At 35.1% G+C, this 144,179-nt stretch overlaps 3 protein-coding genes and 1 pseudogene across 3 annotated transcripts; all 4 read left to right on the top strand.

The window, feature by feature from the left end:
• The first annotated feature begins 30,005 nt into the window (after positions 1–30,005).
• Positions 30,006–97,863, top strand: LOC148939029 (thyrotroph embryonic factor-like). The gene is made up of 9 exons (XM_089107287.1): positions 30,006–30,244; positions 37,295–37,450; positions 55,962–56,086; positions 66,003–66,196; position 67,197; positions 67,955–68,081; positions 75,785–75,915; positions 80,587–80,724; positions 97,124–97,863. The coding sequence occupies exons 1-9, from the start codon at positions 30,091–30,093 to the stop codon at positions 97,193–97,195; spliced, it is 1,098 nt and encodes a 365-aa protein (XP_088963413.1). The 5' UTR covers positions 30,006–30,090; the 3' UTR covers positions 97,196–97,863.
• Positions 34,823–36,269, top strand: LOC148939030 (uncharacterized; annotated as a pseudogene).
• A 14,056-nt stretch (positions 97,864–111,919) lies between the features above and the next one.
• Positions 111,920–127,306, top strand: LOC148939028 (TIP41-like protein). The gene is made up of 5 exons (XM_089107331.1): positions 111,920–112,040; positions 117,618–117,800; positions 119,836–120,067; positions 123,428–123,586; positions 127,135–127,306. The coding sequence occupies exons 1-5, from the start codon at positions 111,931–111,933 to the stop codon at positions 127,174–127,176; spliced, it is 726 nt and encodes a 241-aa protein (XP_088963457.1). The 5' UTR covers positions 111,920–111,930; the 3' UTR covers positions 127,177–127,306.
• A 5,716-nt stretch (positions 127,307–133,022) lies between these two features.
• Positions 133,023–135,755, top strand: LOC148939027 (uncharacterized). Its single transcript, XM_089107344.1, has 2 exons — positions 133,023–134,528; positions 134,685–135,755. Exons 1-2 carry the CDS (start codon positions 133,023–133,025, stop codon positions 135,753–135,755), a joined length of 2,577 nt encoding a protein of 858 aa, XP_088963470.1.
• The last annotated feature ends 8,424 nt before the right edge of the window (positions 135,756–144,179 follow it).

The following is a 144,179-nucleotide window of genomic DNA, read 5'->3' as shown; positions in this document are numbered from 1 at the left end:
GATTGGAGTATAAATAACCCTCCTTTCACGCCCACCATTCCTCCAAACCCATCCAATCACAATTTTCAGATAGCCATTTTCTTCAACGTAGTAGGAAGTTCTGGAAATTAGGTCTTTGAGAATGACGACCCCCAGCACTCAGGGCAAGGGTTGTAAGTTATGCCCTGGGGATATATAAGATTTTTATTGAAAGTTTTGTCGTAGAAACCTCCAAAGGGCTCATTTGATTGGAAATTGAAAGGGCTAGGGCCCTTTTTAACAGTTGAAAGTGATCGGAGAGCAACTACCGCCCCTCTCTCGCCCACTATTTCCCCAAACACATCCAATCAAAATTTTGAGATAGCCATGTTGTTTAACGTAGTTGAAAGTTCTGGAAATTCGGTCTTATAGGATGACAACCTCCCTAACATACCTTAGGGTAAGGGTTTTAATTTAGGTCCCGAGGGCATATAAGGTGTTTATAGAAAGCGTTGTCGTTTCCAAAAGGGCTCATTCGATTGGAAAATTGAAAGGCCTAGTTCCCTTTTTAATAGTCGAAAGTGATTGGAAGGCTTGACATTTTTATAGAAAAGATCGAAGTGGGCATAATGTATTGTTTGTTGTTGTTGTTGTTGTTTAGACCTTTGCACTTCGTATCGAAGGAGTTGTCGTGGGAACTTCGAAAAGGGCTCATTCGATTGAAAATAGAAAGGGCTGACGCCCTTTTTAATAGTCGGAAGTGATTTGAGGGCAACTAATCCCCCTTCCACAACCCCCCACCCACCCCCACCCACCCCATTTTTCTTATAAAAATTTTACAAAAAAAAATATCGGTAGTTTATACAAGCTATCAAATACAGTAAACATATTTTTTTTCAAATTGTATCAAGTTTTCCATTTCAGGTCAACTAGAGGAGCTATGAAACTAAATTAAACAGTACTATTTGTGTCCAGATTTTTAAAAGGGTGTATGTTGTTAAAAATTGCTGAAAATTTTTCTCCTGCATACAAATACTAGGCTAAGCTCCATTAAGCCAAGAATGAGCAAAAATTTAGTCAAATAATCTTCCAAGTGTAAAACTACTACAAATCACTAACAATAGATAAATAAAACTTAAAACGAACAGAAATTCTAATAAATAGCCGAGTCAAACTCAAAACGAGCAAAAATTAAATATGATTAGGGCTGATAACCCCTATGCCTTGTCAAAACCAGAACACAATTTGCACTTCACTGAAAACAAAATACTTGTTACAACCCTTGCCTTGAGGGCTTTGAGGTCCCTGAGGGCTGTGAGGGGGGTGAGAGGGTTTTCCTCCTCAAAGACATAATTTCAGGTCCTTTCGATTACGTTGAACAAAATTGTTATTTCAAATTTTGATTGGAAATGTTTGGAGAAATGGTGGGTGTGGTAGGGGGGTTAGTTGCCCTACAATCACTTTCGACTTTTAAAAAGGGCACTGTTTCAATTTCCAATCAAATGAGCTGTTTTTAAAATTCAAACGACAACAAATGACCATCTCAAAATTTCTATCAGATGCATTTCGGGAAAATACGAAGTGTATGTGTGTGGGGGGGGGAGGTATCCACCCTCCGATCTCTCTGAATCTTAAAAAAGGCAAAAAAACTTCTTATTACAAATAAAGTGAGCTACCTCCAAAGCTTATACGATCACTTTCTATATATACCTTATATGTCCCCAGGACATAACTTCCAACTCTTGCCCTGAGGGCTGTGGGGGGGGGTTGTCATCCTCAGATAGAATGTACGCTCACTCCGCTTACGTTTAACAACGTTGATATCTCGAACTGTTTCGTTGAGAGGTGTGCGGACCGGGTCGGCCGGGCAGGGGGGTGTGTTGCCCTCCAGTCACTTTAGACTATTAAAAAGGGCACTGGTCCTTTCAATTTTCAATCGAATGAACTGTTTTGAAGTTTTTACGATAACATATGGCCATCTCAAAATTTCTGTTCGATACATTTCAGGAAAACACAAGGTATGGGACGGGGTATCCACCCTCTGATCACTCGAAATCTGAAAAAGGGCACTAGACCTTCTGATTACCAATCCAATGTGCCCCTTCATAGTTTATACGATCACTCTTTCTAAATATACCTCATTATCCCCCAGGGCATAACTGCCAACGCTTGCCCCGAGGGCTCTTTCTCTCCCCCTCTCTCTCTCTCTCTCTCTCCCTCCCCCTCTCTCTCTCCCCTCTCTCTCTCTCTCTTCCCTCTCTCTCTCTTCCCACTCTCTCTCTCTTTCTCCTCTCTCTCTCTCTCTCCCACTCTCTCTCTCTTTCTCTCTCTCTCTCTCTCTCTCTCTCTCTCTCTCTCTCTCTCTCTCTCTCTCTCTCTCTCTCTCTCTCTCTCTCTCTCTCTCTCTCTCTCTCTCTCTCTCTCTCTCTCTCTCTCTCTCTCTCTCTCTCTCTCTCTCTCTCTCTCTCTCTCTCTCTCTCTCTCTCTCTCTCTCTCTCTCTCTCTCTCTCTCTCTTACTAAAAATTCTGATTACCAATCCAATGAGCCCCCTCCGAAGTTTATACGATCACCTTCTCTATATAAACCTTACATGCCCCCAGGACATACCTTCCAACCACCGCCCTGAGGACTGTGGGGGAGGTTTGTTATCCTCAGACATAGTTTTTGGACTCTTAGACTACGTTGTGTAAGAAATGTCCTAATTTTAGAATTAATATCAAGTTGCTATGAATCCGGCTTAAGCCAATGTCCTTTCAGGGTATGTTTGAACCCAATGAACTTATCTTTGTAATCCTTTCCCTTTTTAACACAATTTCCTTATTTTGCAATACACACTCTTTCTTAGAAAGATTGAATTTAGCTACGTTTGTTTGACAAATAAAGGGGAACATATCTTTTTATATAGCGTGAGCAGGAACATATTAGTCTTAATATATTAGTTATAATGCTTGCTTTCCTTTAATAATAATAAATTTTACTTCTAGCAATTATATGAACAAGAATTGATCTTTGATTGTTAATAATAATTATTGAATTTTGATTTATAATGAAATAACTAACTAAAAAGTTCTCTTCTTTAATAATAAAATCTTAGTTTTTCTTATACCTGTGTTGTCTTGTATATTTTATTACGATGATTAGGATTTTATCAAGATATCTCTCTCACTTGGTTCATTTCGTCTATTGAGGCTTATTTAGGGGCACTCGGGTCTCATGGCTGAGTTTGGGCATGGAGTCATCACCATGAGAAGAACCCTCCCCCCTCACAGTTGAACAAAATTGCCAGCTCAGTATTTTGATTGGGTGTGTTTGGGGAAATGGTGGGCGTGGTAGGGGTGTTAGTTGTCCTCCAGTCCCTTTCGACTATGAAAAAGGGCACTAGCCCTTTCAATTTCCACTTGCATGAGCCCTTTTCGAAGCTTCTACGACAACTCCTACGATAAGAAGTGGCCTGATCTAAAAAAAAAACAATAAGAAATAAATAAAATATGCCCTCATCGCTCTTTACTTAGGCAGTGCTCAATGCATATGAAAGCTCATGGAAAGTTGTAGAATCTGGACATTAAATACACTTTTTGAGGCATAAGATCCAACCCCCCCCCCACACACACACACAAACCGAAGTTATACAAAACAGGTCTTTATTAAAAGTAGATTGTAAGTAAGCATACATCAATACATTATTTTGATATTAACAAATTAAATATACATCTTTACCTTAGGTTGATTTTTTTTTTTAATGTTATATTAACCGTTTACTTTGTAAGGATTATCTGACATTGTTTCATTATCTTTAATATGTCATTCTTTATGTCTCAGTCTTAGAAGAATCATTCGCTCCCTGCTGTTCCACATAAAACTTACAAATTGGCTATTGCGGCAGACGGGGGGGGGCGGGGGCCTTAATCCTCTATGCGGTTGTTTTGGCTTGTTCTCTGTTTGACGAGGCTATTTATTGTATTTTCTGTTCGTTTTAGACTTCATATATTTATGAAGCCTAAAATTTTAAATTATTTAGTTTTGGGCTCACGGGCGTACGTATCTTCTTTTCTAGGGGGGGATGCTGTTGAAGGGTGGGGGGCCGAAGTTATATTGGCAGTTCACAAAACCTTACATTGCCAGGAAGTTCTATCATACCTACGAAATCTTTATTAATAAGTAGTCGCCAAAAATCATCAATAAGCTACAGCATTAATCAATCTTTATGGATTAGAGTTAAATCTTTCCAAGAAAATATGGATAATTGCTTCTTGTTCAAATCTAATTCTGTCATTCTAGCTGTTTATTTTTGGCTTTTTCAACCATATACCTTTTATCAAATGCTTTTTCAACAATATCTAGTGTAAATTTGAAGTTCTAAGTAGGGAGGGGGTGGGCAGCTGCCCACCTCTGCCCCCCTTTCGTACGCCCATGTTTGGGCTTAAAACTATTTTCTAAATATCTGCTTGCTTTTCAAAAGGTTAAAAATTTTAGGACAGTGGAACTCACCAGTTTTGGATTGTCGAATGACAAAATGACTAGGCTATCCTGGGTATTGGGTGTAAAGTTGAAACAGTTATATCGTTCACGAGATAATACTTTCAATTGTTTGCGATAAACGAAATTTTATTATCCCCTATTTGAAGACAGATGGGTGTTTTCTCAAAATAGATTTTCTCAAAAGTTTTCAATAAATTAAAAGCTTTATTCAAGGGAGAGTTTTCAAAGATTTATCTAGGGTGAGGATTTCTTGGTAGGATTTGTAATATCGTACTAAAAATTTGGATAAAAAAAGTAGATATGAACATATGAAATCAAATAAAAATAAAGGAATTAGGCAAAATACTCCGGAATGAAAAACGAAATGCACACACTTAGGACTAATAATCACAAACCATTAGTAGTCCAAGATTAAAATAAATGAAAATCAAAAAAGCTAAATTGTTAAAATATTAAATTACAATTCATGATATTTACCAAGGGGATGGGAGTTTTGCTTTATAATTGGAAGAATGACCCTCCTACTAATATCACACTAGGTGATTGCTCAGTAAAACCAGTTGATAAAATAGTATATCTGGGGCTTCCAATAGGTTCCTCATTACAGCATACCCGTTCCCTCCTGATATCTCACATCTTGAACGGCGAATATCCAGCTCTTATGCTTTGATTGTTAAATCCACTCTGAGATTTAACCGTCCACTACTGGCAAGTATTTACAACGCTACCGCTCTGCCACATATATTATGTTTAAAATCCGCTCTATATTTTTCCGTTTTGCAAAGTACCTACTAAAATTGCAACCTTGGACAAAAAATAGTTTTCTGATTCGGCGCTATAACCTAGCGGACCCAAATCTAGCTGTTGAGACACTTATTAGCGGGCAAAAAACAAAACCAGCAATTCTAAAGCACGAGTGGGCAAGTTTGCTTGTTTAATTTTCCCTTTTGTTTCCCTTTTTATTTCTTTTTTTTTCTCCTTTCAAAAGTTGTTGTCTTTGTTGCTATTTTCGAAGAAGTTGTTGTTTCTGTTGTAATCTTTGAGTATGCTATCTTTCAGTTTCCACTTTTCGTAATATTTTGTATACTATTTAAGAAGTTGTTGCTTTTGTTGTTATTATTATCGTTTTGTTTCCTCTTTTCGTATTTTTGTTTACTCTGTCATTGTACATTTATTGTATACGACGGGTTTTCAATATATATATATATATATATATATATATATATATATATATATATATATATATATATATATATATATATATATATATATATATATATATATATATATATATATATATATATATATATATATATATATATATATATATATATATATATATATATATATATATATATATATATATATATATATATATATATATATATAAAAATATATATCAAAACAGATAGTGGCCCTTAGAAGGATTTAGTTCAGATCTTTTTTTTTATAATGAAGGCTGTAACTTAAGTAGGGATGAGACTTTCGTTCCAGGTCCTTTCGAAATCAAAATCAAACAGTTCGTGGTAACGGACTGTAAGTAAGGAGCGACCCGGCTCAATGGTAACCGAAACTCTAAAAAACGGGATTTTGATACCAATAGATACATCAAAAGAATCAGATTTTAATTCTGATTTCAAATATATAAGTTTCATTAAGTTTAATCTTACCCATCAAAAGTTACGTGCCTGAGAAAATTTGGCTGATTTTCGAAAAAAGGGGGAAAGACCCCTAAAAGTTATAGAACCTTAATGAAAATCACACCATCAGATTCAGCGTATTAGAGAGCCCTACTGTAGAGGTTTCAAGCTCCTATCTGCAAAGATGTGGAATTTTGTATTTTTTGCCAGAAGAAAGATCACGGATGCGTTTTTATTTGTTTTTTTTTGTTTTTTATTCCCCAGGGGTGATCGTATTGATCCAGTGGTCCTAGAATATCGTAAGAGGGCTCATTGGAACGGAAATAAAAAGTTCTAGTGCCCTTTTTAAGTGACCAAAAAAAATCGAGGGCAACTAGGACCCCTCCGACGCTCATTTTTTTCCCCAAAGTCACCCTATCAAAATTTTGAGATAGCCATTTTGTTCAGCATGGTAGAAAATATGATAAAAATGTCTTTTAGGATGACTTGATCCCCCAAAATCCCCAGGAGGAGGGCTGAAAGTTATGAACTTTACTCAATGTTAACATATAGTATTGGTTATTGGGAAGTATACAGACTTTTTCAGAGGAGATTTTTTCTGGTAGGTGGGGGAAGGAGAGGGTCGGGGGCTATATGGAAGGATCTTTCCATGAAGGAAGTTTTCATGGGGGAAGGGACATTGCTATGAAGGGGGCGCCGGATTTCCCAGCATTATTAAAGAAAAAGATCAGGAATTAAATAAAAAAAAACAAGTTTTTCAACTTATCAACTGATTGTGATTAATAGGTCATTTTTAAATAACTGGAAAAAAAATTAGAACTATATTTTAAAGATCAGGGTATTGACTAGGGGTCGAATCCAATAATATAAGTTTTAAAAATTTATTAATATATAATTTAGTAAATTAATTTAATTATAATTTAAGTATATTTATTAATAATAAAAACGTTCGTAATTAAAATTAAACAAGTTTCGAGAAAGCCATTTAACCAAATATAATATGCAAATTTTGTTTTAATTATTCATGTACGGTGAGCCAAAATCATAACCTGCATTAATTCAAAAACGTTCAAAAATTAAATAAAAAAAAACAAGTTTTTTTTAACTGAAAGTAAGGAACGACGTTAAAACTTAAAACGAACAGAAATTATTCCGTATATGAAGGAGGCTGTCCCCTCCTCAACGCCTCGCTCTTTACGCTAAAGTTTGACTTTCTCACAACTCTATTTTTTTAAACAATAAAAAAACTTTAGCGTAAAGAGCGAGGCGTTGAGGAGGGGACAGCCCCCTTCATATACGGAATAATTTCTGTTCGTTTTAAGTTTTAACGTCGTTCCTTACTTTCAGTTAAAAAAACTTGTTTTTTTTATATAATAATTTCACAGAGACAAAATAGGTAAGATGCTGCAAACTTTCAGAAATCACACGCATAAGGTAGCACGTTTTAAGTGTGGCAGAAATGTGCCATGCGTGGTATAGCTACTTACGTTGCCATTCGCACATATCTTTCACTCTTGGAGGATCAAAAACAATTAAATGCTGCTATTCTTCTATTTTCCATTCTCTCTTTCACGATGGTGCTATATGTCAGAAAAATCTTTTATCCCCTTTGAAAATGTTTTAAAACTGTGTGTCTTGGACAGTCTTGGAAAGTATAAACAAAATCAAATTTAATATTTGATATTTAATAATATTAATTGTTTAAAGATCTATCAGTTCAAGATTTTATTTCGCTATGATTTTATTTTCATTTTCAATGCTGTAAGAAATGGAAATGAAAATATTTGGAATATAATTCGTTTTCAGGGAAGCACCAATGACGCAGCAGTCTTTAGATTTTTACAGTTAAGGAAAGGGACAATTTCAGGAGTCTTGAACAATTTTAGAAAGAACTAATAAATTAAACTGAATATTTTATGTATAATGATATTAATTCCTGAAAGCTCATCAGTTCAAAATTTTACTGTAATTTTAATGTTCATTTTCAATATTAAGTGCAAAAGAAAATATTTGTAATATAATTCGTTTTTAGTAAAGCGCCCTGACGCAGGTGGCAATGCCCAAACTCTTATTTGTTGTGATTTTTGTTCGTTTCAAGCTTGATTTGCATATTCAATTTAAGTTTCACTCGTTTTAAGATTTATTTATTCATTTACATTAGTATCTATTGTATGTTTGTTTGCATTGATTCTTAATTAAATTTCTGTTCCGCCTCAGTTTCATTTATACTTCAAAAGGAAAATGTTTGTTTTTCGTTTTAAGCTTGATTTGTATATTCAATTTAAGCATTACTCGCTTTAAGATATATTTATTTATGTTATTACTTATTGTATGTTTTTGCTATTATTGTTTATTTAATTTCTTTTCGTTTTGGGTTTCATTTATTCTTTAATTGTAATTTCTGGTCGTTTTGAGTTTGAATTTTAAAAGATATTTGTATCTGCTGAGCTCAAGTTTAAAAAAGCCATTAATTATATTTGAAAAACTTATTTTTTCGGTAAAAGTGAAAACGAGGGATGCATAATGGATTTGGCTTTGCATAACATAGATATCAAATTATTTTAAGTTGTACATGCTTGAAGCAAAAAAGTTGATGAATTGAAAATGAGTTAAAAAGATCAAGTTCTGTAAAGCCCAATCCGTTTTGCGCCCCTAAAAAAAAATCATTATCTTTAAAAAAGTCTAAAATTCTATAAAAAATCATCTACTTTTTAATCCATTTTGAAACCGAGTTTTTAAATTTCCTTATTTATTTAATGGTTTTAGACACATTGCCGATGTTTCTTTTTTAGAGAAAATAACAAAAGATTTATAACAGTTCCGCCATCTGTGAATATGTACTAAACGTGTAGTCATTCTTAGCTTTTATATTAGCCTTAAGCTTGTTATTGGCGATTGTATGCAAAAAATACAAAGCATTTTGTCAGTATTTTCAGCTTTGCAAACATTTTATGATTTGTTCATTGTTTGACATTTAGACCGAAATCATGATACCGAAATCAGACACTCTAGATGACATTTAGCAACTTGGTGTAAATCATTTTGTTTATAAGGATGTCCGCTCAATTATGATAGATTTCCCCTTGGGAACTTGATGAAGCAAACACGCTTATTTGTCTATAATATATTGCGTAATGCTTTTAAATTCACCAAGTAGCGTGTTTGTTAAACAGTAACTTTTCTGCTTCTAAAAAAAGGAGGCACATGTTAGTTATACGGAACACACCCAAGAAGTAAAGTTATGTTAATCCTAATGAAATATGCCAAAATATGATGAAAATATAATACCTTAGTTTATATAACAATATAATTTGGGCTATATATATGCACATTAGGAGGATAGGGGGGTAAAGTAACCTAACCTTGCCCCCACTCCACTAATGTGTAAATATATAGCCCAAGTTATACAAGTCCAAATAATTCTGTCACCTGTATATTTGTCTTTATGACTCTGAAACTGGTTTCCATAGATCGTACGCTATCATTATCATCCCTAGCATACATTTATCCCCAGACCTGTCCTCAGGGGCTGCGCAGATCATGTTAAATGTAAAGGTATAGTTTTGGAACCTTTCAATTATGCTAAAAATAAATGGCTACCTCAAACGTTAGGTCGGACAATTTTTGGGAAGAAAAGGGACGTGGGAGGGGGACTTTTAGCTGTCTTATCGTTTTGGTCAAATAAAAGGGACACCAGAAATTCCAATTTCCATTCAAATGAGCTCTCTTTTTTTTTTAGAGCGGTGTTTTTTTTAATAATTGCACTTTGAAAAAAAAAACAACAAAATAACACGCCAACCTGAATTTTCTTCTGGCCAATAAAAAAAAAATAAAAAAATGTTAAGGTAGGGGCTTGAAACCTATTAGGTGTTCTCTGATACGCCAAATCTAATGGTTTGATTTTAATTAAAATTAGGTATGGCTAACTCCGTGACAAAGATTTAAACTTTAGTTTTGTGGGGTTGAAGGGAAAAAAAGGTACTTAGGTTATGTTAGGTTAGGTTACATATCTAATATATGCTTTGCTTTTCCCCCGACCCCCCCCCCCTACTGTTAACCAAATTATCCACCAATTTTTTATGAATTATTATATTTTAATACTAATTTTTATTATTTAATTATAATTAAAAAAAAATAAATTATCGCGTGTTTACTGGATTCTTAACAAGTACCCAAAAGTGTTACCACCAGGGAAAAGCACTACCCGTGGCAAGTGGCATTCCTGACAAAAAGTCTAAAAGGAAGAATAAGAGACTAAAAGGTTAATGTTTTCCTATCATTTATAGCCAGAACCTTAAGAAAAATTTGTACATTATTAGCATAATTTACGTCACATTCTACCCTCATATCCCTGATTAACGCTACGTTGACAAAGTGAATGCAATGGTTATCTATCTGTCTATTGGCAATTACCTCATGCAATCGAAGCGCAGTACTGTTTTACTTCAAATCCGTTATTTGATGATTTTTATGATGAGAGGAGTCGCTTTAAATTGAAATTGTTGGGCGATAATTTGACTAAACGATATATCGATGTCTTAATTTTATATATTTGTTATTTATACGATCTATTTTTTTACAAAAATAATTATCTATTCGCTTTTCAAAAGTTTATTAAAAAAAATTGTAATTAAAGATAATTTTGCAAAATTTTTTTCCAAACATTGAATAATATAAAAACAGGCTTCGATGACATGAATGCTTACCAGAAAAATCTATATTTGAAGATACATTGGCTCAGCCTCTGGATAAAGAAAAATAAACTACTGGCTATTTCCAAATAAAAGTAAGGATCCACATTAAAGGTTAAATGAACCGAAATCATTACCTATATGAGGAGGATACCCCCTCCACAATACATTGCTCTTCACGCTAACGTTGTTTAGAATTTTCAAAAAGCTATCTTATTCTATCTTAACGAACCTTGTGTTTCACTGAAAGTTCGTAAAGGATTGGGATCCAAAGTCATATTTTAGCGCAAAGTATTTAAGAGGGGGAATCCTCCACACCCCACCACTTGATATTTTCCCAAAGAAAATTCACCTCCCGAAAGTGTCTGTTAACTTACCAATAACAAATGCTATGCGTAAGCAATAGGCAATTGGATTTTCTTTTTTGAATTACATGATTTTTTTACAAAGCACAGTTCATATATTATCCAGTATGATCATTCTCTATCTCACCCATTATAAAAACCCGGACCGGGGTGCGAGTGCTCCGGAGAACGTTTTGGCAGATATAAACATGTTAGACATGCTAGACAGGTTAGTCTGTTTCCGACTGTTTCCATCAAAGTGTATTGAAACAAACGGAAATAAAGCTAATGCAGAAACAGGTTAAACAAGCTAAGGCAGAAATAAGTGGGAGGAGCTTTTTGTTCACGAAGACCAGAAATGATCTGCGATAAGCTTACTGGTATATTATGTATACTGTGTTACAAAGTAAGGAACGACACTAAAACGAACAGAAATTATTCCGTATATGAATGGTGCTATTCCCTCCTAAACGTCTCGCTCTTTACACTTAATTTTTACTCTTTATCAGAACTCTACTTTTTAAAATAATAAAAAACTTCAGCGTAAAGAGTGAAACGTTAAGGTAAATAATTTCTGAGACCACACTGGCTAATCATGATAAAACGAAACAATAGTAAAAAAAAAGGAGAAAACGAGGATAATACAAGCCAGTGAAAAAATATGGACTAAAATGCAAATATTTCGGTCAAGAACTCCGCTTGACCGTCCTCAGTGCAAGATAATAACATTAAAATCAAACAGTTCGTGGTAACGAACTGTAAGTAAGGAGATACCCGGCTCAATGGTAACCGAAACTCTAAAAAATCGAAATTTTGATAAAATCGAAATAGATACAAAAATCGAAATAGATACATCAAAAGAATCAAATTTTAATTCTGATTTCAAATATAACGTTTCATCAAGTTTAATCTTACCTATCAAAAGTTAAGCGCCTGAGAAAATTTGGCTGATTTTCGAAAAATGGGGTAACGATCCCCTAAAAGCTATAGAACCTTAATGAGAGTCACACCATCATATTCAGCGTATCAAAGAACCCGACTGTAGAGGTTTCAAGCTCCTATCTACAAAAATGTGTACTTTTGCATTTTTTGCCTAAAGAAAGATCACGGGTGAGTGTTTATTTGGGTTTTTTTCCAGGGGTAATCATATTGACCCAGTGGTCCTAGAATATCGTGGGAAGGCTCGTTTGAACAGAAATGGAAAGTTCTAGTGTTTTTTTTGAGTGACCAAAAAAAATGAAGGACAAATAGGCCCCCTCCCACGCTCATTTTTTCCCAAAGTCACCTGATCAAAATTTTGAGATAGCCATTTTGTTCAGCATGGTCGAAAATATTATAACTATGTCTTTTAGGATGACTTAATCCTCGAAGCCTCCAGGGGGAAGGCTGAAAGTTATGAACTTTACCCAATGTTAACATATAGTATTGGTTATTGGGAAGTATACAGACGTTTTCAGGGGGATTTTTTTCTGGTAGTGCGGGGTGGGGGGGGGGCTTGGGTTACATGGGGGGATCTTTTCATGAAGGAAGTTTTCATGGGGGCCGGGACATTGCTATGAAGGGGGCGCCGGATTTCCCATCATTATTTTAAGAAAAATCAGAAATTAAATATAAAAAAACAAGTTTTTCAACTGAAAGTAAAGAGCAACATCAAAACTTAAAACTAACCAAAAAATATTAGCTATATGATTGGGTTCACCTTCTAGTCAATGCCTCGCTCTTTAAGCTAAAGATTTTTTAGTACTTTCATAAGAGCTATTTATTCTAATTAACGGCCTTTGTTATTAAGGGGTCATTTTTATAGAATTGGAACAAAATTCAAACTTGAGCTTAAAGAGCAAGGTATTGACTAGGGGGCAAACCTCCTAATATACGTATTAAAAATATATGAATATAGAAGTTCATTACGTAAGTTAATTCATAAGTTACGTATATTTATTACTAATAAAACGTTCGTAAATAAAATTCAACAAGTTTCGAGAAAGTCATTTAACCAAATAAAATTAAAATTAATATATAAATTTTGTTTTAATTATTCATGCACTGTGAGCCAAAATAAAAACCTGCATTAATTAAAAAACCTTCACAAATTAAATAAAAAAATACTTTTTTTTTACTGACAGTAAGGAACGACGTTAAAAATTAAAACGAACAGAAATTAGTCCGTATATGAAAGGGACTGTCCCCTGCTCAACGCCTCACTCTTTAATCTAAAGTTTGACTTACTCACAACTCATTTTTGTTTTTAAACAATAAAATTTTGTTTTAATTGATTTTTTTTTTAATTAACTTTAACGAAATTCACACCATCAGATTCAGCTTATCAACGAACATTATTAAAGAAGCTTCAAACTAATACCTGCAAAAATGTAGGGTTTTACATTTTTAATTAACTTTAACAAAAATTACACCATCACATTCAGCTTATCAGTGAACCCTATCAAAGAAGTTTCAAGCTCCTATCTGCAATTAAATAAAAAAACAAGTTTTTTTAACTGAAAGTAAGGAACGACGTTAAAACTTAAAACGAACAGAAATTATTCCGTATATGAAGGGGGATGTCCCCTCCTCAACGCCTCGCTCTTTACGCTAAAGTTTTACTTTCTCACAACTCTATTTTTTTAAACAATAAAAAAACTTTAGCGTAAAGAGCGAGGCGTTGAGGAGGGGACAGCCCCTTCATATACGGAATAATTTCTGTTCGTTTTAAGTTTTAACGTCGTTCCTTACTTTCAGTTAAAAAAACTTGTTTTTTTTATTTAATTTTTGAACGTTTTTGAATTAATGCAGGTTTTGATTTTGGCTCACCCTACATGAATAATTAAAACAAAATTTGCATATTATATTTGGTTAAATGGCTTTCTCGAAACTTGTTTAATTTTATTTACGAACGTTTTTATTAGTAATAAACATACGTAACTTAGAATTAACTTACGTAACGACCTTCTATATTCATTAATTTTTAACACGTATATTAGAGGGTTCGCCCCCTAGTCAATACCCTGCTCTTTAAACTATAGTTCGATTTTTTATTCCAGTTCTTTAAAAATGACCTCTTAATCACAATCAGTTGATCAGTTGAAAAACTTATTTTTTTTTATTTAATTCCTGATCTTTTTCTTTAATAATGCTGGGAAATCCGGCGCCCCCTTCATAGCAATTTCACTTCCACCATGAACACTTACTTCATTTAAAGAGCCGTCCAGAGAGCAACCGCCCCACTCCGAAACCCCCCTACAACACAAAAACTCCACTGAAAAATTCTGTATACGTCCCAATAACCAATACTATATGTTAACATTGAGTAAAGTTCATAACTTTCAGCCACCCCCCTGGGGACTTTGGGGGATCAAGTCATCCTAAAAGACATTTTTATCATATTTTCGACCATGCTGAACAAAATGGCTATCTCAAAATTTTGATCGGGTGACTTTGGGAAAAAAATGAGCGTGGGAGGGGGCCTAGTTGCCCTCCATTTTTTTGGTCACTTGAAAAGGGCACTAGAACTTTTAATTTCCGTTCCAATGAGTCCTCCCACGATATTCTAGGACCACTGGGTCGATACGATCACCCCTGGGAAAAAAAAAAAACAAATAAACACGCATCCGTGATCTTTCTTCTGGCAAAAAATGGAAAATTCCACATTTTTGTAGATAGGAGCTTGAAACCTCTACAGTAGGGTTCTCTGATACGCTGAATATGATGGTGTGATTTTCATTAAGGTTCTATAACTTTTAGGGGTCTTTCCCCCTTTTTTCGAAAATCAGCCAAATTTTCTCAGGCGCGTAACTTTTGATGGGTTAGATTAAACTTAATGAAACTGATATATTTGAAATCACAATTAAAATCTGATTATTTTGATGTATCTCTTGGTATCAAAGTCCTGTTTTTTAGACTTTCGGTTACCATTAAGCCAGCTCGCTCCTTAGCCTACTTACAGGTCGTTACCATGAACTGTTTTAAAATGTGGAAATTTGCATTTTTTTTTACTCGAAGAAAGATCACGATGCGTGTTTTTTTTCAGGGGTGATCGTTTCGACCCAGTGGTCATAAAATATTGTGAGAGGGCTCATCCAAACGGAAATTAAAAGTTCTAGTGCCCCTTTTAAGTGACCAAAAAACTGGAGGGCAGCTAGACTCCCTCCCACGCTCATTTTTTTACCAAAGTCACTTGATTGAAATTTTGAGATAGCTATTTGGTTCAGCCTACTCGAAAAATGTAAAAACTATGTCTCTAAGGATGACTAAACCCCCACAGTCCCAAGTGGAAGGGCTGCAAGTTTCGAACTTTGCCCATTCTTTACATATAGTATAGGTTATTGGGAAGTATACAGATATTTTCCGGGGGGATTTTTTCTGGAAGGGGGGGGGCTGGGGGAGTTGTTTTACGTGGGAGGATCTTTCCATAGAGGAATTTTTCATGGGGAAGGGAATTTTTCATGAAGGGGGTGCCGGATTTCCCAGCATTTTCCTGGAAAGGAAGTTCCAGGAAAATGCCCTTTCATATTGCCCTTTCATAAAATGCCCTTTCATATTGGCAGATGTAGCCTAATGGTTTACGTAAATTCCAAAGATAGACGATAAATGTTGGTACATGGTCTTTATTAAATAACGTGAGAATACACATAGAGAAAATAAGGTAGCACAAGATCAACTAGCTACGACGAAGGCGAAAGATGGACTGCCTTTAGAAATGAGCCAAGAATATAACTTTCCTGGAACGGAAGTTCCAGCTATTGGTTGTTCAACCATGCCTGGGAATGGACCCTTTCCCATGACTAGTCTTAGTCCCAAAAGCCCCCCTGGACTGTTCTCGTTGACATATACATGGCCAAATCTCCAAGAAACGAGACACCAGAAAAAGCCTTCTCGAATTTATGTTCCAAATACTTTACATACGTATATCAAACCGAACAGAAATTATTCTGAACAGAAATTATAGAAATATGAAGGGTTGCCTCCTCTTCAATACCTTGCTGTTTATGTTATATTTCTACTGTTTGTCCCATTTTTTAAGAACGGCTACTGAAACACAAGGGCCGTATAATCAACAGTTCGTGGTAACGAACTGTAAGTAAGGAGCGACCCAGCTCAATGGTAACCGAAACTCTAAAAAACGGAATTTTGATACCAATAGATACATCAAAAGAATCAGATTTTAATTATAGTTTCAAATGTATAAGTTTCATCAAGTTTAATTTTACCTATCAAAAGTTACACGCCTGAGAAAATTTGGCTGATTTTCGAAAAAAGGGGGAAAGACCCCCTAAAAGTTATAGAACCTTAATGAAAATCACATCATCAGACAGAGAAACCTACTGTAGAGGTTTCAAGCTCCTATCTACAAAAATGTGGAATTTTCCATTTTTGCCAGAAGAAAGATCACGGATGCGTGTTTATTTGTTTTTTCGTTGTTTTTTTTTTGTTTTTTTTCCCCAGGGGTGATCGTATCGACCCAGTGGTCCTAGAATATCGTAGGAGGGCTCATTGGAACGGAAATTAAAAGTTCTAGTGCCCCTTTTAAGTGCCCTAAAAAATGGAGGGCAACTAGGACCCCTCCCACGCTCATTTTTCCCCAAGCGTCATCTGATCAAAATTTTGAGATAGATATTTTGTTCAGCATGGTCGAAAATATTATAACTATGTCTTTTAGGATGACTTAATCCCTCGAAGCCCCCAGGAGCAAGGCTGAAAGTTATGAACTTTACCCAATGTTAACATATAGTATTGGTTATTGAGAAGTATACAGACGTTTTCAGGGGGATTTTTTTCTGGTAGTGCGGGGTGGGGGTGGGTCTTGGGTTATATGGGGGGATCTTTTTGGGTTATATGGGGGACCCGGCTCAATGGTAACCAAAACTCTAGAAAACGGTATTTTGATACAAATAGGTACATCAAAAGAATTGGATTTTAATGCTGATTTCAAATATATAAGTTTCATGAAGTTTAATCCTACCCATCAAAAGTTGCGTGCCTGAGAATATTTGGCTGATTTTCGAAAAAAGGGGGAAAGACGCCCTTAAAGCTATAGAACCTGAATGAAAATCACGCCATCATATTCCACGTATCAGAGAACCCTACTGTAGAGGTTTCAAGCTCCTATCTACAAAAATGTGGAATTTTGCATTTTTTGCCAGAAGAAAGATCACGGGTGCGTGTTTTTTTTTTTCCAGGGGTGATCGTATAAACCCAGTGGTTCTAGAATATCGTGGGAGGGCTCATTGGTATGGAAATTAAAAGCTATAGTGCCCTTTTTAAGTTACCAAAAAAAAAAGGAGGGCAACTAGGCCCCCTCCCACGCTCATTGTTTTCCCAAAGTCACCTGATCAAAATTTTGAGATAGCCATTTTGTTCAGCATGTTCAAAAATATTATAAGTATGTCTTTTAGGATGACTTAATCCCTCGAAGTTCCCGGGAGGAGGGCTGAAAGTTATGAACTTTACCTAATGTTAACATATAGTATTGGTTATTGGGAAGTATACAGTACAGACGTTTTCAGGGGAGATTTTTCCTGGTAGTGGGGGGGGGGGGTCAGGCAGAGACGTAAGCAGGGAGTGGCCCCCGCCCCCCCCCCCCCGAAATCTCATTATTTTTTTCATTTTCCCATAATTTTCTGATTTTTCTCACAGAATAATGGGTTTGAAGGATTTGGCCCCTCTCGAAACAAATTGCCCCCTCCTCCCCAAAACAAATTCCTGCGTACGTGCCTGAGGTCGGGGGCTATGTAGGAGGATCTTTCCATGAAGGAAGTTTTCATGGGGGAAGGGACATTGCTATGAAGGGGACGCCGGACTTCCCAACATTATGTAAAAAAAGATCAGAAATTAAATATAAAAAAACAAGTTTTTCAACTGCAACAGCAGCAACATCAAAACTTTAAACGAACAGAAAATATTACATATATGATTGGGTTCACCCCCTAGTCAATACCTCACTCTTTAAGCCAGAGATTTTTCATTACTTTCATAAGAGCCATCTATTCTAATTAACGGCCTTTGTGATTAAGCGGTTATTTTAAAGAATTGGAACAAAATTTGAACTTTCGCTTAAAGAGCAAGGTATTGACTAGGGGGCAAACCTCCTAATATACGTATTAAAAATATATGAATATAGAAGTTCGTTACCTAAGTTAATTCGTAAGTTACGTATATTTATTACTAATAAAAACGTTCGTAAATAAAATGAAACAAGTTTCGAGAAAGCAATTTAAAAAAATAAAAGTAAATTAATATGAAAATTTAGTTTTAATTGTTCATGCTCTGTGATCAAATAAAAAAATATTAATTTATAAAAAAAAATTAAAAAATAAAATAAAAAAACAAGTTTTTTTAACTGAACGTACGAAGCGACGCTAAAACTTAAAACGAACAGACATTATTCTGTATATGACCGGGGCTGTCCCCTCCTCAACGCCTTACTCTTTACGCTAAAGTTTGAATTTCTCACAACTCTATTTTTTTTAAACAATAAAAAACTTTAGCGTAAAGAGTGAGGCGTTGAGGAGGGGATAAGTTTTAAATGTTTTTACTTTTATAACTTTAATAAATCTAATAATATTAACATTTTGATTAATAAATATCAGTATATGTATATTAAACTGACAATGTATATTCATTTGTATTTTTGTCAGTAAAGTACAAATTTTGTTCTGGCCTTGGGAAGGCATAGGGGTTTTGCGCCCAATTTATGTTAATTTCTGCTCGTTTTGAGTTTGACCGGGTTATTTATTGTAATTTCTGTTCGTTTTGGGTTTCATTTATTTATCGATGCTGATTTGTGGTAGTTACACGCTTGGTAGATTATTTGACTTTATTTTTGCTCATTTTTGGTTTAATGGAGTTCTTTACTTTTCTTTGAAAAAACTTATTTTTTGGAAAAAGTTTTTTTTAATTAATATCTGTTAGTTTTATATTGACATAGTCTTTTCAGTGAAAAAGCAAATCATACTTTAAATATTTTCGTTTTTTTTAAGAATTTATATTTTTGCCTGCTATTTGTATGCTGGAAAACAATTTTCAGCAAAATTTAACAACATAGACCCTTACAAAAATCTGGACACAAATAATAGTGTTTAATTTAGTTTCATACCTCCTCTAGTTGACCTGAAATGGAAAACTGGATAACATTCGCAAAAAAATTTGTTTATTGTCTTTGACAGCTTGGATGCACTTACGCTATTTTGAGTTTGTAAAATTTTAAGAGTAGAAGAAGCTCTGAAATTTTGAACATAATACAGTAAGTCGTCCTGTAGATGCTGCTGATATGCCTTATTGTGAATTAGCATAAACATAGTGCATGCTTATTGATTCTAAAGGCAACATTTACTTTTTTTACATAACGGAGAATGGGTGAGTGGGGGAGAGAGGGGGATTAGTTTCCCTCCAATCACTTTCGACTATTAAAAAGGACATCAGCCCTTTCTATTTTCAATCGAATGAGCCCTTTTCGAAGTTCCTACGACAACTCCTTCAATACGAAGTGCCCTGGTCTAAACAACATCAACAACAAAAAAATGATAAATTTTACCCACATCGATCTCTACTATAAAAATGTCAAGCCTTCCAATCACTTTCGATTATTAAAAAGGGCACTAGGATTTTCGATTTTCAAACTAATGATCCCTTTTTGAGTTTCTACGACAACGCTTTCTATAAACACCGTATTTGCCCCCAGGGCATAAATTACAGCCCTTACCCTAAGGGCTGTGAGAGTGGTTGACATCCTCTAAGACCTAATTTCCAGACCTTTCAACTACTTTAAACAACATGGCTATCTAAAAATTTTGTCTGGTTGTGTTTCGGTACATGGTGGGCATGGTGGGGGTTTTTGGTCCCTTCAACTCACTTTCGAATATTAAAAAGGGCAAAAGCCACTCCAATTTCTCATAGACTGGGCCCTTTTCGAAGTTTCTACGACAACTTCTTCGATATGAAGTGCCCTGGTCCAAAGGAAAAAATAATATATAATACATTTTGCCAACATCTTTCTTATATATCTCCAGGGCATAACTACAAAACCCTTGCCTTAAGGGTTATGGGGGAGTAACCTCCTCAAAAAAAATATTTTCTCTCTGGAAATCAGTTAATCTGAACAACCTGGCTATCTTAAAATTTTGATTGGATGTGTTTGGGGAAAGGGTGGGCGTGGAAGGGGTGTTAGCTGCCTTCCAATCACTTTCGACTATTAAAAAGGGCACTAGTTATTCTAATTTCAAATCGAATGAGCTATTGTGTAAGTTTTTACAAAAACTCCTTCTATACGATTTTCCCTGTTATGGAAAACAAAAAAAAAACAAAAATAAATAAATAATACATTGTACCAACCTCGCTCTTTACTTAGACATCTTGATTGCGCTGCCTATGACAACATCCTGAATTGCTTAATGCTCTTCTACCTACCTCTTTTCATCCAAAAAATCAGAAAGAAAAAAGAACAGAATTTTAAAGTGGAAGGCGGAATTTTTGTTTCAAGAAAAATTTCTTCTTCTCCTTTCTATGAACCGATATACATGGCGAGCCCACGATGACAGTTTTTTTTTTTAAGAAACAGATTCGCCGGGATGACGTTTGAAGCCGGGAGGTCTATCTCTATACCAAAAAACGAGAAAGAAAAACGGCGGCGTATTAGTGACGCCACCGCCGATAGAATCAGCGGCGGCGTCAGCGCGCTGATGCAAGTTCGGCGCGGCTTCGGGGTCTACTCAGGCCCATGGCATAGCTCCATAGCTTTGTCGATAGAGGACCTGTGCTCCAACAATCTTTCTCCCAATTGCTGATGGGTTCTTCCAACATAGGAACAGCCGCAAGAACATGGAACCCTATAAACACCACTGCCCAAAATAGGGCTCGTTTTATCTTTACCGCTGTTTAAATAGTTCTGGATTTTATTAGAATTTTTGAAGGTGACATTTAAGTTATGTTTTTTAAGAATTCTTTGCAATTTGTCACCGAATTTGGGAAAATAGGGCAAAACAGTAAAAACTTTCATATCACCCGCTAAAGGGATGATATCCGTCGGAGGTTGTGGAGATGATGAATCCTTTTCTGCCTTTTTTTGTCGTTTTTCAAGGATGGATTCCAGTAACTTGATGGGATATCAATTGCAAAACAAAATGTCCTTCAGATAATTTAATTCTGGGATTACATGAGCCTTTGAACAAATTTTTATGACACGATCAACTAAAGATATAACTACTCCTCTTTTTACACAAGGAGGGTGGTTGGAAGAGAAATGCAAATACCTCTCATTATGTGTAGGTTTTCTATAAATTGAATATTCAAGGCTGAGAGATTTGTTGAAGATTAAGACGTCTAAAAAAGGAAGTTTATGATTATCTTCCAGTTCCAAGTTGAACTGAAGGTTGTAATCGAAACTATTAAGATGAAGTAAAAAAGCGTTAAGTTCTATCTCTCCGTGATTCCAGACAGAGATAACATCATGGACAAACCGGCCCCAGAACCGGTGTTGCAGAGGAAAAGTATTCAAAGCGGAGGTTTCAATAAATTCCATGTAAAAAGTGGCCAAAAAAGGTGAAAGGCTCGTACCCATTGTGGTACGGTCAAGCGGAGGTCTTGACTGACATATTTGCATTTTAGTCCATATATTCTCACTGGCTTGTATAATAATTGTTTTTCTCCTTTTTTCTTTTTTTTAATATTGTTTTGTTTTATTTTTATGAGACGTTAAGGAGGGGACAGCCCCTTTCATGTACGGAATAATTTCTTTCGTTTTAAGTTTTAATGTCGCTCCTTATTTCAAGTTAAATAAACCTGTTTTATTTATGTTTCATTTCTGAACGTTTTTCAACAAATGCAGGTTTGAATGTGGCTCACCGTACATAAATATTTAAATAAAATTTGCATGTTAATTTTGGAAGATTTATTCCGTATATGAAGGGTTGCCCCCTCCTTATTACCTTACTCTTTACGCTAAAAATGTTAGCAATTTTAAAAAAGCTTCCTATTCTAATCATATGGCCTTTGTGTTTCAGTTAACGCTCTTAAAAAATTATTCCATCCATCTTCAACCTTGTCAAATTTTAAACTTTCCAGTCTAGTATTCGCCGCTGTTCTTTTAACCGCGGGTTTATTTGCTTTTCATTTTCATTTTTTACTTTTAATTTTCATTTTTACTCGCTCACATGCTCGGTGTCACATGTCTTCTAATCGCGCGTGTCTGCTCCTCATTTGCACTTCTGATACGCCGCCACTTTTTTTCTAACTACGTGTATCTTTGCTCTTCATTTTCATTTTTGACTCGCTAACACACTGGGTGTCGCATGTCTTCTAACCCCGTGTCTTTGCTCTTCTTTTTTATTTTTGACACAGTTTGATTATCGTTCTTGCCTATCTTTTAACCGCCATGTCTTTGCTCTTCATTTTCATTTTTGACACGATTTAGAACTTTTGATTGCTTCAGACAATTTAGCAATGGCGTTTGCTTTAGCTTCCCGTATTGATGTTGCAATTGATGGCAGTGTTTCCACTTATCTTTTCAACCAATCTGTAGAATCTTGACAATTTTCGGGAGAAAATCGAGAGATGGCTCTCAGGATTCGGGAGAAAATCGGGAGATGGATCTCAGGATTTGGTAGAATTTCCAGTTTTTTGTATTTTGTATTGAGTTTTTGAGGTGTTCGAGCGATTTGAGTATAAAGTACCACATTCTAAATTTGGAGTGCAGATTTACTGGAGCCAGCTGCAATTCCGGAAAGAAAATTCGGCAATCAACGTTGTCAAACCTGACAAAAGGAAGCAGCTAGAAGCTTGAAATCTATTTAATTTTGAAACTAAGTGCAGTTATATTTCATTCAGTCTCTAAAGCTGTTAAATTAAGACATTTTTCTTCATAGACCCTTACTTTTTCTGGCCCTTTCAGATTCCACACGACAACCCACTAAGTTCAGGACTGGGACAGAAAATCCTGACGAATTACGGACACTAGGTCTTTGACCATTGAGTCTGAGTTACGTGGATAATTTTTTTTTACCATCATTCCCAGATGTATTCACAAATGATAAAGAGAAAACGCAAAGTCGTATCTCATTTGTATTGATATAACTGAAAAAAAGTATAAGAAATAGAAAAACCTTCAGATACATATACAACATTACATTCATAATGTGTGTCTAAAGTATGGCTTTTTAGCTGTGCTGGTAACTCAGCTGTGCTGGGATATGGTACTACTCCTTTTTGCCTCTTTCTGAGGGGCTGGTCAACCGTCAGTGTGTCTGCTGTAACTCCGTCTCGTTTCATTTCAAGTTTCGTCTGAATTGTGGACGCCAAAGTTACTGTTACCAAATGATTCCTTCTGCCTGTCTTTACTTCTTGAGTAAGCTGAACAGTCTTTCTGAAGCTACGTTCAAAAATGGCAAGGAAAACAGGTATTGCACAAACTTTGCTAAGTTTGGTTTCCACGGTGGTCCCTTCAACTCAAAGCCGATTTCCAGTAGTCCAGGGCTGTCAGAGTCCCTGTTTTATCATCATTGGCACTATCAGAATGTTCCCGCCATTCTTTGTCAGTCGCACTTTTCGACTTTTTGTACTCGTTTTCATCCTTTCTTCGCAATTGTATGTTTTATAATATACTGACAGGCCCTGGCGGACTATATTCGTCACTTTCTGCTTACCCAGTCTTTCTTTATCAGTAAAATTCTTATGCGGCATATTTTTTCAGGAATAGGACTAACTTGTCAACCAGCAAAAATCGTAAATTGTTTTCAAAATGCAGCAAATATCGTCTCTGTTTCTTGCGTTGGATCATTTGAAGCAAACCCCTTCGGTGCTACAGAGCAACTGCAGACAAATTCTAATTTTTGTCATATTTCTTTAAATTTGTAGTAATTCTTGATCCTTTTGAACCTAATGAATCAGCTGGACCCACATAGTGCTGGTTCCCATTTTCTTGGTGCAAGCCAACAACTGTGATTAGTTTATGAATTGAAAATAATTAGTTAATTACAAACCTTGAAGGTGTTTAAATGATCAAAAACAGAAAACCAATGCAACCACTGTGGAATGGATAATGAGCAATGTTCATACCTATGCCAATAAATTCAAGTCGCAGTACCTCAATTACCTGGGACGTTAGAAATAGTCCCTAAAAGACCACAGGCAACGGACAGGTAAAAAAAATAGAAAAGAATGACCAAAAAGTAAAATGTTCCGGGGATTATGTTTTCGGGAGATTTTCGGGAGATTCGGTATCTTCTTTTTTTTGTCGGGAGATTGATTATAAATTCGGTAGATCTCCCGAAAAATCGGGAGAAGTGGAAACACTGATTGATGGTGCAAAATTTTCGTATATACCTCGTTCCATATATAGCTTATATATATATATATATATATAGCTCGTTCCCATCATTCCCCCAAATACATCCTATCACAATTTTTAGATAGTCATTTGTTCAGCGTAGCTGATTTCCAGATTGAAAATATATTTCTGAGGAAGAAACTCCCCCGTAACCCTCAGGGCAAGGGTTTTAAACTATGCCCTGGGGGCATAAAAGGTTTTTATAGAAGGCGTTGTCGTAGAAACTTCAAAACAGGCTCATTCAATTGGAAATTAAAAGAGCTCGTGCCCTTTTTCATAGTCAAAAGTGATTAGAGGGCATCTAGCCCCCCCCCCCACGCCAAGCCTTTCCCCAAACACATCAAATCAAAATTTTGAGATAGCCATTTTGTTCAGCGTAGTTGATTTCCAGATAGAAAATATGTTTTTGGGGAGGAAACTCCCCCACAACCCTCAGGACAAGGATTATAAGTTATGCACAGGGGCATATAATGTTTTTATTGAAATCTTTTTCGTAGACTTGAAAAATGGTTCCTTCGATTTGAAATTCAAAGGGCTAGTACCCTGTTTAATAGTCGAAAGTGATTTCAGGGCAACTACCCCCCTCTCACGCCCACCTTTTCCCCAAACACTTCCAATCAAAATTTTTAGATAGTCATGTCGTTCAACGTAGTTGAAAGTTTTAGAAATTAGGCCTTTAAGGATGACAATCCCTCCCCCCCTCGCCCTTAGGGCAACGGTTGTAAGTTATGCCTTGGGGGAATATAAAATTTTTATTGAAGGCTTTGTCGTAGAAACTTCAAGAGAGCTCATTCATAAATTGAAGGGGATAGTGCCTTTTTTAATAGTTGAAAATGATTGGATAGCGACTAACGCCCCTCTCACGCCCATCTTTTTCCCAAACACATCGAATTAAAATTATGAGATATCCATTTTGTTCAACGTAGTTAAAAGTTCTGGAAATTAGGTATTTTAGGATGATAACCCTCTCAGAGCCCTCAGTGCAAGGGTTGTTAGTTATGCCCTGGGGCATATAAAGTTTTTATTGATAGTGCTGTCGTAGATACTTCAAAAGAGCTCATTCAATTGGAAATTGAAAGGGATAGTGCCCTTTTTAATAGTTGAAAGTGATTGGAGAGTGACTAACGCCCCTCTCACGCCCATCATTTTCCAACACACATCCAATCAAAATTTTGAGATATTCATTTTGTTCCACGAAGTTGAACGTTCTGGAAATTAGGTCTTTTAGGATGATAACCCCCTCAGATCCCTCAGTGCAAGGGTTTTAAGTTATGCCCTGGGGGCTTATAAAGTATATATAGACAGTTGTTGCATAAATCATAGGCAGTGCGATGGCGCTACCTAAGTAAAGAACGGGGACACTTGAGAACGAGACAAGAAACGGGGACTAAGTAAAGAGGAGGATAAAATCCCCCGCAGTCCTCAGGGCAAGGGTTTTAAGTTATGCCCTGGGGGCATATAAGAACGATGTTGGCACAATTTATTATTTATTAATTTTTTCCTTTAGAGCAGGGCACTTCGTAGCGAAGAAGTTGTCGTAGAGGCTTCGAAAAGCGCTCATTCAATTGGAAATTGGAGTGGCTTGTGCCTTTTTTATTAGTCGAAAGTAATTGGAAGTAGACTAACACCCCGTCCACGCCCACCATTTCCCAAAACACATCCAATCACAATTTTGGGATAGCCTTTTTGTACAGCGTAGTTGATTTCCAAATAGATATTATGTTTTTAGGGCAGTCCCCCTTAGAGCAAGGATTGTAAGTTATTCCCTGGGGGCATATAAGGTTTTTTATAGAAGGCGTTGTCATAGAAACTTTAAAAAAGGCTCATTCGATTGGAAATTCAAAGGGCTAGTGCCCTTTTAAATAGTACAAAGTGATTAGAGGGCAACTAAACCGCCTTTCATGCCCACCTTTTCCCCAGACACATCTAATCAAAATTGTGAGATAGCCATTTTATTCAACGTAGTTTTAAGTTCTGGAAATTAGGTCTTTGAGGATGACTACCCCCCACAGCCCTCAGAGCAAGGGTTTTAAATTATGCCCAGGGGGCATACAAGGTTTTTACATAACGTGTTGTCGTAGAAACTTCAAAAAGCGCTCATTCGATTGGAAATTGAAATGGCTAGTGCCCTTTTTAATATTACTATTAAAGAATAAATGAAACCCAAAACAAACAGAAATTAAATAAACAATCATAGCAAAAACATACAATAAGTAATAATATAAATAAATAGATAAATGTTAAAGCGAGTAATGCTTAAATTGAATATGCAAATCAAGCTTAAAACGTTGTATTTGTATCTGCTGATCTCAAGTTTAAAATGGCCTTTACTTTTCTTTGAAAAACTTCTTTTTCGGAATTTTTTTTTTTAAATTAATGCCTTCTAAAGGTAACTAGCACTTTCAATTTTTACTGATTTGAGTCTCGTCTGAGACTCTGAGACTTTAAATGTTAAGTAAAAGCCTTGTGTGCCCCGGGGCATAAGTTACAACCCTTCTAAATTTTTTGATTGAATGCATTTTGGGAAAATATGTTTTGCGTGAGAGGCGGGGGAGGGGGGGGGTCAGAGGCCCTCTGAGGACTGTCTACTCTTAAAAAGGGCACTAGAACTTTTAATTTCCAATCGTATGAGCTCCCTCCGAAGTTTATACGACCAACTCTTCCATAAAAACTTATAAGCCCTCGGGGTATAGCAGAACACACTTGCCTCAGGGCTCTGGTTAGGTTTGAGAAAAAAGGTCTTGGGGGGTTAGTTGCCCTCCGATCCCCTATTGTTCTTAAAGAGTGAACTAGAATTTTCAATTTACAATCAAATGAGCATCCTCTGAAGTTTATATGACCACCTTGGGCTAAATAATAATCTAGAAATATTTATCGATAATTAGTGCAAAAAAGAGAAAATTAATAAAAATAGTTTTCAGAATGGGAAAAATATAATTATTAATAATCTTAGAAATAAGATATATAAAAGGATAAATAAACATGATGATGATGTATTTTTTTATAATTCTAAGATAAAACACGCGATTGATAATATAAAGACGGATTTTGTAATTGTACCCATTGATAAAGCGAATAATAATTTTGCAATAATTTGTCAGAAGCTATATTGTGATATTTTAACAAAGGAGCTTAGTACAACAAATACTTATAAAAAGGTTCAAGATGTTAATAATAGTCTATTGATTGGAATAGAGGATTCACTTTTTAAAAAGTTTAATATTAAGGTTAATGATAGTGATAAAAATTTTCCGTTTTTATATTGGACGGCAAAATTTCATAAAAATCCCCCGACACCACGCTTTATTGCGGGTGCAGCAAGATGCCCGACCAGAGTTGCGGCTACTGACCTGTCCTGTATTTTAGGAGAAATCAAAAATAAATTTAAGGCATATTGCTCGGGAATTAAAAAATTTTCAAAGTTTAATCCATACTGGAGCGTTAATAATTCGCTGCAAGTAATAGACTCTCTTGCTTTAGTTTCAGCCAAAAAAGTGGACTCGTTTGATTTCACTACATTATATACAAATTTACCCATTAATTTAGTATTTATAAATTTAAAAAATATTATTAAGAAAGCTTTTCTTTTGTCTAATTTGCCGTTTTTAAAAATTGATACGTATAATAAGAAGGCGAGATGGACTAATTATTTTTATAGTACCACTAGTTCAAGATGTTATAGCCTAGATATGTTATAGTACTAGAATTTGTCCTATTTAATACTTATAAAATTTAATGGTAATCTGTATAATCAAAGTATTGGAATTCCTTTGGGGGGTAATGCCAGTCCAGTTATAGTGGACTTGTTTTAAATTATTTAGGATATGATTATACGATTAATAAAAGGAATCCAAGTAACATAAAGTATTTGCTCTCAAATAGTTAAAGATATTAAGATGACTTTCTAGTGATAAATTGTTCAGATTTCTTAGAGATTTCAAGTAAAATATATCCACCAGAGTTAAAGCTGGAATCCAGTAATGGGAATGGCAAATATGACCATTTTCTAGATTTAGAGATTAATGTGGCACCTAATAATACATTAATTTTTAAAATATATAATAAAACACGATTTTAATTTTGAAATAGTTAATTTTCCATTTCCAAAAATTAATATTCATTCGAATATAACATATTCATCGTATTTTTCCCAACTATTTAGATATCTAAGAATTTGTACTAATTACACCGATTTTAGAAACATTTGTATGTTACTTAGCAATAAGCTAATTGTAAGTGGTTTTTCCGCCAATAAACTTGCTTCGCAATTTAAAAAGCTTTGTTTTCAGTATATTCAGATTTTACATAAGTACAATAAAAGTTATCAAGATATCTTGAATGATATTTTACGGTAACCTGTTGAAGGAATCTGGTTTATTTTCCCGGTAGTTTAGGGTTGGTTGCCACATATGTGGTAAAGATTAAAGTATGATATTTTGAATTTAATTCTTAGAATTTGAGTGAAAGTGAAATTGTTCCGGGGGGATGGCTAGTGCTATGTAACTATTTGTATTTAAAAAGTCTGAAGGTTTGGCTCTCAGTGTTAATTGAAGGTGAGTTAAGGATGCTTGAAAAAAATTTTCTGGGGTATATATTTTTATATTTTTGTGATATTTTGGATTTTGTTTATGATTATTCCATAGGTGTCACTATATAGGGGTATGCCAGATTATGGCATGGCGCGCTCATTTTGCCTGGGTAATGAAATTTAAGCGCCGAAACCCATTTAAGCAATGAGTTTTCATCTGATGAGCCCCGATATGTTGTGATCACCTTGGGAATATAAAGTTTTTGTAGATTTAAGATGCTATAGCTTGGTTTCGGAATATTGACGTATACTTATTGATGTTGATTTTGCTCCAATTTGGACTTGATTTTCAGATTGTCGGATTGGATATACTGTTTTGTCCTGGGGAACTGGATGGTTGTGTAGGGTCTAGACCTTGTTCAAGTGCTCATTAATTTCAGTTAATAAAGTAGGAAGACACTTTTTTTTTTTTTTTTTTATTTTTTTTAGCCAAGTAATTAACGTAATAAATTATAGAATTGGTTTTCAGTAAAGCGCCAATGACGAATTAGGTTTTAAACTTTTACAGTGAGAGAAGGAGCCCATACCCAAACTCTTGTTTGTAGTGATTTTTGTTCGTTTCAAGCTTGATTTGCATATTCAATTTAAGTTTTACTCGTTTTAAGATTTATTTATTAATTTACATTAGTATCCGCTTTTTTTCTGCTTTTGAATGACCTTGTTGTCAAAAACATCAATGTTTTATCTATAAATGGAGAAGTAGTGACCGTTAATTTTGTGACCTTTAATTTTGTCTACAGGAATGTTTTTATTGACGTGGAAGTAAAAGAAGGGGATTTTCCAAAAATTAAGGACTTTTTTAGTACTTTTTTTAAGCAACCATTTGCAGTTTGTTTATTGTTTTTTTTAAATAGACAACATTTTTTTTTGGAGGGGGGGGGGGTGCGGGGCGCAAGCCACAGGATAACAAATAATTGCACGATTATTAAGTATTCCTGATTTTTCATAACATGCTTATTTTTAGACCCTTTATACTGGAATTGTGACCCTTTTTTGGTTGTCTGATTGTGTATTAGGCTATTTTAGAGAATTCCTCAGTGATTAATGTTTGTCTTTTATTTTAGAATTTGAAGGAAAATGACAGCTGAAAATGTTAGTTTATTTAACCCAAATTCAGTTTTGCAACCGGAATTTGAAGATGCTTTAATGAAGTTTCTCTCGTGTGTTTCTACAGAGTTGAAGGTAGATCCTGATTTTAATGAAACTAACATAATCAATGGCAATAATGAAGGTATATTAATTAGTTTTGAAACTAGTGTTATGAATGATAAAATTGGGCATTTTATGGATTCATGTAAAATTGGCACTTTACCCTTTTCATGTATTTTACAAGTTTATTGGTACATTTTATGGCGACTTAGTTTTCACTGCACTGAATATGGGGTAAAAACAGGTTTGTCAAGTCTTTCCTCTAAAAATTCTTCTTTTTCCAGCTTAAGAGAAAAAGTATCCTAAAACCACCACGCTGAGATTCAATGCTTGAGTCTTTCGAAATTGCCGCTATAAATTGCCGCCAAATGAGTTGTTTTATAGATAGCAGTCATGCCGGTCTTTTTAATACTTTTTTTAATGAGCAGTGGCGCAAGGTTAAAATAAAAATATTAACGCTATGGACCGGCATGAACGCTATAAATAAAACAACTTATTTGGCGGCAATTTATAGCGGCAATTTCAAAAGACTTAGTCACTGAATCTCAGCGTGGTGGTGAAGAATATGGTGGAAGAAAAGATTAAAGTAAATTACTAATTGTGAATTTGAGACATTTTAAAGTTATCCAATTCAATCGCAACAGAATATAGAAGGACAGACTAGAGCTGTAGTGTGGAAGGAGATACAATATTGTCAATTTGGAAAGACTTGAAGAATATTTGTTGCAAGAAGAGGAAAGTAGACAATAATGGAGCCATCAGGGGCTCCGGTCCAAATCCCTTATGGCTACCAAAATATGCAAGGACTAACAACAATGCCTGTAGTTAACCAGTATGGGCAAATGTTTATACCAATCCAATCTAATAGCCCTAATAACATGTGTTTACCCAGTGTATCATCCTATGTACCAATGGTACCCACGCAAAATAGATATAGTCCATTGTTTGATCAGGAGTACCCACCTTTATAAAGTAGCAGAGAAGCGTATAATGAACAGGAAATAGACATGTTTGATTGTGTTAACCCCTATATTGCAGAAGGTGTGAACACTGAAATAGACAAATCAGCTACAAAAAGAAGAGCTATAAAGGTGGAGCGTCAACAACCTCAAACGAAAAAGTATAAATCAGCGAATAATGGTGGAGTCTCGTCCCAGGCTCCAAAAGTTTGACTAAAAGAGATAAATATTGAGTCAAAACGGAGACAGTGTGTGTCAACAACATTAAATATCAACAAAGAATTTGAAATTCCAGTAGAACAGCTTTTCAAGATCGGCATGATCATTGAAGTAAAGGAGGACGATAAATAAAAAAGATTCACAGAATATTTCAGACTCTCAAAGTGCATGAAAGAACTATTAAAAGAAAACAAGTTTGAGTTCGAAGTTTTGGCTGAAATAAGGAAAATATTTATTTTTGTGAAAAATGACAGAGCAGATGAGAAAATTTTGAAGCAAAGTCAAATGTGTGGCTTGCCACTACAGGCCAAGAGAAAAGTGGAGACCTTTTGAGGGATAATAAAGGGGGTACCCCTTGAAGTTCCAGAGGATGATATTTTAGATAGTATAGATAGCCCAAGTGCAATAATTGGGGACAAAAGTCAAAAAAGATTTAATAGAGAGATTATATAAATAGAAGACAGTCTTGTAATATTGCTAACATTTGAAAATAGTTCGCTTCCTCCTTTTGTATGGATGGGGAGAAGAAGACGAATTGTATATGAATATAAAAAACAATTGCTTCAATGTTATAAGTGCCAAAGGTATGGACATGTAAAGAATTATTACCCAGCAAAAGAAGAAATGTGCCTACGACGTGCTGGCAGGCATACATCTGGACAGTGTCAAATGAAGAACAACAATATACAAGATAGAACATATTTAAATAAATGTATCAATTGCTATGGTAACCACCCATCAACTTCAATGCAATGTAGTGTCAGACAAAAGAATACCGAAATTTTAAAAGTTGCTGAAAGACATCAAATGAGTTTTAGAAGAGCTGAAATAGTTTACAGGTCATATGCTGAAGTCACTAACAAACAGGCATATAAAGAAGAAGTAAAAATCAACGTATCCCTTAGGGATAATGAAACTGGTCAGATGCAGCAAAGAATAGTGAGTAGTATTATAAACAAGATTGTGATTGGTCTAGTGTTGTCACCAGAAATTTTAAGCATAGAGAACTTGCCTATCAGGGAAAAAGTGGATAAACTCTGTAATTTTATTGAAAGTTTGGGAACCATGTAAATGAACAACAGCCTTATTTTGAATCAATGTGTAAATAAATGACTGTTAAATCATCCATAAAAATTATGTCTTGGGATGCACGACCATTAGTTAAAGTGAATAATGATTTAGTACTAGACTATTGTATTAAGAATAATATTGACGTGTTTTGCATTCAAGAAACTTATTTGAACCCATATATAAATCCATCATTCAGAGACTATAATGTAGTGAGAATAGATAGATAAAATAAAGAGAGAGGTGGGGTGATTATTGGTATTAACAAGGAAATCAACCACATCCCAAATGATTTGTCAATACAGGAGGATTATCATATGGAGGTTGTTGTATGCAAAATACATCTTAAAAGCAAATTAAAGCTGAATATATTCAATATTTATATCCAAGAAGGTAATTTACTTTTAAGTGATCGAGGTCTAGAAAAAATTATAGAAACAGTGCCTGGAGGAGAGAAACTAATAATTATAGGTGATTTAAATGCACACAATGGTCTTTGGTGTGGATACGGAAGTGATAATAGAAATGGGAGAACAATCATTGAATTTTTAATGAAAAACTCAGATATATGCCTATTTACTCCCAAGGATAGACCAACTAGAATCAATAACAGAACATGAAGATAAGTGACCATAGACTTGGCCAGAGGATCAGCTTCATTGGCACCAAAAGTATCACTAACAAGTGACATGGACTCCACTCTATATAGTGATCATTTTCCCATTATGGTAGAGATTTCTAAAGATAATAGTGTATGCAAAAATCATGAAGAAACTAGCAAAGTGAATTTAAAGAAGATTAACTGGGAAGATTTTACGAATAAATTACAAGAAACAGACGTTCAGTCACAGGTGAATGGTTGTGAAGATGTCGATGAAAAGATAGATGTATTTCAAAATTCACTCTTAGAAATAGCACAAGAACTTGCTCCAAAAAGTAAAAGAGGTCCTATTCACCGCAAACTGAGTGTTTGGTGGAACAGTGACTGTACTGTAGCAAAGTAAAATCTAATAGAGGCAAGAAGAAGGTACAATCAGCTTCCAAACTTTGAAATATTTTTAATGTGTCAAAGAAGGTATGCAGTCTTTCGGCGCCAAACAGTAGAAGCAAAGAAAATTTTGTATCAAGAATTCGTGGAAAAGTCGGATTTTAGACAGCCTGCAAGTAGAGTGTAAAAAACAGTAAAAAAACTGATTACAGGAAAGACAGATGATAATGATAGCCCACCCTTGACTGTTTACGGAGCGGAGTTAGTGGAAGAACCAGAAAACGCGAATAAAGCAGTAGATTGTGTAGAGTCAGTGATTGGAAGACCAGACGATTTTAAAGATGATGAGAAACCCACATTGCTAAGGTAATAAGACTCTAATATAGAAAATGATATGGATTTTAACAGATATTTTACGGTAGAGGAATTAAAGAATGGGATTTAAAAATTACCATTAACACAATCAGGTTTAGACATGATTTACCCACAGTATGTCAAACATTTAAGTGACAAATGGATAAAAACATTGTTAGAAATTACTAACAAAGTCTGGGAAGACGGAATATTACCATAAATATGGAAGGATGAGGTACTAACTCTAACTCCTAAACAACGCAAAGATAATCCAAAAATGGTAAACTTTAGGATGATTACTCTACTTCCTGTGTTCGGAAAATCTTATGAAAGAATAGTTAAGGAGAGGCTTACATGGAAAGTGGAAAGAATAAACACTTTGAAAAATGTTCAATATGGGTTTAGAAAGAACCGATCTACTATAGAAGTGTTGCAAATATTTGTAAATGATGCAGTATATTGTTTGGAAAATATGAAAATCTGTTTATCAGTTTTATTTGATGTGATTAGTGCTTTTGATAGTGTGGTTCATCGACATATACTAGAAGGAGTGATTGCAGCAAAAGTTAGAGGACGTTTATTAAGATTTTCTTATGATTATTTACGTGAACGAGAAGTGACAGTAAAAGTGGGTAAAGCATATTCTGAAAGAAAGGTCCTGAGAAAACGTGGCGTACCACAAGGCTCCTCATTGGGGCCAGATTATTACAATATAAGTAAATTTGATATACCACTGGATACAGGAGAGGATAGAGCTGGGATTTTCGCTGATGATAATGCAATGTGGATAGTGTGTGACAGTGTTGAGGAGGGGCAACGAGTGGCCCAGGAGAAAATAAAGTTGATGGAAACGTGGGCTATGGAGAATCGTGTGAAGTTTTCGGTAGAGAAAACCAAAGCAAAGGTAATCATGCGAACAAAAAAGTATTCTGCTCTTTGTCTTTTTTTAAATGGGAAAAAAATTGAATCCGTGAACCAATTTAAATGGCTTGGAATTTCCATTGATAGAAAGCTGACGTTTAAGGTTCATGTGAGACAATTAAAGAAAACATGTTCTAAAAGATTAAATTTTATGAAAGTGTTGTGTGGAGCTAATTTTGGCCCTAAGCCCGATTTTTTTAAGGAATTTTATATAAAATACATAAGAGAAAAATTAGAATATGAAGGAATAATTGATGTGTCAGCGTCTAAGTCCTTGCTAGAGGAACTGAAAACTATTCAATACAGTACTTTAAGGACAGCTTTTGGAGCAAGAAAGACAACTCCACGAAGCTTTCTTAAATCAGAAAGTGGGATTGAGAAGCTAGGTAGCAGGAGAGACATAGCAACATTAAAGTTTTTACGGAAGACATGGATATCTGACCGGTTGAATCCAATTAAGTCAAAACTGCTAAAAGAGGGACGGTTGTGATATTCATGGAAGAAACTATTCCTTATTGTGAGGGCAAAAAAGAGAATTGAAGAGTTTCAAATGGATTGTCAGTTAACATCAATGTTGGGAATGTTCAACATGTTAATTGCTCCTCAATGGAAATCCATACCATACCAGTGCAATACTGAATTTGAAAAGTGTGATAATCTAGATTATGATCAATTACTCCAGACGAGAAAAGAAGTACAATATCTTGACACTCTGGATATCTTCACAGATGCATCCAAAGTGGATAATAGAGTGGGGGCTGCTTTTGTAATTCCCTTCAAGAATATAGTTAAACTGATGAAACTAAGTGATGCAACTGCAGTTTTTCAGGCAAAAGTAGTTGCAATAGCCAATGCAGTGAGATCTGTTCGGATTGCATAATAGATTTGGGAACCACAGGTGAAAAATATATAATTTTTTCGGATTCAACAAGTTGTTTGTAGGCAATCAAGAATATTTATCTAGCAAATAAAGTAGCTCCTGAAGTGATCTTTTGTGATGAGGAATTAGAGAAAGTACTGTAAAAGGGAGTAACCATTACATTGGATTGGGTACCAGGGTATGCAAACATTAATGGAAATGAAAGGTCTGACACTGCAGTAAAACAAGCTTCCACAGAAGATGGGAAACATTTTGAGATATCACGCCCAAGATGGTTAATCAAATTGGAGAAGTGATAAAGAAATTGAGAATAAAGACATTCGAGGACAGCCGTGCGTTCTCAACAAATATGTTAGTTATACAAAAGAAAGAAAGGCAATTTGAAAAGAAAATATATGGACCGCCAAGTAAGTATGAAGCCATGGTGATATTCAGACTGAGGTCAGGTCATGCAGGAAATCAGAAATATAGAGCCCGTTTCTATAAGGAAGATCCGAGATGTGCACTTTGTGGAAATGAGGAAACGGTAGAACATCTGTTATTCGAATGTACTGGAACAGAAGACAGGAGGAAGAATATTAGACAGTTTAGTAGAGAAAAAAGAATTCGACAGAGTAGCGACATACTAAGTGGAGCGGGCTTGAACAATGATTGTGCTGATGGACTCAAGTTGATATGAAAGTTTATAAAGGATATTAATCGGATACATCTTATATAAACCAAGTAGTATAGTGACTACAAGAAGCCTCCTGAGTCCTTGCAGGAAGAGAGGAGGAACCATCCATTTCAATTCAATTCAATCTCAGCGTGGTGGTTTTTGGAAACTTTTCTTTTAAGCTGGAAAAAGAAGGATTTTTAGAGGAAAGACTTGATGATAAAGGTTCTCCCCTTGGATAATACGTTAACTAGGATCATTATACATATTTTAAAGTAAGAATTGTTTTCTTAACATGCCTCCTTATCAGGTGCCACAATTCTAAATTTTTACCATGAACCCTTTCTCCCATATATAACACCTATGTATCCACTGTTTGACGGTTAAATAAAATTTCTAATTCTTTTTGCAAAAAATTGTCAGACAAGTTTCGATATATTCAATACAAGCGACTTTCTTTCATCGAGTGATTGAGAAAGATTGTAAAATAAGTTCATAAACACTTGTCACACAGGTTTTGTTTAGAAACCAGAAAAAAGGCTATTTTTCTGTCTGCACTGATTGAAAGATAGATTTATACTGATGTTTGAATCTTTTACTAAATTGAAAGACACCTTGTTGTCGAATTGATAACAGCTATATTTCAAGAATGGCTAAGGGCATCCAGTCTACACTTTTGGTGAATTTTAAGGGGGTGTTGAACTAGCCAAAAAATGAACCATTAGGCTGCAAAGGTTTTTAAGTTGAAGCTTGAAAGAAATGGTGTACTAATTAAGAAAAAGCATGTGTACCCAACTTGTCAAATTGGCGTATCTACAACTTCTCAGGAATAGCTAAGGTTTCTAATTTGAAGCTTTGAGGCAATGATGATGGAGATATTGCACTAGGTCAGATGATACTATGTGTATCAATAACGGCTAAAGGTATTTAGTTGAAAATTTCAGGCAGTACCAAGGGAGAAGCTGAACTGTTCTAAATCCAAATATATTATGTGAATAGATTTGTTATCAAAATCCTGTATCTGCAGTATGCCAGGAACGGCTAATGTTATAACAATATCGTTTATATTTTGTGCAATTTTTTTTCAGAATTAGAAGAAGGTAAAAAGCCAACAAATGATGACGACCTTAACCATTTTAAATACTCTGAGTTGCCAGTTAAACAGGATTGCATTTCACCAACCATTTTGACACAATTGAACCTTGACTTTCCTGGGACTAGTCTATCTGATTGCCAAAATGAAGGTATTATTTGAGAGCGATAATATTCACCTTTTATTTATCTTTTGTGATTATATTCTTTTTCTTAATTTGTTAACTTCTGTTAATTGTTTATTAAAAAAAAAATCACAAAAGTAAAATTAGTTTTTTCTTATCGTTACCTTTTCTCGAAATTTTAGTTAGAATTAAAATTAATAGACAAATATAAATAAAGTGAAGTTAGTATCCAGCATAGAAATATTTTTAGGAAACGGGTATATAGGTCCCTTACTCTTATGCACATACGTTCACCATTTTGGTGAACGTATGTTTGTTAGGATACGATATTACAAAATTCCTTTTGACTGCCATTACGCTTGACGCCTCTGATTCTAAAAAATTATAAATTCTGATTCAAAGCCAAGTTGAGTGTTATATATTATCTAAACTTATTACATATCGTTATGAGGCTGTGGAGAAGAGAAATTCTCCACCTGGGGTGCTTGTTTCTCAGTTTAATTTGGTTTCTTTGTCTATTTAGTAGTTTTATTTTTTAAACTTTTTCCTTATTCTATTTAAGTTTTTTGTCTGTGCGTTTCTAGGAAACAAAATGAAGTTTTGTTGTAAGGATTTGCCTACCCAAAATTTTACATTGTAGGCTACCCTTATAATTGATCATAGTTAAAATTTTCCTTTATTGTTTATTCTAATAATTGCAGGATCAACTACAATTAAAATCAGTAAAATCCTTTCTCAAAGGAAACACAGGTAAAATTTAATTAAATAAATCCATTTCATTAAATTGGTATATTAAACCCGACAGATTGGTGTTTTATGTATTCATAAATTACAGACAATCGCATATATATATATATATATATATATATATATATATATATATATATATATATATATATATATATATATATATATATATATATATATATATATATATATATATATATATATATATATATATATATATATATATATATATATATATATATATATATATATATATATATATATATATATATATATATATATATATATATATATATATATATATATATATATATATATATATTATGTTTAAGAGGTAATTACTTGGCAAAAAAAAAAAAAAAAAAAAAAAAAAAAAAAAAAAAAAAAAAACTGTCGTCCTAATCCAGCAATTGAGACAAATGTGCACTTGAACGAGGCTCTCACCTTACACATACATCCAACTACCTAGGACCAAACAGTATACCCAAACCATCAACCAAATAGAAAAGTCCAAATCCATACAAAGTTGTCATCAGTAAATGTACGTCGTTGTAAAATTACTCGCAAAAGCACCTTAAATATAGCAAAATATTTCCAAGTGAAACCTTCCATTTAGGGCTCATCAGAAGAAGACCACCGGCCTTAACCGGTTTCGAGGCTTTACATTCTTTACCCAGCACGGTGGCGCCTCTACCATAAGATCTATATGGTAACCCTATGTCAGGTCGAACCTGTGAAATACATGCATACTAGTCAAGCTATTAGAAATTACATACAAAAAGTGTTTCAATGCTTCCACAATCAACTCCCAGAGGTCACTGAGAGACAATTCTGGAACAAACGAACACACGTACAGATGTATCTTTTATTGGTATCTGGAACAAATTACCAATTTAAAGAACCTTAAGCTTGTTTGAAACCCCTAGAAACTCAAACTGCGAGAAATTATATTAACATATCTTTCAGTATTTCTTTATAATTTTTTGTATATTTACTTAAGAGTTCATGATACATGAAACTAAATTTTTTGAATTGCCAACTAATTTTTTGGCTGAAAAACCTCTTAAGATCAGTTTTTCGCTCAGCTTTTTACGTCTATTTTTAAAATCTGTGTAATTACTGCATATTTTTGCATACCTAAATAATTGGGAATAATAAGCCGAATAAGTAATATTTGAATGTATATTACTTTCAAGATATGGAAAATTAATTACTTCAAAATTAAAATCATCCGTTTTATTATATAATTTAAAAACTAATTTATTATTATTTGAAATATTAATATTTAAATCTAAGAAATGGTCGGAGTGTCCCATCCCATAGCTAGGCTCAAGAATTAACTCTTGTGGATAAATATATTTTGAAATCTCAATAAACTCTGCACAAATTATTACCAAGAGATCGTCAAGAAATCTTTTATTATTTGAAAGGTTATATTTTACGTTGCTTGGGCTATTTTTATTTATCATATATTCATATTCTAATTGACTTAAAAACAGGTCTGCTATGAATGGACTTGCATTCACACCCATAGGAGTACCTACGGTTTGTTTACATAAATTCCAACTAAATCTTATAAATGTATTAAATAGAACAAATTCCAATAGATCGCAGATCATATCCAAGCTATAACATCTTGAATTAATAGTACCTCTAAAGAAATTCGTCCATCGGGCTTTTTTATTAAAAGTATCAACTTTCAAAAATCCGATATTATACAAAATAAAAGATTTCTTTATCACCGTTTTCAATTTTTCTAATACTAAATTTAGTGACGAATTTGTATACAAAGTGTAAAAATCAATTGCCTCGACTTTTTTAGCTGAAACAGTCGCCTAAAAATCTATCACTTGTAACGAGTTATTAACACTCCAATAAGGTTTAAAGTTAGAAAAATTTTTTATTCCAGATCAAAATGCTTTAAATTTATTTCTAATTTCACCTAAAATTAAAGATAAATCAGTAGCCACAATTCTGGTAGGACACCTTTCTGCCCCAGCAATAAAACGTGGTTTTGAACAGTGACAAAGTAAAGCACAACAAGACACTACTGAAATATTCCAACTCTTGCATTTCAGCGAAAGAAATCCAAAATGAAATTTGAAAAATCAAGAGAATGTAACTGTGACAAGGTAAACCACGACAAAACACCACTGAAATATTCCAACTCTTGCATTTCAAGAAAAGAAATTTAAAATGAGCTTTGAAAAATCAAAAGAATGTAACTGTGACAAGGTAAACCATAACAAAATACTACTGAAATATTCCAACTCTTGCATTTCAACGAAAGAAATCCAAAATGAACTTCGAAAAATCAAAAGAATGTAGCTGTGACAAGGTAAACAACGACAAAACACTATTAAAATATTCCAACTCTTTCAATTGATCGAAATAAATTCTAAATGAACTTCTAAGAATCAAGAGAATGTAGCTGCGTTAAGGTATCCCACGATAAAACACTATTGAAATATTCCAATTTGCAATTCATAAAACAAATTCAAAATTAACTGTCAAATATCAATAAAGTGTTACTTTGACATGATGAACCACGACAAAAACACTACTGAAATATTCCAACTCTTGCATTTCACGAAAGAAATTCAAAATGAACTTTGAAAAATCAAGAGAATGTAAAAATCCAAAAGGAAAGAAATTCAAAATGAACTTTGAAAAATTTAGAGAATGTAACTGTGACATGGTAAACCATGACATAACACTACTGAAATATTACAACTCTTGCATTTCAACGAAAGAAATTCAAAATGAACTTTGAAAAATCAAGAGAATGTAACTGTGACATGGTAAAGCACAACAAAACACTACTGAAATATTCCACCTCTTGCATTTCAACGAAATAAATTCAAAATGAACTTTGAAAAATAAAGAGAATGTAAATGTGACAAGGTAAACCAAGACAAAACACTACTGAAATATTCCAACTCTTGCATTTCAACGAAAGAAATCCAAAATGAACTTTGAAAAATCAAGAGAATGTAAGTGTGTTAAGGTAAACTACAACAAAACACTACTGAAATAATCCAACTCTTGCATGTCAATGAAAGAAATTCAAAATGAACTTTGAAAAATCATGAGAATGTAACTGTGACAAGGTAAACATTGGTACAAGCAGACAGTACAATGAACATAAAAAAAGTTAAAGAAAAGTTTAAAAAAAAGTTAAAAAAGTTAAAAAAAAGTTAAAAAAAGTTAAAAAAATTAAAAAAAGTTAAAAAAAAGTTTAAAAAAGTACAAAAAATTTAAAAAAAGTTAAAAAAAGTTAAAAAAAATTAAAAAAAAAATAAAAAAAAGTTAAAAAAAAAGTTAAAAAAAAGTTTTAAAAAAAGTTAAAAAAAAGTTAAATAAAAGTTTAAAAAAAATTGGGGGAGGGGGGTTTGGTGGGAGGTTGGAAGGGGGGTGTTGGATGGAGGGTCGAGGGATAGGGTTGAGGGATAGGGGTAGGACTTGGGGCCCAAGTATCAGAAGAAATTGTTTGTCTAGTATGCATCTCAAATCATCGTGGTATGCATATTCTCACGATGATGCCATAAAAATGCCCCGAAACAAGGTCACTTTTAACACCTATCAAAAATCCATTTGATAAATCGAATGTGCTTGAACTTTTTCCAGTTCAATGGAATGAACCTGTTACGATATTGTGACGCTTAACATCAGTTGGGCAATGTCCCAGAAATAATACATTGGATGTATTTCTAAAATCATAATATGCTCAATGGCTTGTTGGTTCAGTCGATTATTGTGTCTTTCTTTTACCTAAGAAAATTATGGGTCTCACGTTCGATTCCTACATCAAACAAAAGTTACAAATGAATGAACCAGAAGACAATTAAAATGTAAAAAATCGTAAATTAAATAATAATACATGTAAAAAAAATAATTAGATAAGATAATGTAATTATGGAAATTTATTAATAATAAATTAATTTATGTAAATTAATTAAACAAATTAAATTACAGAAAGAATTTCACAATTTCTAACAAAGGAAACATCACGCACTTTGAACAGAGATCAGCACGAATTTTCACGGTAGTTGAATCAGGTCATTACACTGTCTGCTTGTATGGCGGGAGTACTGTCCGCTACTTATCATTATAGCTATATGGGAGAACACTCTGCTTTGTATCATTATAGCTATATGGGGGGACTGTGCGCTTGTAATCGTTATAGCTATATGGGTACCTGCCCCGTTGTAATCGTTATAGCTATATGGGTACCTGCCCCGTTGTAATCGTTATAGCTATACTACTGGCGGTACCCTCCTCAACGCCTCGCTCTTTACGCTAAAGTTTTTTATTGTTTTAAAAATGAAGTTGTGAGACAGAGTCAGACTTTAGGGTTAAGAGCGAGGCGTTGAGGAGGGGACCGCCTCTTTCATATACGGAATAATCTCTGTTCGTTTTGAGTTTTAATGTCGCTCCTTACTTCCAGTTAAAAAACTTGTTTTATTTATTTAATAATGTAGAAAGAGACAGTGATCGAACTATTTTGAAGTAGTCTTCGTCCCTGTGTTCTAAGATGGGAGGCTATTTGGGTGCTTTTCAAAGCTGTTTTTGCATTGAATTCTTCAATTAAGTGCATTTTCAAAGCGAAGATTTTCAAAAAACACACTTTTTGTGCATTTTCGGTTGATTAATGGCATCTCTGGGCCATTTTCACTTTTACTAAACGTTTGGCAACACTACTTCTCCCGATGCCCAGTCACCGTGTGTGACGATGAAGAAAAATCAAATTTATCTCATGAAGTATGGTGTTCGGACATCCTGTTCAATGTATCAGTAAAGAAATCAAATGATGTCCCATACTGATTTGCCAAGGTTTCACGTTTCCTGGGATCATAATTAAAAAGAGAAGGATGTAACTAAAAACGAAAAAGTAATTAAACGGGAAATAAAATTTCGAACTTACAATAAAGATGGAACGAGATAAAACCAGGGCTATATTACCTTTTTTTGCTTTTATTCCATTGTTTTTAGTCGACTTTGTTGGAGTAGAAAAACCTCTTTATGTGTAATAGCTGCGAAATTGTGCAGTACAATGTGTCTGAACTAGTGTGAAGTTCAGAGATACTGAAAAAGCAATCTCCCAAGCTGTAAAAACGGTTGCTTAGTCTGGAAAATAATTGCTGTTAACACTACAAAAGAAGTTAACGATCTAAAAATAAGTCTAGCTAGCAGTTAACCCTCCCCGCGTTTGTGTCAATTTAAACCATTTCTTTTTCGAAAAACTTATGTATAAAAGACCATTTTTTTTCAAACAGTTCGTGGTAACGAACTGAGTAAGGAGCGACCCGGCTCAATGGTAACCGAAACTCCAGAAAACGGTATTTTGATACAAATAGATACATCGAAAGAATCAGATTTTAATTTTGATTTCAAATATATAAGTATGATCAAGTTTAATTTTACCCATCAAAAGTTACGCGCCTGAGAAAATTTGGCTGTTTTTCGAAAAAAAGGGGAAAGACCCCCTAAAAATTATAGAACCTTAATGAAAATCACACCATCATATTCAGCGTATCAGAGAACCCTACTGTAGAGGTTTCAAGCTCCTATTTACAAAAATGTGGAATTTTCCATTTTTTGGCAGATAGAAAGATCACGGATGCGTGTTTTTTTTTTTTTTTTTTTTTTTTCCAGGGGTGATCGTATCGACCCAGTGGTCCTAGAATATCGTGGGAGGGCTCATTGGAATGGAAATTAAAAGTTCTAGTGCCCTTTTTAAATGACAAAAAATGGAGGGCAACTAGGCCCCCTCCCACGCTCATTTTTTTTCCAAAGTCACCCGATAAATATTTTGAGATAGCCATTTTGTTCAGCATGTTCGAAAAGATTATAAGTATGTCTTTTAGGATGACTTAATCCCCCAAAGTTCCCGGAGAGAGGGCTGAAAGTTATGAACTTTACCCAATGTTAACATATAGCACTGATTATTGGGAAGTATACAGACGTTTTCAGGGGAGATTTTTCCTGGTGGTGGGGGGGGGGGTTCATTAGAACCTTAAGTAAAATCACACCATCATATTCAGCGTATCAGAGAACCCTACTGTAGAGGTTTCAAGCTCCTATATACAAAAATGTGGAATTTTCCATTTTTTGCCTGAAGAAAGATCACGGATGCGTGTTTATTTGTTCTTTTTTTTTTCTCCCAGGGGTGATCGTATCGACCCAGTGGTCCTAGAATATCGTGGGAGGGCTCATTGGAAGGGAAATTAAAAGTTCTAGTGCCCTTTTTAAGTGACCAAAAAAAATGGAGGGCAACTAGGCCCCCTCCCACGCTCATTTTTTTCCCAAAGTCACCCGATCAAAATTTTGAGATAGCCATTTTGTTCAGCATGTTGGAAAATATTATAAGTATGTCTTTTAGGGTGACTTAATCCCCCGAGGTTCCCGGGGGGAGGGCTAAAATTTACGAACTTCATCCAATGTTAACATATAGTATTGGTTATTGGGAAGTATACAGACGTTTTCAGGGGAGATTTTACCTGGTAGTGGGGGGGGGGTCGGGGGTTATGTGGGAGGATCTTTCCATGAAGGAAGTTTTCATGGGGGAAGGGTCATTGCTCTGAAGGGGACGCCGGACTTCCCAGCATTATTTAAAAAAAGATCAGAAATTAAATATAAAAAACAAGTTTTTCAGCTGCGACAGCAGCAACATCAAAACTTTAAACGAACAGAAAATATTACATATATGATTGGGTTTACCCCCTAGTCAATACCTGGCTCTTTAAGCCAAAGCTTTTTAGTACTTTCATAAGAGCTATTTATTCTAATTAACGGCCTTTTTGATTAAGCGGTCATTTTTAAAGAATTGGAACAAAATTCGAACTTTAGCTTAAAGAGCAAGGTATTGAATAGGGGGCGAGCCCCCTAATAAACATATTAAAAATATATGAATATAGAAGTTAGTTACGTAAGTTCATTCATAAGTTATGTATATTTATTACTAATAAAAACGTTCGTAAATAAAATTAAATAAGTTTCGAGAAAGCCATTTAACCAAATAAAAGTAAATTAATATGCAAATTTTGTTTTAATCATTCTTGTACGGTGAGCCAAGATCAAAACCTGCATTTATTCAAAAACGTTCAAAAATTAAATAAAAAAAACAAGTTTTTTTTAACTGAAAGTAAGGAACGACCTTAAAACTTAAAACGAACAGAAATTATTCCATATATGAAAGGGAATGTCCCTTCTTCATCGCCTCGCTCTTTACGCTAAAGTTTGACTTTCTCACAACTCTAGTTTTTTAAAGAATAAAAAACTTTAGCGTAAAGAGCGAGGCGTTAAGGAGGGGACAGCCCCTTTCATATAAGGAATAATTTCTGTTCGTTTTAAGTTTTAACGTCGTTCCTTACTTTCAGTTAAAAAAACTTGTTTTTTTTTTATTTAATCACATTAAAGCTCATCATTTTGGCTCGAAAGCATTTTCGCCCTCTTAGGACCAATATTTTTGTTTCACTGCACAAAGTGCCCGAAAATGGCAACCGGTTGAGTTGTGATCTCTTTCATCATGAAGGGCAGAACTTGTTGAGATTTGCTGTAAAACCTGAGACAGGTAGAACCTGTTCAATATATCACTCCTGGAAAAAAAAATTGCACCCAGGCATGTGAGTCACCCAGAATCGAAACTAAAACAAGGTCGACTTTTAAATATTTTATTCCTTTTACCACAGTCAAGTGCCCTTAGCTGGGTTACCACTTCTAATAAGACTTGTCATGTGTGCCATATCTACTGTTGTGAGGAAAAGGCAGTGATTTTGTGTCTTGCATTTTTGCCGTTGCTACTCTACCATTCACTGCCCGAAACCGTCTCCAAACGATTTGTCTAGAAATGTCACAAAATGGATTTGAACGAAACTAGAACGCCGATTTCTTATTTAAATTACCATATTCTTATTCCCTTCGTTATTGAACCAAGACGGGTCATTTCCAATGGAAAACAGAATGAATATCTGTTTCAGAAATTCCGCTCTGAAGAAGTCAAACTATAGGCGGTTGCTGACAGTCCAACGACGATTTCAAATTTACAACTCGAAAGGAATTTTTAGCGAAACAAGCGTTTGTCCTAGGGGAAAGGTTAAAATATAGAAGTCCTTTTATCTGCCACTATTTTTTTCATCTCCAGTAGGAAACGTCTCTCCCCCTCCTCTATGTGAAGATGAATATATACAATAAGCGCACTTTGTGGGCTTGTTGCATCCGCTTGTTTTACCTAGCATCTCGAGTCAATGGTTTCTGCATATAGGCTATGTAACGCGTCTACTATTTTTTACATTTATTGCGACCATTGAACTTACCCAAGCTTGATAAGGAGTGGTGCCAATCGGGAGGAGGGGAAGGGAGCATTTATCCCCTTCATGTTTTTGCTCTCCCCTCCTAGATTTTAAATAGTACATTTTGGCATTTTTGTTGAATCATTTTTTTGGGGGGTAATTTCTTTGAAAAAATTGAAAACATTAAAATTGACCCACCCACTAGTGTGCCTCCCCTACATTTTCGTGAATTGGTGTCACCGTACATGAGCCAGACTTGTCAGATTTTTACATTTTACATTCGCCTATAATCACTGCAAATTTGCAGTCGAAATTGAAGGAGGAGGTAAAATACTAAGTGGTCAATTAAATATTTTCTTTGCCGCTGGTAAATCCGCACATGGGTGCCCCTGACTATATACTATCTACTCTCCCCCAAAAAAGAACTAAATGGGAGGCAAATTTGGAAATCGTTGATCCTAGTTATCTTTACAATGCCGCCTGACACGTGGTTTTAGCTTCTTGCTTTGAAGCTTGTTAGTCCGGTTTCTTGCTCCATAGGAATCACATGGCCTACTCGTGCTTTTCTCTCCCAGTCTCCTGAATTCACGTTGACGTGTACACCATTTTCGTTTTCTGATATTTTCTGATTCTCGGCTGTGGATCAAAAATATTTCTTTATTTGTGGAAATTAAAGGATTTCAATGTTGAGACGTACTGATTTTACTTTAAAGGGTTCTATGATTCTTGGTTTATATTTGTATTTATTTTAATAAATGTGGTTTTTGTCAAAAAGCGTTTTTTGACAGTCCAAAACACGTTAGTCTATGTGTATTTTTGTGGTATTTAGGGTGAATAGCCTACCTTTATTAAACAAATAGGCTATATGCGTTGGCAAATTTATCATGTAGCCTTAAAGGGGAAACAAATAGCCTAGCGAAAATGGCATAATAAATAGCCTACCATTCACTTCTTCGTCCTCTTTCCAGATTTAACAACCAATGTCGTTTTAACTGCGTTCCAACCCCCCTCCCCAATCGGGCTAGATGTAGCCCTAGACTGTATGCAAAACCTTGCTGCTTTTCTCGTTGTCATTATTTTTGTGCTTATTTCTCGTCAACAATCAGTTCATAATGCCAAATAAAGCCAATTCGGAAAGAAAACCTGGTATACTTGGGTAGGCTATTTAGCTTTGGGATATATCTAGCCCTATTGGGGGGGGACGTGAACATAGGTGACCTTCGTGTTTATATTTTGGAAGAATATTAAATTAAAAATCAATGATATATTTTTCTCAGAGAAAGAAACATGTTAATAAAACAATTTTTATTTCATAACATGCAGAAAAATTGTAGTTCGCACATTTTGAAGGTGCGTCTTACATACTTCCCCCCAATACCCCTAATGTGCAAATATATTACCCAAATTATACATTTCTCAAGCATTTTCCCATGCGTCACTCTTGTTTCAACCCATACCCGTAAATTGGATCAACGCTAACGGAATCAAGAAAGAGAAAAAAAATACATGGGAAATATATAATTTTGGCTGTATATTTTGCACATTAGGGGAGGGGGATAGTGGAAACGGCTTCAAAATGTGTTACGATTTTTCAAAAAAAACAACAAAATTTGGCATATAGCCCTGGTTTGTAACCACGCAATTGAGCCGGTAGTGATCATCATATTTGGAAAGAGAGATGGCAAAATGGAGGGTATGGTTATCTTTCAACTACCAAATTAATCCATTAACTTTACCTTATTTGTTATTCTTCTTGAATTTTATTTTATGGCTTTTAATAAAGTCAACTACGTCTGCTTTTACCTGAGCAGTATAATTTTGACAATTATGCCGTCTGAAGTGGGGGCTTTTTGCTGCCTAGGGTTGATATAATTATCCTAAGATTTGTCCTTAAGGGTTCCCCTAAATGTTTAAACATAGAAGAGCTAATGTTGCTAATATTGCCCTCAAGAAGTGATAAATGAGTCATTTCTAATTTTCGTGGGTGGCCATATAGGCTAAATATTTTTCTCTTAGATAGACTTTCCTTCTCCTTTAAAAAGAAAGATAATGTATGGCTAAGTAAGCTCTGTTCAAAAGGGGTTCTTCCCTTGGTTAATTGTTGGCTTTATTTCCTGTTACCACTATAATGGAGAATGATATAAACTTGTTTTCTCTAAAGACTATTCCAGGGCCTTTTTTCCACAAATTATTAAGCACAAACAAACAAAATAATGGAATTGGTGAAAATCTATATGCTTGCGGTTGAAAGCCTATTTTAGTGTGAATTGATTAAATTGATATATCTTGGTCCTATATTAAATTTTAATTAAATCGCAGCCGATTTCCTGAGATACAAACTTTTTCGCATGCTCACCAATGGTCTGCGAAGCATAGGTCAGGTACCGATCTCCTGGTTTTCTGCCTTCGACCGGGAGTGTAATGCGCGGTTCGGGGCAAATCATCCGACGCTTTTAACAAAATGATTGTAATAAGTAATTGCCCGCGACTTGCAATTTATTTGCTCATTACACTGGGTGAAAACACTTAATCGTATGAAATTGTCGATTTGGGTTCCACTTCAACACTAGTGTTCTCACAAGCTCCTTAAACCCCAGTAGTATGTACTTACATACATGCTGTTAACATACTATTATTGGCTGATGATTAGCGCTAAAGAATTTTTCAAATCTTATGTCTTGAATTACTAAAAAAAAAAAATACCCAAACTAAGGATTGTTGAAGTCCATGTTTGTATATTAACGATATATGTGCGACAACAAAAAAAAACACGAAAATCGGCACACACCCCCCCCCCCCCCTAGTGAGTTCCATGGTCCAAAAAAGGAAAGAAAAATAGAAATACAATCAAAGAATAAAAAGAGAAAGAGGAGTCAGTTGCGATTCATCACCTTTAATCATTTCGTATTAGTCGATACGGGACTCCACAGACCCGGCAAAAAAGATAAAAAGAAAGAAAGATAACACCACCTGCTTACAGCCAAATCAAGAATATAACGGAACCAATACCAAAAAGTCAATTCTTAGGCTACACATATAAAAAAGAAAAGGAGTCATAGTAAATGCATAACTAAGCTGTGCGAATGAATAATACTATAGTAAATAATATTCATAGTAACTGTTGACTTGCTCTTAAAAAACTCAACTACAAGACGTTTGAAGATGCCAAAAGAATGACAACTCCATGCCATAGCCGGAAGTGTATTCTGCCCTCTTGAAGATGCCAATTGAGGGTTAGAATCTTACCGAATGCAAGGCTTTAGGCCTGTTTCTTCACTCATCAATGTGGTAAGATCTTACATCTTTTATCAGAAAATGCTTAAAAGTGAAATCTTTGAACTAAGATCCTACATCTTTTGTCGTTTTTATGCAAACGTCTTTTATCATTCTGCTCTGATCAGTGGTATGAAAACAACAATGAGTATATCATCAAAGTTCTCTCATCATTTTTCAATATAGCAGAAAAATGGCGTTCTTCACACTTTTTGCTAACATCAATGAGCTGTAAGATCTTAGAACAAAGATGAGTTAAAAAACGATAATCTTTGCAGAAAGATGCAAGATCTTAGATGTAAGATCTTAGTGCTAAAACGGCCCTTTTATAAGAACCCTTGTGCTGTCAGAAAATCGTAGGTATGCGACAAACTGTCAGATGCAAACTTAGGAGACTGTAAGACACCTGAAAGTTTCACATGCAGCCATGCAAAAATAAAAGAAGCGCATGCAAGGACGCTAACTGATCTGAGATTTAAGATAGATTTATCAGCCGATGGACAAGATCTTATAGTTCGTGAATCTAACTGGAAAGTAGACAATCATTTTATACGCAAAAAAATTAAATGGTTTCATCAAAGTGAGTAAAATGAAAACCTTAGGCTGGATCCTAGGAAAATGTGCCTCAGTTTTATTACTGAGTTGGTATTACATGATGCCCAGATTCCTGGCAGTTTTTACTTTGTTGCATTAACATGGAATTTTCAAGATAGATTCTTATCAAGAAGAATTCCAAGTAATCGGACTTAGCCACCTTTAGATCTAAAGAGAGTACCATGTGAAACATATATCACATGAATACAACAGGCAAGCTCTGGAAACATTAAGAGCCAGCTAGATCAAATCAAACCATGGAACAGCTATCTCAAATGAAGCAAGAAGATTAGTCTCCGGGGAAACTTGGTCAAATGTTACGGCAGACGAATACGGTTCTGACTTTTATTTGGGCTCACCAACACAATAGTGGTGGCACAAAGACATCAAAAGTTTGGAATGCAAATTTTCTTGTATAAACCAGACATTAATATAAATCAAAACAGTGCTGGCTCCATGATTGACCCTTGTGGGACTCCAAATTCTAGTCATTTAGAGGGTTATTGCTAGCAAAAATCAGCAGTTACATGCCCTCCGATGTGGCCCAGTTTAACAAGTAGTGGCATTTGTTAAAGAATCGAATGCTTTCTTTACATCCAACAATAAAGCAGCTGAGAATAAACCAAAACCTAAGGCCAGATGAAAGAAACTATGAAGCGAAGCAAATGTCAATCACCAGGACAAAACCCAAACTGATATCCATGGAGCAACTGTTTCGAATCGAGAAATTTTGTAAGGTTTGATAGCATGGTATTGTCAAAATATTTTGCTGAATACTAGCAGGAGAGAGAGATCGGTGTGTAATTTGAAGGGTTGCTTCTTCAACCTCCATTAAAAGAACTGTCGCCCTTGCACTTTCAATCGCTACTGGAAAATAACAAGATCGTAAGAAGTTTGGACAAGCTCAGATAAGGGTGATTGCTCGTAAAATGTAACAACCATTGTAGGAATATGATCTAGGCATGAAGAGGAAATGCACTGTAGTTGTAGAGAAGCAGTCTTACAGATTTCAGACTTTTATTGGTACCCTTGCCGTTCATTTTAGCCAAGCCGGGCCTAATTAAGATTAAATAAAAAAACAAGTTTTTTAAACTGAAAGTAAGGAGCAACATTAAAACTTAAAACGAACAGAAATTATTCCGTATATGAAAGGGGCTGTCCCCTCCTCAACGCCTCGCTCTTTACGCTAAAGTTTTTTATTGTTTTAAAAAATAAAGTTGTGAGACAGAGTCAAACTTTAGCGTAAAGAGCGAGGCGTTGAGGAGGGGACAGCCCCTTTCATATACGGAATAATTTCTGTTCGTTTTAAGTTTTAATGTCTCTCCTTTCTTTCAGTTTAAAAAACTTGTTTTTTTTATTTAATTTCTGATAGTTCTTTAGTTAATGCAGCTTTTATTTGCATAAAATTTTTAATTTTATTTTGCTAAATTTATGTTTTTAAAGATTAAATCAAGTAACTAAATTCTATATTATTATATTTTTATTCTGGCAAAAAATACAAAGTTGCAGATTTTTGCAGATATGAGCTTTAACCTATGTAATAGGGTTTTCTGATACGCTGAATCTGCCGGTGTGATTTTCATTAAAATTCTTTCTCTTGTAGGGGCAAAATTCCGTTTTTAAAAGTTTCGATTACTATTGAGCCGTATCGCTTGCTTTTTTATTGTTTTTTTTATTACTTATATGTTATTACGTATATGAGGGGGTTCTGCCCTTAGTCAATACCACGCTCTTTAAGTTAAAATTTCAAAAAAAAATTGTATACACAAACCCATGAATAACAAAGGCCATTTAATTAGAATAGATAGCTCTTTTGAAAGCACTAAAAAAATCTGTAGCGTAAAGAGCGAGGTATTGACTTGGGGGAGAACCCCCTCACATACGTTATAATTTCTGTTCGTTTTAAGTTCTAATATTCCTTCTTACATTTCAGTTGAAAAAACTTGTTTTTTTTTTACTTAATTTCTGTTCGTTTTTTAAATAATGCTTGGAAATCCGGCGCCCCCTTCATAGAAATGTCCCTTACCCCAAAGAAACATCCTCCACGGAAATATTCTCCAGAGTAACTCCCTCCTCTAGCCCCCCTCCAGAAAAAATCCTTCCTGAAAATGGTTGTATACTTCCCAATAACCAATAAATAATGCTGGCAAGTCCGGCGCCCCCTTCATGGCGATTTCCCTTCCCCCATGAAAACTTCCTTCATGAACAGATCCTCCAACATAACCCTCGACCCACCCTTCCCTCCCACTAGCAGAAAAAAACCTCCTGAAAACTTCTGTATACTTCCGAATAACCAATACTATATGTTAACATTGGGTAAAGTTCATATCTTTTAGCCCTCCCTCTGGGTACTTCGGGGGATTAAGTCATCCCAAAAGACATATTTATCATATTTTCGACCATGCTGAACAAACTGGCTATCTCAGAATTTTGATCGGGTGACTTTGGGAAAAAAATGAGCGTGGGAGGGGGCCTAGTTGCCCTCCATTTTTTTTGGTCACTTAAAAAGGGCAATAGAAATTTTAACTTCCGATACAATGAGCCCTCCCACTATATTCTAGGACCACTGTGTCGATATGATCACCCCTGCAAACAAGCAAAAAAAACAACAAAACAAACAAACAAACAAATAAACACGCATCCGTGATCTTTCTTCTGGCAAAAAATGCAAAAATCCACATTTTTGTAGATAAGAGCTTGAAACCTCTACAGTAGGGTTCTCTGATACGCTGAATATGATGGTGTGATTTTCATTAAGGTTCTATAACTTTTAGGGGGTCTTTCCCCCTTTTTTTGAAAATCAGCTAAATTTTCTCAGGCGCGTAACTTTTGATGGGTAGCTCTAAACTTGATGAAAGTTATATATTTGAAATCAGCATTGAAATCTGATTCATTTGATATATCTATTGGTATCAAAAACCCGTTTTCTAGAGTTTCGGTTACCATTGAGCCGGGTCGCTCCTTACTTACAGTTCGTTACCACGAACTGTTTGATTTGTAATCAAGATAGAGTGCTGGACAAATATCTGCTGTATAAAGCACATTGTACTTGTGTGAAAAAGTTTAATGTTTGGGTTTACCAATTAAATCAACCCTCAATTGTGCATCTTGTCATGATCACATTCCGTTTTCAGGTTTTTTTTTTTTTTTTTTTTTTTTTTTTTTTTTTTTTTAATTAGAACTAGTATCGGTATCGATTGGATAATGGGATATTGCTAGATTTCTTCTTTCAAACTTGTCTCAATTAAAACGCAACATATTTCGTAATTTCTTACTGATCGCTTGAAATTTAAACAATAATTACTGAAAACCTGTTTTTTGCTTTTTTTCCGGATTTTTCGGTTGCCGAGTTGTAGTCATAGTGCCGCTAGATACCCAACAAACTAGATATAAATAAATTAAATTAACTCATTAATATTTTCGGTATTAGCCTGTATATTTTTGCTCGTAAGCTATTCTTAGCGTTTTCCTACTGATTTCGTAGTTGAAAATTTAGGCGGGGTCTCAGATGAAACATAATTTAATAATCATATTGAATGTTTTCAAAATTCTGTCTCAAAATCTAGGTAGACTGCGTAAATTGAAATATTTTTCTTTCTATTTTTATGCTCCATCTATTTTTTTTTTCATCCCTGTATTGTGTATTATGCATCAGTATGGACTGGAACATTTCTGAGAAATTTAAAATTTCCAAAACAGCGTAATTCGAGTATAGTCTGGCAAGTTGGTCAACGACTCAGTAAGAGATGTTGGTGAATAAAATAAAATTGCATCTTGTACAATAACATTTATGTTAACGTTTATCGTTGTGTTAAATGTTTAACGTTTATGTTAAATGCTACAACAGTAATTGCCTGATTTTATTTTTATGCGTGTCCTTCCAAATCTCGGTTTCCCCACGCATGATACCCGCTAAACAAAAAATAGTCTTCAAGCTCCTCGGGCCGTGACAACCAGGCCAACATTTTGCTTGTAAAAGGATTACAAATTGAAATGATTTGTTATAACGAAAGTAAGATTCAACTGAACTTTCTCATTTTAAGAAAAAAAAGAGAAATATTATGTTTATATTATTAGTTTTAGATATATATATAAATATACGTATTTCACAGCTGATAAAGCCATATACAAAACTGATACAAGGAAACTAATATAGATAAATGAAAAATTCTACTTACGGGCCTCTAAACCTTTTACAATTAATTTGCCTATTGTCATTATATATCTAGGAGAGTTGGTTTAAGGACTCCCAGTAGCAGCTCATAATTACTCTTGTTAAACAAATCATTACCGGTATATTGGGATTCTTGTAGATTTATTAGTTGTTTTTTTTTATGTATGTATGATCAAGTTTCTAGTCTGAACTGCCAGAGTAAGGACCTATCTTTTTTTTCTTTCTTTCCTTTAAAGTGATGCTAAATAAAGGTTGTCCACCTCATGGACAAGTTCTGCTTCTTGAAAGGATTATTTATTATGTTCTATGATTGATATAGAATTTCACACAAAAAAACACTCATGTCAGAGTGAGTCACCTCGAGATTTTTGTTATAGTCTATACGCCCCGTGTGTCACCAAACACTTTGCGTGCCTAGTCTTAATTTACTGATGTTAGAATAGGATATTGAAGATTAACAGAATTAAACGAATGGTGTTAAATAAAAAAGAATCATTGTAAAAAGTTTATGTTTTGACGATGGAAATCTGCCTGCCTCAGGTTTATTATTTTGTAGTGGCCATCGTCCGTCCGGAAATGTTTCAAAGCCCTATCCTCTCAACTCATTTGTATTGCTGAAACACTGTATGGGGAATCTGAAAATGGGGGTGGATGGGGCTCCTCTCCATCTTTGGAAGGCGGTCTTTACTCATGTTTTGCTTCTCTGACCCGTGAACAACCAACTATGGCGTGTTTTGTGAAGTGAGGATTAAGCCATACGAAGGATCTATTACCCGACTCTGATGTTTGGGATCTTTCAACGTGTTGTCAATAGGAATTTTTTGCTTTTTTCAAAAAAAGGAAAACAATGATTAAACATGATAAACGTGTTGAACTTCTTAATAAAGCAACTACAGTGCTAAGAACTTCAGTTCTTTAGTGAATATATTATAAAAGATAAGACCTAGACTCTAGCCCAATATTGATTAAATTGAAATAGCATTATTACAAAAATTCGTCGCAGTCGACAGCGGCCTACCGAAGCATCTTTAACTTGAACCTATTCTTCCACCCTCACTGTTCAATGCCTTTTCTCATGCCACCTCCCAGGAAAAACCAACTACCAGATACACCTGATCTTTTTGTATACTAGAGTTATATTCTGGAATACCAGTGGTACAATTCTCGAGTTGAAATAACTGTCGGTATTTTACGAATGTTTCATTTGTTGCCTTTCTTTGTATTCTTGGTTTTCTGGGGGAGGGGTACCTGGTCAGTCGAGCTTATTGTTACATATCCCTTTTGTTTCCAATAAGGGTATCGAAATTTCAAGGAAGGCTATTTAGAAAATTCTGTACAATCTGGCTACGGCACGATGTTGTGAACTATGTATTTAATATCTATTTATCTCCTTTTTTATAGAAGAAATGGTAATATTGGATTTCTTTGCTATTCTTAACTTTTATTGTGATATTTTCAGCGCTCAAAGGCAAGGATGATGCCGATAAAAAGGATGATGATCCCTGGGGTCTTGTCGATGGACAGTCGGCCTTTCTTGGCCCAAATCTATGGGACAGAGATGTTTTTGCCGATAGTGACCTAAAGGTTAGTATCACAATCTTAACACACTAATAATTTTATGATGGGATGGTCGGTTAGTCTGTTCTCCTTATTTTTCTTTTTTTTTTTAAGAAGATTTTTATGAAGTTCCTTCTGCGTTTGCTTTATGTAAAAACTGAAGATAAATTGAAACAGAAGCGAAAGTAGAACTAGTGATCTTACGAATTTTCTCATAACTTGCCCATTAGTTCATGTACAGCGCTGCATTTGGGACAAGATGATAATATTTAGGTAAGTTGCGGAGTCTACCTTAAGGGGAAAATTGGTAGGGCTATGTAAGGTACTTATGGCATAAAGGAGAAAAATTATTTGCAAAGCAAGGGAGTCTGCTGCAGAGTCTAAGGTAAACCAGATACTTTTCAGTTATCCCGACCATACTCAAGACAAGATCTTTTATTGACAAAATACTGTTTTTGTCAATAGTTTTCTATAAATAATTTTCTTAACTGGTCGACGAGGAGCAGGGCTCGATGTAGATGCAGGACTCAAGTTCTAGATCTGAATAAGCCGGTTTCTCTGTGCATTCGGAGATAATTAGCTTAGTCTCAGTGACATAAACTATTATGCAGGTATATTTTAATTAAATATTGAATATATAAATTTTTTGTTAGGTATTTAATATAATGCGTTCTGGGTGGCCTGTTTTCCATAATTCTCTGTTGTAGTTTCCATCAATTTTTTTTCTAAAATATTATATTTTGCTCATATTTTGGTATATTTCATTACAATTAACCTAACTTAACTTCTTGAGTGTGGTTGGGATCACTGACAATTACCTTAAACCATTCTGTGTATTTTTCATTTTCAGGTAGATCATAGCCAGCGCAGTATTATTTTTGGTTTTTCTTTTAGACCAGGACACTTCGCATCGAAGGAGTTGTCGTTGAAACTTCGAAAAGGGCTCATTCGATTTGAAATTGGAAAGGCTTGTGCCCTTTTTAATAGTCGACAGTGATTGGAGGAAAACTAACTTACGCCCACCATTTCCCCAAACGCAACCATAAAAATTTTGTGATAGTCATTTTGTTCCAAGTAGTTGAAAGCTCAGGAAATTAGGTCCTTAAGGATGAAAACCCCCCCCCCCACAGCCCTCAGGGAAAGGGTTGTAAGTCATGCCCTGGGGGTATATAAGGTTTTCATTGAAAATATTGTCGTAGAAACTTCAAAAAGGGCGTATTCGATTGGAAATTGAGAGGGCTAGTGGCTTTATTAATAGTCAAAAGTAATCGGAGGGCGACTTGCCTCCCCCCCCACACCCATCATTTTGCCAAACATATCAAATAAAAATTTCGAGATAGCCCATTTGTTATGAAAGGTCCGGAAATTATGTCTTCGAGTATCCCTCCAGCCCTCAGGGCAAGGGTTGTAAGTTATTCCCTGGGGGCATATAAGGTTTTTTATAGAAAGCATGGTCATATAAACTTCGGAGGGGGCTTTACTGGATTGGTAATCAGACGCTCTAGTGCTCTTTATGAGTCAAAGTAATCGGAGGGTAGCTACCCCCTCCCACACACACACACACACACACATGTCGTATTGTCTCGAAATGCATCTAATAGAAATTGAGATATCCATTCTATTCAAAATAGTCTAAATATCATATAAAAAGGCTTATGGGGTTGGAACAACCCCCAGAGATTAGGGGCAAGGGTTGTAAGCTATGACCAGGGGGTATTTAAGATTTTTATGGAATGGACGGTTGTTTAACTTTAGAAGAGGCTCATTTGGTTGAAAATTGGAAGTTCTAGTTCCTCTTTAAGCATCAAAAGTGATAGACGGCATTTAGCACCCCCTCCCCTTCTTCTAGAACCCCTCCTTTCACCAGACAAACCTGATTGAAATTATGAGATAGCGATTTTTTTTCAAAATAGTCCAAAGAACATATAGTAAACAACAAAAGTACGAAGAACAATAGGGAAATCTTTTTGCAAGACAGTGAAGATAATTTGAATGAATATTTCGGCCCTGTGTCAAAGGGCCGTCCTCAGCAAGACAAAAATATATGAATGAAAAAAGACTCACAACAAAATGCGACCATTAAAACCAAAAATTAAAAAAATTTTCAAAGCAGTCCTAGTATCTTTACTTCAGCAAAGTTCAACCAGGACTTATAAAAAGTAAGGTGAGACACGGCAATTCAATAAGAAGAAAGAAAAATAAATTAAAAACACGTTCCTCTTGCTAATCCAGCTTTTTTGGCAGCTAGTCTCAAAGGTCTTTTTATGACAAGTTCTGTGTTAATGTCTATCGGTTTTTTAAAATATTTTGTAAGATCATTTTTAATTAAATTTATGTATAGAGCATTTAGTGTATATTCCCCCAAGTCCCTATTTAAGGAAATATTATTATTTATCTTAAGTCTGATTTAAATTGATTCTCGGACTACCTGTTTTATGTCTAGGTCATTGCTAATGAGGGCGGATTCATCAAAAAGTATATTGTGGCCAGGATTTTTAAAAATTTTGCTGCCTAATGCAGAATCAGATGAAACAACGGAAGTACTACAATTTAGATCTTTGACAATATCATCTTTATGCTGTTGTATGCGTTTCTCTAAAATCTAGTGAGTTCTACCTACATAGTATTTGCCACAATCGCATGGTATTTGATAGACCCCTCTTTGGCGAGTAACTGGGGTTTTATCCTTACCAGAATTTAGAAAATCTATGATTCTAAAATTATTTGTGAATACTACATACAGATTATTTTTTTGCATACTCTTTTAAGATTTGTAGTGATTTTTGGGATGTAGGGGAGGTAAATTATGTTTAAGGGCTTGTCAGAAATATCACATGGTGAACTATCATTAATTTTAGGGGAATGTCTCTTCAGTCTACAATTAATTACATTATTAATAAATAAAGTAGGATACCCATTTCCAAAAAGTACGTCCTTGATAAAATTTAATTTTGCTGTTATGTGGAAATCAGAACAAATATTTAAGGCCTAATCGACGAGGGGTATTACAACTGCTCTTTTAACTTGTGGGGGGTGGTTTGATTTAAAATGTAAATATTTATCATTTTGTGTTGGTTTTCTATAAATAGTAAAATTGAGTTTATCGAAGCTACGAATAACTAACACATCTAGGAATGGGATTTTATTTGCAATTTCGATTTCTAAAGTAAATTGTAAATTTCTATCGTATGTATTAAGGTGATCTAAAAAACCCTTAAGCTCATTTTCCCCATAGTTCCAGAGTGAAATTACATCATTCATGTAACGTCCCCAAAAGATATATTTTAAAAAATACTAATCTAACGTCCAATTTTCAATATGTTCAACATAAATATTCGCCTGTAACCTGGAGAGGGTCCCGCCCATCGCTAAGCCATTAATTTGCTGGTAAAAAGAATTACGGAATTGGAAATACATTGAGTACTTGTTACAGAGTTTAAGGTCATTAAGACATCACAATCTATTCCTGCTGCTGAAGCTTATATTAAGTGATAATTTTCTTTGATTTTATTTTCTAATAATTGTTCAGATACTGTGACATTAATATTTGTATACATAGAAACAATGTCAAAGCTACTTATAATTGTATTTTCCGAGATGTTTACGTTTTTGAGTTTTTCAACAAAATCTACCTAATTACATATATATGAATTTTTGAGAGTAAAGCAAAGGTTTAAAGGCTGTACATAACCATTTCCCAATATTGGATGTGGGGGCTTTCGTACAAGCTATTATGGGCCTTAAGGGAATGCCTTGCTTGTGTAATTTTGGTAGACCATAAAACTTTGGGCAAAAGCTACCAAGGGGGAAAAATTTATTGTATAGCTGTGGAGTAATTTTACCATTTTGTTTTAAACTTTTTAGTTCATTTATAATTTTGTTTGCAAATTGATCAGTATGATCGTGGGTTGTAGTCCTATATATTGTCCAGTTATTTAGATGAAAATAATTGTTTGTGTCGTAATCTGTCGTATCCATGACAACCAGATAATCGTTTTTATCAGCCTTATTTATAATTATGGATGGCTCTTTACAGAGGTTAGATAGTATTTTTAGGTCACAAAAATTATCTGGTTTTTATTGGTGGGAAAATTAACCTTTTTTTGATTGTTGTAAAGGGTATCTATAAGAATAGCCCTATCTTCATCCGGGTTGGATATAGATCTGTATGTAGTATTCACAAATAATTACAAAATCATAGATTTCCTATATTCTTGTAAGGATAAAACCCCAGTTACTCCAAAAGAGGGTGTCTATCAAATACCATGCGATTGTTGCAAATACTATGTAGGTAGAACACACCAGAATTTGGAGAAGCGCATACAACAGTATAAAGATGATATTGTCAAAGATCTAAATTCTAATATTTCCGTTGTTTCATCTGATTCTGCATTAGTCAGCCAATTTTTAAAAATCCTGGCCGCAATATGCTTTTTGATGAATCCGCCCTTATTAGCAATGACCTAGGCATAAAGCAGGTAGTCCGAGAATCAATTTAAAGCAGACTTAAGATTAATAATAATATTTCCTTAAATAGGGACTTGGGGGAATATACACTAAATGCTCTATACATAAATTTAATTAAAAATGATCTTACAAAATATTTTAAAAAACCAATCGACATGAACACAGAACCTGTCACAAAAAGACCTTTGAGGTTAGCTACCAAAAAATCTGCATTAGCAATAAGAACGTGTTTTTAAATTATTTTTCTTTCTTCTCATTGAATTGCCTTATTTTAACATACTTTTTATCGGTCCTGGTTGAACTTCGCTGAAGTAAGGATGCTAGGACCGCTTTGAAATTTGTTCTAATTTTTGGTTTTATTCGTTGCGTGTTGTTGTGAGTCTTTTTTCTTTTATATATTTTTGTCTTGCTGAGGATGTTCCTTTGCCATAGGGCAGAAATATTCATTCAAATTATCTCCACTGTCTTGCAAAAAGATTTCCCTATTGTTCTTCGTACTTTTGTTGTTTGTTATGGAAAGGCAGTGTGGTCTTCGTCACTATTTTAGAACATATAGTAATTTCTTTAGGGATGACACAACCCCCAGCGCTCTGGGGATAGGTTTGTAAGTTATTTTTTGAGGCCATATAAGGTTTTTATTGAAGTAAATAAAAAAAAACAAGTTTTTTTTACTGAAAGTTAAGAGCGACATTAAAACTTAAAACGAACAGGAATTATTCCGTATATGAAAGGGGCTGTCCCCTCCTCAACGCTTCACTCTTTACGCTAAAGTTTTTTATTGTTTTAAAAAATAAAGTTGTGAGACAGAGTCAAACTTTAGCGTATAGAACGAAGTGTTGAGGAGAGGACAGCCTAAATTATATATTTATATATTGGAAATCAGCATAAAAGTCTGATTCTTTTGACGTATCTATCGGTATCAAAATTCCGTTTCTTAGAGTTTTGGCTACTATTGAGCCGGGTCGCTCCTTACTTGCAGTTACCACGAACTGTTTAATGGGTGGTAGTATAAACATGAGATCGGGCTTATTTGATTTGAAATTGGAAGTTAACAATTTTATTCATCGTAGTTGAAGGTTTGGGAAATTATTTCTGTGAGGAAGACACCCCCCCCCCCTTCAGCTCTCAGGAAAGGGTTGTAAGTTATACCTTTGGGGCATATAAAATTCTTATAATAAGGATGGTCGTATATGTTTTGGAGGGTACTCACTTGGTAATCATAAGTTCTAGTGCACTTTTTAAGAGTCAAAGTGAAATCACCACAGCTACCCCCCCCCCCTCCTCCCACACACAAACACGTCGTGTGTTCCTGAGATTTATCTATTAGATATTTTGAGACAGTCCTTTATTCAAAATAGTCCAGATATCATATAATAATGGTTTTGAGGTTGATACAAACAACCAGAGTATGAGGGTTGTAAGTTGTGCCCCTGGGGCATTTAAGGTTCTTATGGAAGAGATGGTTGTAGAAGCTTTAGAGGTAGCTCATTGGGTTGAAATTACAAGTTCAAAACCCCTATGCTTTCTAAAAACCCAGAGTATATTTTGTACTTAACTGAAAAAATTCTTTTAAATGTTTGCACTTTTATAACTTTAAGAAATCAAAAATTAATTAAGATTTTAAGGAATAAATATGAGCATATGTATATTAAATTGACAATGCACATTTTTTTCAGTAAATTCATTTGAATTGTTTTCAGTAAATTACAAATTATATTCTGGGTTTTAGAAAGCCTGGGGGTTTTGAACCCTACTCGTGTTAATTTCTGCTCGTTTTGAGTTTGACTCTGTTATTTATTTTAATTTCTGTTCGTTTTGGGTTTCATTTATTTATTGATACTGATTTGTGGTAGTTGTATGGGGTAGATTGTTTGATTGTATTTTTGTTCATTTTTGGTTTAATGGAGTTCTTAACTTTTTTTTTAAAACTTATTTTGTGGAAATATTTTTTTTTTTTATTAATTTCAAGTTAAAAGTGGCTTTGCTCATGTTCTGAGGAGAATACGAAATATAACTAAACTTTTGCTTTAAAGAAAAAAAAATGACTCTTGAATGTAAACAGTTTTTTCATAATACATGTTTTGAAAAGATAAAGAAATTTATCTTTATAATAATATTTAATAATATTTACCTGTTTTTATAAGATAATTTCAGGTTGCAGTCCCAGTGATTTGTAGCGTCCTAGGAAAAAAATATCTTGTGCGGCAGTAAATGCGAATAAGAAAACGGCTAACATAGAAATTGAAACAGCTGCAGCTAAGTAAATAAAAACGAGTTAGAGGAACAATTCTACTGAGTTGGGCATTCTCGAATTTAAACCAGAGATACTGAAAAAAAAATGTCTATTCAGGACCAACCCGCCTGACTTCCTATAAAGAACTAAAATGTACCGCTGTATTCTTTAAATAATGAGTAAAGATCCACTGAAAAAATCTGTGTCACTGTTACTCATTTTTACCAGAACAAACATTGATAATCGGAATTCTTTAAGGGCCGAAGATATGTAGCTTTCAGTATCCCAAGGTGATTCAGCCCAGGGGCTCTATTCTTTATATTTTCCTTCAATTTGATTTTTAATATAATTTATTTTTATTGTGTTGCTAGTAAGTTAGGAAGCGACAAAATAGGAAACTTCAGCAATTGAAATCCAGTTAAAATAAATCAACATATTTTTGTCTTGCTCCCTGGTGAATTTTCTTTAAAACTCAGCGACATATTATCCCTTCGCGTGCAATTTGAGGTCCGAAATATTTTCCTCTTAGTTCTCTGTCGTTTAGATTTTTAGACTATGCAGTTTAAGTGCTGCTTTCGAAACTTAAGTAAAGGTATAGAGGCCGTACCTACTCTTTCGAAAATAGTTTTTTTTTTCTTGATTAACATGCAGTAAAAGCATGAGACTTTAAATATTTTTGGAAACCTGATTTAGGCACACTACTTTTTAGCTAATAATGTGTACTTCAAGCAAATTTTATCTCAAAAACCTCTTGAATGTTACAGTAGCGAGTGACAAAACAGGAATACTATTAACTTCGAACTGCTGAATGACAAAGCAGCCAGACATATCGGATGAAATAAGGCAATGGAGATGACGTTATCTAGGACACATAATTGGGACACAAGCATCCAGTTTGCCCAATGTGCTTATTCAGTGACAATCAGAGGGCAAGACGACAGGGAAGGCCGAAAAAATACGCTTCGAAGGAAAAACGAACGGCAAGGATGCCATGCACATATGTCTAATACCAGAGTCGGGAGGCGTCTATGCTGCTGCGCTTCCAAGAGATGATTAGAGGCTCTTCACCGACGTCCTGTGCGTCTTTGGAAGTACTAAAGAAGCCAAAGCCTTATATAAGGCTCAATAATAAGGGGTTAACGTTGAGAAGTCGTCCTGTCTTTATCAACCAAGAATAGTTGCATTCGATGCTTTCGGTTCTGTAATTGAAAATCTGTTATATGACGTTTTTTTGTAAAACACTTCTACTACTACTAACAACTCACCGCAGCACCAAGCTGCCTGAGGCCGGCAAAGTTACTTACGCTCCTCCTCTATCCCAATTTATGCGGTGCCTCCCTCTTTACACCCTTTCAAGAAGTTCTGATTTCCCTTGAATCGTTCCTTACGACATTCTCCAACTCAACTGAGGACGATCTTTCCATTTAGCCCTAGAAGGTTGGCCGAAAAGGACAATCTTTGGCAATCTGTAATCCTTTATCCACTGAACATGCTCTAGCCATACACGCATACTCTTAAAACCGACCAATTTCTATCCTAAAGGTTGCTCTCTCTCAAAAATCATGTAAACCAGGTGATTCACGCCAAGCGTAGCGGAACTGTGCCAAGCGTTTTCGGTGGTGTTTCAAGCTTGGTGCTACTTTGTCAAGTGGGGCGGAACTGTATGGTACCCGTGGCATTCTGAGACATATACGAGGTGGTGGAACGTCAGTGCCTCCTCGGTTCTATTACTTGTTCAAGCTATTTCTCCTGTGTTATTTGGCTGGTGCCACAAATGCTTTCTATCACAGTTTCTGACTCCCGGAGACAGTCGGAAAATGGAGTTCCTTGAAGGTCCTGGCTCTAAAACAAAAAAAAAAAAACCGAAAAATTAGACAAGACATAATTCGAAAAAAATTCGTACTTTTAGTTTTAGGATTTCTAGACCAATATCCGCCTTTGCAACTTCCAAAACAAACATTAGAAGCTTTGGCCCATATAATCATTGCTTGTTGTTTAAATAATTTTTAATTTTTAGAAAAATCTTATTTTTAATATTCACTACATTTAACAGTGGTTCTGAATAAAAAAAATAGTTGAATTTTTTTTAAATATGGTAGTAAAATATATATGCTTTTTTTTTTGCAAATTCAATTTTTTCAATTTGAAATGTGTTATGAGACTTTTTTTTGTAAAACTCATACTTACACCCACTCTTAAATTGTAGCAAGTTCTATCAATTCGTTCAGTCTATCTTATTTTGGCATAAAGTTATATAGGCCTACATATCTTAGTATTTTCGTAAATGCTTCTTCTCGTTTCTCACTCAAAGAATGAGTAGCAAAACGACGTTTAAGATAACAAAAGTGTATCTTGGATGCCTCAAAGAAACTCCATTGTGCACACAACTAGTCCCTCATCAGAGTTTAACAAAAAATAAATCCCAACACACATTTTTGAGTTTTTTTTACTCTCTTGTGAAATTAATCTTATGTGTTTAATTAAACTCTCTTGTGAAACATACCTTCTTATGAATTAACGGAGGTGCTCTGTGCAAATTTTTTTTTTTTTACTAAAAAAAAAATTAATAAGAAGCTTTGGAGTGCACTAGAAAAACAAAAGAAAGTAAAGTACCCCCGCCCTTATTTTTCTAGATTGCATTCTTCTCAGTAAATGAAAAAGAATGTTTGTCTCTTGGCTCCAAATTTCCAAGAAGCGACATACCTCTTCTTTTCACCTGTTCTTTATTGATCTTATAAGTCAATCTAGGCGACTCTATTTGACTAGGTCAGGTTTCCATGGCTCCATGCTGAGAACAACTTGGAAAATCTATTGGTCATCCTAATATTCTTCCGGGGTGGGTAAGCCGATCTCATGCTTCCAAAAACGTGATTTTTTTGCTTTCCGTAAGTTTCTTTGTTTCTGAGTTCTGTTGCTGTTCTTTAGGGCCTTTAGTCTTCTCAATGACCCCCCCCCCCATCCTCCATTTCGGGCATACTCCATAGTGTACTAATGTTAAATTTTTTTAGTTCTTAACTTGTTTTCTGCATTGAGAAATTTTCGTTTTCCCAAGAACCCAAATTCAGGACAAATTTGGGCCCGTATGTTGAAATCGTTTATATGCATTTTTTTTTTCAGAATAACCCATACTTTGTGTTTATCTTTTGTTTTGAACCAAAAGAAATTTAAAATGTCACCTGAAGCGTGTGTTTATACTTGGCGGGTGTCAACACAAGTTTTGATACAAAAAATATATAATTTTAGATGGAGTATATGGACTTGGATGAGTTTCTGTATGAAACTGGTATGCCGACCCCTGGGGAAGACTCTGTGGAAGTCAAATTACCTGAACGAATCCAACTGAGTCCACCAAACAGCCCACCCTCCGTCAATAACGACCCAGTTTTGGCAAATATACCAGAGTTACCAACTATCTCTGAACCGGTCCATGACCGTCAGTATTGTTCTTTTTACATTTAGACGAGGGTCAGAAGAAAGTGTTTAATGTGATTGTAGGATGCTCAAACTGTTGAAAAAAAATATCATTTTTCAAGAGAGGAAAAAGACGGATATCGGTAGCAGAGATGCCGGATGGAGCGCATTAGCGCTCCATACGTTTTTATGAGGTTTTTATCCGTTTTTATGAGGTGGTTGCGCATTGAATTTTTCAAATTAGCACATTTTGTGGGGGGGCGGGGTCGTTCAATCGGGGCATTTTCACTAGATAAATAGCGCTTTCGGCGCATTTTCAGTTTTATGGCAGCGCAAGTTTAAACCAGATAGTTGTAAACACTGATCGGTAGTTTGTTCTCTTAGTCATTGCCAGGCCTTTTGAAGGTAATTTTCAAATTCTGACACAAAAAAATAAAAGAAATAATTAAAAAATTGAAGGTGAATCAAACAAAAAGTAAAATAAAAATGAGAACACAAAGTCAGTGAGTTTTATTAGTATTTGAGAAATCTGAAAAAGGAACCGGCCTGTGTCTCTTTTGGAATCTTAAGAAATACTTTATTACTATAATTTCAAATAAATTTCATTAAGTACCTATTTTTGGTTCTAAAAAAGCTAAAAATGAAAGAAAAATAAATCTCGGTCAATAATCATTTGTATTTCTATTTACCATTTGCTTTTAGCATCAAATTTGGTAAAAAAAAAAAAATAATAATAATCTGAAGCTAAAGTTTGTTATAAGTGATAAAAGTGAATATTTCAAATTCATTATCCGGGTGAAAGGAATTAAAAAGAAAATAACCTTCCCTTTTAGGTTGACGATGAAATCAAATTATTATATGCAGGCATATATGCAGGTTTTTTTTCTGGGAGGGGGAGGGGCAAATAAAATATACAGCATATATCATTTAACATAGTAAAATCTACATGGAATTCGCTGACCGTCTAAGAAATACTAATTCTTTTTATTTGTCTATGGGGCCTGGATAAAAACGTTATATTAATAGGGTCCAAATGAGGACGTAACTGTATTAGAAAAGCTGGGGCAAATTAATTGTTTTTGTTAATGGCAAGTTCTCAACTTTTAGACGAAAGAAGCACAAAAATGGTGTGTTTTTAAGTCACAAAAATGGTGTATTTTGTAATAGATGATGATCTGCTTGTCTTTTGCAAGAAAAAGACACTTCGGAATCACCTGAAACACATTTAAATGTCTAGTGCTATTACTAGGCACCTACGCTGTAATATGTTTGGGTATGGGAGGGGACCTTCATTTTCAAAAATCTCTAAAATAAGCAAATCGCATGGAAAATAATAATAAAAGACAAGAACCGGGATTAAACACACAAAGGCTGGACAAAAGGTTAAGCCGTCATGGTAGGTCAAAGTGGTTAAAATAAATCAAGCTAATAAAAGTGAAGCTCAATATATAGCTGAAGAAACTCCACTCATTTTAAAAGATTGATTGGTAAGCAACACCAGGCTATTAAGATAATTATAGATTGTTTGTTTTTTAGTCACGAAAATCGAAAGCTGTACAATATATGGAAAATATAAGGAATATTGCGAGGAAATGTCCAAGGGTTGACCATTCCGAAGTGTGATTTTTGAGACAAAACATTCGGATTTTTATTCATTTTTAACTTAAAAGATCTGTGGACATTCTGAAGAGAGATCTCTCCCGTATGAAAAGGGTAACCCTTGTGTGGCGTTATAGCCGTTTGATTAAGTTTAAGTTATGTACTCCATGTCTAACATATTACAGGTTGAGTCTCCAGAAGAGATATCATTGGGAAGTACCAGGAAGGCTAGTCCGCAACCTAAGTCAACTGTAAGAAGGCCAAGAAAAATGGCTACCTCAATTCGTATTGTTGATAGTCCTGAGCCCTATGGTAAGGACTTTTTTTTTGATTTTAGAGACATCTTTTTTTGATGCCTTTATGATTAAAGAATAAAATGCTGCATGACATTTTTTTCTAATCGTCAAGGTTTTTCATTGGTCTTTAAATTTATGCATTTCCCATGCACTATCTATATTCATGACCAATATAAAAGTTTTAAAATTGCTTTTCTTATTTATTCTGGAAGGTTAGCATTTAGTTGTGTTGCACAAAAACAAAACGTTCTGATGAGATTATGTTAAAATAATAACTTTAAATAATATCTAATGTTTATAGTTATAATAGTAAACAAAAGTAATAGTTAACGTTTACGTATAGACTCATTTCAATCGGCTCCATCCGAATTATTCCGTTATGGTGGCGCTTTTTGCAACTCTATCATTTTCTATGGGTTCCAATTGGTGTGGTTTATTGGTCAAAAGTAAAATATAGGGAGAATCAAAGACAACCAATGGAATTCATTCTTGTTTAGCATGTAGGCTTGACAAGTACGGTATAAGGAGATTTTATTGCGATATATTGAGCCGACGGTTTTCTGCTAATATTTCGAAGTGAGATTGAAAAAAGAAAGAAATAAGGGCTAAGGATTTTCTGGCGCCCGGTATTTTTTTCATGTTTAGCTGTAAACCTTAAAATAATAAAATGGCTACGATACATCATAGACAAAACTTCGTTCTTTTTTATTCTGAAGCCTAGATACATACTCAGCAGGATCGGTGGAATTTTCGGGAGGGGGTATATCTGTTGCCTCAAAAGAGTTCTATATTCTAGACATTTTCAGTTCGTCCCATCGGTTTCCGAGTCGACCTCAGGGGAAGGAGTTGTCTATTCTTGCTATATGCAGGCAGTCTTTCCGAAGTATCTAGAACTGTTATTAAATAACTAGTCGAACACACGATAAGAGAAAAAAAAGTATATAACTTTGTGGTCATAACACACACAAATAAAGCTGTTTTTAGGTTACGTTTCAATTATTAATATATGTTGGAGATATATCAGTTGAAGGTCGATTCTTCATAATGTATCATGATTTTGACAGTGACCTTCAAAAACAAACGGGAAATGATCAGATTTAATTTTAAATTTTCTTTGTATAAAAAAAAATAAAAATTATGCTGGGGAATTATCTTGTACTTATAAAAGTTTCTACAAAATGTGTTATGTAATAATTATTGTGCTCTTCTCAAAAATGCTGAATAATTGAAAGTTGGCTAGACATTTATGGAAAATCTTGGCAATAGTAAAAAAATAAATAAAAATAAATCGGCAATTCATTTTTCTTAAGTTATTGTTATCATAATATCAGTCATGTCTTCGATACTATTATTATTTCGGGTATTCTAACCGACGAACAATTCTCTGGCTAAAATTTTCTTTTAGAAAAACTATTCTTATAACATAAACATGAATTCAATATAAAGCTAAAAGTTAATTTCGGAGACCACACTGCCTTTCCATGACGATAAATAAAAGTTCAAATAGGGATAAAATCCTTTTAATAGACAGTGATGATAGAAATTCACAAAAATACCAGATATTTCGGTCACATATACAGTGACCGTCATCAATAGTAAAACTTTTACTACTGATGACGGTCACTGTATATGTGACCGAAATATCTAGTATTTTTGTGAATTTCTATCATCACTGTCTATTTAAAGGATTTTATCCCTATTTGAACTTTTATTTATAGCTAAAAGTTTTGGACTAGTGCTCACATTTCCAAACTGTTGATATAATATTTTTCAGAAAGTTACCTGTAAAAAAAAAAAACAAGAAATTATTTTACACAGGTCAAGGGATGGAGCAGTTTGAAATTTTCACAAATCGGTGGTGAGAATAAGGGTCTGAGGAGCAATGTTCAAGTCAAGAATTTGGAGTTTTGTTGTGTGTTATTTGCTATTTGTCAATTACAACTCAAGCTAAATCAAGCTTAATATTACGGAAAATGTTATTAGTCAACGACTCTGAGTTAGCTGTAACCCGAGCACAAATATTCACCACATTTTCTTAAACAAACATCACATTCAGAAATTCACGAATTTTAGGATTGTATTTACTCTATGAAGGTCCAGATTAAAGTTAGTAATCATGGACAAAGGTTTATTATCCTAATCAAGGTCATCGAACTGCTTTTTTAATAGTCCCGGGAATTCATCAGTAGAACCTGAGGGTGAGCGATAAATTACAATCACCTAAAGTTTCAGTCCCGAAATAGTTCTAATACCACACTTTCAAATATAATTTTCTTATTAACACTCTTTATATTCCTCCCTTTGATATCTCCCATTCCAAATGTAAATACTCGTTAGGAATACTACATTCCTACCATTTCTAATAGAATGGTACCATGTTCCCTTTTCCCCTATTTTGAACATGAATTCTATACTCTCCTTTATCCACTAAACTTGTCGTTTGATCCCTCAACTAGGTTTCTGTCAGGGCAATCAGACTTAATGTCAAGAATTTCTTTAAATACAATTAAATAGAGTTCCTTTAATTTAAATACATTTAAACAGAATTTCTTTGAATAATCCAAGGAAATGTCATATCCTTGACAATTCCATGATAACACATCCACTACATCCCTACAGCATGCTATTAATTTTCAATAGCGCATATATTGTGTAGTTTAGGGGTATACATAATGTACTTTAGAGGGTGTCTCTTAAGAATACAAATCCTGATGTCTGTGTAAAATATCACAGCTTGTATTTTCTGAAAATTTAGCGATCTCAATATTTCAGCAACAACCAAAATAAAAACCATTCAAAAGGGGGATTATCTTAGCCAAGGCCGGATCCTGGATTTTTGTTCGGGAGGGGGGGGGGGTACAAGAAACTTCACAAAGCCTATCAAAACTTGTTTGCGAGCCAGACTTTTCCCCCCTCGGATACGGCCTTGACCTTAGATGTTATCTTAGGTTGATTCTGAAATTTTTTATAACGTCTTAAGATTCTTCTCCTACCCACTTCTCCTACCTTAACAGTTTTGTGAGGATCATCTTAAGGAAAAGAAAACCTCTTTGAGTGGTTGTATCACAATAGACAGGCTGCTTCACTTGACTTATTTATCAATCATTATTTACATACGGATGAGGAATATGAATTAAATTTATTTTAGATATAAACTCATCTGTTAGATCAACTATAAGGCCATAGGTCCTTCCTGTCTTCCTTCTCCCCCCTCCCCTCCCCACTGAAAAATAAATTCCGCAAATGGTTTTTTTATCTACATTGTTTACTGGTTTTACATTAATAGTAAATTCACAGTCGATCACTCAAACGTAAGTGATGGAAGCGATAAAGCCGTTGATTTGCTTACTGAGCAGAAATTTAACTCTGATAGATTATATATATATATATATACCTGGTTGTCGTTAGAGGCACATTTTTATTCGTACCTTTTTTTTGAATTACTGTTGTTGAAATGCAAGAGTTGGACTAATTAAGTTTTTTTATGTAGTGTTTAACAATTTAACAGTTACACTATCTTGATTTTTATGTTCCCAGTGCTCTTAACTAGTATAGTTTACAATATCATGTCTTTTGTAGTGCAGTATGCATCATTCAATCACTTTATCTTTTAGAAATCATTGATAATTTGAAAATTGAGAATGATGAACCCTTGGAAGATCCAAATTTTGTTCATTCATCCAATGATTTGGACGCTCCTAAAAGCAGTTCACACAGCTTGTTCCAGCTTCTGGTCGGTTCTTTTACATTAAAGGAAGAAGGTATGCTCTCAAAGAGAAAGAGTGCAAAAGCCTATTTTTTTATATTTTGTACTTGGGTCATTTTTTTTATAAAATGAATCATAAACTGTCAGTTTTACACTCTTTGTCTCAGTCCATATGAAACCTGTCATGATTCTTCATTTCAGTGTTGGTAGCAGCTTCTTTTTTTTGGACGAGGGAGGATATTAAGTTTAAACTGTGTTGCCACTACAATTAAAACATCCTCTCATGCAATTTAAATTAATTAAAATATCGTAATCGTATCCAGGTTGTCAAAGAGTATAGATAGAATTTTTTGAGAATGTTATTAAGTTTATTTTTCAGGCTAAAATGAGGTGTAAAACTAAATTAAAAAATGATATTTGTGTAAAGATTTTCAAAATTGTATGCTGTTACAAAATTTTTGAGTTTTTCTCCTACATATATAAAGAAATCTAAACTTTGTATTCTTATATGACAAAACAGAAAATAAATAAAATATTATTTTCTTTTCCATTAAAAATATTTAATAATTAAAAAACAAACCTAAATTAAATTTAAAAAATTTTATATTAAATAAGTTTTTCAAATAAATTTAAATAAACCAATTAATTAAAAAATTAGAAGAAATAAATTAAAATTATATTACAACTGTAAAACTATCACAAATCACCATCAATAAATAAATAAAATTCGAAACAAACAGACTTTTTTATGAATAAATGAGTAAAATTCAGAACAAGCTGAAATTAACATGAGTAGGGCTGACAATTCCCATGCCTTCTCAAAACCAGAACATAATTTTTACTTTACTGAAAAAAAGTTGAATATGTATTGACAGTCTAATATATGTACATATAGTAGTATTTATTCCTTAAAGTCTTAATAATTTTTGATGTATTAAGTAAAAAAATGAAAACAGACAACTTAATATTGGGAGGGTCCTTGTCTAAAAATTGAAATGTGAGTGTAAATGCAAAAAAATTAGATTCCTTTTAAAAATTAGTCATTTCAGGATTTTGATACAACATACCTGTTTAGGCATGTAAACTTTTTGTGTGCCAAAATTAGTTGTTATTTTTCTGCTTCTGATTTTTATTATAGTATTAAGAATCAAATAGATTTAAAACTAAAGAAAAGACATTTTTTTATATCCTAAATAAACTTACATAGCATTCGAACCAACTTATCATTCAACTTACATTTTTGCATCTTGAGATTAAAATAATTTGCATGCTGACAATAGTAGGCTATGCGTAATGCATGTACCAATCAATTGCAATATGAAATTATTGCAAGATCTGTTGTTAGAAAAGAAGGAAAAACAATATTATCTGTAAATTGTTCCCTAGAGTCTTTTTTAGACTTAGAGAAAATGAGCTGGGGAGGGCAGGAGAGGTCTCAAGTATTTTGTAGTCTTTTCTCTTTTCCTTTGTTTTACCTAGATTTACCATCAAAATTTATGGCAGCTATTTCTAGTCTACTGATAAATCCTCAATGCTGTTGTATTTTCCAAAATTTGTAATTTACCATAAAAGCCCAAATAATGTGTACAAGGCAATGTTCATGCCAAGGCTTCTCCTTTGAGAGAAGGAACATAGGGATCATTGTATAGTTTACTATACGTTTTATCGTGCCATGTGTTCTGTAATGCTTTTTTGTGTCATATTACCTATATTTTAGAAATCGCAGATCCTTTGCAACTTAAGAATGACGATCTCATGAAACTTACAAATTTTTCTCAATCATCCTATGGTTTGGACACCCCTAAGAGTATCTCCTCCAGCTCTTCTCCGGTTCTTGTTGGCTCTTTCACATTAAATGAAGAAGGTATGCTTTCAAACAGGAAGAATGCAAAATTCTTTCCATTCTTTTGTTTATTTTGCATTAGGTTACTTTGTCAAATAAAGCATAAAATGGTATTTTGACACACTTGATTTCAGTCTCTATGAATGTTGACGCAATTTTAATTTTTGGAATGTGTAAAGACAATGCTCGGAGTCTCTAGATCTGCCCAGAAGATTTAACTAAAGAAACCATTGCAAAATTCGGCATTTAAAAAAAGCAAGAAAAATTAACCCTGGGTGCAAAATGTTTGCTAGAGTCTATTCTAGACTAAGAGAAAATAAATTTCGATAGGGAGGGGGTATCAGAAATTTCCTTAGGCTTTTCTTTTCTTTTTTTTCTGACTGGAATCACGATAAAAATAATTACATTGAAAAATGTTCCTGGATCTTGTTTGAAAGCTCTAACTTTCAGAGTGCATTATTCAGAGAAAAATAATAAGAAAATATATTGTCGTAGTTGGCAATGTTCAGACATTTGGAGGTAAAGAAATCATTTAGATTTTATAAATCATTTTTCATTTATTTTTCCCTGAGCTCGTGTTCCCTGATGATACATCCTCCTTTCTCTAATTAAAGACTTCAGCCTCTCTGCTCTCCAAAACAAAGTTATGCCATTTCTTGCGAAGCTAGGCCTATTACTCTTTGTTGCTCATTTAAGATGTTTTAATTACCGTTGCCTGTCATAGTATGTAAATTAGCATCGATTTACTATAGTTCAAGGATCTTCTTAAACACGATTTTCTTACCCTAATTATACACAAGAGTTAGATTTTGAAACTTGGGACATGACTAGTTTTAATGTAAGTTGAATACCAAATCTTGAACCAGGTCCAAATATAGCATGTGGATTAAGTGCAAATCAAGTACCGGCTGACTCGGTGACAAAAGAGATTTTATCTGATTTTGTGCTAAAAATAGTTAGTGCTTACAGGATGCAAATCTTTTTTACATATTCCTAACAAATTTCCTTTTGTCCTTGCTCCTTGCCAATTTTTTAAAAGAAAATTAGCTAGATAGTATTTTGTTAATTAGCTGATTTGGACACTATATGACAATTACCTTAGGCTAGTGAGACTGATGGCTTTCATGATTCACACCCATCCTGTACCTTTTTCAAGAAAGTGTTAATATCTGCTTGAAACTTATGTGGGAAATACTCAGAACCAATGGATGTTTTTTCTGAGTCTTACACCACCCCTAAACACTGCCCACCTTCTGATTGCTCTTAATTCATTAATGATGGTAATTTTGGTCAATTATCTGGTGTGCCTCAAATTTTTTAAAGTCAGTGAGTTTCTGAACTCGAAAAAGTTGAACCCTGCTTGCACCTAGACTGTAAAGACAAGAGGTCTCAGCACTCTTAGGCCAAGTTATTTAGCAGTTCAACAAACATGCTCCTTGGCTATTTGTGTATATTCAAGTGATCAAATCTATAATTTGAGGCATAGATTTGGACTTTGGTACTCCTTCCTCCTAAAAAAAAACTATTTGTAGAAAGGTGCATACACTACACCTCTTCTTTGAAGAAGAAACTGGTAAAGATTTTTCAATTCTTAAAATCAGAGATGTCACTAGCCAAAATGTATATTTCTGGGGAGGGGGAGCAGTGGTAGATTTTACTGGCCAGCTAGTCATTTTCAAAGACTAATTTAGGTGATAGTGCTATTACAATTACTTCATCTTTTCACCGACTGAGACTGATTTCCTTCCATTGATTTGGGCGTATTTATTTGGGCATATGGGATTTGGTTGAAGAAGAATAAGAATGTATTTATTGTCACAGAGCGGGACTCATTGAACCTTTGATACCTCCCTGTTGCCATATATATATATATATATATATATATATATATATATATATATATATATATATATATATATATATATATATATATATATATATATATATATATATATATATATATATATATATATATATATATATATATATATATATATATATATATATATATATATATATATATTACAGAGTTCTCATTTTTCCTGTACTTTTTTCCCCAGAGTTGAGAGTTTCTTAACTGACCAGAAAACTAATAAAATTAATTTTATTGACAAAATTGATTTTATTAATACTATTCATTTATTTATGTTATATTAACTTAATCTTATAGACGTTGATTTATCTATGTCATCATACTGTAGCAGTAGCTTTGATCCTCGGTACACAAAATTCTCTGATGATGATTTGAAACCTCAACCCCTAACGAAGAAGTCGAAGAAGCAGGTACGTGCTCCCAAAGACGTACTTACATGCCATTTTTTACATGATTAAGCTACAATTTTTGGATAATTATGTTAGATACTTCACGAGATATGTTTTGTGTGTAACTAAAAATTGCCTGTTCTTATACAAAAATTAACTTCCTAGTCGTTAATTACTGACCATAAAATTTTATTTCGGAAATTTTGTAATTATTGACTTCGGTGAGGAACTGGACTTTGTCCAAAAAAAATCAGCCATCGTTGCTGATCCTGTTTATGGTCGTCTTTTTTTTTTAATCAGCTAATTTGGCTGATTTCATGTCTCAATATATTTAAAATATTCTTTAAATTTGCACGTAATTCAGCTGAAAGTTAAATAGCTAAAATACTAAACACTAAAAAAAAAAAAATCTTCCTAAATAAAGGAGGCATTATAAATTACTGTATATTTTTCTATAAATACTCTAGGCAGGATCGTATCCAGGGTTTTGTTCCGGAGGGGGGGGGGTACAAAAGATTTTTTTCGGGAAGAGGGGCAAAAAACTTAAAAAAAACATCAAAAATTTGTTTATTATCATTTTTGTTACGTTTTTACGAGTCAGACAAACATTTCGGGGAGAGGGTTCAAAAACCCTTATCCCCACCCCGGATACAGCCTTGGCCATTGGTTGAAAAATTTAATAAAAGTGCAATGAAATGGTTAATTTTGTATATGTAACAAATTGTAGGAAATGATTATTTCAGATCAAAAATATATTCCAAAGTGAGCCAAAACTCTCAAATACTCTTGTAAAAATATCATCGTAATTAAAGAGGGCTATGTACGTAGGGATTTATGTTGCAATGGGAAAGGGATAAGGAGACAGGATTTTTATAAAACGTAAAGAAAGTGGCAAATTTTTTGGAAATGTGAAATTATAAAAATGATTTTCTCGCTCCGAAGATATAATTTAAAATCCTTTTTCACTTTGTTTTCTAAACATTAAGATACTCTGTTAAATCTATGATGTCTTTTAAAGAGAGGTATATACGCATTATTTGATGGTCTTGTAGCGGGGAGGATAAGAAATCAGTAATTGAAAGAGCGCTTAAAATCGATAACTTTTTGGAAATGTGAAAATATAAAAATGATTTTCTCGCTCCGAAGATATAATTTAAAATCCTTTTTCACTTTGTTTTCTAAACATTAAGATAATCTGTTAAATCTATGATGGCTTTTAAAGAGAGTTATATAAGCATTAATTGATGGTATTGTAGCGGGGAGGATAAGAAAACAGTAATTGAAAGAGCGCTTAAAATCGATAACTTTTTGGAAATGTGAAATTATAAAAATGATTTTCTCGCTCCGAAGATATAATTTAAAATCCTTTTTCACTTTGTTTTCTAAACATTAAGATACTCTGTTAAATCTATGATGGCTTTTAAAGAGAGGTATATACGCAGTAATTGATGGTAGGGTAGCGGGGAGGATAAGAAAACAGAAATTGAAAGAGCGCTTAAAATCGATAATTTTTTGGAAATGTAAGAAACTATAAAAAATGATATTTTCATATCAAGATATAATCTAGGCCGAGCTTTAGAGTATCTCTAAAAACTCCAGATCGAGCTTCTAGATTGAACATTGATTAAAGAAAACAAATTCAATCATTTTTCAACAGGTGATTGGTAAACATAATTCTAAAAAATCAGCTGTGCATATTCAGTGTAATTCACCTCCTTAGCTACTTATAAGGAGTGAATCAATTTAAAAAGTTAACAGTTCATTTTTACGACGTATGCGATGTTGGCAGTGTGTTTTATACGTATAGATGCTTGTAGGAACAGGTAATATATATATATATATATATATATATATATATATATATATATATATATATATATATATATATATATATATATATATATATATATATATATATATATATATATATATATATAAATATATATATATATATATATATATATATATATATATATATATATATATATATATATATATATATATATATATATATATATATATATATATATATATATATATATATATATATATATATATATATATATATATATATATATATATATATATATATATATATATATATATATATCCCTTTTTTTATCTTTTTTTTCAAGTAATAAGTGATATAGCTTATCAGAACAAGAACAGTTGGAAGATTCAACTAGGGACAGCATTTAATTGAACAGTTTAATTAAAAGTTAAGGTTAAAACAGCAATTTATCAGAATAAGATTCGTTGTTGCGAATAATCACTTAATTGCCCACCTTTCTAGCAATTTCGGCAAGCAAAATAAAATTTAAATGCTCCCTCTTTTATAATATTTCTGTAGGTAAGAAAAACTATCCTTTATATTTTTCTCTAGGAATACCTTTGCTTGCAATATTTGTCTTTTTCCAGTGTTAAGCCTAAGTAAAAAGCCCAAGATATTGTTCATTCGTAAGATATAAAGAAAATTTTTTTTCTAAATTATGTAAAATATTTACTAAAAAATTTTACTAAAGAAGTAAAATTTTAAAGTAAAAAGTGAAATATTTTTCTTTTCTCAGTGTTGAGCTCAATTCAAAAACCTGAGATATTGTTCACCTAGTAAAAAAAAAGTAAAAAATTCTTCTAAAAAATGTAAAAAATTACTAAAAAAAATGAAATTTTAAAGTAAAAAAAGTGAACTATTTGTCTTTTTCTAGTGTTGAGCTCAAGTTGACAACCCAAGATATCTCTCACCTCGTAGGAAAAAAGTAAAATTTTTTCTAGTATATGCCCTTAATTAATCAACCTTCCAGAGGTCTGCCCCTGAGATGAAAGTTGTTGTACTTACGCGAAACAATCTTAAAAAGATCGACTTTACATGTTGCATTGGGCCTAGGTCTCTGATGTCAGAGGACCTTTTTCTGTTATGTTAAGCAAAGAGAAATTTAAACTACGGAATTTATTGTATGTAATTTAAGACTAAATGTGCTTTAAGGAAAGGAGAGCAAAAATTACCTTGTGTTTTGCTAACAATGCCCTTCATAACCCTCGAACAACTTTCCTTCTCCCTGGTCAGTATTCACCCCTTCGACCCCGCCTCCCGCGTTCTGTGTCAACAAAAATTCCCCTTCTTGCCCCAATAAGAGTTTGCACTGAAATATGTAGAAGAACTTTTATCCCTTACATTTTTTAAATTTTCAATCAGTGGCTCTCCGCTGCCTCCCCCCCCCCTTCACTCACTCTTTACCTCATTGTTATTAATTTTAATGCCCATTTTGCAAATTTGGAAGTTTTATATTTATGTTTGTTAGTCACCAACTAACTTATGTTTTTGTTTTAATTTTACTTTATCCTCTTGTTAATTTTACAAGTTTTCGTTTTTTTTGGCATTTTTGCTGACTTGAAATTGGCCTTCTAATTTTACTAGTTTATTTTGTTTTTGTTTTTAACATTTTTACGTATTCAACATTGACCCTTTTATAATTTTCTGTTGTTTTTTTATTGTTTGTTTTTGATGTTCTCTTTTCACTTTATTTGACGCTAAAGTGCGAATTCGGCCCTTTTGGGCTTGTGATAGCCGTTTTTCAGCAATAAATCTTATCTATATGGAATTACAGGGGAAATAATAAAACTAATTAGGCAAAATTTCTACGCTTCTCATATTATATTTATTTATTAAAATTTTCGCTTTTTAGACTTTTGAATAAAACGTCATTTTTTTCAAAATAATTTTAACACAAGTTTTTTGTGATTTATGCGAAGATATACAAGTAGATATATTTGGCGGCCGTTGTACGTCTGCCAAAACAACAGAATGGAGTAATTATATGAACATGATAGCAAATCATGGAGGAAATAGTACAAAATTTTTAATTCAAAATTAATTCAAGCTCTGGATATGTATGATTACCTTGGGGTCCTTCACAGTGGACCGCGTCTTTGAAACCCTTGCGTAAATACGTTCTGAGACCGTATTGGCTATGCATGGCGTTAAGAAAAAAAAAATATGGAACCAAACGAGGGTGATTTTCAGCCAGTGGTTTCACCCTCCTTTGGTCTCTTAATTATTATTCTTCATTTCTATTGCTTGGTTTCTATTTATTATATTTTTCTTCGTTTTGTCGAACGTTTTTTGTTTAGGCTAGAATAATGTGACCAATCTTTTTTAATTTGGCTATTTTAATTATTAATTTAAGTTCAGACTATATAATTAATTTGGCAATGCACAGCGTTCGGAAGAAAAAAAGAAAAAAAATTAATCAAGAAAACCAAACGAGAATGATTTTCAGCCAGTGGTTTCACCCTCCTTTGGTTTCTTAATTATTATTCTTCATTTCTATTTCTTGGTTTCTATTTTATTATATTTTCTTCGTTTTGTCGAACGTTTTTTTGTTTCGGCTAGAATAATTTGACCAATTTTTTAATTTGGCTATTTTAATTATTAATTTAAGATCAGACTATATAATTAATTTGGCTATGCACAGCTTTCGTAAAAAAAAAAAAAAAAAAATAATTAAGGAACCAAACGAGAATGATTTTCAGCCAGTGGTTTCACCTTCCTTTGGTTTCTTAATTATTATTCTACATTTCTAGTTCTTGGTTTCGATTTTATTGTATATTTCTTCGTTTTGTCGAACGTTTTTTGTTTGGGCTAGAATAATTTGACCAAATAGTTATATTATTGAAAATATCGTGTTTTACAATCAATTTGTCGAATTGTAGTATGTACCAGATGAAATGAAAGATGATAGATATTGGGCTCGTCGTCGTAAGAACAATATGGCTGTCAAACGATGCCGTGACGCAAGACGCATGAAAGAAAACCAAGTGGCAATCAGAGCGACAATCCTTGGAAAAGAGGTAGTTTTATATTCTTTTAACTTAATCCTTGCCAAATTTCAGGATACCAGCAAAAAGTACGTGTAATTTATAAGAGTGGAAACTGATGCTAGCGCTGTCATTAAAGATAATCTCCAGCGCCATCTAGTATTTGGTGTAATCAGTATTGTTTATTTTCAAGCTTTGCCAATGTGTTTTTTTTTTCAGAAACTGAGATCAGACACTTGTTACTATACTGACTTTCCCAATTATACTAATTACTGTAATTTTGCCTTAACATTACGCGGAGAGAAAAATGGTAAGAAATGTCAAATATTAGATGGTGTTGGTATTTTTTTTTCTTGAGACCAGTGCCAGTTTCCACTCTTGAAAATTAGCCATATTCTGTGGATGATAGATCAATATCTCAGAAACGAGGCCCCTGTATAAGAACACCTTAATTTTATTATTAGGCCATGTTAGAGAGAAAGATGTTGCATGAATTGTTGGTGGCACACAATCCCCTTCCTCAAGTGATACTGGAGACTTCAAAATACGTAAAAACGTTCCTCTTAAAATTTTGAAGCGCAAAAGACATAAATAAAACGCTTTATCCCCTGGGCCCATCTTGACCTATTAACACCGGAAAAGCTCGATTTTCTAAAAAATTTTTTTTTTTTTTTGAAACTTGAAAAGATTTTTTAGTAGCACCATATTTTTACCAGTCTTAACACATCCAACTGCGAAAATAATTAGTCTAATTTGACAACGCCTTTCAGTGAATTATAATCACTGCGAAGCTATTATATTTCGCAATATTTGTCAAAGGATTATAGTTCCTGACCTATGATAAAACCTTTGCTTAATCTACTAACCTAGTTTCTGGACATTTTTTTATATTTTGTAAAAGTGGTATGAATTTGAAATTTTTTTCACTGATAATATTGGAGGTTAGCCATCAAGCAGTGTGATTTTAAATAAATAGGACATCTGATATTTAGAGGTATTTACGCTACAATTGAGGTGGGGAAAGAAAAGTAATCAGAGGGGGGGGTGGAGAGTTGGGAGCAAGAGCTGTGGTACCCGCTGGGCTCGCCCCTTAAATTGCGGGGACAAGGTAGACAGCCTTCAACGCTTCACTTACTTTTCTCGCAAGGTAACCACCAGAAAAATATTGAATATATAGTTCAACCCTTAAATATCTGCCTAGAATTCGATATTATTAATTATCAAAGAAATTGGTGAATGTATTTTGGACTTAATCCAGATGAAACTGTAATGTAATGAAAACTGTGCTGGTATTGAACCCAGTTTTAAACTTTGTATCTAGATGCATGACAAAGGGTATTAAGACTGATATGTTCGTTAACAAAGGAATAGAGTTTTTTGATCGTGCCAGTATTATAGAAGCCAAAAAACTGCTGTGGACTTACTATGAGGTTGAACTCGGATATGAAGAACGATTACGCGAATGCAAAAAAGACTGTGATAACTTGACGGATATCGCAAAAGCCATATGGCGCTGTGCTAAGGACGGTAAAGAGCTTCCGATTTTCGTTATTCTCGAACCGGAGTCTGTTCCCACGTGTGGTGACGAAATTGCAGTCTGTATTACTACCAAAGTGAACGAAATGACGAGAAAAATGGACAGTGACCTGCAACAGTTTTCCCGCAAGTTAGATACTCTGAACAATGGTTTGAAAATTATTGCTGATTCCAAGAATCAGCCTACAGCCTCCTCTTCAGTATCTAAAACGCCAAATGTGGAAAAACAGCTGTTCTCGGTTGTCGTGAAGAATAAGACTCGTGAGTTAGACGATCCAGGAAAGCGTAAGGACCTTATAACAAGATTGGCAATGGGTGATACAACATTAGCGGATGTAATGCTCAGGTAGAGAAATAAGGAATGGCAACCGTCAGTCTTTTCGAAGTAGGCCACTGAAAAAGTCTCGGCTGCCCTCAAAATTATCCATAAAATTGACAATCGACTTGTTAATTCCCAGTTCATCGGCATAGTGAAACGTCTCCCCAGCAACGTGACGGAGGACCTTCTGAAAAATCTGTCAAATGACTCTGAAAAAGCAATCAAGTGTGGCAATTCGCAAGCGTTTAAAATGTATTACCCCTCTAAAAGTGCTTTGTCTGCTGCCTTAACGAACCCGATTAAAATTGGTTTCGAACTATTCCGTCTAGAAGAATTCTGCTTTTTGCCTCGAAGGTGTTATCGGTGCCACCGTGTGGGGCAAATTGCGGCAGACTGTATGGAAACTGTAACTTGTAGCCGATGCGGAGAAACTGGCTACACAAGCTCCTCTGAAAACTCTTGTCAAAATCCTACTCGGTACCTGAACTGCAATTCGACTAGGCACAAATATTATCATCATGCCTGTCCTGATAACAGAAATAAGTTGAAAGATGGATCACTTTCCCAAAATTTGTAGTATTTTGTCTTGGAATATAAATGGGACAGCACTTGATAAAACAGTTCTGCCTGATACTATGAGCCTAACAAATGAAGTAATTTGTATACAAGAGCACCTGCTTTCCGAGGACAATACTAACCTGCTCAAGTTCTCAAGTTCACTCCAGTGTTTTATTCGACCAGCTGAACGTGTGAAATCCAGCGGTCGGCCATCTGGTGGTTTAGCCACTTTGGTGAGAATGTCTCTTCAGTCTGAACTTTTAGCATCAAGTAAAGACTTCATCCCTGTTAAAGTTCGCGATACTGTGATAATAAACATCTATATTCCAACTAATTATAGATCTAGCCTCTCGGACAGCAAGTTTACGGGTGCATTTACCCAGCTAAGCCGTTTCGTGAAGGCTCAAATCCCTGGGAATACAAAAGTTATATAAATAGGGGAGTTCAACTGTGGTCTACTTAATACCGAATCTGAAAAGACTTAAATCGTTATAGGTTCCCTTCCTGATCAGTTAAATGTCGTTGATAAGGCAGAAGCTTATACATTTATCAGTGCTGCCAACACTGTCTCAAATATCGACCATGTGTTAACAAACTTCCCGGTGAGAGACGAAGTCGAAGTTGCAGCTGATGGTTCATACTCTGACCATTTGCCTTTGTCATTGTCAATAACACTGGACCTTCCAAAGTTGTCGGGTCCGTGCAAATCCCAATGGAGAGTATACAGTGACTGGAAACAAGTGTCGAATGATCTCTTTGCGGCTACTTCTGGGGATATCCTGAGTAAAATAAAAGTTCGCTTCCATATGCTGCAGAGAGATGCAAACTCGTATTGCAGTGAAAGTGAAATACGTCTGCAGATAAACATGTACTGTGCAGAAATATCGCATGCTCTGAGTATTGCGGAGAGTGTAGCAGTTCCTGTGAAGCGTATCCGTAATAGATCACAGGTAAAAGGGTTGTCTAGAAATCTGGAACTAGCGGCGGCTTGTGCGTCGGCGAAGCTATGGCTGAAAGTTTGGCATGATAGCGGGAAGCCACGAAGTGGAATAGTGAACGAGATTCGAATCCATACTAAACAAAAGTTCAATAAAGCGTTAGATGCCCACCGTGCAACCCTCAAAGAAAATTTTGTGCAAAAGCTCAGTAAGAATCCGAACCTTATTTGGTCGCTTCGGTCTAAGCCTGAAGAAGCTAAGCCTACGTCTAATATTTCTGCTAATCAGCTGAGTGCTTACTCCGAGTCCGAGTTCAAAGCGCCTGATCCAGTTCTGCAGTCTAATTACGAGTATTAGCTGGCTTCTATGCTTACCGACACCTTCGGCGATTTCTCAGCGTCACCGGTCACAATTTGCCAGGCCGTTAAAAAGCTGAAAAAGGTATACTCAAAAGGCTGCTATAGTATTTGTGCTCTACATATTTCTTTAGGAGTTTATGTTCTTTACCATCACATTGCCCATCTGTTTCAGATGATTTTGACACAAGGGATAGTCCCGAGTTGCTTTAGTCTGGGTATGGTTATACCGATATTAAAGAGGGGGAAGCCAGCCAAACAGCCTTCTTCGTATCGGCCAGTAACGATATCTTCAGTATTTTGTAAACTATTCGAGAGTTTTTTGTTTGATGAGATTTATGATTAGTGCGACATCCCTCCACATCAGTTTGGTTTTCGAAAAGGCCTCGGGTGCACCCATGTACTTTATCTTCTTGCTAACATATTACTTGATGCTCATCTCTCGCGAGAAACTTTGATCTTAGGTCAGTATGATGTCAAGAGAGCTTTTGACTCTGGGATTCATGCCCAGATTTTGGTTGAGCTGTGTAAGCGAGGCGTGCGTTCTTCTATTGTAAGGTTACTACGTGATATGTATGGGAACCTCAAGCTTCGTGTTCGTTTGCAAGATGGTGAGCTTAGTGGGGAGATATCCGTACATAAGGGAATTAAGCAAGGGGCTATAACGTCTCCTACTTTGTATAATAACAGTGTTAATGATGCACAACAGGTTATCTCCCCGAGTTATATTTGCAAGCATATTGACTTGTCACTTCTGGGTTTTGCAGATGATCTTTTAAATCTGTCTCGGTTGCTTTCTTCTTTAGAAAATAATTTCTCGCGTCTTGAATAAAGTTATGCTGATATTGGTTTGCAGTTTAATGTAGAAAAGTCTGCTGTTTTGTTTTTTAATTGCCCTGAAGATAATGCTACAGTCAGACTTGGTGGAATTACCGTAACACCGTCTAGTCACATTACGTACCTTGGCCTCCCGATTGGTCGTAATCTTCGATAGACCCAGTCTTTGCTTATTGAACACCTTTCTAAAAAAGTGCGCATTGCCTATGCGGGTGTTGTCACTAGCCGTCGCAATTCAAGCCGTAAATATTTGGCTTGTCTTTATAATGCAGTAGCTTTGCTTCTTGTCTTGTACCTGTCTCCTTTTTGGAAGCTCCTGAGTGCATGAAACAAGAAAGACATTAGGTCGGTATTTTTCAAGTATGCCCAATATCTTCTTCAAGTGCCGCCTTTTGTTAGAAACCGCCATATTGTTGCGAAATATGGAATTGTTGAGCCTCTGAGTGCCGTGGAGGATGTAATTCAGAATTACGTGAAAAAACTAGAGCTTCTGGATCACGAATGGGCCCACCTTCTCAAATAGTTGTGTTATTATGTAGTTCTTTCTGTTTGTATTTGTTTTTCTTGCCAGTTTTTGCTTTTTCTTTCTTTTCTAGTTTGTGCTCTGTCTTTTTCTGTTGATTGTAAGACAGGCTATTAATAAAATTCTTTCATTTATTGCTTGCACTTGCGGCGAGAATAAGGCGTTTCCACCTTGCCCGGCATCAAGGATCTTCAAGACCTGTTTGGATCATGTAGTGCGGTCTGCTGCCAGCTGCTTTGCAAGTGGGAGCCATTGGGTTGTCCGTGTGTGACCAAACTTCCTGAGCTCTTCAATAGGTTTAAGATCTGATTTAACCAAGTTCCACCAACACTAGTAATGTGTTTATGACACCTACACTATCTAAAAAAAAACTTTCTTAATCTGTTTGGTGCTATGTGTTTTTAGCGCTTTTTTTGCTGGTATTTTATTTCACTCACATATTATTTAGTTTATGGCCCGCTACTATTAAAAACTGCATAACTGCTTGTGAAGTTCTTTCCATTTAAATTGAATTCCCAATTTCTCATACTAATTAAGATATATGTGGTTGTGTAAATTTCCACTCAGCCTATCCAAATAATTGTATCTAATTTTGTTGGCACTTTGAGTATTTAAAATCTGTAAGGATATAAAAGTTGCTTTTATTCCAAAAAGTTTTAGGGTGTATGGAATATTTGTGCTTTTTTTTTTAACTGTAACCGTAATTTTCAAATATTTCGGATTGAAGTTTCCTAAGTAAATTTTAGGCGTGACACTATTCGGAATTGATTGTACTGAGGAATTCCCACCTTGAAATACACGAACAATTGGCTCAACATTCTCAAAAAGCAGTCACTATTCCCAATAAAATATTTTATATAAATTTTAGGTATTCAGTTTTAATAGATTAAACTGTTTAACTAAATTAATTTACTTCAATAATTAGAATTCAACTAAAATGAACGAAGCTAATAACTAGATAAAATTTGGTTGAATAAAAAATAAAACTACAAACCTCCCTAATCTTTTCAACTGTTTGGAGGCACATACCCTCCTTCAATGCGGGACGGGCATAGCTTTGCAAAGTCAAATAGTGTTCTCTATAAAATGAGACCTGTTAGGTATACACCCTATTGTAGCACAGGGTGTATACCTGACACCCTGGCAGGGTGCATACCTGACACTCTGTAGCACAGGGTATAGGTATACACCCAGTTTTAGCACAGTCGATTGATGATCTCCGTGGCGATACGGCCCCTAGGGATCGATCCTTGCTGTAGCAAGGCTGAGTGACCGACTTGCTTATTGTTAATTGCTCCCGGATTTTTTTTTTTTTTTGTGCTTTTGATCGAGGTAAACGCCGCTTTAGTTGGCAATGATGAGCTGGGAGTAGATATTGAAAACGTGGGTTAGGGCGCAGATTATTCCCAAAATTAGTGCAGAGTAACACGTCGGGCTGCCAAGGTTTTTAGGTGGAATTCCTTGAGGAAGAGAATGTAAGGCCCTTTGCCCCAGCCGTAAATAATTCTCAGGGCTCTCTTCTGGATAATTTCTAGCCTATCAAAGTGATCCCAATTAAGGCTAAAATGCCATACCGGGCAAGCATACTCAAGCGACGGATGGACAGATAAGAGATATGCAAAGGCGGACGATATATGCTTTTGGGCACGAAAATCTGGTAAATAGCTTAAGGAAAGAACACTAGCCAGTTTAATAATAGAAAAAAGGTCAGCCTCCCGTTTCAGTTTGCTTGTCCATTGCTAATCAATGTGAGCCCTAAGAGTTTAGTTCTTGTTGCGATTATTTCATTAGGTATTGAAGTTGTAAACATTGGCTTTGATTTAAGAAAAATAAGGGCCATATTGTTAGGCTTATGGGAATTCACTCTAATTTTTGACTGGGCTGCTTCACTTGCAACGTCTTTAAGAATTTCCATTGCACTGCTCTCAATATTTCTTCTGTACATTTTGAGTAATGACATGTCATCCACAGACTTCCATGAATCGGCTGATTCATAAGCAAGAATGTTAATCATTACTAAAAATAGTAAAGGACCTTAAAGTTTACCCTGCAGAACTCTGCTAGAAATAGAGAGGGGCAACTAAAACATTATGACTAACAAGATCAAAAGCCTTTTAGAGGTCGATTAAAAAGAGATTGAGCAAGGTATCTTGCTCGTCAAGTAGTTTATATACAGTATCGAGGAGACTGATCAGGTAATGTGTCGTTGATAAATCTTTCATCCGATTTGTTGTTCATCTCTGAGTTCAAGGATCGTCTCTTTAAGCCAGTCTGCTACTAAGCTCTCATAAAGTTTAGAGAATATTGGTGTTAAGGTAATTGGTCGGACTGCATAAAAATCCAAACTAACACATTTCTTCTGTATGGATGTAACGTATTCTTTTTCCAACACTTGGGGAACAAACCACTTCTAGATATTGTGCAAAAAATATTTGATAAAAGGTTTTGATAGTTTATCAGGAAATGCTTTTACTAAATCGATTAGAATATCAAGGGGGCATAATGAAGTTTTCTTTAGTTTACGTATTTTTGCCTCAACATCAACAGGGATATCCTGGATATCCCTGTTGATGTTTATATGATGTTTTGATAGTTTATCAGGAAATGCTTTTACTAAATCAATCAGAATATCAAAAGGGCATAATGAAGTTTTCTTTAGTTTATGTATTTTTGCCTCAACATCCACAGGGATATTACTGGGATATCCTGGTCTGGTACCAGGGGGCAGGGAATATTACTTGAGAGAGGAGGGAGGGTTTGTACAGTAGCGGCAAAGTGTTTGTTTAGTGAATTAGTTGTAGTTTCAAGGGGGGGGGACGTCAAGATTAAAGTCAAGATTTTTTGCTGTTTTATCACTGATTTTCTTGACTGTATTATACCACTGCTTCGGTCCTGCTTTAAAGAGTGCACTTACTCTGTTACGGTAATACTGGGCTGAAGCTTTCCGAATCTACTTCTTTAGAGATTTTCTCAGTAGGTTAGCTTCTTCAGTTTTTCCTTGGCGAAACAGTATTAGTTTTTGTCGAATTAAACATTTTAATGTATCATTTATATATGGCTTATCATACTTAATCATACTTAAAAGGATCTCGAATCTTCCTTAAATTCTACCTTTATCTTGTTATTCTATCTTTTTTGTCTAAATTCATATATATTTTTGTATATTTATATATTTTGATTTTTTACATTATACATTTTTATATATTTTGTATTTTCGATATAGTATAATTCACACATATTCTCTAGATCCTATTGTATAATGGTAAAAAGTAGATGAAATAGCTTTGAGATCTACAAGAAAAGGATTATCTTTTCTCTGAAGCAAACATCTTTTTTTTCGCCTCTGGAAAATGGAATAAATAATTACTGATTCGCTTTTCTTGGAAAAGTTCGGCTTTCTTATTTGATTCGTCGGCAGCGAACACATCTTCCTATTGCTCTTCTCCCTTGTCACGTGCCCACCTCCATGTTGTCAAAATAACCATAAAATCACAAAAGAGTTTGAAATCACCATATATAGAAATTTGAATTTGACCGAAATAAATTCATGGAATTGTGTCTATCATAATCCCTAGAATAGGATACGGGAGTATGATCTAAGAATTACATAAGAAATCGCGTTCTATTTAAATAACCTTGTAGTGAATGTATTAATATTTAATTATCCTTATTATATAACTCAGTTCTCCCTTACAAGTAGGTGTTGAATTTGAATAAATGTGTTTTGTTCACCAAAATAGCATAAACTTGTCCTAGTTAAGTTGAAAAAAATAAAGTCGACACAAAATTTATGTAGTAAATTGAAGTATACTGCGGCAAATGAAACAAGTCCTAAAAAGTAGGCTTGATGTATAGGGTGAGTAATGGAACCAAATTTTGACAATTTACTCAAATTTAAAAAATTACTCCTTTACTTAAATGGATCTTGAATCTTCCTTAAATTCTACCTTTATCTTGTTGCTCTATCTTTTTTTGTCTAAATTCATATATATTTTTTTACATTTAGATATTTTGACTTTTTGCATTATATATTTATAAATAGTTTATATTTTCGACACAATATAATTTACACATATTCTCTAGATCCTATTGTATAATGGTAAAAAGTAGATGAAATAGCATTGAGATCTACAAAAATGGATTATATTTTCTCTGAAGCAAATTTTTTTTTTGGAAAAATCTTCCTATGAAAATTGCACTTGCAGACAAAAAAAAGTGTTTAAAACGATGAGTAAAAATCTGGCAGCCTCCCAAAAACTGTTTTCAGACAAAATATGCTTCTTTTTCCGTATATATTCCATATAGGTCTTAATTTATAGAGGATTTTGTTTGAAATCGCAAAGCTTTACCCGTCCCCCAATTGAGGGGCTTATATTCATGCGCTTCTAAACGGTTGAAAAATTTGGAAGTTTATTTTTATTTATTTTGTACCTGAAAATTCTCTCGCATTTATTCTCTAGACCTGAATGTGTATTTTTTCCCTTCTATATTTTTTACCATCGACTCCTCATTGATGGTAAAGAGTTGCCATGCGAAAATTTTATGAAAAAGACTACAGTGATTCGTAAGTCAGTCTTGTAGATTTTAAGTTATTAAACATGGTATGGTTAGGGTATTTTTTTTTTTTTGAAGAATGAATGTATCTTTGTCTGTATATCTTTGAATAAATCTGAATGAATCTTTTGTCTTAGATATGTTTTATTATCAACTCCTGATTGAGGGCAAAAAGTTAACATTTGGAAACCTTGATTATTTAATTAATGATAATTAACTGTAAATGATTAATTTTTTAATAGACTAATAATTAATTGATCTAATAATTGTATATTATTAGATGTGAAAGCTTTATTGAAAGGCTATTGTTGCTAGCATTCTAGCATCCTTACGTTCAGATAGCTGTACAGGCGTTTAAATTTTTATTATTATTGTTTCTATATTTCTATATATTTGTTGGTTCTTATCTATTTATATTGATTCAAATCTGTTGGTTATAAATGTAGTGTAACTGTTTCTGTCTTTTTGTATACGGCAAAAATGCTTTAAGTACAACTGTTATTATTTTGACCATCTTATATGAAAGCTTCAACTATTTTACCTTAAACTTTCTACGTATGACATTAACTCCTAGATCCCTCCCCCCTAGATTTGAAAAAAATATTATTTTTTTTTGTATTTTAATTCAAAAAAGCCTCTTTTTTGGTCTTTTCACTTACAACTTGAAGAAAAAACAACAAATTCACTCCCACCCCACCTTCATAGCTAATGTAAGCTAACTAAAGTAAACGAGGTTAATTATTTTAAACTTTCTAAGTTATACTGAACTATGAAAGTTGAAAATATCGCATATTGTATAGATGTCGAATATTATGAAGCTTACTCAACAGTTATTTTACATTCTAATTTAAATTCAAAAATAACCACCTTCAGGAATGACTGAATAGTTGCAATTTTCTGTAAACATATACACGTATTCCCATAGATATAGGTATGTAGATATCGTATGTCTATGAATTGTTCTGAAGATTGACCCAATATTCGTATTATATTCCAATTTAAATTTAAAAACAAAATACTTAAATTCACAAACAGCCACTTTTAGGTATGATTGAATAGTTGTAAATTCCTGAAAAAATCACAAACACTCCCATACCCCCCCTCTCCCTTCCCTATATAATCCAAAAGAAATTTTGAATAAGAAGGGAAATATAAGCTTTGAAATTAGAGACTTTCTAAAGTATGAATCTTGATTTTTAAAAAGGATATATTTTTTTCTATCTAGCCAACGGGTTGTGAATGCATTGGTGTACATGGGTTTAATATACGTATAGGGGGTGAAGAAGTTACATCGGGGGATCCGCCTCTATATATAACTACTAAGAATAGGAATTATTTTGACTAGGGAGTAACCTAATTGGTGAAGGTTTAAAATATTATACTTTAAATTAACCTTATATTGAATATTCGTTAAATTAGATTAGTATTAATCAAATTAACATTGTTTTGTTTTTCGATTTGTCTCCTGTCAATAATGTTTTGCGTTACACTGTATGCCGAATTAGTCCCATGTTGTCTTAGTACTGCTCTGTTGTCCAGTGCTTGTACTATTTTAGTTTTCACATTAATTATTTTGTTGTTTAATTGGAAACTAAATTTTGGATTATAATGATTATATTCAAAATAAACAATGAAAAAAAATGTATGTTTTTGCAATAAATAATATAAGGGTTTCGCATCAAAGCAGTGCTAAGAGCAAATGAGGAAACGATTCATATTGTATTTGTTATCAAATAGAGGAAAAGATTAAAAGTTAAAAAATGGATTGTTCCTGATTTTTGATTGCTTTCCGTTTTTGTGTAAACAATAATGTTCATTGTAAAGGAACTAAAAAATGAAATTGACAATCCTTGAAGTAAACATGTTTACTGATACTTCAATTTCCTCTCTGTCGCAACTATAAAAGGCTAAAACAACCAAATTATATTATTGCTAAAAGATTCTATCTGTTTACTATCAGGCCAAAAGAACCACTTTTACAAAAAAAAAAAAAACAAAAAAAAACGTCAGTCTGTCAATTCGTATATTACAAGCATACTTGGGACCACAGAGAGAATGATGAACTGGCGTCATCTCATGAAAACGGGCTTAGTCTTAGTCTACAGGCATGGGTGCTATTATAAGGTTGTGGTCTTGGCAAGTTGAGCCCCTGTCTTCTTCTTAGATTTGGCACTGTCCACTGCTTACCCTTCCTTCAATTAAGCTTTTGTGGTAAATTTGAGCACGGGCAGTATAGCAATTAAATGATGTTATTTCAAATTGAGTTTCGGAACTCACTGTTTTCACAAATAATGTTCGAAATTTTGACTTTTATTTCGCAAAGTTTGGTTTTGATTCAACTGGCAAACAATCAGTGACTTTAAATTCATATTAATTGAGGATATTTACTAATTGGACGCTCAGTGTGCCCCCTTCCTCCTAGTGGCGTGAGTTTACAAAATTAGGGGGAGGGCAAAGTATGTTGTTAGAAATCTAGGAGGGGGGCCATTTTGTTGTTTACTTTAATTTTGTAATAAGAATTCTTAAAAAACGCGTATTTCAACGAAAAAGCCCAAAAATGTATTTATAAATCTGTGGGGGGGCGGCAATTGCCCGCCCCTCCCTTGACGTTATTGCTTTCTTCCCGGCGCTAGCGAATTTGCCCTGTGTTGGCTGCTCATGCCTTTGCCTCCGTGTTTGTATAATTAAAAAAAAAAATGGCGTAGGTCTACTCTTACTTAATGTTTTTTTTTTCAAAAACGAACCCAAGCTGTGGCAGCTGTAACTAAATTTGATCCATGGATTTGATCTTTGATCTTTTCGGATTTGATCTTTGCTCTTATTTTTAACGTTACTGGCGAGGTAAAATTGTATAATTTCTGCTTAAATCTATCTAAATATTATCCATGTATTGCCAAAGGCTACTGAATTAGCTCATTACTGAAGAGTTATCTTTTAATTTAGAAAAAGAAGACTAAAGGTAAATGGTGAATTTCAGTCAAATTATTTTTGAGAAACATAGAAGCGATGCTCTATGACTTAGCATCGTATAATCCGACTAGTCGAATTTTCTCCTGTCAATTTATGCGTTACGATATTAACTTGATTTTGAAGAAACCAAATGCCTGGTTCTGTCTGATTTTGGATCCAATCATCAGATCAAGCTGACCCTTGTCTGAAAAAATAACTATAGCCTATCATTTATGCATGAACAATATTAACGCAATTTTTTAAGAAAAAACTAACCAACATCCTGTTATATCTAGTTTAACCTCTTGCAATTAGAGCAAGCAGCCTCCTTTCTCAAAAATAACTGTAACGCTACAGCGTTGCCTCTGATAACTGTAGCCTATAATTTATGCATTAACAATATTAACGCAGTTTCTAAGAAGAAACAAACAAACATCCTGTTCTATCTATTTTAACCTCTTGCAATTAGAGCAAGCAGCCACCTTTCTCAAAAATAACTGTACCCTATAATTTATGCATTAACAATATTAATATGGTTCTTAAGAGAATAAAAACATGTTATTTTCTCTAATTGCCAACCTCTTACAATTAGACCAAACAGACCTTTTTCTGAAAAATATGATATCGAAAACCTGTTATTAGTGAGTTAAGAATATTGATCAGATTGCGAAAACAAAAATGATTATCATAAAAATGCATTTCTATCTAACTTAAGATCATACAATTAGTTTTACATGGAACTCTCTCTAATAATTACACAGCAGACTATCGTTTTATATTTTAAAAATAGTGAGATAAAACAGAGAAAAAAGGTAAAACAAAAAGGGTTGATTGTGGGACAATATATTATGATAGGAAAATTAAGTAGCCTTATGTCATGAAAATATTGGCTCTGGCAAAATTTTAGGGTTTGTCTAATCCATGCAGGACATTATTTTACGGATATTTAAATGTGGGGTTGAAAATAAGCATTGACCTTTAAATCTCCTTATTCCGTGACAAAAAAAAGGTTTCTTCACAAGGTTTTCCTGGAATTTCTTGAAAACTTCCTGAACATGATAATTTTTCAGTTCTTAAAACTTGGCCAGGAATATAGTCTAACCACCACCCTCCTCCGTGTTAAGTTAACCCGTGCTTTTCTGGAAGCGTAAAGCCTAGAATAAAATATAGAAATTAGTGTGTAGAAAAAAAAGAACTATTGAATAATCACTTCATTTTTTTTAGTGCTAGACTAAATCGGGACGAAAGATTAGATCTCAGTAAATTTTGTAGTAATTGCTTTACGGTGAAAGTTTTGGCAATTCTAGCATAGTTATTCGATTTAAGTCTGGTCTCTTAGGTAGCAAATTACTTAGTAAAATGATACTTTTTAGAGATGCTGTTGACAAAGTTTTAAGAGAAGAACAGTGGGGTTTTAGAAAAGGTAGAGGATGTGTTGACCAAATTTCACTCTCAGGTTAATAATTGAGAAGTGTCTTGAGTTGTCAAACACCTTTGGTCCTCAGTTTTATAGATTATGAGCAAGCGTTCGATTCTGTTGATAGAAGAGCTTTAGTAAAGGTTTTATCCTTGTATGGTGTACCAGATAAATACATTAAAGTGATTAGTTCTGTGTACGAGAATAACACTGCTGCGGTTAAGGTAGGAAATGAGGTTAGTAGCTGGTTTTGTATCGAATCAGGAGTTAAGCAGGGTTGTGTTCTATCCCCCTTATATGGATTATTTTGATGGACTTTGTCTTAAGGAGTACAGGGAGGCAATGGGAGACACCGGAATCAAATGGGGAGGAAAAAGTCTCCTGGACTTAGATTATGCTGATGATTTAAGCATCCTAGATGAAAGTGTGAGCAAAATGAAGGAACTATTAGAGGTTTTGCGAGTTCAGGGTACTAGAATATGTTTAAAAATTAATATTAAGAAGACTAAGTCACTAAGTCTATTAATAAGTGAAGATGAAAAGGTGATGTTGGGTAATGAAAAGATTGATCTGGTGGACAGATTCACTTACCTTGGTAGTATTATTAGTAAAGATGGTGGGAGCAGTGAAGATGTTAAAAATAGAATAGCCAAGGCTCAGGGTGTTCTTTCACAGTTAAAAAAAAGCATGGAAGAATAGGAAGATAAGTCAGCAACCCAAGATTAGAATATTAGAAGCTACGGTAATGACAGTGGTCAAATATGGCTCTGAAGAATGGGCGCTACGAAAAGCGGATGAAGATTTGCTAGATGTTTTCCAGAGAAATTGCTTAAGGATTGTTCTGGGTACCCGGCTGACTGACCGTATTTCAAACAACAGGCTATACGAAAAATGTGGTCCAATACCGCTCTCTAGGGCTATAATGGAAAAATGATTGAGGTGGCTAAGGCACGTTCACAGTTAATATAATATACCAGTAAGTTTACCGCAGATGATTTCTGGCTCTTCATTCTCAGTGCGAACAAAAAGCTCCTCCCACTTATTTCTGCACTTATTATCCACTTATTGGTTGAGCCGGCCAAGTGGTTTTGTCAGTACTTGTTCCGTAGGTGATTATTCTTTGTCTACCCGTGAAAAGATCTAATGCCGCTTATGTTTATATCTGCAAAAACGTTCTCTGGAGAACTCGCACCTCGGTCGGGTTTTTATAATGGGTGAGAGAGGGAAAGATCATACTGGATAATTATATAAACTGTGGGCACGTTGTACGGATGAAGGATGATAGATTGCCGAAGATTGTTCTTTTCGGCCAACCGTCTAGGGCTGAACGAAAAGCAGGACGTCCTCGTCTGGGGTGATATGACGTCATAAAGAAAGATTTAAAGGAAGTGGGAACTTCGTGGGAGGTGGTAAAAAGGAAGGCTTTGAATAAATTGGGATGTAGAAGGAGTGTGCGTAGCTGTTTCGGCCTCAGGTGGTTTGGTGCTGCGGTGAGTTGTTAGTAGTCGTAGTAGTAGTATTCGATTTAAAGTAATGGTTTGCATTCTGCTCATGAGTCATATGGAAATTTTCACACGCATATTCTTTTCTCCATCCTTTTGACACGCATATTCTTTTCTTCAGCGGGTGAGGTAGGGGTATAATTTTTCTTGTCCTGTATTGAATAAACATTTCTACAAGAACTTCTTTCGTTTATATGCTTATGTACAACCACCTCTGTATCCCTGCTCTTTATTCGCAACAATCGCTTAAACAGTGTAAAAAAACTGACATTAACTCTTTTTGACCCGTAGCTTTGAAATCTGGAAAGTAATGAAAGATGAATATGTCTCTTTATCTAAAAGTAATGTTCTGTTGGCCAATTATGTGTTATTTTAATCTGTCACAATTGTGTCTTCTTTCTTTTCCCTTTTTTCATGTTTTTTTTTTCATTTGATGTTCTAGTGAGTGGAAAGGTGAAGTTACTTCACCATGTGAACCGCCAGGAATGTACCCCAAAGAAGAAGGGGCAGTACTACTAGTTTTTTTTTTTATACCGAGACTTAAATGGGAATATATCTCATTCTCCTCTTTTTTATATTATTTTTAGTGTCTCGGGTGGGCAAATATCCACTTGAATTAGGGCGTTAATAACCGTAGAACGAACAACGGCCAAAAAATAGCTAATTATCCACAGAACCTGAGTCATCCCTCAAATTTTCTGGGTTCTCGCAATTCTCCTCGAAAATTAACGATCTGTATATCATGTTAAGGCTTGTTTATTTAAACGTCAATTTTCTGGTTGGTTTTGGAATTCCCAATTTTCTTTTGGGCAAATTTGGAGAAGCCCCCAACAATTCAGGATTAGTGGATGTATTGGATTGATCCCCCACTCCTGCCGATGTCCATGCAGCTTACCTTTAGCTTGTGATTCAACTCACTAATTATCGTTTTCGTTCATTTTAGAATGCGACATTGAAAGCCGAAATTGAACGGCTTCGCAAAGAAAATCAGGCCCTCAGATCCAGCAAGAAGTGAATGTCTGGTGCTAACAGCTACTCGATCCTGCTACTGGAAAGATTTTATATTTTTAGAAATCATTTTAGCTAGTGCTCACATATATCCGGGTTAAGTTATTGGCAAAATGTTTCAATAGGGTAGGTCAATTGTATACAGATTTACCTTAGCGTTGCTATTAGCTTGGGAGTTAAAAAAAAATAACCAAGATGAATTTCATATAGTACAATATGACAGTGCATTTACTTCGGCTGCTGTAATTCAAATGATAAGAGTAACTTAGTGTAAAATATATGTACAAGCTATCGTCTCAGACTAGTTAAGTTCTGTTGATCGGTTCAGACCCTTTTTCTTATGCATTATTTAGAGTTTCTTATTTTTCTAAAATTTGTCGATTTTTTCTTTCTCTTTTTGTATCAGTTTTTCCTCTCTTTCTAAACTTTTTGGATCATTTGAAATTTCAGCTATTAATATCAAATTTGCTATTCTGTGTATTGGATGTCCAAAAAAAACTTTAGAAATAATTGGCTCTTAATAACAATAAAAAAAACCTGAATCTCATTAGACAACTTTTCGGGTCTCTTGTAAGTTACGAAACACACCCTCTTTTGATTGCCGTAGCTGATTTGTCATTCGAGGTACTATATCTGTTATTCAAAATTTATTGCGCCATTAAGAAGATACAAATAACTGTATTTGGTCCAAGTTTAAAATGCACATACCCCAATGGCATTAGGGCATGTGTTATTTAAGCTCCTAAAATCGTTTTATCTTTTTAAATAATAACTACTTTTCAAGCTAAAGTAAATAGAAAATATGTTTAAGTTGCCATGGAAATCATATGAATCATTCATTATGTCCGCAAAATTTTACTTCTGTTTTGAGTTTTAATTCAAATACCTAGTGACCTTTGAATATTTATGTCTAATATATAGATTATCAACAATGGGATCTTAAGGTCACCCCTACTCCCTCTCTCTCTCCTCCGTGCACTCCTTGCATTCTTGATCCTTTTAAAGTTTTAATCATTATGCAACAAATGTAATACTATAATATAAGCATGTAAGCACATGCTATTTACAGTAAGTTCATTTGTCAATTCAATTCAGGGTGTTCTTTTTAGCATAGAAGGAGGGGTAATTTTGCTTGTCCTTTTTCCAATAGTTATACAAAAGAACTTGTGGTGTTGTATATACTTATGTTTTTTTGTATATTTAATAAATAGGTGGAAACTAAATAAATGTGTAGATGCAACATTTAATTCGGAAAGCTTTAAACCAAGCTTTAAATCAGTACCGCTGTCTGAATACTGCCTAAGAGAAACCATTTTAGAAAACCTTTATTAGAGAAACTGGGCTTTTGACACTTATAAAAAGTAAAAATTTTCTCATACTAAAATAAAAACGATTGCTGTCGGAATATGAAGATTCAGTCTCAAAATTAAAAAAGTCGTTTTTTAAATAGTCAGTCACCAAGATTCAGCTACAATTTTGATTAGTCATTTTTAGCAAATTTTTAAGTAAAAATGTCTAAACTAGATGTTTTCAGAGAGATTACATTATTGACATATTTAACGCTGTGTGGAAACTGTCTGAGAGAAACCCTGTTAGAGAACTGATTTTAGAGAAACTGGACTTTTGACACTCATGAAAAAAACCTAAGGCAGACTGGTTATTGAAGTTAGTTTTTCTTATATTAAAATAAAAACGGTTGTAATTGAAAATTGAAGCTTCAATCTAAAAATTGAATAAGCCACTTTCGAAATAGAGTTAATCGCGAAGATACAACTTTGAATTCAACTCAAATGTTCAGTCAAAGTTATGGCTCAGAACCAGATTTAACGGTTATAAGACCAGACTTAGTTTCAGCAAATCGCATTTTCAAAATGACGAGTTTGCATTTCGAAGTTAAAAACAACCACACAAAAAAATGTGTTAACTAACACAGAAGTTGTTCTGCTCTAAGGTTAGAAAAAATTCAATTAGACAGTATTTGCTTAACACTGCTAAAACAAGATTTCTGTATTTTGTTTATATGTGATTAAATTTTTAAATGAGCGGAAATTAAAGAAGTAGAAGTCTTTGAGTGATTCTTATTTTATTGTTATTATTTTAGCTAATGGGAATTATATTTTTAAATCCGGCTAAATGATTTTTTATTCTATTTTATTTTGGTGCTGTGTTATCTATGGTACATATACGTATGTTGTCGAAAATTCTGAAATAAAAATTTTATGGTGTTTGTTTGATTTCCTTGAGGATTTATGAGTAAGATAAAACTTGTGATGTCAAGTGGGTTTTTTTCTGTATATTCATGGCGCCAGATACGTGAAGGTATCTGATATGCCGCTATTCCTTTACCTCGTTCCGAAACCTCTAGTTTTTAAATGTCTGTTGAATGATCTTTTGAAGAAGTCATCAGAGGGATTTGCAAGAATAATATCCCCAGGTAGATCGTTCTAGATAGAAGTAGAACGCCGGATAAAGCTGTTCGTCAAGTACTCGGTTCTTGGTGTGTCCTTTAGAAAATTCGACAGAGCTGTCTGCCTTCGTGTCCGCCTTGGCTACTGGACGAATGGGGCATAATGCAAGAGAGCTCGTCTAAGGGAGGCAAATTCATGTAAAGTTTAAAATGGCCTTTAGTTTTCTTTGAAAAAATTATTTTTCGGAAAGTTTTTTTTCATTAATTTTTGTTCGTTTTTGATTGCAAAAAGATTCAAGTTCTTAAAAATTCCTTATTTCAAAATCAAACTTAAAAAAAAATCAAATTTTCATCAAAGTAGCAAGACTGGCACCAAAGTAATGAAATCAAAATGAAAAAAGTTTGCCCCCTTTGAAGGTTATACGACGACCCCGTCTATATGAATTGCCTCTGGGATAAAAATAAATAAAGTGTGAAGGGAGGCTAGCTGCCCTCCGATCACTTTTTACTGTTAAAAAGTGAATTGTAACTTTTAATTTCCAATCAAACGAGCCCTCTATGAACTTTATACGAGCATCCCTTCCATGACAACCATATATGCCATCAGGGCATAACTTACAACGCCTACCCTCGGACCCTGGGCGGTTGTCTCAACAACGGAGTTTTGCTATCTGAACTTTGAACTATTGTTAACAAAATGTCTACCTAAAAACTACCTCGGTGCATTTAGGGTGTTGGAGGGGGATGGGGGCTAGTTGCCCTCTAATTTCATTTGACTCTTAAAAAGTGAACGAGAACTTTCAATTCCCAATCGATTGAACCCTGTTCGAAGTTTATACAAGCATCCCTTCCATAAAAACAATATATGTCCCCAAAGTATTACTTACAACGCCTGCCTCCGGGCCATGGGGAGTTGCATCGACACAGGAGTTTTTCTTATCTGACCTTTGAATTATTTTTAATGAAATGGATACTTAAATGGAAAATTGTTATCGCATAGGCTTGGAAAAAAAGGTTTGGGGGGGGGGAGGGGCTAGTTGCACTCTGATATCTTTTGACTCTTAAAAAGTGAACTAGAACTTTCAATTTCCAATGAATTGAGCCCTCTCTGAAGTATATACGAGCGTTCCTTTCATAATAACCATACACGCCCCCAGGACAACACTTACAACGCCTACCCCCTGGGCCCTGGGGGGTTGTTTTGACACCGGAGTTTTAGTTATCTAAATTTTGAACAATTTAAAAAAAAACTTGCTATCTCAAAATTTGTAGCAGATGGGCTTGGGGAAAAAGGGCATGGGGGGCTAGTTGCCCTTTAGTCACTTGACTCTTAAAAAGTAAACTAGAACTTTCAATTTCCAATCAAATGAGCCCTCTATGAAGTTTATACGAGCATCCTTTTCGTAAAAACCGTACATACCTTTAGGGCATAACTAAGAATGCCTTCTCCTTGGTCTAGGGGGGCTGTATTTGAGTTTTTCTTATGTGGTCTTTGAACTATTTTTAAAAAAAAGGGCTATCTCAAAGTTTTTATCAGATGGATTTGAGACAATAAAGGCGTGGCGGGGGGGGGGGGGATTAGATGCTCTCCAATCTCTTTTGACTCTTAAAAAATGAACTGTAACTTTAAATTTCCAATCAAATGAGCCCTCTTTGAAGTTTATACGAGCATCCCTTCCATAAGAACCATATGTACCCCCAAGGCATATTTTACAACGCCTACCCCCGGGCCCTAGGGGGTTGTGTCGACACCGAAGTTTTTGCTATATGATCTTTGAACTATTTTTAACAAAATAGCTACCTCAAATTTCTATCGGATGCAATTGGGAAAAAAGGGCGAGAAGGGGGCTGGTTACCCTCCAAAATCTTTTGACGCTTAAAAAGTGAACAAGAACTTTCAATTTCCAATCAAATGAGTCCTCTCTGAAGTTTATACAAGCATTCCTTCCATAAGAACCATATATGTCCCCAGGGCATAACTTATAACCCTTGCCCTGAAGACTGTGGGAGGAGGTGTCCTGCTCAAAGATATAATTCCAAGAACTTTCAACTACGTTGAAAAAAATGGCTATCTCAAAATTTTGATTGGATGTCTTTGGGGAATGGTGGGCGTGGAAGGGGTGATAGTTGCCTTCCAATCACTCTCCAATATTTAAAAAGGCACTAGCCATTTAAATTTCCAATCGAATGAGTGCTTTTTGAAGTTTCTATGACGAAGCATGACTTACAACCCTTGCCTTGAGGGCTGTGGGGGGGGGGGGGTTGTCATCCTCAAAGACCTAATTTCCAGAATTTTCAACTACGTTGAACAAAATGGCCATTTTAAAATTTTGATTGGGTGTTTTTGAGGAAAAGTTGGGAGTAAAAGGGGGGTTAGTTGCCTTCCAATCACTTTCGACTATTAAAAAAAGCACTAGCCCTTTGAAGGTTCAATCGAATCAACCCTTTTTGAAGTTTTTACGAAAAGATTTTCAATAAGCACCTTTTATACCCCCGGGGCATAACTTACAACCCTTGCCCTGAGGGCTATGGGGGAGTTTCCTCCTCAAAAACATAATTGCTATCTGGAAATCAACTACGTAGAACAAAATGGTTCTCTCAAAATTTTGATTGGATGGGTTTGGGAAATTGGTGGGCGTGGAACGGGATTTTGTTGCCTTCCAATCACTTTTGACCCTTAAAAAGGGCATTAGAACTCTTGATTTCCAATAGATTAAGGCTCCTTTGAAGTTTTTACGACGACCCCGTCCATATGAAGTGCGTCTGGAAAAAAAATAATAAATAGTAATAATAAAACACTGGAGCCGTATGGCCTTTACTATAGGCAACGCTATAGCGTTGCCTCTGATTTGTAGCATAATAAAAAAGGACCTCAAGTTTATTTGGATTGAAAGAAACAAATTCTATTGCAAATACTGCAGCTCATTTACCATGGTTGGAGTTGAAAAAGTGACAAGCTTGATACTTAAGGAGGTTCGACAACATGTTCTGAAGGGTGTTACAGTGTTGTATTTGAAATCACTGCCAAAAATGCCTTCGTTTGCTATTCCAAGTTGACGAGGTGCAATTAAACAAAAAAGAAAAAAAATTGACAGTCTTTTGACTTAGCAATGCTAACTCAAAAACAGGAAATCTTCTTGTCATTGTCCACAGAGCTGCAAAGTGCAAACACAAACGCTTCTTAGATTCTAGGCCAAGAGTAAGCTTCTGCAACGCTACCTGTTTTAAGACTTCGAAGGAAAAATTTTAAAGTTTCTGCATGTTGCTCTTTGTTTGACCTTCCGGAATATTGGGTATAAGCCTAGGGTTCCGGCACTACCAGCAGCACATAAAGCAATTTTTACTTTATAATATTCAGAATAATCATAGTTAACACATTTTGCATGTAGCATTGCTATACTTTACCCCCATGGGCACCCATAAGGGAGGGGCGCCCCCCCCCCTCCTGGCTGAATGATGCTGCCTTAGTTTTATATCCTTGTTCCGAGACTTATATTATATAGGATAGCATTAAAAGTGGCAATTGGTAAATATTTTCTAAATCATATTATTGACTTACAAATAAAGTGAATATGGTAAATATTCAGTTAGAAATAAAGTGAATGCACCATTCAATGCCTTTTTTATGCTGATTACAAATTTAATAATCATTTTTATTGGAAATGAATTTCAGCCCCCCCCCTATATATATTTCTACATTAGGGGGGGGGGGGGTAGGGGCCAATTTTGTTTCTGATGTAAATGGGAGGTAAGTTTAAACTTTACCCCCACCCTCCCAATGTAGAAATATATACCCTGAATTGGCATATAATAGGGGGGAGGGGGGCTGAAATTCATTTCTGATAGAAATGATTATTATATTTGTAATCAGCATAAAAAAGGCATTGCATGGTGTATTCACTTTATTCCTAATTCAATAATATGATTTGATATATATTTACTGTGAATATACCATTTGATGCCTTCTTTTATGCTCTTTCCAAATATAATAATCATCTTTGTTAGAAATGAATTTGGCCCCAACCCATATATACCAATTCAGGGTATATATTTACACATTAGGGGGTTGGCGGTAAAGTTTAAACTTACCTCCCATTTACATCATAAATAAAATTTACCCCCCCTCCCCTAATGTGCAAATATATACCCTGAATTGGTATACAGGGGTGGAGGTAAAATTCATTTCCAACAAAAATGAGTATTATATTTGGAAAGATCCTAAAAAAAGGCAGCAAGTGGTATATTCACATTATTTGTAAGTCAATAATATGATTTGGTAAATATTTACCTGCTAATTAGACCAGGTTTGCCCCCTGGAATTCAGCCCATGTTGAGCCCCCCCCCCCCAATGCCCAAATATATAGCTCAAATTATATATTTTTAATGGATTCTGCCACCTGTAAATTGGGTAAATATTTACCAAATCATAATATTGAGTCCTATTGCTAGCAAGTGCGATTTAAGGTAATTGAGTTACAACTAAAGTGAATATACCACTCAATGCCTGTTTTTATGCTCTTTACAATGTTCATTTTTGTCAGAAATGAATTTTAGCCTACATCCCTATATATACCAATTCAGGGTATATATTTGTACATTAGGGGGGTGGGGGAAAAGTTTAAACTTAGCTTTCATTTACATCAGAAATAAAATTACCCCCACCCCTCAAATGTGCAAATATATACCCCAAATTGGTATATATAGAGGTGGCAGCTAAAATGATTATTATATTTGTAAAGAGCATAAAAAAAAGCATTGAGTGGTATATTCACTTTAGTTGTAACTCAATAATATGATTTGGTAAATATTTACTGTAAATTGTTTTCCTGTTTTTGTTTCATCACAGTTGATTAATTTATAAGTACATGGGTTGCTAACAATATGAAAGATGCTAACAATATGAAAGAGTAGGGTAAGACAGCCTAACCAGTAGTCTGACAGCTAATCATCCCCTCAACATTTAAATCACTAGGCTATAAAATCTCTACTATATCACCTAGAAGGCATTTCATCATTAGATTTGTCTAATTGTCTGAATAGGTTAAGTATGAGAGTAGCTTGAATGTTTAGACCATGGCCTATACAACGCTAACAATTTTAAATGCACTTCTAGTCAACAGTAGATCCTAACCATACACACTCACTTTTAGCTTCAACCTGAAATTAGAGAATGTTCTACAGTCTTAAATGTAGGGTCTGAAAGTTAGAACAAAGTATCTAAATCATTCTCAGATTCTATAGTTGGTATAGAGAATACTCTATAAGACAAGGGTTATGAGCAACAGAATTTTTAATATGGTAGTATGTATAAGTAACTATTGTTTAAGTTTAAATGTTAAGACAATTAGTTTTCCTATATTGTAGTCAGGATCTTAACTATCTCATTCCCAACCATCAACTATGAAGTTATATCCAAACAACCTACCGTTTATGTTTATAGAAGACAAACTTTAATCCAAATATTTATCTGAAGCTTAGTATTTTGTGTATTACCCTAATGGTAACCACTAGACCCCTCCCTAATGAAGTCAGATACAGAAAAATTATTTTCAGAATTTTTTACTGTTTCATTCCATTTTGCCCCTATCCTTAAGATTTACATTTTCTGTATAAAATAAAGTAAGAATTTTGATGCTGTAATGTTTTTTGTGGAATTTCTGCATATAGCCAAGGGTTTGAAGACCATAAGCTTTTTTTGTATGAAGGCAAAATATATATTTTTCAATATTTAAAGAGAGGGTTTTTGTTTATTTTTTTTTTCAATGAAAATACAAAAAAAATTATTTTTTCAATGAAAAGACTAAAAAAAGGTTTTTTCAAGGTATGGATGGGCAGAAGCCTCTCCCATTCATACAATGTTCTAGTTGCCTAATTGTATTAATGTTTATCAGAGACTTAATTCACACAAAGTGTTCTTTACAACCTTGAAAGGGGAGCATTCTCCTCTTACTATCCATATTAAGAGCTTAGTTGAAATACCCTTTTCTAAATGTTAGTGGCTAGTTCCCCTCCCCTTTTTTGCAAAGATCTCATGGAAATACCTTTGGTTTCAATCCAAAAAATTTGCTTATGATGGATTTGGTGCCCCCCCCCCCTAAAAAAACACTGACCTTCCAACCTACCCCAAAATCAGGTGTGTACCAAAGCAATAATGCATAACAATTAGTAATTCTATAAATAGATTTTACATTATAGCCCTTCATTTTGTATGGCCTATGTATGATCTCAGGGACAAATTTGGTAGCATGACCTTTGAAACTGGGAGGCTATTATAGCTTTTTAATAGTTTCTTAGCCAATTGACTGTCAGAATTATTGCTTGATGATATTTCGGCCCTGTTTGGGCCAAAATTTCTGTTTTAAAGCATAACATGGCAGAAATTAGCACTTTACTATGGTAAGATCTTAAATGTGTTGGCTGTATACATATATACCTTCTCAATAATTCATAATAATGTTTATTGTCACAGAAATTCAAATTTTTCTAGTTTTAGTGGCTATACAAATGTTCATTGTTTACCTTACTTACTGTTTGCTACCATGAACTCCTTGACTTGTTCTTCTACACCAGAGAGCATATTTTCACTCTAAAAAAAAAAAATTGTATTCAATACAAGAAAAAGTAAAATACTCAAAGATATGCTATTCACTGCCTAAGAAGTTAAAGTTCTTAAAAAAGAGGTTTTTAGCTATCTTGGGAAGTGGCAGAGCCCTAGACCCCGAAGCCGCGCCGAAAAGTCGGCGGCGCGCCGCCGAAAAAAGACGGTGGCGCGCCGCCGCGCTTGAATCAGCGTGCTGACGCCGCCGCGGATTCTATTGGCGGCGGCTTCACTAATACGGTTCCGTTTTTTTTTCTCTCTCTTTATTGGTTATCGATATCGACCTCCAGGCTTCAACCGTCATCCTGGCTAATCTGTTTCTTAAAGACAAATACAGTCATCTTGGGTTCGCGATGTACATCGGTTCGTAGGAAGGAGAAGAAGAAATTTTTCTTGAAACAAAAATTCTACCTTCCACTTTAAATTTCTGTTCATTTTTCTTTCTGATTTTTCGGATGAAAAGAGGTAGGTAAAAGAGCTGCCTAAGTAAAGAACAATGTTGGCACAATGTATTATTTTTTTTCCATACCAGGGCAATTCGTATCAAAGGAGTTGTCGTAGAAACTTCGAAAAGGGCTCATTCGATTGGAAATTCGAATGGCTTGTGCCGTTTTCAGTGATAGGAAGTCAGCTAACACCCCTTCCACGCCAACCATTTCCCCAAACACATCCAATCAAAATTTTAAAATAGCCATTTTGTTCAGAGTAACTGATTTCCAGAGAGAAAATATGTTTATGAGGAGGTTACTCCCCCTCAACCCTTAGGGCAAGGGTTTTGTAGTTATGCCCTGGGGGTATATAAGAACGATGTTGGCACAATGTATTATTTTTTTTTCCTTTAGACCAGGGCACTTCATATCAAAGAAGTTGTCGAAGAAACTTCGAAAAGGGCTCATTCAATTGGAGATTAGAGTGGCTTGTGCCCTTTTTAATAGTCAAAAATGATTGGAAGGCAACTAACACCCCTTCCACCCCCACCATTTCCCAAAACACATCCAATCAACATTTTGAGATAGCCATTTTATTTAATGTAGTTGAAAGTTCTGGAAATTAGGTCTTAGAGGATGACAACCACCCTCACAACCCTTAGGGTGAGGGTTGTAATTTATGCCCTGGGGCATATACGGTTTTTATAGAAAGCCTTGTCGTAGAAACTCAAAAAGGGATCATTCGATTGGAAATCGAAAAGCCTAGTGCCCTTTTTAATAATCGAAAGTGATTGGAAGGCTTGACATTTTTATAGTAGAGATCGATGTGGGTAAAATGTATCATTTTTTTGTTGTTGTTGTTTAGACCAGGGCACTTCGTATCGAAGGAGTTGTCGTAGGAACTTCGAAAAGGGCTCATTCGATTGAAAATAGAAATGGTTGATGCTCTTTTTAAAAGTCAAAAATGACTGGAGGGAAACTAATCTCCCTCCCCCCCCCCCCCACCCCATTGCCGTTTTGGTTAAAAAGTAAATGTTGCCCTAAGATTAAATCAAAATGCACTGTGTTCATGCTAATTCCCAATAAGGCATCTCAGCAGTATCCCAAGAACAACTGAGGGTATTATGTTCAAACTTTCGGGGCTTCTTCTGCTCTTAAAATTTGACCAAAGTAAAATAGCGTAAGTGTATCCAAGCGTAAGTGTATTGAAAGTAAACAAATTTTTTGGCGAATGTTATCAAGTTTTCCATTTCAGGTCAACTAGAGGAGGTATGAAACTAAATTAAACACTACTATTTGTGTCCAGATTTTTTAAAGGGTCCATGTTGTTAAATTTTGCTGAAAATTTTTCTCCAGCATACAAATAGCAGACCAAACTATAAATTCTTAAAAAAAAAGAAAAGATTTATAGTATTATTTTCTTTTTCCCTGAAAAAGCCTATTTTAATATAAAACAAACAGAAACTAATTAAAAAAAAACTTCCACAAAATTAGTTTTTCAAAGAAAAGTAAAGAACTCCATTAAACAAAAAATGATCAAAATTAAATCAAATAATCTACCAAGCGTGAAACTACCACAAATCAGCATCGATAAATAAATGAAACCCAAAACGAACAGAAATTACAATAAATAACCGAGTCAAACTCAAAATAAGCAGAAATTAACATGAGTTGGGCGCAAAACTCTTATGCCTTACCAAGGCCGGAACATAATTTGCACTTTATTGAAAAAAATACAAATGAATATGCATTGTCAGTTTAATATATATATACTGATATTTAATAATCAAAATGTTAATATTATTTGATATATTACAGTTATAAAAGTAAAAACATTTATATTTTTTCAGTAAAGTGAAAATTGTGTTCTGGCCTTGGGAAGGCATAAGGGTTTTGAGCTCAACTTATGTTAATTTCTGCTCGTTTCGAGTTTGGCTCAGTTATTTATTGTAATTTCTGTTCGTTTTGGGCTTCATTTATTTATCGATGCTGATTTGTGGTAGTTTCCCGCTTGGTAAATTATCTAGAGCTAGTATAGAGATATATCTATAGAAATGAATTACATTTTTTCGCACAGTTAGCAGATCACACTGAAGTGGAAGTAGCCTTAAAAATTGACTTGAAACGTTATAACTTGATCACTTCTTTCAGAAAAGAAATTTGGAGGGTTATTCCGTGTTGATACGAAAAGAGGGTAAAGGTGCAGTTTAGTTCCTCTTGTAGTGTTGGGCGCAGGAGCCCTATGGTAAAGGTGTAGGTTTGTTCTCACTTATAAAAACAACTTATTTCAGCAAATACAAAAAAGAAGCCCATTTGCGGCATTTTGTGGGACCCCAAGGTCCAATGCTAGAATCAGATCCCGCGAGTGGCAGTTTACGCTCGTCAAGTTCTAGCTGTACCGGCCACAAGTGCCCCAGCTAAACGGCTTTTTAGCACGACAGGACTGAAAGTGACTGCAAAAAGATGAATGCCTCCAGGCAGAGTGAACAAACTCACTTTTGTTACATAAATTGTAACTGAAGTGATGTAACCGCTGATTTAAAATTGTTGGTGTTGTTAAGCCATGGTATCTGACTTGTATACAGTGTTTTTTTGATGTTGTTATTTGTTTTTGTTTTTTCACTTCCTTTTCGTATGTATTTGATGAACAGGAGATGTTTGAACTTCAAACTTTGAAAGTTATACACACATTAGCCCAAATCATTAACAAGAAGGAAATGACTAAACACGGGATTTATAGGAACAATGCGATGTTAAACATAAACACAACATAGGTTTCCCTGGGTCTAGTGGCTAAAAATGAGAATTCTACTTGGTCTGATAGACGGTGAACATAAACACTTTCCACACGGCCCAACAAATTCCTGTTTTGTCATATTGTTCTTGTATGTTTTTAGCCAACCATTTAAATTTCCTTACTAAAATCGAGGTTGAACGTGCTTGGTGAAGTGGAATTTTTATTATTATTTTTAATCAGAAAAACCGGTCTAAAATCGGCGGCGCGCCGCCAAAAAATTTTCGGCGCTCCGCCGCCAATACTAAATCACACAATCGCCGCCGTCATGTCGGCGTGACGCGGCTTCGGGGACTACAGAGCCCAACAATAGCATTTTGAGCTTCATAATTTTGCTAAATCTTGACTTATAAGGCTTAGAAAATCTGTAAAAAAGTGTGTTCAATTTGAAAGACAGCTTTTAATGCAGCTTAAAATCTTACTCAAATCTTTTGAATTCATCTTTGAACCTTAAGAGTCAAAGAAAAATATATTAAAAAAGAATCTCTGATTTTTCCCCTAGGTATAAGGCATGATAAGATGTTTTTGGCCTCATACACCCACAGCTTTTTTACCTGTAATCTTTTCAATGTTCTATTAAAATGATTCTTACCTTAACAAAACTCAGATTTGGCTTAGAATTCATTTGAAATCATGGTAACCACCATGCCAGGACTTAAATTGGAAGAGAAGCAGACTCAAGGTTTAATTTGAAGTTCCTTTAATCACATTATCAAAGCCATAGTACTTTTAGTTTTGCTAGATAATGGCAAGAAATTCCATGTTTTTTTGTTTTTTTTTTGCCTTACGAATCTTATTGCCACACCTTGGGAATTGGGATTACTGATCCTGGAATCTGAGTACTGAATGTCAATCTGCAGAATTAAGATATGTGCACCTGTAGTCTCAGTGCTAGAAACCCCTCATCAACATTTATACAGAATTAAAAGGTCAAAAGTTAGGCTTACACCAATCTTCAAGTAATTCCAGAATATTTGCATTGGACTTGCAAAGCTATTCAAGGTAACTAAATATGTTTTAGTGCTCAGGAAGTTAGCTTCCAGACTCGGAAATTGGAACATCTGGTCATAAATCCTGAAAGTCAGCCAACAGACTCATGACAATACACACCTGGATTCCTAAAACTTTCATGGAATTTTGGGTATATTTGCTTATGACCCAGTACTTTAACCTTCAGAACTTGGACATTTGGACCTCTGGCCCTGAACGTCAGCCAGAAGGCTAATGAGGATATGCACCTGGAGTCCTAAAACTTTTAGAAAATTTCTGGTATATATGCTTAGAACCCAGGAAGTTAACCTTCAGAACTTCGAAATTAAAATTCTTGGTCCTAGAGTCTGAGTCCTGAATGCCTGGAACCCCAAAACTAGAAATGCTTCATCAGTATTTACAGAAAATCAATGGACAAAAGGGACAGATGTTTTTTCATGGCTTGAAGTGTTATATAACATGATACAAGGGGAAAAATAGGCCTTTGGACCTGTATTTAAAGCTATCTAAAACTTACAGAAGTCTACAGCATACAATTATTTGTGCTTATTTCCAGATAAATTATGTCTTTCTATTCAGAAATCAACTATTTTTAAAATGAAATGAAGCTTGTCTTGAAACACTTCAGTTATAGATTCATTTTAACGTTTTGCAAAAAATTGCTTTTGAAAAATATCAGAAGTTGAAGTAAAAAAAAATCAGAAACATAAAAGTAGATGCTTTCCTGTTCAAAAAAACAAACTTGTCCATGAAATTATTTGCCTACTCTTGCCTTCTGGGGAACTGCATTCAGTATAATAGCTTTGGTTTTGATCCAGATATTATTAACTTCAACTTAAATTCCATTATGCAGGCATAGAAAAATGGCTCCTTTTGGAAAGCCTGACTGTATTGACTTCAAAGTTGAGAACCCTGGGGCATTCCAGTGTAGACACCACTGTTTCTACTCCCAGTCCGTGTCCACTCCTTGCTTGAATGACTCCAGGGTTTGAGAGTGGATGTTTTGATTTCTCTGGGAGGTCCAGAGCAGAGAAACACAGTTGAGATAGAAGTGGCAGCAATCCTCTTCAGTTAGTGGTTTGTTCAAAAATTGAATAAATAATTTTTGTTGTTGTTGTGGGACTATCGAAAATGCCCAATATTGTTATTGAGTAGCACAAGTTAGTAGCACAACTTGTAGCACTTAGTAGAGTAGCACAAGTTAGAGAAGGTTTCAGATTCATATAGATACCCTTAGCCTTTTTGTTGCCTCTTTGGTGGCATCTTGGCCTAATTAGTAGCACAAGTTGAGAAGGTTTCAGATGCATGTAGATACCCTTGGCCTTTTTGTTATTGAGGCACTCAAAGAATGGTCTGGATTCTCAATTTTAAGATGCATTTTACTTTTAAAACTATGCTATATATGTTGTAAGGTAAGATAGGTGCTGGGAATCACAGGATGAGACATACTTAGTTGATTCAAGTGTTGATTGCTGTTTTCTTTTTCAGAAACTTATGCTTGAGAAACTTGTTAAAAGCTGAAGAAATGAAAACTTTAGAATATAGTTTCCACAATTGGACTATTACAACAACCAAGAGTCATATTCTTCCTTCGAAATGCTCATGCCGCGAGGATATCCAATGTACTGTGTGTAGGTATGTCAAATTTGGTTGTGGGTCTTTTATTTTTACTGATATGTTCTTATTAATAGAAAAATGGCTGGGGAACAAAACACAAAATGAAGTTCATAGAAGAAAAATGTCTTGTGAAAGTTTTGTGTGTAAAAGTAATAAGGTATATAAAAAACGCCTCAAATTAGTGGGGAAATTCGGAATAAAGGAAAGCAAAGATAAAATCCAAATATACTATATGATTGAGTTGCGCTCTTGATAGAAGTAAAGGGCTTGTGAAGTTGGATTTTTATACCTTTGCTTTGCTTTTAGTTTGAAATTTCTTTTGACAGTTTACTGTTTTCTGATACTTCAATATTTTTGGTTTCTACTTTATAATTTTTTTTTCATTTTAAGTACCCTTTTTTTTATTTTTACTGTTTTTTTTACATTATTCTTTTTTTTGTTATACTCAGAACTCCTTGTTGCTTATACAGACAAAATATATGCAACACATTTTTCTTGGCTTCTTTGGTATAAAATTCTGTGTTTTATATTTTTCTTAGCGTTGTCATAAAATCTTTTCTAATGACCAACCTGATTCTTGGAATTTGCTTTTAGGTTATAAATGAAATTAGTTTCACAAACCAGTTTATAACGCTGGGCTGTTGAATTGTGGAAAATAAAAATATATAAACTTTTAATTTTCTAAAACCTACAGTCCAAAACCACAATTTTTTTTTTCCACCAATAATGTCTAATTCACAATTTAAATTCTGAATTCAATCCCAATTGTCAGTGGAATAGTATATTTCGGAATCCAGATTATGAATTTAAAATCTGGTTTGTCAGTGGAAAAAAACCTGGTTGGTCAGTGCTGCTTTAAATTTTTAATTTAAGTTTGTAGAATTTATGCCAATCCACATAGTTTTTGCTGAAGAATGTTTCACCGTGCTTTTAGTTGAAAATTTTACATTGAATTCAGTAATGCAATCATATTTTTTCCATTATAGTCCAGGAAGTGTGTGAAAAAAGGGCCTAACCCGGAGCACATTGCAATAGAAATGATTCTTTGACTACCCGACTCAGAAAATTGTGCTGATTCCGAATATGCAAAGTTTGCCCATCTAGCTGTTTCAAAAATACGTTTTTTTGGGGTTGAGGTAAATAACGAGGAGGAGAAATATGTCTTTTGCCGAAATGCGTAGAATCACGAAAAACAATATGCATTTAGGGGTAATAAAGTACGCTGAATCTGAAAATGATCACTAACTGCAAGGATAAACAACGGTTATCAATATTTAAAGGGGAAGTATGCGGGAAGAGGGTGAATTTTCTCATCTAGTGTTAAACCACGCTGAATCCGAAAGAAGCCGGTCTTAAAATGTAGAATGACAACTATCACCCATTTCGATGGTTTAATTAACGATTAAAGCATTCTCAACTTTTTCAGTTATATAATATACAAATGTGATAAAAAAAAACGAAATATCAATATTCATAGATCTTCGTTATCTTCGAGATCATCTCTTCAGCAGCATAACTTGTGTTTTGACAGCTTGTCTTAGAGCTAAAAGTATTTTATGTGTATAAATGGTATTTTCACACAAAACCTGCCAAGAAATTTGAAAACTGCCAAGTAGCATGCTACTTTGCTTCTGCACTTTTTACACGTCTGCCTATGAATGGCTGAATACTGTTGTTTTATTTGGGATTGTAGTACTGATAAATCAGGTTCGACTGTCTTTAAGCAATTCTGCCTCTTTCTGTTCCTGATTGTAAGTCTCAAGTGGTGTCTATAAGAGGCATATTTTTGAATGTCTGATTGAAAGTGGGTGGGATCACAAATATTCCTAGCTCCCCCTTTCTTGTCCCATATGGATGTTTATATGTTTCATTATTAGAATAAAACCATCACCACTCCCAAAACCAAATGACCCATCTTACATTTCCGTAGTTTTACGGGAGTTACTCCAAGTATAATAATCACAACCATCTTAATTTTCTTTTAGAACTTTCCCTTCATAATGACACATAAACCTTTACACTTTAGAAAGTTCGAGGAAATCAGAATTTGAGGGGTCGAAGGCAGATAAAGTGTCGAACAGAGGCATATTTTGCTTGAAACGTTGGTCCATCTCACTCGTGAAACGGTCTCTTACCTCAAAGTACAAAAGTTTAGCGGAGTCTGATTGAGCTGGCTGACTGGTATTGCCTTTACCTGTTGTTTAGTTTGAAAGCAAGTCTTTGAGACGAATGGAAATGGCTTGACTTCTCTTGCTTCAAGCACTGGCTTTAGATTGTAGAAATTCCGATTCCTGGATATCGTTTAAAGCCAAGAATTCAGATATGTTTTTGCTTAAGTTGTTCCGTTCGTTATCATTCCTTAGCTTTTGGAGTGTCTCATATGTCCCAGAAATCAGTGCAAGTGCCTTATAAATCAACAGACTTTCGGTTTGAAGTTGCTCTGATAAGCAATTTTCAATGACTAATACTTCTTCCATTATATGCAAAGTTGAGACAAAAGAGGTAGAGCTGATTTTGTCTAGTAGTCCTTTTGCCTCACACGGTGCCTCGCCATTGGAACTATCAGAGACCGTGGCAAGCATAGCAACTTGTCTTCACCTTCGAAATAGAGCAGACTACGTAAAATAAGCGTGTCTAGATGTTCCTCTCAAGCTCCAAGACTTTTTGCCCGCTAATACGCTGGGATTCCACAAATAGCTCGTGTCGAGTATTGCTGCATGATATAAATGCGTTAAGTCTTTGCACCACAGAGAAAAATTCTGAAAGTTCGCTTATATTTTTTAGGTAGTCTGTCAAAACCAAGTTTACACAGTGGACATAAACTGCATGAGGTACCTTCTCCCTAAACTTTGCTTGTATTCCGTTATATTCCCCACTCATAACGGATGCGCCGTCATAACATTGGACAATACACCGCATCAAATCTACACCATACTTTTCTATAGTTTCACAAATCGAGGTGGATAAGCTCTCGGCGTCTAATTTGTACATGTGATAGCAGCTGATTGGTCGCTCCACTACTTTTCCATTTGATATGTACCTGAGTAGGATCGTCAATTGTTCTTTTCTAGAAACATCTTTTGTCTCGTTGGGAAGAATAGCAAAGTAATTAGCTGATTTTACTTCTGAAATAATGTCTTGGCGCAAAGCATTTCCTATCACTGTAACTGCGCCATTTTGGTACTGATGGCTGCAATAGTGACCATATCGGCGCTGTAACTGGGCGTTCATCTTTTCGTTGCCTTTAGACATTCCATCAATTCAAGCAAATTACCCCGGTTTGCAGATGTTTCTGATTCGTCATGACCCGTCAAAGCAAGACCCTGGCGGCCAAGAAAGCAAATAGCGCGAAAAATGGACTTTACATGATCTCTATTTTCCTGAACCTCTTGAGATCTGGATTGAATTAAGGCATTCTCAGTAGATTTCGAGGTATCACTACTTTTTGTCTTAAATTCCGTCCATGCTGACATACAATGCCTGTGTATTTCAGAACCATCATGTTGCTTTGATAGAGCAGAACTGTCTTTCCATTTGCAAAATCCTGACTCAATGAAAGCCCCTTTTCCAGTAGTTTCTCCAACCCTTAGAGTCCCCATAGAAAAATGGCGACAAGCAAAACAAAACACGGAATTCAAGTTTTTTGAATATTCAATCCATTCATAAGTCTTATAGTAATTTGCGCTGAATTTCCTACCGTTAGAAGCGGAAGCCGGATATCTCTCAAGAAAAGGTTGAGCTGGTCTGTTGTGACACGTCATAGAGATATCTGAGAGAGTTTCTTGACTGCTGCTGCTACTGGAACCCGCAAGGGGTTCAGGTATGCAGACCAAACTTTCATGTTGACCTGAGCCAGTTATTATTCCGCTTGTTATCCGAAGGACTGTCACAGATGGGGGAATTTATCTCCACTGAACCGACACTTTGAACGCTGTCACTATTGCCAGTTTCTTCATTTTTCTTCCGTATTTCAGCGTAAACAAAATCCAAAGTTTGTTGTCGCTTTTTACTCATAGTTTGATTACGAATTCTTCAGAAGAAACAATAAAGAAATGCTGACCAACCGACATTTAGTTTTGAATAAACGCTACTCAGAAATAACATTTCACGTCGAAGATTGGGAATAAAATAGCATAGACGCGCTCTTAGACATTTCAAAACAAGATTTTTTCTTAATGGTAAAATTAGGGTAGTACAAGAGTGGGAAAGATAGAACACTTCAAAGCAAGGTCATCAAAAAGTAACAATGCTGTTAAATAGGTCTACAAAACGATGCACAGGGGCGACAAATAAAATGACCAGTTAGCCAGTCTTGCTGGTGCTATATTAAAAGCACATAACTAAGATAGAAAATGGCTGTGATATATAAATGAAAGTTAATTTTCAAAGTCTAGTGGGCCCCTAATTGGAGCCTCTGAATAAAAGATGGCATAGTTATAACAAAATTGCAATGACCAACTATTGGGGTCAAAACTTGTTATCCCACCGTCGTATACACGCCCTATCAGAGGTATAGGCCCTAGCTCCCATTTAAATTCTATGATTATTGTGTTTCTTTTTAATTAGTTCTCTGTTATTTTGCTGTTTTGGCCAATCAAAAATAACAGTGTTTAAAACAGCGGAGGTCTGAATAAACTTTCACTATTTTTTCAAACTTATCCTTTTTATGGCGCAAAGCAACTTCCATTTGTAATTTGGCTAGCTGCACTCTGAAAGCGAGTATTTTTACTTGTCTTTTTGGTTTTACTAGCTAATGGTACTTGATTCTGTTTTTTGAATGTTTTTTGGTCTGTTTTTGAATGTTGATAAATGCGAATATTTAGTTTTCAATCCCAAATCATCAGCTCATAATCTGTCCTGTGGATCCTCAGTAATTCGCAATGTTACGAATTTACGGTGGTTAGGAATTAGTATCTGTTCTACACTCACTTGTTTGCGACTTCAAGATCTGAGAGATGTTAAAGAAAAGTGAAGATCGGGTATGCGAAAATTGTACCTAACCGTGCAAGATATTCGTGCTTGATTATAGCTGAAAAGTAGTCTACTTATTCCAACCACTTTCTCTTGTTTTTAAATCGAATATGTTTCTCATCTAATACGAATCATGTGCGTCAGCTGTCTTTTAGTTATTATAGATATAGTAATTTTTCATTGCAACTCCCCGCATCATTTCGTAATACCCGCGTTGTTGATAACTCTCGTGAAACCGACATTATCCTATCATTTGAATTACTTAGTAATAGTTTAAAAAGACATGCCTTTGAGTCCCTAGGCCCAAACCATAATATTATCCCTGTGTTTTTGTCAGTGATTAAGGTTTAAGTTATCTTTGTTTCTGTGTATTTTATTTTTTTTTTTCCTTTTTAGTGTACTTTACTCCGCTTGTTTTGTATAGAAGTGGGTTATTATAAATTTCTATTCCCTGTTTTGAGGCTCTAGGTATGTGCACTCTGGACTCAGGAAGATGACCTATAGAACTTCGAAAATCTGGAATGCCCCTAGTAGATCTGCCCCCCCCCCCTTAAGCACCCCATTAATTTGACGCCAGTTGTGCTCTTTGCTGGTTTTCAGCTAATATACCCAACACTTTTTTAGGTATTCCAGCGAGTTGACACTGCCATCTTTGCCAGATATGATATTCAGCGATAACATTCTAAAAATTGAGCATAAGGACTTAAAATCGGGCATATTTTTCAATACACTGGATGCCTTGAAGAAAGTTAATGATAAAGAAGATGACATAAAAGTGGCCATCTCTAAGGCTTGGTCAAGAGCAAAGTAGGTGACATTTATGTTGTATTTTTTTTCAAAATGTGAGTTCTTTGAACTTCTAAAAAATAATATAATTTGATTATCCAGGAAGGTTTCCTAATACAACCTACTTTGATAAAATCAAAAATACAATATTCTTGTTCGTGCTAGCCACATTTTTCGCATCATAGTTTTCTTTCGCTAAAATAGCAGAAAGTCATGGAGCGATTCTGAAAATATCATAACATTAAGCTCAAGAAATTTGATACGAAACGTCTGCTAATTATTATTCAACACGAGAAGGTTGAATTTTGTTTATCAATAGATTTATAGTTTTTTTTTAACTGTTGAAACGCTTTGCATGAGACAAATTTATGTGATAAAAGATTACCTTTAACAAAGAAAGCTTTTTCCGAAAAAGAAGTTTTTCAAAGATAAGTAAAGACCCTAAACCCTATGAGAAGCAGAAATAAAGTCGTTTAATAATTCAAAATTAAAACGACCAGAAATTACTACCAATTAATAAATGAAACCCAAAACGAACAGAATCACATCAAACATAAACGTAACAAGTACGGATATAGACGAACAAATAAATCCTAAAACGAGTTGACGCTAAAATGTAACTCAAATCAAACTTAAAAGGAACATAAATTACTGCAAACAGGACAGCACACTATTATAAACTGCTTAAGATTAAGTTGGTGCCTACACGGATGAAACCGATACCCGTCCAGCCTGTACAATTAAACCACGCAATTCAACCTAGTACAATCAAATTCTCTTCTTCACTAAATGTTTATACTTAAGTTCTCCTGTTTAGTCCTAGACCAAAGCATCAAAATTTAAATACCCGAAATACCTAATAAGGCTGTTGGGTGATTTAAAAGAGAGCTACGTGTGGTGTCTTAATGATGCATTGCAAGAGATAACCGTAAGAATGAAGCTCTAAGTTGAAAATATATCATAAGATTGGGACACTGCACCGTCATTTACCACCGTGAAATATCAGGTGTCTGAAATCAAACGTGGCCGTACAAGTTTGGGCCAAAACTACTAGATCGCTAAAGTTCACCATATGATGCAAAACGACCATTGAATCGAAGTGGTAGTGATAACACCTCCATCTAAATGTATTTAAGGCCTCCATATTTGCACCCTCCTACATTTAAAACCTAGACTGCATCCAATTCTATACTAAAAATACTACCTAGGTAAATGAAACAGTCCCATTGATGGACCTACTCATTATCCAACATCACCACTTCTTCTTCACTTATTCCTAGTCTTAGCGACAAATGGTCGCTATGAAGTGATGGCTGAAGCTACAAATATGTACACATAATGTGCTTATTGCATCGAAAATTGAATCCAAATATATTGTTAAAGAACGATATACTGTATCTTGCTGTATCTTTAACTTGAAACCTCTGCTCTAGGGTTCCTGAAGTCCCTAATATTTAGACCTTAAAAGTATATTTTTTATCTGCATCATACACTTTTAGAATAAGGAATAGAAAAATGTGTGCTAGATTCATAAAACGTAGTCTCCCTGCGTTGCGTATCGTCTTTAATCAATTCAGACCAAAAATCTGTCAGAATAAATATTTTCAGCGCTTTGCTTGTGCAGTTTAAGCTTAATAGGTCTGAGTTTGAGTGCCTATTTGCTACTTAATTATTTTTTTAGACAACGCTGCCTTTTCATTTAAAGAAAAATACAAACGATATATCCTAGACAAAAAGGCTTTTTTGTTTTTCTTTTTGTTTGTTGTATAGCGCTTGTTGTGTTTTTCTTTACATACTTTGTTTAGGCTAGTTTTTTTCTGTTGACAAAGGCATCCGGTTGTGAAGCCGAAATATTTGGACTTTCATATTTATTTTCTCTTGTCTTTTTAATAAATAGAATATAAGAATCGGTGAGTTTAGGGTTATTTTGGGAACCTGATTTCCCCCACACTATTAGACTCCAAATTTTATGGAGAATCCAAACGTTTATTTGAAGGCAATCCCTTATCTTATCTTTTTTTTGTATTGTTTTTTATTTTTTTTTTTTTTTTTTTAGCGTCAGTGCATCATTGGAGGTGGCCCATGAAGTATCTAATCCATTCGACTGGACCTTTACAACAGATTACCAAGGAACACTATTTGGCGATAACTTACAAATTGCACCAACAGACAAATCTATTGACTTGAATAAGTTGAAAGAAAAAGAGACTATTTTGTTTTTTGATGAGATTCATCTCTATGAAGACGAATTGGCTGACCACGGGTGTTCCTCATGTACTGTCAAAATTGTAAGTTAGTCACAGTATGTTTCTTTCATACTTTAGTGGTTTTTACATCCGTCACAAAGTAGATGCCTTGGTAGCCTAAAATTTAGTATTTCGGTGTTTTGACTGGTCCCCGAAGAACCATCCTATAGTTCGTTTCAGGATTGTGTCCTATTATCGGGGATTATAATCCCCCATGATAGAACCTGTTTACACATATGTTTTGTGAAAAAATAGAGCTTATAAGAGATTAAAAAAAAAACGGACAAGTTTTTCAACTGAAAGTGTGGAGCAACATTAAAACTTAAAACGGACAGAAATTACTCTGTATATGAGGGGGGCTGTCCCTTTTTAACCCTCACTCTTTACGCTAAAGTTTTAAAGCTCTTTAAAAAATACTTGTCATTCAAAGTCAAGGGCCCTTGTGTTTGAGTAGTCTTTCCTAAAGATTCAAGACGAAAAGTCAAACTTTAGCTTAAAGAGCAATGGTTGAGGAAGGGGTAGCCTCCCTTATATACAGAATAATTTCTCTATATTTTAAGTTTTAATGTTCTTCCTTACTTTCAGTTGAAAAAAACTTGTTTAAAAAAAATGTAATTTCTGATTGTTTTTCGAATCATGCCTGGAAATCACCCCTCCCTCTTGAGTAATATTTCTCATGGAAAATTCCCCGGAGACTTTCCTTTCCACAAAAATTTTCCCCTTGGAAAATTCCCCCCCTCTCCGCAGAAAATTACCCGAATAATTTTCGTATTTTCCCAATAACAAATACAATATGGGAGTAATATGGGGAAATTGCGTAACTTACAACCCTTTCCCCAGAAACTATGGAGGGTCATGTCGTCAACAAAAGCATAGTTACTAGACCTTTTGACTGTGCTGAATGAAATGGCTATCTTAAACTTTGATCGTATGTCTTTGATAAAAATGGGCGTGGAAGGGGGGCTGAGTGTCCCCCAATATTTTTGGTCACTTGAAAAAGGCTCTAGAACCTGTGATTTCCTTTCAGATTAGCTATCTCCTGATTTCCTAGGACCATGGGTTCGAGATCACCCCTTAAAAAATAAAAAAAAATACAAACAATCAAAAACGCATCCGTCTTCTGCAAAAAAAAAAAAAATTACACATTTTTGTAGATAGGAGCTTGAAACCTCTACAGTAGGGTTCTCTGATATGCTGGATCTGATGACATGATTTTCGTTAATATTGCTTCACTTTTTGGGGTCATTTCCCCCCTTTTTTGAAAATGTGGCAAATTTTCTCAGGCTCTTAGCTTTTGATGGGTAACATTAAACTTAATGAACTTTATATATTTTGAATCAGCATATAAAGTAAATTCTTTTGATGAATCTATGTTACAAAATTCCGTCTTTTTAGAGTTTGGATTACTGTGAGGCCGAGTCGCTCCTTACTTAAAGTACATTACCACGTACACAGTACAGCATATAGCACGAACTGTTTGATCAAAATGAACTTATATGTCTTTTATGTTATAAAGCAATCTAGGTTGTTTTTCGTGATCAGGGATTTATAGCTTGTATACCTTAATAGGTAAAAAGTTTGAATTTTTTTTTTCCAATATGGAGACTTAAAACGGAGAAGAATCCGAAGACTCGGAATGGGATAAATTAACTGAGCCTCGTAAATTTTTCAATAGTTCCTTTTTTTTTTTTTAAGAAAAATAAGATGGTTTTTACCCCAAAGAAACAAAACCAAACTGTGCTTGTTTCGGGGACTATAGAAAATTCTAAGGAATCTTCTCATTCTGGACTTGTTCAGAATATAGATTTATCTTTCCGAATACCCCGGATTGGATTTTTTGATGATCTAGATGTCTAGGGAATAGCACTGGAAATGTTCGGAATCCCAAATTCTGACTTTTATTTTTTGAATCTTTTGATTTTGCGAAATTTCTATGCGTATAATACGTGAGCTCAAAACTGGACTGAGCTAAGGAGGGGGGGATTTCAGATTGTTATAATCTCAACATATACCAGAAGAGGGTGTCAGATGTTTGTAAGACTTGATGGACAAGTAATAGTAAGTGTCCTAGTTGTACCTTCTTGTTCCCTAGTTGTTCCCTAGTTGTACCTTCTTGTTCCCTAGATACAATTCAACCTTAATGGGAGAGAAAGATCTGATCCAGTTTCAGGGTCTGAACTACTTCAATATCTGCAGAGTACCTACATTTGGTCTGAACATCTGATCGGCTTCCAGCCTAATCCGACCTCTGAAAAGTATGTTTGTCATCTGTTTCATAAATAACTATCAGAAGAAGTAGATAAACCCTAATGTTTGCCAGTAGAGTAATAGCTAATGTTTTAGTCGTGCCTCACGGGTCTGGGGCCAATCCTCCCCCTGCGAGGTAGAAAAGTCCCTAAAATATAAAATTTGTGCCATCAAAATATCCACTAAAAAGTTCTCAGAGCTTTACAAAACCTAGACAAGAGTTATAAGTGATGTGCTGTCTCAGCCACTTCGAGTTCAGGGGATGATTCGCCCTCTGTAGGGAGGAGAAAGGGCTACTCTAAATTCTGTTAAACGTGACATTTTCCAGAAGGGGTTGTAAGATTTCGACTAAACTCAATGGGTAGTAAAATCTAGTGTTTGAGTTGTGCCTAGGGGTTTTGGAATCAGTCTAACCTATCTGAGTTCAAAGGGGTTCAACAAGTCATCAGAATATCTTCCAAAAGTGGTTCTCATAAATCCAAAGGTAGTATGAAGTACCATTTTGCATATGGCAAAAATGGCCAAAAAAGGCCATTCTATATGGCTCTTTTTAGGCAGGGACGTGTCTCTTTTCATTCTCCGTGAAAAGGGGCCCTAAATTCTTGTCCTCGTAAGATCTTCCAGAAGGGTGGTGGAGATGAGGACTTGTGTCTTATTTGTGCCTATTGGGAGTCCTGGACCAGGTCTGACCTCTCTGAGAGGGCGATCCGTGTGCTTCTATAATTGTATTTTTGGTTTATGTTGATCTTTTTAAAGAAATAACAAGCATCATTTCATCTTTACGGTGCATACATTTTTTGCCCGAAGTTAAAAATGCCTGATGGGTTCTTGCAGTTATAAACAAAAATAAGGGGAAAAGCTCATTTTAAGGTGGGGTCTACCCTGAAGGGGCCCTTTGGACATGCAATAAGGACATAATTCCTCCCATCGACCTTACCCTGTGAGTAGGCATAACGGTATAGAGATAGAGAGTAGGAGCAATCCCCATGGCACCTCTCTTAGGCACCTCATAAAAAATAGTAAAGCAAAAAGACTTCTCTTTTTCGTCAGACCCCTAAAAGGCTGATTTCTGCATGAAGTTAATACTGTTCATGTTAATTGCCGTTAATTGGTTTATCATAGTTAAATTCCTTGTACTAAATTGATTTTTTTTAGAGAGTTATGCCGAGTGGATTTTTTGTATTGCATAGGCTATATTTAAGAGTGGATGAAGTTCTTATAAGAATCAACGATACAAGACTCTACTATGAAAGGGGAAACAATTACATGATCAGAGAGTATACATCTAGAGAAAGCAAGACAGAAGATCTAACGGTAAGTCTCCACTTTCCCTTTCTAGTCATACATTTTCTACATTCTCAAGTAGAAAGTTTCATTTCCATAATAAAAAATTGTCGGAGATGCGGGAAATTTGCTAGAAAATTTGACAAATTTATTATTTTTGCTGTATAAAAGTTGTTGTTTTAATGCACACAATTTTATGTTAATTTTAATGTAATAGATCTTTATTTCTTAAATAACAATGCAATCAAAAACAACCTCAAACTGGATTTAAAACTGATCTGAATTTTTGTACAATTCACCACTATCATGAGTTTAAAGTTTTTAAATATCTGTTACAAGAGACATCTATTTTAGTTCGATTTGGGACAGCTCAAAAATTATTAAGAAAAGGTGAATGTTTTAACTTTTTCTTCTTAGACTTTTCTTCCTTTTTCTTTTGTTTGTACCAGTACAAGATAGTTGAAAAGTGGGAAGCTTACATAGAGGTAGAATCCTGACATGGCAGATTCAGCTAATTTATTTCAGTAATGTTTCCTTCCATTCCTTTACTTATCTATTTATATTTCTATATTATTAAAGTTTCTTGTATACTGGTAATTCTGGTATTCTGGTAATTCCGTTTACTTTTGTAATGCTGAAATTCAAGGGGAATTCGATTTAGTGGTCCAATCTAGAGTATTATTGTGTCTGCTTGATTTTGGCGTTATTTTGTTGAAATTTGCTGGGCCTATTGTTTGGATTGTTGTATTATACTGCATATAATTGTAACCAATAGTTGGGTCAAACTTGAAAAGGATCTTTACAGTAGAATAACCCCTCTCATCAGAGGGCTAGACATAGTGTAAGTCCTATTATGCCAACATTCTTACAGCTACTGTGACAAGGACGATTAACGGAAAGAATAGTTTTATTGGATGCATTTGGGAAAATAGGGTTTAGGAGGGGGGAGCTGGTTACCCTCCAATATCTTTTGACGCTTAAAAAGTTAACTAGAACTTTCAATTTCCAATCAAATGAGCCCTTTCTGAAGTTTATACGAGCATTCCTTCCAAAAGGACCATATATGACCCCAGAGCATAACTTATAACCCTTGTCCCTGAATACTGTGGGGGTATTATCCTGCTCAAACATATAATTTCCAGAACTTTCAACTACGTTGAACAAAATGGCTATACCAAAATTTTGATTGGATGTGTCTGGGGAAATGGTGGGCGTGGACGGGGTGTCAGTTGCCTTAGAATCACTTTCGACTATTGACAAGTGCACTAGACCTTTAATTTCCAATTAACTGAGCCATTTCTGAAGTTTATACAACAACGCTGTCGATACAAAACCTCATATCCCCGATGGCATAACTTACAACCCTTTCCCTGAGGGCTACGGGGGAGATGTCATCCTCAAAGACGTAATTTACTCATTTTAAAACTAAGTTGAATAAAATGGCTATCTGAAAATCGTGATTGGATGTGTGTGAGGAACAGGTGGCCGTGAGAGGGGGGGGTTAGTTGTCCTCAAATCACTGTCGAATATTAAAAAGGGCCCTAGCTCTTTGAATTGCCAATCGAATGAGCCTTTTTTAAAGTTTCTACGACTCCGCCTTCTATAAAAAACCTTATATGCCCCCAGGTTATAACTTAAAACCCTTGCCTTGAGGGTTATGAGGGAGTGTCCTCCTCAAAAACATATTTTCTAACTGAAAATCAACTCGGCTTAACAAACGGGCTTTCTCAAAAATTTGTTTGGAGGTGTGTGGGGGCCGGCGGGGAGTGGGGGGGGGCTTGTTGCCCTCCAATCACTTTCGACTATTCAAAAGTGCACTATCCCTTTGAATTTCCAATCGAATGAACCTTTTTTGAAGTTTCTACGACAACACATTCTATAAAAACCTTATATGCCCCCAGGACATAACTTAAAACCCTTGCCCTTAAAGTTGGAGGGGGAGTTTCCTCCTCTAAAATATATTTTCTATATGGAAATCAACTAAGCTGAACAAAATGGCTATCTCAAAATTTTGATTGGATGTGTTTGGGGGAATGATGGTGGGTCTGGGGGGGGGCTAGTTGCCCTCCAATCATTTTCGACTATCAAAAAGGGCACTAGAACTCTCGATTTCCAATCAATTTAGCCCCTTTTGAAGTTTATACGACCACCCCTTTCATATGAAGTGCCTCTGGAAAAAATAACTAACTAATAAAGCCATGAAACCGTATGGCCTTTGCTATAGGCAACGCTATAGCGTTGTCTCTGATCGGGGTGCTAAATCTCGGGCCATTTGCATGCAAACATCTTTCTTCATTTTACTTTGATCAGGTATAAGAACTTCGATGAGACTGTCATCAAAGATTTCTCTTCAGTATTGTATTTGACAGTGAGATGCAAGATCCTAGCACTTGGATGAAGCAAAAAACGATAGTCTATGACATTTAAGATTTTAGTATTTTGATGAAAAAAAAATTGATAATATGAGCAAAAAAAAGTGTAAAATCTTACCACTTTCAAAAGTCAAAAACCAGACTTAAAATGCCAGCTGAACAATCTAGCTTTATTGTCTCTCTGTCTACCCATTATAAATTCTACGGATTGTGTAATTGTTAGTTTCGTAAGCACTTTCGACCTGTTGTTGACAAAATCCCAAGGAGAAATATTGTGGCGACAGGAAGGAACTTTAGAATGCAAGGAATGGATAAAATTTCCCCTCCCCCAATTCTTTTTTCAAAATTTTAATTCGTCTTATTTTTTCTATTATTTATTATTATTTTTTTTTTGTTTTCCTTGTTTAGTAGCACATCCTTGAAAGATTTTTTTTTTCACAAACCCATAACATTATATTGTGGTAATTACATGAAAGAGCGTTGATTTTTTTTTTTTTCACCCTCCTTGCGATATTTTTTGGGGGGAGGGGGGGGGGCTTTCGAACCGTCAGAATCCTCTTGTTTATTAGCACTCCCTTGCAAGCATAATTTTTTGTATATCCACCCCCATTGCGACCCTCATGTTTAGTAGCACATCATTGCTAGATTGATTTTTCGTGTTTGATTTGTAATAAATATTATATTGGTATTATCGTTTCATAGTATCTTCATTCTTATTGTTATTATTATTTTATTTACAACACATAATAACAACAATGTAAATAGCGGAGTAAAACAAAAAAAAATTACAATTTTATAACCATAAAAAAAAACTATAACTTAAATGATTATGATTTCGTTATTGTCTTTTAAATCACAATACTCAATTCCAGGTAGGAAGCTTTCATGGAGAATCAAGAATTTTATTTATTACCCAGTGATAACAACGATGTAAATAGCGGAATAAAGCATATAAAAAGACATTGTGATTTAAATGATCATGTTTTAGTTTTTTAATCACATTAGTCAATTTCAGGAAGCTTTCACGGAGAATGGAGAATTTATAATTATTATTATTATTATTGTCTTATTTATTTACCACTAATAACAGCAATGTAATTAGCGGAGTAAAACATACAAGAAAAACATTATAACTTTATAACCATAAAAAATATTATAACTTAAATGATTATGTTTTCGGTTTTGTTTAACATTTCTCAATTCCAGACAGGAAGCTTTCATGGAGAATTACTTTGCCAGTCAACGTGATAACATTTTTAAGAATGTAGAAGTATTGATTTATGTGTTTGATGTCGAATCTCGGGAGTTGGATCGTGATATGCACTACTATCAATCTTGCTTAGAGCCAATAATTCAAAATTCTTCTAACGCAAAAATATTTTGTTTAATACACAAGATGGACTTGGTATCAGAGGATCAAAGGGAATCGGTACAAATTGTCTGTTTCGTCTATTTTATCTTTTTTATTGTTGTTTCTTATTTGGTCCTCTTACTATTTATTCTTTCCTATCTCTATTTTTTCATGCTAGTTTTAGACTTGATTAGGCTTACCTATATAAATGTGCTTTATTAACCAAAATAGCAAATGTTAAGCGCAGGTACGATATGTATACAAAATCAAATACCTTCCAAAGCTTTATGATTAAATTGCCCTGTAGAACACGGGACAAATGATTTATTGATATATTTTGGTACTAGAAACTGGGCAAATCATTAATTGAGGACGATTCTTTTTGATTTGTCGGAGTCTTGTGTTCGTTCCATCAATAGGATGGTTTTCAAGGTCAGTTTGTAAACCAGGATGAGTTGGAGAGCTCTAACAATTTAATCCAAATCGATATGTCAACTCATATCTACGTTATCAAGAGAATTCAAGTTGAGTTGTTTCATTGCATTGTCGTGTCTTGATAAGTTGTGTTAGAGTATAATTTTTACAGCTTTTTCGTACCACCTCGAGTCCGTCTGATCGGTCCTTCGTCAGCCTCTTATATGCAGTTGAGACTTGACCACTGTAGGCACTTCATCTCCATGGTATGGAAGTCTTTGACCACTGCTGTTTACGAAAAATCCTGAGGATTTGATACTCCGACAGAATCTCAAATGCTGCTCTGCGTCACCGCTGCTGTAACGTCGAGCCCACGGCCACGATTGTCAAACAAAGAAGACTGCGCTGGCTTGGCCATGTCCTAAGGATACCCAGTGACCGCATCATCAAGCAATTGCTTCTAGCCGCTCCTTTGCCAGTTTGGCGCAGGCGTCCTGGCGAGCAATTGAAGCATGGGTGAACAACTGTCAAAAACGACCTCAATACCATTGGTCGATTTCGAAAATTTGGCAAAAAGTGGGAGTGCTGCTGGTTCTGGTTTTCTGATAAGCTGGCACAAGACTGTGACAATTAGAGTCAACCAGACGGAGTCTTCTGGATGCCGGGTGAGGCGTCCACGCCTGGTCCCGCAATAAATACAAGTAAGCCTCAGATGCCAAGGTGGGCATACATAGGCTATTCAAAAAAAGGTCTAATATAACTGCAGTATATAGAATTAAACCTCATTTGGCGTAAGAAATATCTTTAGGTTTGAAAAACAACGTAAAATGAGCACCTTCTTTAGTCAGATAGTCAACATGCGAATACTATCTTAAATCTTCGTCCAAAAGCACACCAAGTGTTTTAACTGTTTTTTTTTTGTTTCGTCGGTAGTAGGGAATTCTAGGAAGTATAGGAATTATAGGAACCAAATTCAGTTACTAATCACTTCTAGAAAAAACACGCATGCGTGATCATCCTCGAAAAAAAATCCGCTTTTCTTAGATATGGATGGATGAGGCTTAGATATGGATGTTAGGAATGGACGGGGCTGGCAATCATTAGAAAGGAAAAAGTTATAGAATAGCTCTTAGACTCACTGACCGTCAGTTTTACTGTCCTAATTCAGCTTTTAATTCACTAATAATTCTCCTCAAGTCAGTCTATTCTGTATTCGCAGGGTTAATCTCGGTAGTAAGGCAGTTAAGTCATCAGCAAATTTAAAACGTTCACTGATCCTTAATAAAATACGGCTAAAACCAATAGAAAATGAAAGTGGGCCTAATTTAGTTCCTTGTGCCAAGCCGTAAAAATATATAAAAAAAAAATCAGATCGCTCCTGATCAGCGAATTGGACCCACTGAGATCTATAAATAAGGAAACTAGCAAATATAAACCAGGAATGGACGGGGCCTATAGCCTTAGCTTCTTCTGCTACTACATGATGGTCAAGACTTTCGAAAGTCTTGACTATTTCTCTGAATTATATCTATATTTAGTGTAATTATCCAGAAAAAAACGCGTTTTTTCGCGTTTATTCTGTACCCTATCTTAAAAGAGAAGGATTCGTTCTTTGTATTTTTTCTATATGTCCTTAATTTTTTTTTCTGCTGATTTTGTATTTTTGCTATGTTTACTCAGTGCAGTATTCTAGGGAAAAATGGTTTCGTCGATTCTTTCCTGTTTCATATTTTTATTTTTTCTCATACTATTTTTTGTTAGCTCTCGTTATTTATATTCAGTGCAGTTTTCAAGAAAACACAAAAACTAGTATGTTCATTTCTATTCAGAACGACTGTTGGGAAAGGATAAGGCACTAGACCCTTAAGGTTCAAACAAGCGGTGCTAATCTCCATTTCAAGGCCCTTCAGACAGGAAGTGCAAGGAGGGTTGGGGGCCAGCCATCCTGTGCTTTCGCATACCCTTTCTGCTTACCTTCCCCAGATGTCGCCAGGTACCCATTTACAGCTGAGTCGACTCTGGCTGAGCTTACAGAGTCACGCCACTGACCACCGTGACAAATCGATTGTAGGAAACGATTGTAGCATAAAACTATATAAAATGTCTCCTTTAAAGAAAAAAATAAACAGGTTCTAAGTTAAAATTTTATATATTAGCCTACTATGAAAACCTGAATTGTCCCTGATTTTAAATAACATAACAAATATTGTAACTTAATACGATACGTTGTAATGGATTATAGAATTGATATAATTGTATAATAGATAATAGTATAAAATTGGCCTGAAGCTTCGACACATATTTCAAGCTTGCAAATATGATATTTCTTATTAGACAATAGGATTTATCGTGGGAAAATGTTGTAAATTATACAGTTAATGAAATGTTTTTTCATAGCCCATATTTTTACAACATCTAAGAAATTTAACAACGAAAAAAACAATTAAAAATATGAGTTTTGTACAGACGACTTACTTTACTTTACGTGTAGCTGTTTTGGCGTCAGGCGGCTTGGGGCTGCTGTGAGTTGCTAGTAGTAACACTATTAGTAGTATTAAGACTGCTTCTCCATCTTGAATTAAAGGTAGCTAAAAAAAAAAGATTTTCAATCCTTGCTGGGATGATGATAATGGTGTCGAAAATTGACACATTGCCACATAGCATCTCTCATAAAATTATAAAAATTTTAAGGATAAAGATCTTCCAGAGACATTGCTGGCGTATAGGGCGTCTAATCAACGTTTTAGTTCCCGGGTCTTTTTACAGGGACAAAAAGCAAGCTTATTGTCCAACCTTGATGCAGCAGGGATCGATCCCTGGGCCCCCTATTGCCAAGCAGAGCGTCAATCCACTGTGCTACAACAGAGTAGTCCTATTCAAAGGGATATCGAATTTTTATGTTGGTTTATGTTGTATTATTGAAAACACGCCCCTTGGAAAATTTACAGTGGTCCCTGTATCTGGCACCTGTTAGGGATTTTTTGCTTTTTGTTTCTTTTCTACTTGAATTGCTGCAAGAAATGTTTTTTTTCCAAAATTTTCTTTCTCGATTTAGTGATAATATATAGCGTCGATAAATAAAATTTATCTTTCTTTTACAACTATTCAGGTTTTTTTAAGAGGCTACTAAACATAGGCACCAGGTAGTAGGCCTATATGACCTTTTTTTTTTTTTTTTTTTTTTTTTTTTTTTTTTTTTTTTGAATAAAACTCCAAATCTAACCTATAGATGATAATTTATTACTTGGTATTATTACATGGTTAAAGCAACTTTGCGGTGTCCAGCAAGATATGAGTTCTTACATGCCGGCGTGCAAAAAGTGGGGTAGCATGGTAGCCACGCTACTTGGCGTAGTGAAATTTGTCGCTTTCATGGCGTAGTGAAATTCGTCGGCGGATTTCGTCTGAAATTGCCAGTGCTTTCACTATCCCAATTTTCGTTGGCAACTTTTGGTATTTTTTTGGAGTTCTGCTACTGGCTGCTTTGGAACTTTTTGGAACATATTTAAAGTGATGCCCTTCCTGGCTCTTAAAAATTCTTATTTCTTGAGTGGTTTGACGCTGTTTTACATAAATTGATTTAAATTATAATCTCTGATAGCCTAATAATCCGAATTTTAAAACTTTTCTTATATTTGGCGTCTCTACGTCTTTAATATCAAATTAAGGGCAATACTAAATATAATAATGGGTGCTGCTTTCCTTTACTCTCTGCTCTTAACACTAAATTTTAACTTCTGTTTATTGATGCTTCGTGAATAGGGGCTTGTTTAGGTGCAGTCTCTTACTCAATAATGCAGATTTATCCTAGATATAAGGATGCCCCCTCTCATCGATCACCCTTTTATTTACGGCTTCAGTTTGGCTTTTTATCATAATGCTTTGGTATTTAAAAACTAATCTTTCTCAGTAAAAACTACCACTCTCAGTAAAATGTCTGAGGGTGAGAAGAGGGGGAAATTTTTCGGATATAAATTTCTGAAGCTCCTCTGATTTGTTTTAGTTTATCCATACTTGACTCAGATGACACATGACTCAGATGAGAAAAAGTCAAAGAAGAGTAAACTCTTAAGTCATAAGGAAGAAACAAAGGTGACTGAATCGAAAGAGAAAAAGACTTGATTTTCCCCCGAAATTCAGAGTTATTTCGAAGCTAAACCTGAATCGGATATCAAAAAGCATAGTATATATTAAATACATAACCTAACCTAGGTACCTTTTTTTTTACCCACAACCCCAAAAAACTAAAGTTTAAAGCCCCCTGAATACGGCCTAGGCAAGTACTCCAAACTGTAATCCAAACTGGTTGCGGATTTTTTCCTGAAGAGAAAATTAATGAAGGAAAGAAGTTTATTTGGTCCGAGGGACAGATGTCTACCCGCCAAACGGATAGGCAGAAGAAAGCGGATACGTTTGCGGACATTCTGAAAGTGTTGGATTACTGTGATAAGAATAATGTCCAGCTACCGAAGTTCGTCATATATGAGCCGGATGAAGTACCCTCTTTTCCTGGCGAAGTTACAGCGACTCTTTCGCGCAAAGTAAATGACTTGTGCCTAGAGTTCCGGAACTTCGTCTCGGCCCAAAGCTACGCTGTTCCGAGTATGTCTGCAACTACTGAAGTTTCTATCAACAGTGTCTCTATCAATAATGGTCATGCTCATGTCAGTACTAAGCCATCCTATGCCGTTGTACTGAAAGACCTACCAGAGACTCTAGACAACCCAATTGCTCGTAAGGGTTTCGTGGATAGTTTATGTCCAAATTCTGACGACATTAGCGAACTTCGCAAGACTAAACAGGACTGGAAGCTCTACGTCAAGTCGAAGGCGACTGCAGAGAAGATTATGGAAAATATGAGGTCTAGGACACCCACGGTTACAGCGTCACTGAAGGAGCGCTTGTTCATCGGAGTTCTAAAACGAGTCCCAAATAGTATGTCCCACACGGATGTCGAAACTATTGTCCCAAATGCCGTAAAAGCAGTGGAAATAGGAAAATACGAACATTCGAAAGTATTCAAGGTGTACTTTGAATCCAGAAAGAATCTAGACCGTTTTCTCGCGGACTCCGTCCGCGTTGGCTACGAGAAGCTGCCTGCCGAGGAATTTAATTTCCTACCGAAACGTTGCTACTCCTGTCATGGACTCGGTCATGTGGCGGCAGATTGCGCCGCATCTCCCATCTGTGGCCGCTGTGGTGGCACTGACCACGTATCTAGTAAGGACAATAAGTGCAACAACGATATGTTCTGTATCACATGCAAAAAAAGAGGTCATACATGTTACAGTGTTCGGTGCCCTTCAAATAGACCTACCCCAGCGAAGAAATGAATCGAGGACCCTTAGCCTCTTATGCGATTGCCTCGTGGAATATAAATGGAAATTTGTTAAGTCGGTCTGTGTTTTTGAAGGACTTTTTATCGAAGTGTGACATAGTGTGTATTCAAGAACATTTTGCAAACACTTTGAGCCTGAGCCTTTTGGAACTATCAACTAATCACAAAGTGTTCTCGGTTGCTGCGCGCCGCTCTCAGTCTCATGGCCGGCCTTGTGGTGGTCTAGCGACTTACGTGAAGTCATGTTTTACTTCTTCTGTCTTTGATTCAGCAAGTGACTTTTTAGCGGTTAGAATCCAGAATGTGGTTGTGCTGAATGTATACTTACCCACGAAATATCGCGATGACCGTTCTGAGAGACTTTTTGCCATTAGTGTCGCTCGTTTATCTAAGTGCTTGGGAAAAATAAAAGAGCAGGGCTTATGCTGCATCGTGACTGGTGACTTCAATTGTGACCTAACTGACTCACTTAATTCTTCTGGTGATTCTGTTCGTCCAAGTATTATCTTCGGTCTGTTTGATGATGATTACTTGGTTGCGCCGAAGAATAAGAGTTTTACTTACGTCCATAATTCGGGTAGCACATCTAATTTAGACCATGTTTGTCACACGCGATCTGTAACTATTGTGGAAGTTGGTGTTAGTGATTCTAGTTTTACGTCAGATCATTTTCCTCTGTTTTTTAGTGCTCGGTTTGATGATGTCGGTCCTTCTTTTATCCCGTTTGCTAAAAAGCGATCTGTGTTTTATATTAGTGATTGGGATAGGGCGTCATCTGATCTCTTCCAGAATGCGTGTAATGATATTCTGGCGAAAATTCGCGTACCGTTTGATTTATTAATGCGGAGTTCAAAACAGAATATGCGGGATTCTCGAATTCGGCTGAATCTATATTGTAGTGAACTTACTCATGCCCTATCCCTTGCAGAAAAATTGGTGGTACCCATTAGGCGAGTAAAATCTGGAACCGAAGAGCCCGGTTGGTCAACTAATAGTAACTTGCGCAATGCTTGCTTTTCTGCTAAATTTTGGCTCTCGGTCTGGATTGAAGCAGATAAGCCGCGGGATGGGTGGCTGAGAAAACTGTACATCTATACGAAACGTCAGTTTGCAAAGCAGCTCTCTTTGCATCGGAATTCGATTATTTCGTCTTGTTCGGAAGAAGTTCGGTCGCGGCCTAATAAGCTGTGGTCTAGTCTTGTGAAAGAGGCGCCAAGTCAAACCCCGTCTCTTATACCACTTTCTTCATGGATTGAGCATTATAAAAAAGAATTTTCTGCTCCGGATCCCCATCTTCAAAATAGTTATAAAGCGAGACTCCAAGATTTTTTTGAGCATGCATCTAGTCCGGGACCGATTATTACAAAGAGTCTGATTATTTCTGCAATTGGGAAACTGAAGAAAAAAAAGTCTAGAGGATATGACGGGATTTCTGCACAACATTTGTCGTTGTGTGGGGGTATGTTTATTGAGCATTTGGTCCTCCTTTACCAAATGGTATTTAATTTGGGAATTGTGCCCGATTCTTTTTCAATTGGATGTCTGACTCCTATCCCAAAGAAAAATAAACCTCCTTCCGATTGTTCGTCTTTTCGCCCAATAACGGTTTCAACTGTTTTTTGTAAAATATTTGAAAATCTGATTATTGAGGAGCTTCGTACTAAATGTACAGTTCAGGCCCATCAGTTCGGTTTTCAGTCTCGCCTCGGATGCGGCCATGCTCTTTCTGCTTTAGTATCCGCTTTAGTTGACGCAGAAGACCGCGGTGAAAGCATCGCTTTAGCCACTCATGATGTAAGGCGCGCGTTTGATTCGCTTCTCCACGAGGAGATTATACTGGATATGGGTTTGGCCGGTGTTGATCCCTGCTCTCTAACCCCACTGGCTGACATGTATGAAAATCTAAAAGCGGAACTTAAACTTCCTTTACCAGCGAGTGAGTGCACTAGCCTGTTGAATGATGTTGCTGTTTCTCCGCGTGGTAATCCCCTTCTTCCGGTAAAGAAGGGGGTAAGACAAGGTGCCATTTCGTCACCGACAGCATTTAATAACAGTATCGTAAAGCCGCAATCGAAGTCACTTATAACTTACATTCTGCGCGGTGTTGATTTATCTTTGATTGGTTATGCGGACGATGTACTGAACCTGAGCCGCTTTCTGCAAGGACTAGAAGATAATTTTACTCGACTACAACAAGAGTATGCTCAGATTGGACTTCGGTTTAATGCCGACAAGTCTGAAGTACTGCTGTTTAATTCGAAATCTGATGCTGGTCGAAGCATCACACTTGGTGTTTCTACTGTTGGGCTCGCCGGTGGCATTGTATATCTGGGCCTTCCTATTGGACGGTCAATACTAGAGACGCGGCGGTTACTGCTTTCTCATTTTCAGAAGCGGGTTTCATTTACGTATAGCCGTATTGTGGCAAATAAGCGGAAGTTTGACCGTCGTCTGCTGGCCCGGGTGTACAATGCTATGGTTTTGCCTCATTATTTGTACCTCAGCCCATTCTGGCGTATATTTACGGCTACAGATAGACTGAAATTGCGTTCAGTGTACTACAAGTATGCAAAGTTTTTGTTGCGTTTACCACCATGGACAAGCAATCGATATGTTTCGCATCGGTACGGCATCATGAATCCCGAAGAAGCTATCCTAGCGCAGATTACTCGATATAATTTGACACTTAAGTCCCATCCCTGGGCTATGATTCTCCAGCAGTAGTTGGCATAAGCTGGTGGTTGTTGTGTTTGGTTTTTTTTGTGTTTGTTTCAGAAGAATTAGTGTTTTTGCGTTTTTTCTTGTCTTTTGTTGTGCTCCATCTGTTTTTAATTGATGGGTAATAAATGCATTTATTTATTTATTTATTTATATAGCCCAAATAATAAGTTTTCAATGCATTTTGCCATAGGTAACTCTTATACACTATACACTATAGTAGTGTATAAATATTAGCAGACTTAATTTGCATTAATTTGCAATTAATTAAGAATTTGCATTCTTAGTCCAAACATTCCTTCAGATGAAGGGCCGTCAGAGGCTAGATCCTCCTCTACATTTATATCAAGGATCTCTCATGGATATTTATGCACTTTAGGCCTAAATATTCACTTTTGAGGTTTAAGCTACCCCCCTCCCCCTCATAAACAGTATTTTTTCACTTCCTTAATATTCGGTGTGCTACTATACAACTAGACCCCTGCGCCGCGCCGATTAGGGAAGACCGGCGGCGGGACCAAAAACAGCACGCCGCGCCGCGCCGCCGACATATGTCGGCGGCGCACCGCCGGGAAGCGGTCGCCGGCGCGCCGCCGGTAAGATGTCGACGGCGCGCCGCCGTGAAGAGGGCGGCGGCGCGCCGCCGGTAAGATGTCGGCGGTGCGCCGCCGGAGCGATCAATGTTGACTGCAAACATTAATGCTTTCATCATTCTCTCTCAAATCACAGCTTATATTTACAACAGATTCGAGCCTATTCATGAGTTCAAAAATTCACAAGTCGCTGGCTGGAAACTGGTCTTCTTCGTTATTCATCAGGAGAAGTAGAAATCTGGTAGAAATGAAATGGCTGTGTGAATTCTTAATATACACGATTATCAAAATTAGTAGTTTTTTTTCATCGAGCATTGCTGCATACAAAACTTCAAATACAGTACCACAAAATTCGTCAGTTCTCTGGGCAAAAACTTTGAATATATAACTTTGAACTTAGAAGCTGAATTTTTTAATAATGACCTTTGCCAACATCTGTTTGTTCACCTTTAAAACAGTTGAAATGGGCGACTTTGATATTGATTGTTTTTTTTTGCTCTTTTGGATTCCTAAAAAGCCTTCTTGTACTAAAAAGTGGTTTTTAATAACAATTTAAAAAAAAATACATTTGAAATTATTTTTGGCTTCTTTATAGAATATATGTCATGTAGGCTAAGGCTGAACTGCTGCGCTTTTATTGCTTTTGGTTGCTATTTTGGATAGTATTCATTTTTTCTTTTGGGGATTAATTCTAAATTATAAATTCATAAATACCTAATATCAGTCAAATTATAAACTGCATCTAAAAGGAATAAATTTAACAAAATGAAAAATACATGATGAAAACTTTACGTGAGAACTCTTCAATAACAATGAAAAAAAAAAAACACTCAATGGTTTATTCGGTATGAACAAAAATGAAGTGCCAGACATTTTCTTAGGTAAAAAAAAGGAAAAGCTCATCTATTTTAAATGTAAATAAATGAAATAATATGCAGACTGAAGTAGCTCCAGGAAGATGTTGAGATTTTTCTTCCTAGTTTGTCACTTTTAATCCAAGCAAAATGTTAGGAGACTTAGTATCAGTTTTTGAGTTTAAGCTTTGATTTCCAAATGCTAACAAAAATTATCAAATTCATGAAAGTCGCAACAATAAGTCACCTGTGGTCAAAATACTCAAAGACTCCTCTTTGATTCGCACCCAGGCTCAAAGCTTCTGCTATGGTCAGTTCCATGGAAATCTCCAAAGAGCTTCTTTTAAAAATAGCTTTCAAGCGTAGTTAGGGGTATTTAGCCTTTTTTGCTATTCTTCAAAGCTTTGAAAAAAGTGTTATAATATTCCAAATGTTACATTTGTTATATTTGTGCATATTTTTGGTAATCATTTGTGGAGTGATCTAATTTTTTAAAACACTCTAGATACGTAAGAACGTTGCAACATCTAGTACCCTGAGGTCATGAGACTGTCAAAGACTCCTCCTTGAACCTCCCAAATTGAAAGCTTTTATTATGACCTGACCTTTTAATATAACTTGGGCACCGGACCAAGGGCTCTGCTTTAAATTAAAAAAAAAACTTTTTGGGATCGCTGCTTTCGAAAAAAAAAATTGAGATATTATCATTTAAATGTAATACCTCCCTACCCCCCACTGGATACCCTCTTGATAGGATGCCGTCTCAGCTTTCATTAGAAGAATGATTTACTTAATAATTAACTAGGTCGCTACATGGTTGAAATAAACACGCAAAATAACCTTAAACAGTTTAGTCCAACACAATGAACACGTCCTAAGGGGGGGGGGGGGCTTTTGGCATCCCGGCTTTAAATAAAAAAATCGGTATTAAAATTTAAAAAGTATATATCCCTATCCCCCCCCCGCTATATGCAAAAAATTAAATTTTATTTAATAATAATATTTTTTTATAAATTACGGTTAAATTTTTAAGTACCCAACCTTTTAAAAAGCTTTTTATATTTAGAAATTTTTTATCTATAGTCGGTTTTTTTTGTGGGGGGGGGTAGTAAAAATGTTTCAGAAAAAAGATTGTATGTTATATCAGGCGTTCAACAATTGAGTATTAAAAATTAAGAAAATCTCATCTAAAAACAGCAAAAAAAAAAATATGCAAACTTACAATTTAGCTGTAGAAACAATCTGTCGGCTGTCAATTTCAAAATCCAGCTGAAGGCTAAAGCTGTATTGTAGTGAATGCGTTCTATAATTCTATTCAACTTGAAAATAAAATTCTTGACTACGAATGATGTAAGAAATAACGATTGGGAAACTGCATTCGAAATGATTTAAAATCATTTCATAAAGAGGATACTTTGTTTTGTCAAAATGTGAAGAACTGTGCATAGCGCAATATTTGCAATTGCATATTGTATCTGTCTGGTTTTTATGCAAAGTAACAAAAGAGACGAAAATTAATGAACAAGAGAGTAGTGAAGAATTATGGTATGCAAAGTAATATTTGGCAGGGAAAGTCACTGGTGATATATCGCTAGGGGTGGTACCGTGATTGCGTGATTTTCGGGGATTTGGGGAACCTTTTTTTGGGGGGGGTGACGCATAGATTGGGTGGGAAATTTCTGAAAATTCGGGGATAGTGTAAGCCTTGATTGATTTCTAATCAAGAAAATCAAAATACTAAGCCACACGAGAAGGAAAAGCTCAGACTTTGCGGTTGACGAACTAAAGATTTGCCGAAAAATTAATTAAACGCCGCCCGAACGCCGCCGCCCATCTGGGCGGTGGCGCGCCTGTGGCGTGCCGGCGGCGTTACGACCGTTCGGCGGCGTTCGACCGGGCGTCTCGTCGGCGGCGTTCGGTCGATCTGCCGACGCGGCGCTGGGGTCTATATACAACAATGCACAGTTACAGTTACTACAACAGTAGCTGTTATTACTGGATAAGCGTTTTAAATAATCCTTCATTTTGTGAATATAGTGTTTTATAGATTTTATAGATTAGATATATTATATAGATTAGTGTTTTCTTCCTCTTTTTTTCTTTCAAAGAGATACTGAGAGCTCTAGTGCACTTTTTCGGTTCTAAGCCGATTGGCTGTCTCAATACTTTCTTTATTCCTATTGGGAAAAATATCAGATTTCATATTGCTGCTGGTGTACGAATTACCCTCTTTTCGAAATTACACTCTTTTTTCGTAGCCTGGTTTTTTCTAAAATCACACAAATATTCTTAAGCTAGTAACTTTCTGGTTGTTTGCAAAACATTTTAAATACTTTGACCGGCATACAAAGTAGGTCCTTTTGATTTGAGTATTGTTGTCAAATTTCCGTTTTTTAGAGATTCTATTGACAAAAATCACTCTTTAACCACCATTCATTACCATGAATGGTGTTATGGTAAGTTGAAAATATTATTAAAATAAAATATGACTATGGTATTAATGACTGATCTTTTCCCCTTAGGTATTCCGAGACAGAGAACAAGATATAATCAGATTGTCAAAGCCTCTTGATGTCACTTGCTTTAGTACGTCAATTTGGAATGAAACCTTATATAGGGTAACTATCCCTTACATATTTTGTTTATGTATTTGCAAAATTCACCTATATTTGTTTTTAAATTATTTTATATGTGTTTTTAAGATAAATCATTAGTAATAATAATAATTTATTTATGACCCTCTACACATATGAGAGCACTGTAGAGGGGTAAAGAAAACAAAAAATGACACGGTAAAAAGAAAATCAGAACTTTAAGCGTTATAAAAATCTTGTTGATATTAATCCAATGTTTTAATCAAAAACTAGTTATACTAAAGGAGACAAACCAAGGATAAATTAACATTTTCTAACAGCAAGCCTACAAGATGAATCATTCATTTTATGGGAAATATCAAACGCCGTCTTGGTTTGAATTGTACCTATCACAGTGGCGCCAATTCACGAAAATGTAGGGGGGGGCAAGGATTTTTTTTCGATTTTTTTTTAATTAAGATGCAAAAAAAAGAACAACATTTAGAAAACATACCTAAAACAGAAGGTAGCGGTGAGGTCGCTGCTTGCCAAAATTGTCAACTAATCTATCCAAATCCAGTTTCTTTACCTCTTCTTTTTCAACGGCCATTATCATGAGATCACTGAGTCTGTCGTTTCCCATTGTCGATCGCAGATAGTCTCCCACACGCCCTAATGCTGAGAAGAATCGTTCATTACTGGAAGTGGTCACAGGCAAAGTAGCAACTAGCTTCATTAGTTTTAGCACTGCAGAATAGGCAACTGGGAGGTCGGATAAGATTTCGATAGCTCGAAGTAGATCCATTTTTTAAATATCACTTTTTAACAGATGCAGCTGTGCAACAGAAAGCTGGGATTCTAGGGCTTAGTCATCGACACCGAGAATCTATTGATAATGATACAAAACTCTTTCCACTTTCGAAAGATCGAGAAAATTGGAACGTGAGTGGTCGAAGGAAGATAAAGAGTCTAGCAGAGGCATATTCTGCATGAAACTTTGGTCCCTCTCACTCGTGAAACAATCTATTACCTCAAAGTACAGAAGTTTACTGCAGTTTGATTCAACTGGCTGACTAATATTGCGTTTACCGGTTGTTGAGTTTGAAAGAAAGTCTTTGAGATGAATGGAAATGGCTTGACTTCTCTTGCTTAGAGCACTGGTTTTAGATTGTGGAGATTTCGATTCATGGATATCGTTTAAAGCCAAGAATTCAGATATGTTTTTGCTCAAGTTGTTCCATTCGTTTTTATTTCTCAGCTTTTGGATTGTCTCATATGTTCCAGAAATCAGTGCAAGTGCCTAATAAATCAACAAACTTCCACATTGAAGTTGCTCTGATAAATAATTTACAATGACTACTACTTTTTCCATTATGAGCAAAGTTGAGACAAAAGAGGCAGAGTTGATTTTGTCCAGTAGTCCTTTTGCCTCACGCGCTGCCTTGCCGTTGGAACTATCAGAGACTGTGGCAAGCACAGCAAAAATACAATCAAATCTGGCCTTCACCTACGACATAGAGTGGACTGCGTAAAACCAGCGAGTCTGGACAGTCCTCTCTAGCTCCAAGACTTTTTGCCCGCTAATACGCTGGGATTCCACAAATAGCTCGTGACGAGTATTGCTGCATGATATAAATGCGTAAAGTCTTTTGCACCACAGAGAAAAATTCAGAAAGTTCGCCGATATTTTGTAGGCAGTCAGTCAAAACCAAGTTTAATCTGTGGGCGTGACAGTGTACATAAACTGCATGAGGCACCTTCTCCCTAAACTTTGCTTGAACTCCGTTAAATTCCCCACTCATAACGGATGCGCCATCATAACATTGGGCAATACACAGCATTGAATCTACACCAAGCTTTTCTATAGTTTCACAAATCGAGCTGGATAAGCTCTCGGCGTCTAATTTGTGCATGTGATAGCAGCCGATTGGTCGCTCCACTACTTTTCCATTTGATATGTACCTGCGCAGGATCGCTAATTGTTCTTTTCTAGAAACGTCTTGTGTCTTGTCGACAGGAATAGCAAAGTAATTAGCTGATTTTATTTCTGAAATAATATCTTGGCGCAAGGCATTTCTTATCATTGTAACTACATCATCGTGATACTAATGACTGCAATAGTGAACATATTAGTACTGTAACTTGGCTTTTAGCATTTTGTTGTCTGTAGACATTTCCTCCATCAATTCAACCACATTACCCTGGTTCGCAGAGGTTTCTGTTTCGTCATGACCCCTCAAAGCAAGACCCTGGCGGCCAAGAAAGCAAATAGCGCGAAAAATGTACTTCACATGATCTCTATTTTCCTGAACCTCTTGAGATCTGGATTGAATTAAGGCATTCGCTACAGATTTCGAAGTATCAGTACTCATTATCTTAAATTCCGTCCATGCTGACGTACAATGCCTACGTCTTTCAGAACCATCATGTTGCTTTAATAGAGCAGAACCGTCTTTCCACTTGCAAAATCCTGACTCAATGAAAGCCCTTTTTCCAGCAGTTTCTCCAGCTCTTAGAGTCCGCATTGAAAAATGGCGGCAAGCAAAACAAAAAACGGAATTCAAATTTTTTGAGTATTCAATCCATTCATAAGTCTTATAATAATGTGCACTGAATTTCCTTCCGTTAGAAGTGGAAGCTGGATATCTCTCAAGAATAGGTTGAGCTGGTTTGTCGTGACGAGTCCTAGAGATATCTGAGAGAGTTTCTTGACTGCTACTGGAACCTGCAAGGGGTTCAACGATGCAGACCGAACTTTCATGTTGATCTGAGCCATTTATTGTTCTGCTTGTTTCCGAAATTCTGTCACAAGTGGGGGAATTTATCTCAACTAACCCGAGACTTTGGGCACTGACACTATTGCCAGTTTCTTGCGCTAAAGTTTCTTCATTTTTCTTCTGCATTTTCACCGAAAAAAAATCCAAAGTGTGTTGTCGCTTTTTACTCATATTTAAAAGAATTGTAGACAAGGACTTCACTCAGACACGGCAAGAGAAGAACTGAAGAAACACTGAGAAAATCACATAGAAAATCACACCCATACTCCACGGTGAAACTACCCCGCTTAGAAACCCCATAAACCCCATACACTCCACTGGGACTATTCATCCCATAAACTATTCAACAACGTCAAGAATCTGCTGACCGAAACCCCCTTGAAACCCTAGAACATATTTCCTTCCCCAGCTACTAAAAAAGGGAATATACAAAACTCATAGTTTACAACGAATTCTTCACAAGAACAATAACGAAACGGGTACTGACCACATGAAGCTTTGTTTTGAATGAACCCTACTCGGAAATAAAATAGTGTAGACGCGCTCGCTCTTAGACATTTCAAAACAAGATTATATAATTAGGGCACCAGTTTGTTGGTCGTATTTATTGGACCTGTTGCTGGTTTAATATAGCATATAGCTAAAATAGAAAATAGCTGTGAAATATAAATAATAAGGTAATTTTCAAAGTCTAGGGGGGGGGGCATGGCCCCCCCTGCCCCCCCCCTTATTGGCGCCCCTGACCTATCATAGGTTGTCAAAGGGTATGAAAAGGTACCTATCATAGGGTGGCATAGAGTATGATAAGTTACCCATCATAAGATACTAAGAAAACACTTGCAAGACGTCAAAAATAACGGTTAAATTTGCTTTTCATTAGAGGCTGAGAGGAAATTCTGATCATGTATAAAAAAGGAAGCATACAGTGCAAAGGACGTGGTATTTAGTAGATTAAACGGTTTACTAGCAAAGGGGCCGAATTTTTGCTTACGATCATACAGATATAAAATCCTTGCATAATTCCAGTTTTAACATGATACAACATGACCATTTTTTCGACTAAAACGGGTCTGCGAAGACTGACCATTTATAATTACCCCTGGTCAATTTATACCCCTGCCTTACTCTTGGAACTGCCTTACCCTTACTTCTGGTCAGTTTATTCCTGAAGATTTATTTTAGGTTTTTGAATTTTCTAAGTGATATGGCTATCACACTATTTGTTACACCTTTTCTTGAACGTCTCAAGAGAGATTTTCAGGGGATACCCCTACTGGGAGGCCATTCCACGTGGCGACGGTTTGTTGAGCGTGACTCGTCTTCAAGTAGTTTTAATCTGTGACGGGATTCCATGTCCGATAGTCTTTTTTTATTCATTGTGAAGGTGCATATCCATACCAAATTCTGGTGCAATACGTACCCCAACCAAAGTGCAGTACAAAGTGAAGCCCCGCCAAGTTCTTCACGTGCACCTTGTCATTGGCTTTACAATACTTTGGAAAACATTGGTTTAGATTAACATTAATCTTCTTTCAGGCTTGGTCTTCAATTGTGTATCAGCTGATACCCAACGTTCATGAGCTTGAATCGAATTTGCAAGAGTTTGCACAAATTCTGGATGCTGATGAGGTGT

The sequence above is a fragment of the Artemia sp. Qi Xiang Cuo genome, unplaced genomic scaffold (assembly GCF_049724085.1).
Source record: "Artemia sp. Qi Xiang Cuo unplaced genomic scaffold, ASM4972408v1 HiC_scaffold_22, whole genome shotgun sequence".
Classification (NCBI taxonomy): domain Eukaryota; kingdom Metazoa; phylum Arthropoda; class Branchiopoda; order Anostraca; family Artemiidae; genus Artemia; species Artemia sp. Qi Xiang Cuo.
This window is presented reverse-complemented; position numbering and strand designations above follow the sequence as displayed.

What these genes read in the sequence shown, in the direction of transcription:
- LOC148939029 (XM_089107287.1), top strand. Translation starts at nt 30,091, where the DNA reads ATGACAGCTGAAAATGTTAGTTTATTTAACCCAAATTCAGTTTTGCAA. An exon ending in AATCAATGGCAATAATGAAG is followed by an intron (nt 30,245 to 37,294) that starts GTATATTAATTA and finishes ATTTTTTTTCAG; the next exon opens with AATTAGAAGAAGGTAAAAAG. An exon ending in TTGCCGATAGTGACCTAAAG is followed by an intron (nt 56,087 to 66,002) that starts GTTAGTATCACA and finishes ATATAATTTTAG; the next exon opens with ATGGAGTATATGGACTTGGA.
- LOC148939028 (XM_089107331.1), top strand. Translation starts at nt 111,931, where the DNA reads ATGAAAACTTTAGAATATAGTTTCCACAATTGGACTATTACAACAACC. An exon ending in AAGGCTTGGTCAAGAGCAAA is followed by an intron (nt 117,801 to 119,835) that starts GTAGGTGACATT and finishes TTTTTTTTTTAG; the next exon opens with CGTCAGTGCATCATTGGAGG. An exon ending in CCTCATGTACTGTCAAAATT is followed by an intron (nt 120,068 to 123,427) that starts GTAAGTTAGTCA and finishes GATTTTTTTTAG; the next exon opens with AGAGTTATGCCGAGTGGATT.
- LOC148939027 (XM_089107344.1), top strand. Translation starts at nt 133,023, where the DNA reads ATGAATCGAGGACCCTTAGCCTCTTATGCGATTGCCTCGTGGAATATA. An exon ending in TGGTCCTCCTTTACCAAATG is followed by an intron (nt 134,529 to 134,684) that starts GTATTTAATTTG and finishes ATTATTGAGGAG; the next exon opens with CTTCGTACTAAATGTACAGT.